General features: G+C 41.4%; 1 pseudogene; it reads left to right on the top strand.

The window, feature by feature from the left end:
- The first annotated feature begins 25823 nt into the window (after positions 1 to 25823).
- Positions 25824 to 128470, top strand: LOC126263050 (Bardet-Biedl syndrome 4 protein-like; annotated as a pseudogene).
- The last annotated feature ends 6438 nt before the right edge of the window (positions 128471 to 134908 follow it).

Here is a 134908-nt window from a genome sequence, read left to right as displayed (position 1 = left end):
TGCTGCTAAGTAGCTGTCCTGAGAGGGGTGTAGACCAAATGCTCCAGTAAAAGCTAAGTGTAGAATACCAGGTCAGAAGCATTGTGAAACCTAGTGCCCAAATCCTACTGTAAAAGCTAGTTGTAGAACACCAGATCAGAAGCACTGTCAAACCTAGTGCCAGGCTTAGCCAGGCGATAGGGAACATAGGGATTTGTGCAGACACATTGATGAAGATGAGCTACTTATAGCAGGAAGAACAGAAAACAACCTGGCTTGTAACTTAAGAGTATAGTATTTTAAAGGTGATCTGGAGAAAACAGGAACAGCAATAGCTCACACTCCTGATGTCCTTTTTTATGCCTAGGTGATGTGGAAAATTGTGAAGTGATATATGTTCTGTGCTTCTCTGAAAACCAAGTAGTCACAGGGACAGAGAAGTCAAATATAATGGATTGTAGACAAGCATAATTTTTGCATATAGTGAACATGGAAAAAAAGAGGGGATGCTGTATCTGTAAAAGTTGGACACAGTCACAAATATTGAAACAAATGCTGTAGGAAAGTCCTTGTAAACTGTAAATACTTTAGTATTAAAGGAGATCACTCACCAAAAAGCAGAAGTGTTGGGTTGTCATTAGGCACACACAAAAGAAGGAAACCTTTCTAGCTTTCAGAATTATCCTTTGACAAGCTAGAGTAAAATATGCAAAACACACACACACACACACACACACCACTACATGGTGCCTGCTAGACTAACAGTACCAATGTTGTTTTCTGGTATAGGCCAAAGGAATCATATCCCTGTGGCACACCAAAGTGCAAGACCTGGCCAATCCATCCACCCAGCACCTCCCACACCAGTTGTCGCAGGCTTCTCCTACCCATCAGAGACCAGGCCACCTGTGAAAGCAGCTATGTCATATATCAACTCTGCTGCAAGCACTGCACAGCCTTCTGTGTAGGTATGACTAACAATCAGCTGTCCACTAGGATAAATGGCCATTGCCAAACTGTTCAAACTGCTGTCAAGAACAAAGTTGACAATGCAGAAGCACAACATGCACCTGAGCTCAACATGCTCAGTGTCAATAGCTGCTTTACAGCTTGAGGCATCTGGATCCTTCCCTCTCCCACCAGCTTCTCTGAACTGCATAGATGGCAGTTATCCTTACAACACATTCTCCGCTCCTGTAATCATCCTGGCCTCTATCTCAGGTAACCCATTGTCCCCCCACTTTTCATCCAACAGTTCCTTCTTCTTCGGTCCTGTAGCCCCTCCCAATTCACGTCCCCATGTCACCTTAATTGTGTGCCACTTCCCACTGGTCACTGCAATTGTGTCAACTCACAAGTTGACTCTCCCTTACACATTCTTAGCTGCCCGTTTCCAAGCCACTACCCACCTATCCCCAGTCCCTCTCTCTGCCTCCCACCTTCCTCTCCCTCTACCGACCCCACCCTACACTACCCCCACCACAACCAGTGCACCTGCTGCAAAACAGCATTGGCACTGTCAATCTAGCTGGCACCATGTAGGGGTGTAGGCGTGTGTGTGTGTGTGTGTGTGTGTGTGTGTGTGTGTGTGTGTTTTACTATAGCTCATCAAAGTATAATCCTAAAAGCTAGTAAGTTTTTCTTCTTTTGTGTGTGCCTCTCAACAACTCCACACTTTTGTTTTCTGTGAGTGGTCTCCTTTAGTCCTAAAATACCGAAAAAGAAAACAGTTTTTGTGTAGATCAGAACGTAGAAGCATGTATTTGTGATTTGTTTCTTGCAGATTACTTCTCTTGTAACAGTCTACAGATCCCCTTTAGAAAATCTCAGTCATTTATGAGAAATCGAGTTGCTTTATTGAGCTGTATGTCAAATAAGAAGAAACATTAGTAGTTTGTGAAGATGTCAATGTAGATTTCTTAAAAGATTGTGGTGGGTCAAATGAAATGGAATCATTTCAGTTAGTCAAACCCTGATTGATAACATTTTTATAGAAAGTGCTCATGCTGAAACAATTGATATACACCCATTTGTTAATGATCTATCTGATCATGATGTTCAATTAATGGAATTAAACAATGTAGCACCTTGCAGCTCTGTGGCTTCATCATACAAAGCAGATGGGCTTGTTGATAACTACGGTACAGGCTACAATATTTTAAGAATAAGTTTAAAGAGATGGTATGGGGTGAGGCATATATAGAAAGAGATGCTAATGTGAAATTTAGCGTATTTCATACCAAATTTGTGTAAATGTCTGAAAGTAGCTTTCTTAAAAAGTTTTCCAGATAGTCCATTAAAAAACCAAGTAAGTCACAGATAGCTAAAGGTATTAAAATTCCATGTAAAAGTAAAAGGGAAACTTATATAGAGGGCAAAATAACCCAAGATCTGACATTAACTGCATTCAACAAAAAATACTGGAATATTTTAAGAAGATATACTAAAATGTCCGAAGTATGCACATCGTGACAGAAATTAATGATACAGGTAATAAGATTGAAACTATATGGAATACTGTGAAGTGGGGGAGATAAAATAATTGTCAATGTACAAACTGCCACAGCAGTTAAACTAAACGACATTGATGTGACTGATATTTCCCAAGTTACAAGTATTTTTAATAATCACTTTCTAAGTGTAGGAGCAAAAACAGGATTACATGCTTAGGTTGAAGAAGCAAAAGAATATATTACAAATGTAATTCCATAAAACTTAAGCAACTACAAATAGCACCAATATCCATCACTGAAATTAAGGGTCCAGTCTTCTCAGCCAGAACTAATGAAGCAGTCAATGTAAATATGTATGCACATTTTTCATTAATTCTTGGATAAAATTTTCAGACTTCTTAAAGAAATTCAATCACCATTAAGCTGCGCATCAGAGTAGCTAAAATGGTTCCATTCAAAACAAGGTGCATCCATGACAGAAGTCTAGCACTAGTGTGCCTGCAGTCCATTCCATCAACCTGAGATACAGTGTATTTCAAGCTGATGGAATGGATTGTGAGCACACTAATAAAGGTATCTTTCTGTAAGGAGTAATACGCAAATTTTTTTTATTAATTAATTAATTTATTATTGAAAAAGACAGGACCAAACATCCATGACAAAACTATGCCTTTGTTTCAAAAATCTCTGCTATTATTCTATATGTGATATCTTATACATCAAGAATTTTTTTTTAATTTATTTTTTAAATTTATTTGTTTATTTACTTTTTTTAATTTCAGACAAGATTTGCAGACTGCAGGACTTCCATCATGGATACACCAAATTTTGGACAGAGCAGCTGCATGTCCTCAAATGGGAGCTTAATCATGACTGAATTTCTTTAAACAATGAGATAGCATTGTCCAAGAATTAACAAATAATAAGTAAAAGTATTTATGTTGAACGTGTTTATATAAAAAGAAACATTCGACATAATATACGCACGAGAGGGGTTGAAAAGTTTATAGCCTAACAAATAAAGAATGACATAAATTTCATAATGCCAATTTATTTTTCAGTGTAATACTCGTATACACTAATACACTTGCGGGCATGCTCAGATAACTTCTGCAAACAATTCAAATAGAAGGTCTTTGATTTAGAGCCTTACCAAGCATTCACAGCATCAACCACTGCATCATCATTGTCAAATCGTCATCCTTTGGGGACTTTTTTTTTGGGCTTAGAAAAAGAAAAAAGTCTGATGGAGCCAAACCTAGAGAACATGTTGGTTGACATAACAATTTGAACCCACAGTCATGCAGAGTTTTCAGTGTTGTGAGGGCTTTGTGAGCCGGTGCATTGTCCTGATGCAAAAGAACTCTGCGCCAATTTTCCGCACCTTTTTTTCTTTCTTTCTTTCTTCCCTCCCTCAAATGGTGCAGGAGAATGCAATAGTATGATTCATTGATAGTTACACCCTTTTGCAAGTAATCCACCATAATTACCCATTCTGTATCCACGAAAACTGATACCATCATCTTACCAGCTGATTTTTGCACTCAGAATTTATCTGGGGTAGGGAATTAAGGATGTTTCCATTGTTGTGGCTGTTGTTTTGTCTCAGGATCAAAGTGGTGAATCTACATTTCATCCACTGTCACCTTGCAGGAAAGCTGTCTTAATTCACTTCAAATTGGTGGACAATTTCTTCACAACACTGCACAATCTCCCCTCTCTGATATGCACTCAAGTCTTCCGGGATCCACCAAGATGAAACTTGCTACATTCCCAAAATATCGAGGACAACATCATGAGCATACCCATGGGAGATTCCAAATGTGGTTTCAACATACTGAATATTGTTTGACGATCCTGCAAAATCGTATTTTGAATTGTAGTCATTATTTAATCAATGGCAACAGTGACAGGCCGTCTGCTTCTTGGCGCACCTTCCTCACTCATTCTTACATGTTTGAAGTTGGACACCCAGTTTTTCACTGTTGCATAAGATGGAGCACTGTCCTTGAGTGTATTCTGCATATCTTCTGCAATTTCCTTAGGAGCCATTCCCTTCAAATGAAGATATTCAATCATAGCACGATTCTTGATTCTCTCGATATTTACCATTTTGCTTACACTACCGTATACGATGCATCCTAGTGGCAAAACAAACAAAGCTGGTGCCACAAAATTTGACTTGCATATTCACAAAGGATCATCATAAAAGTAGGTGGTGGTGTTTGTGTGAGAGACTACGGTAACTATCTCGGGCTAGAAACTTTTTGACAGTATAAAAACTGCTTATTTCTATTCACTGCCTGAAGAGAATGGACTCTTATAGAATTATTAAAATTCTAAAAAACAACAGCTCCTATGGTGTTGACAGAACTTCAAACAGAATTGTGAAATTTTTTTTCTAACTTAGTGAATACTGTCAATAGGGATATATGTAATGCATAACTGTCACAGAGAATTTTTCCAAATGGATTAAAATATGCAATTGTTAAACCTTGTTATAAGAAAGTTGAAAAGAAAAGTTTAAATAGATATTTGTGCAATTTCCTTACTGTCATCATTTTTCCAAAATATTTGAAAAAGTAATGTATTCAAGAGTAATCTCAAGTTTAAGTAGAAAGCGTTTACTTGGCACATTACAGTTTGGTTTCCAGAAGGTTGGTTCAGCTGAAAGCACTGTATGTACATTCACTTGGCAAATATTACAAGCCTTAAATAATAAAATATTGACAGTTTGTATTTCTTATCTTTCTGAGGCATTTGATTGCATAGATCATATTACTCTCTTACAGAATTTTTTGTGGAATAGATGGATTTGCAGACAATTGAGAATCATACTTAACAAACAGAATGCAAAAAAGTTGTGATGAATAGCTCAAACAATGTTGGAAGGAGAGAAATTTTTAATGATAGGGGAGAAATCATGAAGGAAGTCCCACAAGATTTAACTTTGCATATACTCCTATTCCTTACACATGGTCCAGTCACGTTAATGTGACTACTGCCTATGTTCAGTGTCAACAAGCAATATTCACTAACAGATGTCAGGTAGCAGCACCAGCAGTGGAAGTTATATGAAGCTAGTCAGGGGGATGCGTAAAACAGTGCAGTCGCTATAATGTGGAAATGGAGCAGTTTATCTGATGTCCGAAAGGGCACAATCATTGGCTGTCAGGGCCAAGGGTGGAAGCATTTCCAAAATTGCAAGTCTTTCATGTGCCACCGCGGTTAAAGTATACTATTGATAGCAAAATGGTACTATCCAAAACTGGCGGCAAGGCAGCTGTGATGCACCACGTGCCATAGATGACAGATTGAATGACAGCTGCAGAGATGTGTATGGGCGAATAGACATGCATCTGTTGAGCAACTGACCACCCGCTTGTTCCATGAGGCTATCAGCAGTGTCTCCTCAACAACCGTTAAGCGAATGTTGCTGTGTGCAGGCCTCTGCAGTAGGTGTCTAGTTCATGCACTTGTGCTGACTACTGTTCATCAGTGACAAAGGCTGGAATTTGTTCACAAATATTCAACTGCATGTCCACTGAGCGGTGATAGATGGCCTTCCAGATGAACCATTTTTTATCCTCTATCATACCCGTGTGTGGCGTGAAACAACTGAAAGCAAACCAGGAGGGAACATTATGGTCTGGGGAAGGTTTTCATGGCATTACCTGGGTGATCTCACCATTCTGAAAGGCACTGTGTATAAACACAAGGATACATCTATCCTTAGAAATCATGTCCTCCCATGCATGCAATTTGTTTTTCTCAGCAGGATAGCATCTACCAGCAGAACTATGCAACATGTCACACAGCTTGCAATGTACATGTGTGGTTCGAAGAGCACCAGGATGGGTTTACCATACTGTACTGGCCACCAAACCCCACAAATTTAAACTTAGTCAAGAATCTGTTGCACCACTTCAGTTTGGCTGTTCGCACCATGGATTCTCAACTGAGAAACCAAGTGCAACTGGCAATAGCACTGGAGTCTGCATGGTTCCACATCCCTGTTGGTATGTTTCAATAACAAATGATAGAAATTGTTGCAAGACTTTTCAGCCTTTTCAACAGAACATTCGGTAATTGCAGCTAATGGTGACATAACTGAAGCAATCAGAAAAAGGGCAAAAAACATTGAAGCAGCAGTTGGAGGAAAATCGCACAGAATTATGTTGGCAGATGTATGTTACGTACCCCAGATTCATAAGAATCTATTCTCTGTCCTTGCAGCACAGGTTAAACATCAGGAAAGCAAATTCACAGCAGCTACAGAAATTTGTTATCTCAAGACTGATCAAGTGGCTAGATTGGTAGATAGCTGTGATCACTTCTGAGCACTTTTTAAACTGACTGTGAGATACGTGAAACCTAGCTGCCTCAGTGATGTCAATGTCACAAGCAGAGACCATTTTTTTTAAGCATCATCATGAAAGTTTTGGACACCAGAACAAGCACCATTCGGAGTCCGTACTTAGCAGTTACCTAAATGTGAAGGTGGAAATGGACAGTGAACTATCACGAAGGCTGTATTTATGGCAAGACCCATTGTTTACCATTTGGTGTCAGGAATAGTAGAGCACAACCAGGTGAACTTATTCACACTGATCTGTCTCACAAAAATGGCTCTGAGCACTATGGGACTTAACTACTGAGGTGATCTGTCTCACAATTCAGTGTTGGGATATTGGTATTTTTTACTTTCAAAAGATAATTATAGAAAATTTAGGGCAACATATTTCATCAGAGAAAAATATGGAGCTGCAGAAAAATTAACTCATTTCATAGCTGAAGCCAAAACTGTTGGTTGAACCATCAAGGAACTTCTGAGTAGCAATGGAAAAGAATTTGATAACATGCAAGGAAAGTAAATTCTTGAGAAAGAAGGTATAATTCAGCAGCTCACAATGTCATACATTCTGTAATGGAATGGATGCATGAAAGAGAGGATCATACAGTTGTGGAAACTGCCCAAGCCATAATGCATCCACATGGAAATAGTCCACAAAATTTTTGGGCAGAGGTTGTGAACACTGCAACTAACATCCTAAACCAAAAAGGGCTTTCCAATATTACAGGAGCATCTCTATGTGGACTGTGGTGTGACAAGAATCCAAGACTGAAATATTTGCAGGTGGTAGACTTCACCTGATATGTTCATATCGTAAAACAATAGAGAAGGAAGATGGATCAGAGGGCAGTGAAAGGAATTCTTATTGGATATGATCACAATGAAGGTTATATAGTTTATTGTGAAGAAGTGGGAATACTTATTAGATCATGAGATGTCATCTTTATGAACAGGCCACTGAAGAGCAAGAAAGGTTCAATTCTTTTAGTGAATGTTTTTAATAATCAGGATCCAGCACCACAGACTGAGGACCAGTCTGTTACTGATAGTTCCAAAAGAAATCCATTGGAATTCAATTACTCGATAAATAGCACAATTCTCAAGGCTGTCAATTCAACTAAGTACGTGGGTGTTAAAATTGCGAACAACTTCAGTTGGAAAGACCAATAGATAATATTGTGGGGAAGGCGAGCCAAAGGTTGCGTTTCATTGGCAGGACACTTAGAAGAAGCAACAAGTCCACTAAAGAGACAGCTTACACTACACTCGTTTGTCCTCTGTTAGAATATTGCTGCGCGGTGTGGGATTCTTACCAGGTGGGATTGACGGAGGACATCAAAAGGGTGCAGAAAAGGGCAGCTCATTTTGTATTATCACATAATAGGAGAGAGAGTTTGTCAGATATGATACGCGAGTTGGGATGGAAGTCATTAAAGCAAAGACGTTTTTCATCGCAGCGAGATCTATTTACGAAATTTCAGTCACCAACTTTCTCTTCTGAATGTGAAAATATTTTGTTGAGCCCAACCTACATAGATAGGAATGATCATCAAAATAAAATAAGAGAAATCAGAGTTCGAACAGAAATGTTTAGGTGTTCGTTTTTCCTGCGCGCTGTTCGGGAGTGGAATGGTAGAGAGATAGTATGATTGTGGTTCGATGAACCCTCTGCCAAGCACTTACATGTGAATTGCAGAGTAGTCATGTAGATGTAGATGTAGATGCAGATAGTGATAAACGTGACAGTTTCTTGATTGTAGATGAAGACCCTCAGGAGGAACACAAGTGAAGGAGCTTACAGTATCTGAATGATCAATTAAATCTCAGAGCTCCACAAATATTTAGTGATTATGTTATGCGTCTCTCATCATTTCGCCAGCAACCAGAAACACATAGTTCAGCCATGAAGTCTGTTTAGAAGGATTTCAGGAAGAAAGCCAAGGAGTGTGAAAGAAAATCTCTTCAAGAAAATAAAACATAGGACCCTGTAATCTTATCCTCCCACGCATCACTATTAAATTTTTCTTAATGTCTTCATTAGTTTCAAAAGCTTTGTGAGCGATAAGATACACAATAGAAAAACTTTTTACTTAATTTTCATTTTCTCTTGTTGTTGGCTCCAGTCTTGCATATAGGGGTATATTCCTGCGGCTGAAATTTTGATTTAACCTTGTGGGTTCCTGATGACTAAATAACTGATGGAGTTTTGCCTGTATATTTCTTGAATTTTATTCTTAATAGCATTATTAAATATCACACCACTTTTACAGTTTCCACTTATATTCCAAATTACATTGTTAGTGTCAATCATATAAGTATATCTACCTCACATTCTGCGGTACTCACAATATTCCAAATAGTTTACAAAGCGAAAGAGTTTACATCTTTCTTGACAAAAGAAGTATCCTCACTAAAATATACCATTATTTTATAAATGAGTCCAGAAAAAATTTTATAATTATCATCAGATTTTGCAGTTAAAAATAGGAATTTTAAGCATGCTAAATATTTCGCAGTTTCAAATATTTCTAAAAGAAGAATATTTTTAACAAAATCATATGAAATTCTTTTAGCTAAACAACTGAGATGATCTTCACCTACACAAAAATTGGTAGCATAAATGGTATCGGTTATTTCTATATTAAAAAAAAGTAATGTTAGAGGGGTGGGGGGCATCCCATTACAGCTCAATTGAACTACTACCACATGGAAGGATGATGATGATGATGATGATGATTGATGTGTACAGTGCTCAACTGCGCAGTCATCAGCACCAGTAGAATGTCCCAATTCTTACACAGTCCAGTTTTTTTCACAATCCACTCCAGCAACAGTCATGAATGGTGGTGATGATGATGATGATAGTGAAATGATGTGAACAACACAAACACCCAGTCCCCAGACAGAGAAAATCCCCAACCCGTTCAGAAATCGAACTGGGACCCCATGATCCAGAGGCAGCAACACTAGCATGTGGAGGGAGGGCCATTCCCAACAAATGGGTGTACAAAGTGGAAACAAATGCTGATGGCTCAGTCAATGCATTCAAGCCAAGACTGGTGATTAAGTGTTACTTGCAATGGAGAGAAGTTGACAATGGCCAAACCTTTAGTCTTGTAGCTAGAATGTCTATAATTTAGCACTACTTAGTGTTGCCACAAGTGAGAGTATGAAGCTTGTAAAAACTGATGTTTCAATGCTTTCCTTTATGGTTATTTGAAAGAGACTATGTACATGCAGCAACCTAAAGGATATGGTGATGGATCTGGGAGAGATTATGCTGCATGAAGAAAAGTCTATACAAACTGAAGCAGGCTAGTCATTAATGGAATGAGAAGTTCAGTAATCATCTCACTAAGGCAAGAGGAGTGAAGCTGACTCTTGTTCTTTCATGAGACGAAAAGGCTGTATGAAAATTTTCTTCAAGTTTTATGTCCATGATGGTATGATTACAGATCACATTAACTTCAAGAACTTGTCAATGATTTAAGAGAAGAATTCAAAATTACTTCAATGATTGTCATTTTTCTTAGGTCTCGAAACTAGCCAACAAGAGGGTGGACCTATATGTGTAAGCCAGACTCATTGTACTCAGAAGATATTTGAGTGCTTCAGTATTAGGAACTGTTAGGTACCCCTGTTGCGAAGGGCAATGATAGAGAAGAAAGTCCTTGCAACTCTGAATTTCCATACAGGCAAGCTCTTAGAGCACTAATATTTCTAATTTTTAGGACTGAATTGTTTCATATGTTATGTGATGTTCTGTATTCTTGAATAAACTTCTGGTTACCATTCATTAATAGTCCTAACCTGCTTTGTTTGAACTGCAAGGTCAGAATAACTGTTTATGTCTTCGTTGATATAGACTTTATTTCCTTCAGCAACTTCTTCTGTGCTGGAAGCTGAAAAGGTCTCTCACAAATCCTAATCTTTGAATAAATGATATAGGATGCCTTCATTGCTAATATATTGACCATTTTGTCACAACAGTTTAACACCTCATACTTTCTGACAAATATCAATACAAATTCATTTTATATTAATGACGCTCATTCTCTCTCAAATGACAGATAATGAATGGCTGCTAAGACTTTCCAAATATCAAAGATGTCATTGTTGTTGTTACTGATGTTCTTCAATCATAGAGTGCACCATATCTCCAAGGTAGGAGCCAATGACATGGAATAAAGAGCCCAGAAGCAGGTACGGAATGGTAAAGTGTAGTAAGAGCCCTATCATTGTACCAGCTTGCAGATACACTTGCATACATCCAGTTCCAGATTATATGCACAGGAAGTAAATAAACTACCAAAAAGCATACTATACTAACTTGTTATGTGCATAAAAATTTTATGGTGGCAACTGTCATTCATCAGTTGGGTAAATACTGTGCAACACATCATTGCACCAAAGTGATATGTTACACTACGGATCCCTCCCCTTAGAGAAAAGGTATACACAGTTTCTTGTACTGCAGGCTACAAACCCCTCATTGTGACTGCATAAGGGCCACAAGAAACAAACAAAGAAAGAAAAACAGAAATAGTTCACATCTTGTTTCACAAATATTCATCTTATTTAACATATCTAAAAAGAAAGATGATGAGACTTACCAAACAAAAGCGCTGGCAGGTCGATAGACACACAAAAAAACACAAATATACACACAAAATTCTAGCTTTCGCAACCAACGGTTGCTTCGTCAGGAAAGAGGGAAGGAGAGGGAAAGATGAAAGGATGTGGGTTTTAAGGGAGAGGGTAAGGAGTCATTCCAATCCCGGGAGCGGAAAGACTTACCTTAGGGGGAAAAAAGGACAGGTATACACTTACACACACACACATATCCATCCACACATACAGACACAAGCAGACATATTTAAAGACAAAGAGTTTGGGCAGAGATGTCAGTCGAGGTGGAAGAGTAGAGGCAAAGAAGTTGTTGAGAGACAGGTGAGGTATGAGTGGCGGCAACTTGAAATTAGCGGAGATTGAGGCCTGGCGGATAACGAGAAGAGAGGATATACTGAAGGGCAAGTTCCCATCTCCGGAGTTCGGATTGGTTGGTGTTGGTGGGAAGTATCCAGATAACCCGGACGGTGTAACACTGTGCCAAGATGTGCTGGCTGTGCACCAAGGCATGTTTAGCCACAGGGTGATCCTCATTACCAACAAACACTGTCTGCCTGTGTCCATTCATGTGAATGGACAGTTTGTTGCTGGTCATTCCCACATAGGATGCATCACAGTGTAGGCAGGTCAGTTGGTAAATCACGTGGGTGCTTTCACACGTGGCTCTGCCTTTGATCGTGTACATCTTCCGGGTTACAGGACTGGAGTAGGTGGTGGTGGGAGGGTGCATGGGACAGGTTTTGCACCGGGGGCGGTTACAAGGATAGGAGCCAGAGGGTAGGGAAGGTGGTTTGGGGATTTCATAGGGATGAACTAACAGGTTACGAAGGTTAGGTGGACAGCGGAAAGACACTCTTGGCGGAGTGGGGAGGATTTCATGAAGGATGGATCTCATTTCAGGGCAGGATTTGAGGAAGTCGTATCCCTGCTGGAGAGCCACATTCAGAGTCTGGTCCAGTCCCGGAAAGTATCCTGTCACAAGTGGGGCACTTTTGTGGTTCTTCTGTGGGGGATTCTGGGTTTGAGGGGATGAGGAAGTGGCTCTGGTTATTTGCTTCTGTACCAGGCCGGGAGGGTAGTTGCGGGATGCGAAAGCTGTTGTCAGGTTGTTGGTGTAATGTTTCAGGGATTCCGGACTGGAGCAGATTCGTTTGCCACGAAGACCTAGGCTGTAGGGAAGGGACCATTTGATGTGGAATGGGTGGCAGCTGTCATAATGGAGGTACTGTTGCTTGTTGGTGGGTTTGATGTGGACGGACGTGTGAAGTTGGCCATTGGACAGGTGGAGGTCAACGTCAAGGAAAGTGGCATGGGATTTGGAGTAGGACCAGGTGAATCTGATGGAACCAAAGGAGTTGAGGTTGGAGAGGAAATTCTGGATTTCTTCTTCACTGTGAGTCCAGATCATGAAGATGTCATCAATAAATCTGTACCAAACTTTGGGTTGGCAGACCTGGGTAACCAAGAAGGCTTCCTCTAAGCGACCCATGAATAGGTTGGCGTACGAGGGGGCCATCCTGGTACCCATGGCTGTTCCCTTTAATTGTTGGTATGTCTGGCCTTCAAAAGTGAAGAAGTTGTGGGTCAGGATGAAGCTGGCTAAGGTAATGAGGAAAGAGGTTTTAGGTAGGGTGGCAGGTGATCGGCGTGAAAGGAAATGCTCCATCGCAGCGAGGCCCTGGACGTGCGGAATATTTGTGTATAAGGAAGTGGCATCAATGGTTACAAGGATGGTTTCCGGGGGTAACAGATTGGGTAAGGATTCCAGGCGTTCAAGGAAGTGGTTGGTGTCTTTGATGAAGGATGGGAGACTGCATGTAATGGATTGAAGGTGTTGATCTACGTAGGCAGAGATACGTTCTGTGGGGGCTTGGTAACCAGCTACAATGGGGCGGCCGGGATGATTGGGTTTGTGGATTTTAGGAAGAAGGTAGAAGGTAGGGGTGCGGGGTGTCGGTGGGGTCAGGAGGTTGATGGAGTCAGGTGAAAGGTTTTGCAGGGGGCCTAAGGTTCTGAGGATTCCTTGAAGCTCCGCCTGGACATCGGGAATGGGGTTACCTTGGCAAACTTTGTATGTGGTGTTGTCTGAAAGCTGACGCAGTCCCTCAGCCACATACTCCCGACGATCAAGTACCACGGTCGTGGAACCCTTGTCCGCCGGAAGAATGACGATGGATCGGTCAGCCTTCAGATCACGGATAGCCTGGGCTTCAGCAGTGGTGATGTTGGGTGTAGGATTAAGGTTTTTTAAGAAGGATTGAGATGCAAGGCTGGAAGTCAGAAATTCCTGGAAGGTTTGGAGAGGGTGATTTTGAGGAAGAGGAGGTGGGTCCCGCTGTGACGGAGGACGGAACTGTTCCAGGCAGGGTTCAATTTGGATGGTGTCTTGGGGAGTTGGATCATTAGGAGTAGGATTAGGATCATTTTTCTTCGTGGCAAAGTGATATTTCCAGCAGAGAGTACGGGTGTAGGACAGTAAATCTTTGACAAGGGCTGTTTGGTTGAATCTGGGAGTGGGGCTGAAGGTGAGGCCTTTGGATAGGACAGAGGTTTCGGATTGGGAGAGAGGTTTGGAGGAAAGGTTAACTACTGAATTAGGGTGTTGTGGTTCCAGATTGTGTTGAAAGGAATTTTGAGGTTTTGGAGGGAGTGGAGCTGGAAGTGGGAGATTGAGTAGATGGGAGAGACTGGGTTTGTGTGCAATGAGAGGTGGTTGAGGTTTGCTGGAAAGGTTGTGAAGGGTGACCTGCCAGCGCTTTTGTTTGGTAAGTCTCATCATCTTTCTTTTTAGATATATTTTTTCCACGTGGAATGTTTCCCTCTGTTATATTCATATCATTAATTTGAACCCAACAATGACGTTTGTTATTGTCACTGTTACATTTCGAAGTCTTTTCTGTCGTCTTATTTCCTCCTTCTGTTTTTGCCAGTAGTTTCCCTTTGTATTCACCTTCTCCTTTTTACCGTAATCCACTATACAATATTATCCTGCCGATATATACTCAACAATACGTAATAATACGTAACCCACTTCCAAACCATAACCAAAAACTTTTTTCTTCCGCTACTGCTATAAAATCCACCGTTTCCAGTTCACAAACAGTTCCTTTCAGCTATTAAACAACCTTTTCGGCTAGTTTTAATAACTTTTGCTTTATTTCGATTTCCGTTTTTTCACATCACCGATCATTTTTAGCCGCTTCCCACAGGTTTTAACGTTATTATTTCTCCACCAGGCAATTGTTAGCCTCATTTCCATAATCTGCCACCACCATACCACTACTTTTAATACATCCTCACGTAGTTTTTTCGAAATTTTCCCGAATTTCTCCACCCTTTAACGTGTTTTGGCGGCAACACAACCACCTAACCTTTATGCACATCGTTTTCTACCTACACTATTTCACCACAGGATCAACATAACCCAGCTCCAACCAACCCCTTTTCGCCTCTTTTCACACCAGATCTCCATTTGCTTTCTACTTCACCTTTATCTCTCCCCACATATTTTTACATTCATTTTCATTTCAGCCTCACGTTACACTTTCGACCTTCTAGTACCATGTCACCCGCACAACACCCCCACAACGACCCCATTAAGTTTTATTTACATTCCCTCCGCAGACATGCCTTCGCCCTAGCCAGATTACGCTCCCATATTCTATTTTCTCAGGCTTGTCTGACATTTGGCATTACCCCCAAAGGCCTCACACTTAAAGTTCCCATCTCTGGCTGCAACCCTTCCTTCCATCAGTCCCTATACCAGTTCCAAACTGAACAATCCATTGCCCTCACCCACCTAATCCTTCACCTACACATCAACTCAGCCAATGAACACACCCGTCAACTCCTATCCTTAATAAAAGTCCTTAATCTTTCCTCTCCCACATCCACACCGGCTGTTCAGAGCATCCTCCTACAGGCCAACCGTAAATTAGAACAGCATGCCACCCTCCACCTCAAAAAACTATCCAATCTCCTGGTTTCCCACCTCCGGAAAGGCAACTCACTCACCCTTCACAACCTTTCCAGCAAACCTCAACCACCTCTCATTGCACACAAACCCAGTCTCTCCCATCTACTCAATCTCCCACTTCCAGCTCCACTCCCTCCAAAACCTCAAAATTCCTTTCAACACAATCTGGAACCACAACACCCTAATTCAGTAGTTAACCTTTCCTCCAAACCTCTCTCCCAATCCGAAACCTCTGTCCTATCCAAAGGCCTCACCTTCAGCCCCACTCCCAGATTCAACCAAACAGCCCTCGTCAAAGATTTACTGTCCTACACCCATACTCTCTGCTGGAAATATCACTTTGCCACGAAGAAAAATGATCCTAATCCTACTCCTAATGATCCAACTCCCCAAGACACCATCCAAATTGAACCCTGCCTGGAACAGTTCCGTCCTCCGTCACAGCGGGACCCACCTCCTCTTCCTCAAAATCACCCTCTCCAAACCTTCCAGGAATTTCTGACTTCCAGCCTTGCATCTCAATCCTTCTTAAAAAACCTTAATCCTACACCCAACATCACCACTGCTGAAGCCCAGGCTATCCGTGATCTGAAGGCTGACCGATCCATCGTCATTCTTCCGGCGGACAAGGGTTCCACGACCGTGGTACTTGATCGTCGGGAGTATGTGTCTGAGGGACTGCGTCAGCTTTCAGACAACACCACATACAAAGTTTGCCAAGGTAACCCCATTCCCGATGTCCAGGCGGAGCTTCAAGGAATCCTCAGAACCTTAGGCCCCCTGCAAAACCTTTCACCTGACTCCATCAACCTCCTGACCCCACCGACACCCCGCACCCCAACCTTCTACCTTCTTCCTAAAATCCACAAACCCAATCATCCCGGCCGCCCCATTGTAGCTGGTTACCAAGCCCCCACAGAACGTATCTCTGCCTACGTAGATCAACACCTTCAATCCATTACATGCAGTCTCCCATCCTTCATCAAAGACACCAACCACTTCCTTGAACGCCTGGAATCCTTACCCAATCTGTTACCCCCGGAAACCATCCTAGTAACCATTGATGCCACTTCCTTATACACAAATATTCCGCACGTCCAGGGCCTCGCTGCGATGGAGCATTTCCTTTCACGCCGATCACCTGCCACCCTACCTAAAACCTCTTTCCTCATTACCTTAGCCAGCTTCATCCTGACCCACAACTTCTTCACTTTTGAAGGCCAGACATACCAACAATTAAAGGGAACAGCCATGGGTACCAGGATGGCCCCCTCGTACGCCAACCTATTCATGGGTCACTTAGAGGAAGCCTTCTTGGTTACCCAGGTCTGCCAACCCAAAGTTTGGTACAGATTTATTGATGACATCTTCATGATCTGGACTCACAGTGAAGAAGAAATCCAGAATTTCCTCTCCAACCTCAACTCCTTTGGTTCCATCAGATTCACCTGGTCCTACTCCAAATCCCATGCCACTTTCCTTGACGTTGACCTCCACCTGTCCAATGGCCAACTTCACACGTCCGTCCACATCAAACCCACCAACAAGCAACAGTACCTCCATTATGACAGCTGCCACCCATTCCACATCAAATGGTCCCTTCCCTACAGCCTAGGTCTTCGTGGCAAACGAATCTGCTCCAGTCCGGAATCCCTGAAACATTACACCAACAACCTGACAACAGCTTTCGCATCCCGCAACTACCCTCCCGGCCTGGTACAGAAGCAAATAACCAGAGCCACTTCCTCATCCCCTCAAACCCAGAATCCCCCACAGAAGAACCACAAAAGTGCCCCACTTGTGACAGGATACTTTCCGGGACTGGACCAGACTCTGAATGTGGCTCTCCAGCAGGGATACGACTTCCTCAAATCCTGCCCTGAAATGAGATCCATCCTTCATGAAATCCTCCCCACTCCGCCAAGAGTGTCTTTCCGCCGTCCACCTAACCTTCGTAACCTGTTAGTTCATCCCTATGAAATCCCCAAACCACCTTCCCTACCCTCTGGCTCCTATCCTTGTAACCGCCCCCGGTGCAAAACCTGTCCCATGCACCCTCCCACCACCACCTACTCCAGTCCTGTAACCCGGAAGATGTACACGATCAAAGGCAGAGCCACGTGTGAAAGCACCCACGTGATTTACCAACTGACCTGCCTACACTGTGATGCATTCTATGTGGGAATGACCAGCAACAAACTGTCCATTCGCATGAATGGACACAGGCAGACAGTGTTTGTTGGTAATGAGGATCACCCTGTGGCTAAACATGCCTTGGTGCACAGCCAGCACATCTTGGCACAGTGTTACACCGTCCGGGTTATCTGGATACTTCCCACCAACACCAATCAATCCGAACTCCGGAGATGGGAACTTGCCCTTCAGTATATCCTCTCTTCTCGTTATCCGCCAGGCCTCAATCTCCGCTAATTTCAAGTTGCCGCCACTCATACCTCACCTGTCTCTCAACAACTTCTTTGCCTCTACTCTTCCACCTCGACTGACATCTCTGCCCAAACTCTTTGTCTTTAAATATGTCTGCTTGTGTCTGTATGTGCGGATGGATATGTGTGTGTGTGTGTGTAAGTGTATACCTGTCCTTTTCTCCCCCTAAGGTAAGTCTTTCCGCTCCCGGGATTGGAATGACTCCTTACCCTCTCCCTTAAAACCCACATCCTTTCATCTTTCCCTCTCCTTCCCTCTTTCCTGACGAAGCAACCGTTGGTTGCGAAAGCTAGAATTTTGTGTGTATATTTGTGTTTTTTTGTGTGTCTATCGACCTGCCAGCGCTTTTGTTTGGTAAGTCTCATCATCTTTCTTTTTAGATATATTTTTTCCACGTGGAATGTTTCCCTCTGTTATATTCATATCATCTTATTTAACAAATACGATTACAAACATGTATTTTTACAGAACCATTATTTACATACTTTTATATGAAATGTGATACTTGTGAAATTATTAGTAACAAAGCTTATAATTTTGTAGGGTGTACTCATCCATTTGCTTTATATCTGCAGCTGCCACAGGCTCATGTTGTCAACTGTAACATGGTTTGTACACCATGAATAATAAATACAAACATTAAGTTTCAAAACCTTTATTCTAAGTCGCTTCATAATTATACTGACATGCTTACAGCACTGACATACATCTTCCTTAAGCCATTACATGCTTCTTGCACAGAATCTAATAAGACACTCCTCCCCCAATGCCAACATGGCTGCCCCTTTATGTATAAATCCAAACAATCGTCGGTATTGTTATAAAGGTTTTTTTAATAAAATTACCATTAAAACTGTTGCCTTAAAATTAATGACATATTTCAACAGTTGCACTGGCACTTAAAGAGCAAATACATGTATCGAATTTTAAGCATTTAACATTTTAGAAATGTGAGAATACTCGAACATGAAATATTAACAATGCTTTTACTATTTTTATAAAATGCAAAAGATACATAAATCAGAAAATGTTCCTACCAATATAAATAAATAAATAAATAAATAAATAAATAAATAAATATATATATATATATATATATATATATATATATATATATATATATATATATATATATATATATATATTTTTTTTTTTTTTTCCAAGTCCCCCCACGGAATGTGGCAAAATAGGTCTTTTATTTATTATTGACAAAATACCTAAAGAACTACTTATGTTTACACACCACTTATAACATTTTTGCTGATTAAATTTTAATTTTCTAATCAGTTTTGATTCTCTCTGTTGGTTTTTCATTTAAATGCAACAGACTTTAATTTGGTTATTGTTTTAACACAAATTCATCTCAGTTTCAAAGAAATGACTTTGACCAATGTACTTCATCATTTGTTCCAGATTTCACCTAATTACATTAATCCTAAATATTCCTACAAATTACGGGACTTACATACTTCAGTACAATTATAATTTAATCATTGTATCAATTTTGTAAGTATAGGTTTACCTATACCACTGCCTTTTATTTACATCTGTGATTCCTGTTTACTTCAAATTGAATCGAAAAATAAGTGTTTTAAATGAGTTTCAATGGACTGTTACGTCTCACACTTCACTGATTTCCTGATTGTTTTTGCTGTTTGGCTCAAGTTTTTTGTCAATTTTTTAAAATGAATGGTGAGGTGGGGCCACCATCTGATCAGTGGCAGTGGGGCATGGTCTGCCCATCTCTGCCTTAGATGAATGACACTATGGGGTGATGCACAAAATGTGTTACCAATTGTTTCTTTCACAATTTACGATGCACATTAGATATCCCGCTGGGATCTCTATAGCAGTACCAGCAGAGCTTGAAAAAACAAATGAGTTATGGAATGACATGTAATTCGCGATACTGACACTAGGAGACTAGTAAGCAGCAATGGCTGACAATGGAAGACTGACGACACAGCAACAATCGGCAATTGTGTTACTTTTTCATGAAATGAAAAGCCTTGTTGTGACTCAGAGGCATTTTCGACAACAGTTTAACACACGATGGGTCCCTTGCAAGAAGACCATCCACAGGTTGTATGATAAATTTGTACAGGAAGGAACAGTATTGGAAGTGAAGTGACCTCGGCCTAAGCCTGTTTGTTTGCCGGAGAATATTGCAGTGGTACGAGTTGCTGTACAGAGAAGTCCCGAGAAATTGTGTAGAAAGGCAGCAGTGCAACTGGGAATATCCAGACGCTCTGTTCAATGCATTCTTAAAAGTGACCTCCATATGTACCCACACAAGATGACCTATACACAGAAGCTCACTGAAGAACACAAGCAGCAGAGACTACTGTTTGCTCAGTGGGCAGAGGGTAGGGAAGAAACACTCAACAACATTTGGTTTTCAGACGAGGCGCATTTTCATTTAGATGGTGTGGTTAACAAACAAAATTTACACTTTTGGGCCACTAAAAACCCACAAGTGCTTCATGAATGACAACATTATGCTCCAAGGATTACAGCATGGGTAGCAATTTCCAGTGATGGACTTATTGGACCCTTTTTCTTTGAAGAAACTGTGAACAGTGAGTGTTATTTGAGCATGCTTTGCAATAGCTTCATTCCACAGCTTCTTGCTACTGCCTTGCCCTTCAACACACAGTGGTTCATGCAAGATGGAGCAAGGCCACATACTGCAAACTCTGTGTTGGAGTTTTTACATGAGCATTTCGACATGCGGATCATTTCACTCAGGTTTCCAGGTCGCTTCAATGACGGACAAAATTGGCCCCCCAATATTCCAGACCTCAATCCATGTGACTTTTTTCTTTGGGGGTACCTAAAGGAAAAAATTTTCCTGAAACGTCCACATGATTTAATGGAGCTCAGAAGACTTATTCTTCAAGTTTGCAGTGAAATTACGGAAGACATGTGCCGTAGGGTAATCGCTAACTTCAGTGTTCATTTGAAGGAAGTTAGGAAACGAAATGGTGGACATATTGAGCATGTGCTGAGTTAGAACAAATCTCCATGGATGGCTCTTCATTGTAGTATATGTTCCTTTCAGATTGTATTGACAATAAAGTTTATATTCAAAAACAAAATGGTAACACATTTCGTGCACCACCCTGTATGAAACATAAACACATGAACAATAACACTAATGCCGAATATATGTTGAAAAGAATTACTTTATTCTTGAAGAATCAAGTTATCCAAGACTTTTTATTACTATGACCACTTTTGACAGATCTACACTATCCTCATAAGATCTGAAAGTTACAAAAACAAACATCCCAAGTAGTGGTGGTTTAAACTTATATGACTTCATATAATTATTGTGTACACTACTTCAGTGCCAGAACATACCTTGTAACATTATTAGTTAGTTTAAGCCATCTTCACATGGGATGTTTGTTTTTGTAACTTTCAGATCTGATGATGACAGCATAGATCTGTGAAAACTGGTCAGAGCAATAAAAAGAATTGCTAGCAATCTTGGTAAATTTGATTCTTCAAGAATAATATAATTTTCAGGTCACCCATAAAATAACACAATGTCAAACATGGAAGTGGAAATGAGGTCCCACACTTCTTGACAGAGCATACAGAGCATAGTGGAACGATGCAGGAGACCCGCACCGCCACACTACGCAAGGCCCTAATGGAGATGGTTTGCCGTTGCCTTCCTCCAACCGTAATGTGGGGACAAATGATGATGATGAAGACGACACAACAACACCCAGTCATCTTGGGGCAGGTGAAAATCTCTAACCCCATCGGGAATCGAACCCGGGACCCTGTGCTCGGGAAGCGAGTATGCTACCGCAAGACCATGAGTTGCAGACAATGTCAAACATATAGAAAAGAATCACAGTAATTCCCTAGACCTGATCTTTTTCTTTTGAAAACAATGAAAACCCAATTTACATCATTTCATATTTTTTACATGTGGATTTTTCACAAAGAATCCTTAACTGCTCATCATAGCAAGGTACTCAACTTAGTGTTTGTTTGATCAATGTCACATGCACACTGCTACAAATTAATCATTTGTTTACTATGAGTATGAATTCTCCAAACATTTTATATTCATGACCAACACAGAGTGTCAACCAGTTTTACATTATCTTTAATCCTTTGTAGATGTAGTCTTAGCCATAAAAGGTGCCGGATAAAAAAGACACATCTCGTTTTCTTTATTCCAGTACTTTCATTGTTCAGAATTAGTATCAGACTCTTTTATGTATAGTGCAACATCAAATTAGTACCAGTCTTATTTATTATTTCTATCAGTCTTAAACTATTCCTAGAAATGTGTTTTATCTCTTTGGCAATACTGTAAGTGAGAACCTTTCCTACATACACCTAATCAAAATAACGTGCCCTAAAAATTTGTATGAACCCCAACCATTAATCTTATAATTTCATGAAAAAAGGCAGAAATTCCCTTAATACAAAACTTTTAGCAAACCATATTACTATTTTCCCTAGGAAGAGTATATGAAATCCTACAAAGCATACAAGGCTATATACGCATATTGGCCTTCCTAAGTGGTTGTAAGAAACAAAATGTACATTGTTGTTGGGCAAGATTCATCATCAGACAATTAGGAGATACAGTAGAGCTTGAAGAGTTGAGTAATAGTTTTAGTGTTTATGGGACTGCCACCAAACCAGAAGAGTCACATATTTTGAACAGTTAACAACCTTTTTTTTGTTTGGTATTATATTATTAATTACTTTTTGTTCCATGCATGAAGTATAGTATACAAAGCTCAAGCACCTGCATCTTTATTATTCAACCATTAACTTACCATATGAAAACATTAACAAATTCAGTTAAGTTAGTCCACTTTGGAGGAAACCTAAACATTACCGGTATCCTATTTCTGTAGTAACTCTCAAGGTACACCTTGTTCCACAGAAAGATACCCTCTGCACAACCATTTAACTTTCCACAGTGATAATGTCCCTATATGCATAGTGCCCCAGAAGGAATGGTCAGTATTCAGGAATATGACAAGAATGCCCCTTTAAAGCAAGAAACTTCATATGGACATATGCTCTATTCGAAATGGTTTTCATGATAAAACTTATTTAATGTACATTTGTTCTTGGGCTAGTGGTGCACATATACATGTCTTACCTACTCAACCTCTTTGATGCTTTATTCCCACCAAACCTACCTCTTCTCTCAGGATGTCTTTTAGCTATTAAACTAGCCTTCTGCTCTTGCAGTTGTCCATGGTATGTTATGAGTGAGGTAGTATGGGGGACTGAGACTGTATCATAGAGGAGCATCAGTCAACTGTGCTTGTACATGTGTTGACTGAACTTCCACACATCTACACTAATTAACAATATGCAGATATGGTGTATGTTTGCAGCATCTGCAATGGTAGTGCTCCTCATGCTGTTGAAAAATACATCAGCACCTTCTGACATAATGACCTACTGATCTTAGAGTGTTCACCAGAGTTTTCAGGACATTGCATGAAACACATGTTCTTTCAAGTTTCCGATTTTCTTCTGAATGTGTAGTTCAACAACTTGTGCAGGAACAGCAAAATCCTGTTGAAATGGTGAAGCAAAGTCCTACTGCCAGCACATGGCAACTTTTTGTACATATAAAATGTTCCACTGAAATCTGTATGGTTATTATTACACATAGAAAACATATACATATTTTACATACTGTGTGTCCACAGTACTCACTTTGGCAACAGTGCCACATGACTTGAATTTTGTCACTAGTTAAATTATCAGTTGTCATTTGCTTCCATTAATACTATTCACTGATGAATCCATGTTTACCTGGAATGGGATCAATAACATACATAATAATCATTAAGTATCACAGGAAAATCCACGCACTAAAGTGGAAACCAATTTAAAAGTTCATTTTTCTATCAGTGTTTGATGCAACATGATCAGTAACATGTTGATAGGTCCAGTCATTTTAGATGAGTGAGTTATGGGACAGAATTACTTGAATTTGTTGCAAAACTCATCTGTTAAACACCCTGAGGATTTTCCTTTGGCCATGTAGACTGCAATGTACTTTTGGCATGATAGAGCCTCTCCAAATTTTGTCAGATGTGGAAGGCAACATCTCAACAGCACTCACCCTAATTGTTGCGTTGGTCATGATAGTACAAGTAACTGATCACCAGGATTGCCAGGCCTTGCACCATTATGTTTTTGTTTGTGGGGTCAGATGATGACTGAGGTGTACAAACATAATGTGAATACACGAGATGAACACACATGACCACTGTCATGTACTGGAATGAAGGATATTGTGCAAACTTGGCTTAGCTACAGCCTAGACTGCTAATTCTGCAAGATTTGCAGAAGAGCTTCTGTGGAGTTTGGAAGGTAGGAGGTGAGGTATTGGCAGAACTGAAGCTGTGACGATGGGTCATGAGTCGTGCTTGGGTAGCTCAGTTGGTAGAGCACTTGTCTGCAAAAGGCAAAGGTCCCAAGTCTGTGTCTCAGTCTGCCACACAGTTTTAATCTGCCAGGAAGTTTCATATCAGCACACGCTCTGCTGCAGAGTGAAAATCTCATTCTACAAGCTTATTTGTTTAGCAGACTTCTTTTTGTTCTGTCTGTGACTCAACTTCTCCACTGTACAGTGAGTAGCAATCTATCCTTTTCATAATAATGTCATTATTCCATCCTGGAATTAGCATTTGACTCATCTGTTAAAGTGCAAAGTATCATTTGTAACTTAGATATTTTATTGTTAATCTCCTGTTTCTCCTAACAAAACATGTTGTTGTGTTGCTCAACTTTGGTATTTGTTGTTTGTATTCTAGAAATAGCTGGTTTACTTTAGTACTTGAATGATTGTTCTACTGGTTAATTCATTCCCTTGGCCTTCTATTGTGACAGCTAACTCCTTTTTAAAATCTGCAGTTGATTTTGCAGTTATGTCTATTCTAGCACCTAGCTTCTTTATATCAGTACTTAATTGATCACCAAAAGTTTTAAAGCACTCTGGTACATTTGCCTCCATGCCTCTCATAACCACAGGTATACAATAACTGTGACAATATGTTTATAAAAAACTTAGCTTACTACCGTAACAGTGCCTGCCACAACAGGTACTATACCCACAAGCTTTGGTTGTCAAAACTCTTGGAGCTTACCCCACAACACGAACACCACCACCAGTATAATCAACCACAAAGATAATTCAGTAAGGACTGGGAACAAACCTGCTTCCTTCTGCATAAGCCTCTTCTGTTCTTCTCAGTAGCTGTGTCAGCTCCAAAACTAGCTGAAAGATGTTAGTTTTACTGATAGTCTATAGCAATAATGTGCTCAACACAACAGGTAGATTTAAAACACTTTAATTACACCCTTGGTGAAAAGTTCATAGATTGTTAAATTGTCCTAGTATAGTAATCACATGGTACAGTCCAGTGGTTCACTGTCCTCATACCTCTTTAAGGAACTCAAAATAATTAAAATAGTGCACAAGAATAATCAATAAATCCATCAACACTGCCCTGCTAACCAGTCATTGTTCATAGGAATCAATAATCACTGTGTTCCTGTAATAAGTTCTCATTCAGAATTAATTATAATTACTGTCACAGAAATCATGAATTAAACTCATGAGTGAAGAAAGCAAACTGTATGCAATATATATGACTATTTCAGAATGTTAATTATCTGACTGTGGCACACTGTTCACAGCAGGAGACATAGGTGTTACTCACTTTACGATCAGGTGCAGACTACCTGAACTCAGATGTGCTAGGTCTATATATAGTTTTACCTGTGAACAATATGTTTTACACCACTCTTTATTGATTGTAACCATATTAAACAAAATATTTCATGACCCTCAAAAGATTTAACTTTGTAATTATGTCATGAAAAGGAAAGTTGTTACTCGCTATATAGCAGAGATGCTGAGTTGCAGCTATGCAGTCACTGGGTACTAGATACCCTATTATATTGTCATCATCGTAGTTAAGGAAAAAATTTAGCAAATCTTGGAAGGTCAAAATACATAGCAGATGAAATAGTGTACTCAACTTACTTCATCTCACACAGAATACAGCTCACTAAATTTCTTTCAGTGCTCAACAGACTGTGATGCCAATGGAGAGCAGGACCAAAACAATGAACTGCATGACTGGAGACTGGGGCACAGCAGAAACCAATGTTGTAGGGTGATGAGTCATCATTGTAATCTGTGATGGCTTTTGTGAAGTTATTATGGAATTAACAATACAACTGAAGCCCTCCAATGTTACTGATGAAAATTTTCTGACTCATGGAATAATTGACATGTGTTTTGATGTAACTGTAGTAGACAGATTTAATGACTGTTCATTGACATCTTCTGAAAATTCGTAAGTTTCAGTGCTGTGAAGTGCCTCAGCAACTGACCACCAGTGCTAATGACAACAGCTAACTGTTTAGTGAGAATTCTTCTAATGGAAACTGTTAATATCCACCAAAAAATGTTCTGGTTCTGTAATAGGTCACCAAGATGTCTGTATGTTCTGTAGTGTACTATACTCCTGAAGAAATTTCTGGTCACTGTTAATTAATAATTCTGACCTTCTACATTTGAACAGCAAAGTCAAAATAAAAATGTATGTCTTTGCTGATATAGATTTCATCTCTTTTTGCAACTCCTTCTGTGCTGGAAGCTGAAAAGATCTTTCACAAATCTTAAACTTCCAATAAATTATGTAGAGGGTAATTTGTTACAATAATTGAACACCTCATGTAGTGCATTCTGAAAACCAAGCTGTATCAGTACAATTTCATTTGATTTTAACTGACATTCATCTCTCTTGAATGACTGATAAAAAATGACACTTAAGACTATCCAGATACTGGTGATGTCATTGTAATTGCCACTCACATCCTTATTCCATGGAGTGCACAATTTCTCCAAGTGATACATTACACTTGTGGCGGTTATCGACTGCTAGAGTCGACTACCTCATCTTTGACAATGAACTTCTTTGAAAACTGTTGATCTCAGTGTGTTCCAAACTCTGTATTTGAGCGGATGTGTTTGTCCCGACATGATCAAAATAAAGTTAATTCATTATAAACAAGCGAATACTTAATGTTAACGTCAACTCCCTGCCACCGTTGGATAAGAAGCTGCCAGCAGAAAGTCGTATACTCCTAGCTCACTCATTTGTTACATAGTTTAATTCTTAATTTCTTTGCGTGTTTTTGGCACTTGCATTGTTTAAATTCATAAATTTCGGCGTATTATAGTATTCGAGAGTTGTAGCATCGCGTTTTAGTACCTGTATAGTGTAAAATTGCGTAGTCTCCTTCCGCCGCCAAGCAGTGTGTCAGCAGTGCGCAAGTAGCAGCATTACTGCATTTACTAGGCAATCTTGTATTTTAATAACCGTTTAAATTTTGTGTCGATTTGTTTGTGCTCTCTGTAGATTAGTTCAGACGTTCTTTGCACAACAGTTTTTAGCATGGATAGGGACTGCAACTGCTGTGTTCGGATGCAGGCTGAGTTGGCATCCCTACGCTCCCAGCTTCAGGCAGTGTTGGCTTCGGTCACGCAGCTTGAGGCTGTTGCCAATGGGCATCACTGTGGGGGTCCGGATGGGGGTTTGTCGGGGACGGCCAGCTCGTCCCACGCATCCCCCGATCGGACTAAGACTGTGGCTGCCCGGGATACTGCCCACATTAAGGCTGATCCCTCACCTGTGGTAGAGTGGGAAGTCATCTCGACGTGTGGCAGGGGGCGAAAGACATTCCGGAGGGCTGAAAGGAAGGCCTCTCCAGTTTGTCTGACGAACCGGTTTCAGGCTCTGTCTCCGGCTGATACTGATCTTTGGCTAGATATGGCTGCTTGTCCTGTTCCAGAGGTTGCCCCTCAGTCTGCAAGATCCGGGCGGTCGCAGAGGGTGGGCTTACTGGTAGTTGGGAGCTCCAACGTCAGGCGCGTAATGGGGCCCCCTTAGGGAAATGGCAGCAAGAGTGGGGAAGAAAACCAATGTGCACTCCGTGTGCATACCGGGGGGAGTCATTCCAGATGTGGAAAGGGTCCTTCCGGTTGTCATGAAAGGTACAGGGTGCACCCATCTGCAGGTGGTCGCTCATGTTGGCACCAATGATGTGTGTCGCTATGGATCGGAGGAAATCCTCTCTGGCTTCTGGCGGCTATCTGATTTGGTGAAGACTGCCAGTCTCGTTAGCGGGATGAAAACAGAGCTCACTATCTGCAGCATTGTCGACAGGACTGACTGCGGATCTTTGGTACAGAGCCGAGTGGAGGGTCTGAATCAGAGGCTGAGACGGTTCTGCGACCGTGTGGGCTGCAGATTCCTTGACTTGCGCCATAGGGTGGTCGGGTTTCGGGTTCCGCTGGATAGGTCAGGAGTCCACTACATGCAGGAAGTGGCTACACGGGTAGCAGGGGTTGTGTGGCGTGAACTGGGCGGTTTTTTAGGTTAGATGGCCTCGGGCAAGTACAGAAAGGGCAACAGCCTCAAAGGGTGTGGGGCAAAGTCAGGACATGCGGGGACCAAGCAGCAAACGGTATTGTAATTGTAAACTGTCGAAGCTGCATTGGTAAAGTACCGGAACTTCAAGCGCTGATAGAAAGCACCGAAGCTGAAATCGTTATAGGTACAGAAAGCTGGCTGAAGCCAGAGGTAAATTCAGCCGAAATTTTTACAAACGCACAGACGATGTTTAGAAAGGATAGATTGCATGCAACCGGTTGTGGCCTGTTTGTCGCTGTTAGTAGTAGTTTATCCTGTAGTGTAGTAGAAGTGGATAGTTCCTGTGAAATATTATGGGTGGAGGTTACACTCAACAACCGAGCTAGGTTAATAATTGGCTCCTTTTACCGACCTCCCGACTCAGCAGCATTAGTTGCAGAACAACTGAGAGAAAATTTGGAATACATTTCACATAAATTTTCTCAGCATACTAGCATCTCAGCATCTTAGGTGGAGATTTCAATTTACTAGATATAGACTGGGACACTCAGATGTTTAAGACGGGTGGTAGGGACAGAGCATCGAGTGACATTATACTGAGTGCACTATCCGAAAATTACCTCGAGCAATTAAACAGAGAACCGAGTCGTGGAGATAACATCTTGGACCTACTGATAACAAACAGACCCAAACTTTTCGACTCTTGTAAGTGCAGAACAGGGAATCAGTGATCATAAGGCCGTTGCAGCATCCCTTAATATGGAAGTTAATAGGAATATAAAAAAAGGGAGGAAGGTTTATCTGTTTAGCAAGAGTAATAGAAGGCAGATTTCAGACTACCTAACAGATCAAAATGAAAATTTCTGTTCCGACACTGACAATGTTGAGTATTTATGGAACAATTTTAAGCCAATTGTAAAATGCGTTTTAGACAGGTACGTGCCGAGTAAAACTGTGAGGGACGGGATAAACCCACCGTGGTTCAACAACAAAGTTAGGAAGCTACTGCAAAAGCAAAGAGAGCTTCACTCCAAGTTTAAATGCAGCGAAAACCTCTCAGACAAACAGAACCTAAACGATGTCAAAGTTAGCGTACGGAGGGCTATGTGTGAAGCGTTCAGTGAATTTGAAAGTAAAATTCTATGTACAGACTTAACAGAAAATCCTAGGAAGTAAATCAGTAAGTGGCTCGAAACAGCATATCCAGACACTCCGGGATGATGATGGCATTGAAACAGAGGATGACACGCGTAAAGCTGAAATACTAAACACCTTTTTCCAAAGCTGTTTCACAGAGGAAGACCGCACTGCAGTTCCTTCTCTAAATCCTCGCACAAACGAAAAAATGGCTGACATCGAAATAAGTGTCCAAGGAATAGAAAAGCAACTGGAATCACTCAACAGATGAAAGTCCACTGGACCTGATGGGATACCAATTCGTTTCTACACAGAGCACGCGAAAGAACTTGCCCCCCTTCTGACAGCCGTGTACTGCAAGTCTCTAGAGGAACAGAAGGTTCCAAATGATTGGAAAAAAGCACAGGTAGTCCCAGTCTTCAAGAAGGGTCGTCGAGCAGATGCGCAAAACTATAGACCTATATCTCTGACGTCGATCTGTTGTAGAATTTTAGAACATGTTTTTTGCTCGAGTATCATGTCGTTTTTGAAACCCAGAATCTACTGTGTAGGAATCAACATGGATTCCGGAAACAGCGATTGTGTGAGACCCAACTGGCTTTATTTGTTCATGAGACCCAGAAAATATTAGATACAGGCCCCCAGGTAGATGCTATTTTCCTTGACTTCCGGAAGGTGTTCGATACAGTGCCGCACTGTCGCCTGATAAACAAAGTAAGGGCCTACGGAATATCAGACCAGCTGTGTGGCTGGATTGAAGAGTTTTTAGCAAACAGAACACAGCATGTTGTTATCAATGGAGAGACGTCTACAGACGTTAAAGTAACCTCTGGCGTGCCACAGGGGTGTGTTATGGGACCATTGCTTTTCACAATATATATAAATGACCTAGTAGATAGTGTTGGAAGTTCCATGCAGCTATTCGCGGATGATGTTGTAGTATACAGAGAAGTTGCAGCATTAGAAAATTGTAGTGAAATGCAGGAAGATCTGCAGCAGACAGGCACTTGGTGCAGGGAGTGGCAACTGACCCTTAACATAGACAAATGTAATGTATTGCGAATACATAGAAAGAAGGATCCTTTATTGTATGATTATATGATAGCGGAACAAACACTGGTAGCAGTTACTTCTGTAAAATATCTGGGAGTATGCGTGCGGAACGATTTGAAGTGGAATGATCATATAAAGTTAATTGTTGGTAAGGTGGGTGCCAGGTTGAGATTCATTGGGAGAGTCCTTAGAAAACATAGTCCATCAACAAAGGAGGTGGCTTACAAAACACTCGTTTGACCTATACTTGAGTATTGCTCAACAGTGTGGGATCTGTACCAGATCGGGTTGACGGAGGAGATAGAGAAGATCCAAAGAAGATCGGCGCGTTTTGTCACAGGGTTATTTGGTAACCGTGATAGTGCTACGGAGATGTTTAGCAGACTCAAGTGGCAGACTCTGCAAGAGAGGCATTCTGCATCACGGTGTAGCTTGCTCGCCAGGTTTCGAGAGGGTGCGTTTCTGGATGAGGTATCAAATATATTGCTTCCCCCTACTTATACCGCCCGAGGAGATCATGAATGTAAAATTAGAGATTCGAGTGCTCACTGAGGCTTTCAGACAGTCATTCTTCCTGCGAACCATACGCGACTGGAACAGAAAAGGGAGGTAATGACAGTGGCACGTAAAGTGCCCTCCGCCACACACCGTTGGGGGGCTTGCGGAGTATAAATGTAGATGTAGATGTAGAACTTTTCAGCCACTTCTCCGCACTTGTCCCTCATTTGCAGCATTCAATTACCAACATTTCTCTCGGACCAACTTCCAATGTGGTTCAGGGCCGCAGAGTATATATTCTCCTCTTATGGTATCACCGACGAAAGTGAAAAATACCTCGTACTCTTCATGCACATAAAGGACTATCATTATATAATTACGGACATTATCTGTGACAATTTGAGTGACAAGTATGCCAGAGCGAAAGCCACTTTAATTCAGCGCCTCTCACCAACATCAAGGGCATCCTACAGATCAACGACAATGCACCAGTTACACTGACGACAATGCCGGCTGTTTCTCAGTGCAACACTGGACGTGCCATGCCACCCTGTACGCAGCACCCGAGCCACACCGACTCTGCTCGACTGCTACTGACAGCGACGTCACGGCTGCCGCCTGCTGGCTCATTGACCTCGACCCAGTCAAAACAGACAGCTGCGTGACATACAATCCTGCCACGGCTACCGCACCCACATCTTGTCAACAACTCGCCGACACTACATACGCTTACCACCCGGCCGTTCACTACTCGACCGCACCTGCAACTTGTTCACCCACCCCAGAAGGTGATTTCAGCCATATAAATGCTTCATACAACAGTGAGTGTGTTCTCAATCCACCGCCGCCGAGGACAGAGTTTCACATTCGCGATCACACACATGGTCTCTTCTATTCGAACTGTTACGTCAATACTGTGGTTCGTGGTGTGGGTTCCTGTTGTCATGTCCTAGTTCATGAACCATGGGCAACGTATGAGTGGCCAAGTAAGTGGTCCTGACAGTTGGGATACCCGTTACTTTGGAATAAGGCTGGGCATCTCGGACGTATTCTGAGTGGTGGTCACCTTTGTGCTCAGACGGCAAAGATCCACCGGTTAGTCCCTCAACCTTTAGGGGTAAAACTCAATGGGACCCGGGGCAAGTAAGGCTAGCAACCTGCTTCCCTGGTACTTTAAATACGATGCTGGCAACAATCAGAACAAAATACCTTGGACCTTTGGAGACGACAGAGTTCCACCTCTAACTGACAAACCAGGGACTCCTAAGATACGACTCGGCAAACGAATGGTAACGAGATGGGGAGCTATTAATATCAATGGGGGTTACTCTGGGAAGAAGGTAGAGCTGGCAGAGGCTGCAAGTAAGATGGGGTTGGACGTTTTAGCTGTTAGTGACATACGGGTAAGGGGTGAGAAAGAAGAGGAAGTGGGAGAATACAAGGTCTACCTGTCAGGAGTCAAAGCAGGAATAGCACAATGTGGTGTAGGGCTTTACATCAGGAAAGAAATGGAACCCAGCATAGTTGTAATAAGGTATGTAAACGAATGACTGATGTGGATAGGTTTGACAGTGTCTAGCAAGAAAATTAGGATTGTGTCAGTATATTTGCATTGTGAAGGGACAGATCAAGATAAGATGGATAGTTTTTATGATGCACTCAGTGACGTAGTTGTTAGAGTAAAGGACAAGGACAGTGTTCTGCTCATGGGTGATTTTAATGGCAGGATTAGAAATCGAACAGAAGGGTATGAAAAGGTTATGGGTAAATTTGGAGAGGATATGGAGGCCAACAGGAACGGGAAACAACTCTTGGATTTCTGTGCCGGTATGGGCTTAGTAATCACATACTCCTTTTTTAAACATAAGAACAGTCACCGGTATACTTTGGAAGGCAGGGGAACCAGATCTGTCATTGACTATATAATAACAAATCAGGAATTCAGGAAGGCTGTGAGGGACACACGTGTATTCAGGGGATTCTTTGATGACACTGATCACTATTTAATCTGCAGTGAAATTGGTACTGTGAGGCCGAAAGTGCAGGAGGTCAGGTCCTTATGTAGGAGGATAAGAGTGGAGAAACTTCAGGACAAAGAAATCGGGCACAAGTACATAACAGTGATCTCAGAAAGGTACCAGTTAGTTGAATGTAGTCAATTACAGTCATTGGAAAAGGAACGGACAAGGTACAGGGACACAGTACTAGAAGTGGCTAAAGAATGTCTTGGAACAGTAGTGTGTAAAGGTAGGATGAAGCAAACAGCTTAGTGGAATGACACAGCCAAGGCAGCCCATAAAAGGAAAAAGAAGGCGTATCAAAAATGGCTACATACTAGAAGTCAGGTAGACAGAGAAAGTTATGTTGAAGAAAGAAACAAAGCCAAACAGATAATTGTAGCATCCAAGAAGAAATCTTGGGAAGACTTTGGAAACAGGTTGGAGACTTTGGGTCAAGCTGCTGGAAAACCATTCTGGAGTGTAATTAGCAGTCTTCGAAAGGGAGGTAAGAAGGAAATGACAAGTATTTTGGACAGGTCAGGAAAACTGCTGGTGAATCCTGTTGATGCCTTGGGCAGATGGAGGGAATATTTTGAAGAGTTGCTCAATGTAGGTGAAAATACGATCAGTAATGTTTCAGATTTTGATGTACAGTGGGATAGGAATGATGATGGAAATAGGATCACATTTGAGGAAGTGGAGAAAATGGTCAATAGATGGCAGTGCAATAAAGCGGCTGGGGGGGATGAAATTAAGTCAGAACTCATCAAATACAGTGGAATGTCAGGTTTTAAATGGCTACACAGGATAACTGAAATGGCATGGGAGTTGGAACAGCTTCCATGAGATTGGACGAAAGCAGTAATCACACCAATCCTTAAACATGGAAACAGAAAAGATTGTAACAACTATAGAGGTATCTCTTTAATCAGCAGTGTGGGTAAAATCTTCCCAGGTATTGTTGAAAGGAAAATGTGAGTATTAGTTGAGGACAAATTGGATGAAAATCGGTGTGGGTTTAGGCCTCTTAGAGGTTGTCAGGACCAGATCTTTAGCTTATGGCAAATAATGGAGACGTGTTACGTGTGGAACAGGGAATTGTATGTATGCTTTATAGATCTAGAAAAGGCATATGACCGGGTTCCTAGGAGGAAGTTATTGTCTGTTCTACGAGATTATGGAATAGGAGGCAAACTTTTGCAAGCAATAAAAGGTCTTTACATAGATAGTCAGGCAGCAATTAGAGTTGACGGTAAATTGAGTTCATGGTTCAGAGTAGTTTGAGGGGTAAGAAAAGGCTGCAACCTGTCCCCACTGTTGTTCATATTATTTATGGATCATATGTTGAAAACAATAGACTGGCTGGGTGAGATTAAGATATGTGAACACAAAATAAGCAGTCTCGCATATGCGGATGACTTAGTTGTGATGGTAGATTCGATTGAAAGTTTGCAAAGTAATATTTCAGAGCTAGATCAGAAATGTAAGGACTATGGTATGAAGATTAGCATCTCCAAAATGAAAGTAATGTCAGTGGGAAAGAGATATAAACGGATTGAGTGCCAAATAGGAGGAACAAAGCTAGAACAGGTGGACGGTTTCAAGTACTTAGGATGCATATTCTCACAGGATGGCAATATAGTGAAAGAACTGGAAGCGAGGTGTAGCAAAGCTAATGCAGTGAGCACTCAGCTACGATCTACTCTCTTCTGTAAGAAGGAAGTCAGTACCAAGACTAAGTTATCTGTGCACCGTTCAATCTTTCGACCAACTTTCTTGTATGGGAGTGAAAGCTGGGTGGATTCAGGTTACCTTATCAACAAGGTTGAGGTTACGGATATGAAAGTAGCTAGGATGATTGCAGGTGCTAGTAGATGGGAACAATGGCAGGAGGGTGTCCACAAAGGAAATCAAAGAAAAGCTGGGAATGAACTCTATAGATGTAGCAGTCAGGGCGAACAGGCTTAGATGGTGGGGTCATGTTACACGCATAGGAGAAGCAAGGTTACCCAAGAGACTCATGGGTTCAGCAATAGAGGGTAGGAGGAGTTGGGGTAGACCAAGGAGAAGGTACCTGGATTCGGTTAAGAATGATTTTGAAGTAATAGGCTTAACGTCAGAAGAGGCACCAATGTTAGCACTGGAGGAATTTTACAAGGGGGACTATGCTCCAGACTGAACGCTGAAAGGCATAGTCAGTCTTAAATGATGATGATGATGATTTAAATTTACTAAATCATTCTATTTTATAAGTTTGTGTTTGTGTATTTTGGTGGATTTTTTGTATGAGTTTTGCTTTTCCAGTTGAATGTGTGACTTGTGAGACTAGTTCTACACTGTGTTCTTTGCAGAAGATGGATTTATTCAATTTTTTCCATTTTATTTGTTTATTTTTAAACATGTTCTGCTGGCAAGATATTACTGTTTAAAAGACATGTTTTATTTAATCTGTCATAGAAAGTAATGTGTAGAATAGCAACAACCTTAATTCTTATGTTTCATGGAGGCATGTGTCTCCTGCACCTAAATGAAAGGGTTAAAGCAAAAGATTGCATTTCAAAGGCCATTGATTTGAGCCACCAAGAATGTTCCTACGTAGCACTTGCAAAAATATACCTGCTTGAGAATGATATTGGTGCTGCAGTTAATGTATATAATGCAGCATGCAGGTAAGCATTTCTTGTTGTTTATAACTAAGTATGATACAGAGACAATGGTAAACATGTAAAATTTGGTGGGTATAAATTACTAATGAACATCTGTATCTTAAAAAATCTTGTAAATAGTAAGCATGTAGCCATATCTGCAAATGAATGTGTAATGTGAGTGTAAACTGACTTGTTCTACAGCATTACAATTCACCTTACAAATAGTCCATCGAACATGAAACAAACAAACTAACTAACTTATGAGGTGGTGGTTTGTACTAATTAAGACACTCACCACAGCATTCCTCGGACACCTGACAAGTCCTACAGTTCCAGAAATGCTCTGCCAAGCCTCTAGGCCATCACAATCTGTCCTCGGTCAAACTCAGGTAGATTGCGTGCTTTCCCCTTTCTACACACAGACAGCATGCTCACTGGTATTACGTGCACTGTGCGTGTGTCTGACTAGCATTCATTCCTCGCCAGATGGTGCTGCTATCACCTGGGTGGGTTTATGTCGCTAGTAGGTTGGTGGTCGTAATGTTCTGGCTGATCAGTATAAGTAGATGGTGCTATAACTGAGTAATCAATTCAATCCCCCAAATTCCTCAACATGCAAACTAAACTTACATCCACAAAAAGAACCACAATCCACCACCTAAAAACTGATCCTGACCTTATAATCCTACCTGATGACAAAGGCTCCACCACTGGTGATTCGACCACAAGGATTTCCTGGCAGAAGGACTTCATCACCTGTCAGATTCATCCACCTACAATCCCTGCCACAGTGATCCCATCCCAGAAATCCAGCAGGATCTCCAGTCTCTCCTCAAATCCTTAGGCCAATCCCAGAACCTCTCCCCAGAGTCCATCTCTCTCCTCACCCCTGCTATTCCCTGCTTACCTCCTACATGCTTCCTAAAGTCTATAAACCCAGCCGTCCGGGACATCCCATTATGGCCAGTCACTGTGCCCCCACTGAGAGAATCTCTGCTCTTGTAGACAACACCTTCGGCCTATTATCCACAACCTATCTTGCTATATAAAAGATATCAACCATTTCCTCCTCCAACTCTCCACAGTTTCTGTTCCTTTACCACACGGTGCCCTCATCATGACTATTGTGAGGCCTCCATTTACACTAACACTCCTAATGCCAATGGCCTTACAACTATTGAACTCTACTTTTCCAAACGCCTGATGAATTCAAAACTCACCACTCACCAGCTCCTTTGTAGTCACCATGACCAACTATATTCTCACCCACAATTACCTCTCCTTTGAAGACACTACCTACAAACAAATCTGGGGTATGACCTTGGGCTCCCATATGGCACCATCTTGTGCCAACCTATTCATGGCCATCTAGAGGAATCTTTCCTAAACATCCAGCATCTGGATGAGGGTAAGGATGCCCTATCTACATTCCTCCAGAACCTCAACCTCTTATTCCCCATTCATTTCACCTGGTCCTACTCAATCCACGAAGTCACCTTCCTCAATGTTTATCCCCATCTCAAAGATGGCTATATCGGTATCTCTGTCCATATCAAACCTACCAACTACCAGCAGTCTCTCCACTTTGACAGCTGCCTCCCACTCCATACAGCCTACACACCCATGGCCATCGCATCTGTAGTAACAAGCAGTCCCTCTCTAAATAAATCAAGGGTCTCACTGAGGTCTTTACAGATTGTAATTATCCTCCCAACCTTCTACAATCTTCCGTGCATTAGCTTTCCAGTTAGCCAACACCTCCCAAAGTCCCACCATTTGGCTACAGAGGAGCATTCCCCTTGTGACTCGGTACCACCCAGGTCTGGAGCAACTGAATTACATTCCCCACCAGGGTTTTGACTATTTCTTGTTGTGCCCTGAAATGAGAAATGTCTTACCCACTATCCTTCCCACCCCTGCCACAGTGGTATTCCACCGCCTGCCGAACCTACACAATGTCCTCGTCCATCCCTACACAACCCCTGCTCCCAAACCCTTGCCTCATGGCTCATATCCCTGTAATAGACCTAGGTGCAAGACCTGTTCCATACATCCTCCCACCACCACCTATTCCAGTCGTGTCACAAACATTACCTATCCCATCAAAGTCTGGGCTACCTGTGAAACCAGTCATGTGATCTACAAGCTAAGCTGCAACCATCGTGCTGCACCCTATGTGGGCATGACAACCAACAAGCTATCTGTCTGCGTGAATGGCCACTGACAAGCTGTGACCAAGAAACAACTGTACCACCCTGTTGCTGAGCACACCGCCCAACATGACCTTCATTTCAGTGACTTCTTCACAGCCTGTGCCATCTGAATCCTTCCCACCAGGACCACTTTTCTGAATTGCACACATGAGAACTCTCCCTGTGGTATATCCTGTGTTCCTGTAACCCTCCTGGCCTCAGTCTTCGTTAGCCATTGTTCTTACCCATCTAGCCCCCTTCCCTGTTCCCTCTCCAGTGCTACACAGCTCTCTATTCCATCAATGCACCCAGTCTTTTTACTTCTCTTCTTTTCCACTACGCCCCCCCCCCCCCTCCCCAACTCACCATCTAACCTCCCAATTGCATTTAGCTGCCCTAGTCTCCAACTCATCCCTGCACGCTCCCAGCAGCACTTTGCTGTTCCCCACCTCTACCCAGCCATCTCTCCCCCTCCCCTTCCCAGCCTTCCTTGCTCCTACACAATTGCCTCTCCCATAATGCACTGCTGCTTGCAGTCTGGCTCCATGGCTGCAGCTGCCTGAGACTGTGGTCATATGTGTGTAAGTTGTGTTTGCATAAGTGTGTGTGTTTTTTGTCTAATTTTGACAAAGGCCTTGTTGGCTGAAAACTAACATTCTGACAGTCTTTTTGTTGTGCATTTCTGCGACTCAGCATCTCCGCTATATGGTGAGTAACAACTATCCTTTTCATAATATTATTACAGTAATCAAACACATTTACTTATCTTTTGAGAAGCAGTCATGTGGAACACAACATGCATTTCCAGTCTCTGAATAAAGTCTTTTGTCAGCTAAGTACTAAACTATCTTTCTAGCTGCTCTGGTTCTTGTGGACCTAACTAGCTATGACATCGACAGCCTCTGTCCAGTGAAGCCGAGCTGTCGAACTGAGGAGACGATCTGCACTGACGAACTCACCTCTGAGCACTGCTGTTGACGTCCGTTATGTGAGTGCTGGAGAGGGCATTGTGTAGTGTAGTCTTCCCAGAGAGGGGAAGTGTGGCACCAGATTTGCATATACTGCCATGCTGGCACCACCACTCAGTGTCCACAGATATTATTGTTTATGCTGGCAAGCATCTGACAGCCAGTGCACGAGTGGTGTCATTTGATGACACGACAAAAACTGTAAAGGGGTGAACTCCAGGGACCTTGGTCTTCAAGAGAAGTGACCATTACTGACAATTAATCTTCCGGGGAATGTTAGGTTTACATGATCTGTCACCTTAAAACTAGAACATACAGAGACCTATATGCTGGAAGAACATACCCATCCTCCCAGTTGAATGAACTCCTTCCAATAAGTATATTATTCTAGAATACCAGGTACACCAAGATCGCTTGTAACAACCAATCTCGTCATCTCTGACATTTCAGAATAATGAAACACGTCAGATCACCCCCCAGCAGTTGACGCAATGTCATCTTCCAATAACGATGGAAGCCCATTTTCAAGTAAGTCTGGGTAACAGGACCCTGTAAGGTGATGAGGTAACACATCAAGTCCAATCTACAGGTTGCTTATCATCACACATAACACATTTACAGAGAAGTGTTCGCAGAAAATGTGTACCCAAAAGCATTTGAGTTTTTTTCGGACCACAGATTTGAGTTAGAGTGTAATTGATACCATCATGGATGAAAGAGCAAACAGTATTAATTGGGCTATTCAACCATTTGCAACTAGCCAGTGACAAAATTCCAGTTGTATACCTTCTCACTGTCAAAGGTACTGAATACACTGAAAATGATATGGGTGGACACCCCACATACATAATGTCCACTATATTCTTTTATATGTGTAGAAATTCTGCACATGCTTGTTGAAGGACTATGTTCTACCAACTAAATAATGTCTTATGCATTATCAATGATTAGTTCATTTGAACTCTCAGATAAAACATTATGCAAGGTTGTGCATCAATCTGTCGCAGTTTAGTGAAAATACAAGTAAACACACTTGAATCTGATCAATGTAGATGTAGTAGGGGTCAGTGAAGTGAAGTGGAAGGAAGACAAGGATTTCTGGTCAGATGAGTATCGGGTAATATCAACAGAAGCAGAAAATCGTATAACAAGTGTAGGATTCATTATGAGTAGGAAGGTAGGGCAGAGAGTGTGTTACTGTGAACAGTTCAGTGACCAGGTTGTTCTAATCAGAATCGACAGCAGACCAACACCGACAACGATAGTTCAGGTATACATGCCGACGTCGCAAGCTGAAGATGAACAGATAGAGAGAGTGTGTGAGGATATTGAAAGGGTAATGCAGTATGTAAAGGGGGACGAAAATCTAATAGTCATGGGTGACTGGAATGCAGTTGTAGGGGAAGGAGTAGAAGAAAAGGTTACAGGAGAATATGGGCTTGGGACAAGGAATGAAAGAGGAGAAAGACTAATTGAGTTCTGTAACAAGTTTCAGCTAGTAATAGCGAATACCCTGTTCAAAAATCACAAGAGGAGGAGGTATACTTGGAAAAGGCCGGGAGATACGGGAAGATTTCAGTTAGATTACATCATGGTCAGACAGAGATTCCGAAATCAGATACTGGATTGTAAGGCATATCCAGGAGCAGATATAGACTCAGATCACAATATAGTAGTGATGAAGAGTAGGCTGAAGTTCAAGACATTAGTCAGGAAGAATCAATACGCAAAGAAGTGGGATACGGAAGTACTAAGGAATGACGAGATACGTTTGAAGTTCTCTAATGCTATAGATACAGCAATAAGGAATAGCGCAGTAGGCAGTACAGTTGAAGAGGAATGGACATTTCTAAAAAGGGCCATCGCAGAAGTTGGGAAGGAAAACATAGGTACAAAGAAGGTAGCTGCGAAGAAACCATGGGTAACAGAAGAAATACTTCAGTTGATTGATGAAAGGAGGAAGTACAAACATGTTCCGGGAAAATCCGGAATACAGAAATACATGTCGCTGAGGAATGGAATAAATAGGAAGTGCAGGGAAGCTAAGACGAAATGGCTGCAGGAAAAATGTGAAGACATCGAAAAAGATATGATTGTCGGAAGGACAGACTCAGCATACAGGAAAGTCAAAACAACCTTTGGTGACATTAAAAGCAACGATGGTAACATTAAGAGTGCAACGGGAATTCCACTGTTAAATGCAGAGAAGAGAACAGAAAGGTGGAAAGAATACATTGAAAGCCTCTATGAGGGTGAAGATTTGTCTGGTGTGATAGAAGAAGAAACAGGAGTCGATTTAGAAGAGATAGGGGATGCAGTATTAGAATCGGAATTTAAAAGAGCTTTGGAGAAGGGATAGATAACATTCCATCAGAATTTCTAAAATCATTGAGGAAGTGGCAACAAAATGACTATTCACGTTGGTGTGTAGAATATATGAGTCTGGCGACATACCATCTGACTTTCGGAAAAGCATCATCCACACAATTCCGAAGACGGCAAGGGCTGACAAGTGCGAGAATTATTGCACAATCAGCTTAACAGCTCTTGCATCAAAGCTGCTTACAAGAATAATATACAGAATAATGGAAAAAAAAATTGAGAATGCGCTAGGTGACGGATCAGTTCGGCTTTAGGAAAAGTAAAGAGACGAGAGAGGCGATTCTGACGTTACGGCTAATAATGGAAGCAAGGCTAAAGAAAAATCAAGACACGTTCATAGGGTTTGTCGACCTGGAAAAAACATTCGACAATATAAAATGGTGCAAGCTGTTTGAGATTCTGAAAAAAGTAGGGGTAAGCTATAGGGAGAGACGGGTCATATACAATATGTACTACAACCAAGAGGGAATAATAAGAGTGGACGATCAAGAACGAAGTGCTCGTATTAAGAAGGGTGTAAGACAAGGCTGTAGCCTTTCGCCCCTACTCTTCAATCTGTACATCGAGGAAGCAATGATGGAAATAAAAGAAAGGTTCAGGAGTGGAATTAAAATACAAGGTGAAAGGATATCAATGATACGATTCGCTGATGACATTGCTATCCTGAGTGAAAGTGAAGAAGAATTAAATGATCTGCTGAACGGAATGAACAGTCTAATGAGTACACAGTATGGTTTGAGAGTAAATCGGAGAAAGACGAAGGTAATGAGAAGTAGTAGAAATGAGAGCAGCGAGAAACTTAACATCAGGATTGATGGTCACGAAGTCAATGAACTTAAGGAATTCTGCTACCTAGGCAGTAAAATAACCAATGACAGACGGAGCAAGGAGGACATCAAAAGCAGACTTGCTATGGCAAAAAAGGCATTTCTGGCCAAGAGAAGTCTACTAATATCAAATACCGGCCTTAATTTGAGGAAGAAATTTCTGAGGATGTACGTCTGGAGTACAGCATTGTATGGTAGTGAAACATGGACTGTGGGAAAACCGGAACAGAAGAGAATAGAAGCATTTGAGATGTGGTGCTATAGACGAATGTTGAAAATTAGGTGGACTGATAAGGTAGGGAATGAGGAGGTTCTATGCAGAATCGGAGAGGAAAGGAATATGTGGAAAACACTGATAAGGAGAAGGGACAGGATGATAGGACATCTGCTAAGACATGAGGGAATAACTTCCATGGTTTTAGAGGGAGCTGTAGAGGAATACAGAGATTGGAATACATCAAGCAAATAATTGAGGACATAGGTTGCAAGTGCTACTCTGAGATGAAGAGGTTAGCACAGGAAAGGAATTCGTGGCGGGCCGCATCAAAGTCAGTAGACTGATGACAAAAAAAAAAAAAAAAAAAAAAAAAATACAATGGGAAAGTCTACATAGTCACATCAAACGTCAGAGGAGTTTCGTCCACCTTCGCTGTTTGGCTTAGTTCCATAACTGGTTGTCTTTCGATGTTGAATGATAAAGAGATGGAAAGATAATATTTTCTCTTCATACTCTTGTGGCATTTTCTGAGATATTTGGGTTTTTGTTCACAAGCTAAGTCCATGACACTTCATAAAACTGTAACACCAACCAACTCCATGATTACAGTCTGTTAAGTTCCATTATGGTGCTAGCTTATAAGCATGTATTTAAATCATTTCTGTATTAATTCCAATGCCATATAGACAGAGTCCTTGAATCCATGTCAATATGTCACCTAGTTTTGGCCATTTTGCATTCAGTCCTCTATTTGTACATCTAGTCTTCCTCCTTTTCTCTTCTTCTTCTTCTTCTTTTTTTTTTTTTTCCTAGCCTGCCAAATTGTGAATAGTTTTTCCTGTTGGTGGAGGACCAAATTGTCCCTCAGCTGATCTGTTTCCAAGTTCTTCTGCATATGCTATTACTTTCAATTTATAGCCTGCATCATATGAATACCTTTTATTTTTTTTTCCATTACAAAACTATCTACTAACAAAAATATTGTAGTGTTACCGATAACACAAATCACTTTCAATTCAAATTCACTGGCACTGTAGACTGCAATGACGCATTATAGGGTAGACAGTGTTCTGGGTTTGTGACAGCGGGGCGGGAGGAGATAGTGTTAGCAAGCTTGTGAATCCTTGCAACTTGTGTTGATGACATTGGTTTACTGTTGCTGTCAGTTGAATCCAATGTTGCCAGATTGAGATAGGTTTCCTGTGGCATCGAGTATATGGCCCTTGTAAGACTGACAGGAATTTTACATGAAACACTGGACATTTTTATATTAATTTCAAGCATAAGATTCACCTGAATTTTGGTGGCAATTTTCTAAAGAAAAAAGTGCATCTTTTGGTCCGTAAAATATGATAAGTAAAAATCATTTACTTAACTCAAGGAGTTGCTGAACACAAATGCAGACAGATCCACAAATGCAGACAGATCGAAACTGAGTATCTAGAAGATTCCAGGTCCATAGCCAAACCATAATGCACTAATCACTAAGAGAGAGGCTGAGTACTCACATACATAGTAGACATCATGCTGAAGGGGACTGATGATAGCTTGTGATGGCCTCTTATTCATTTTTATTATGGTGCTGCCTGCAATGGCCAAGGAAGACGAGTCCTTCGAGAGACCATTGGTTGGCAGCCATGGTTGCTGCACAGCTGCCTGTAATGGTGGTAATAGGAATGTCTGGTGCCAACTTATGTTTTACAAATTGAGACACTCAGCTTGGTGTCTGTGGCAGACAATACTACAGTGATCAGTGATCTTATTCCTTTTCCTGAAATTTCATAGTAGGAAAAGGAAGAGAAGGAAAAGTAGTAGGTGAATATGGACTGTGGGAAAGGAATGAAAGAGGATGCTACCTGGTAGAATTTTGCATAGAACATAATTTAATCATAGCTAAAACTTTGTTTAAGAATCATGAAAGAAGGTTGTATATGTGGAAGAGACCTGGAGACACCAGATTGATTATATAATGGTAAGACAGATTTCGGAACCAGGTTTTAAATTATAAGACATTTCCAGGGGCAGATGTGGACTCGGACCACAATTTATGAACTGCAGATTAAAACTGAAGGAACTGCAAAAAGGCAGGGTTTTAAGGAAATGGGACCTGGATAAACTGAAAGAACCAGAGAGTTTCAGAGGGAACATTAGGGAATGATTTACAAGAACAAGGGAAAGGAACACAGTAGAAGAAGAATGGGTAGCTTTGAGAGAAGAAATAGTGAAGGCAGCAGAGGATCAAATAGGTAAAAAGAAGGTGGCTAGTAGAAATCCTTGGGTAACAGAAGAGATATTGAATTTAATTGGTGAAAGGAGAAGATGTGAAAATGCAAAAATGAATCAGGCAGAAGGGAATACAAACGTGTAACAAATGAGATTGACAGGAAGTGCAAAATGGCTAAGCAGGAATGGCTAGAGGACAAATGTAAGGATGTAGAAGCATATATCACTAGGGGTAAAATAGGTGTTACCTACAGAAAAACTAAAGAGACCTTTGAGAAAAGAGAACCACCTGTATGAATATCAAGAGCTTAAGCAGATAACTGGTCCTAAGCAAAGAAGGGAAAACAGAAAGTTGAAAGGAGTATATAGAGAGTCTACACAAGGGAGATGTACTTGAGGACAATATTATGAAATTATGAAAATGGAAGAGGATGTAGATGAAAATGAGAAGGGAGATATGATACTGCGTGAAGAATTTGACAAAGCACTGAAAGACTTAAGTTGAAACAAGGCCCCAGTCATAGACACCATTCCGTTAGAGGTACTGATTGCCTTGGAAGAGCAAGCCATAACAAAACTCTTCCATCTGGTGAGCAAGATGTATGAGAAAGATGAAATACTCTCGGACTTCAAGAAGAGTATAATAATTCCAGTTTAAAAGCAAGTGGGAGCTGACAGGTGTGAAAATGGCCAAACTATCAGTTCAATAACTCACTGTTGTAAAATACTAACATGAGTCCATGACAGAAGGATCGAAAAACTGGTTCAAGCCAACCTCAGGGAAGATCAGTTTGGGTTCAAGGTAAATGTAGGAACACATGATACAATACTGACCTTACAACTTCTCATAGAAATTAGGTTAAGAAAAGAAAAACCTATGCTTATAGAAGTCGTAGGCTTAGAAAAACCTTGTTACAATGTTGACTGGAGTACTCCCTTCCAAATTCTAAAGGTGGCAGGGTTAAAATACAGGGAGAAAAATCCTGTTTATAATTTGTACAGAAACAAGATGGCAGTTATAACAGTCGAGGGGCATGAAAGGGAAGCAGTGGTTGAGAATGGAGTGAGTCAGGGTTATAACCTATTCCTGATGTTATTCAGTCTGTTTATTGGGCAAGCAGTAAAGGAAACAAAAGAAAAATTTGGAGTGGGAACTAAAGTCCAAGAAGAAGAAATAAAAACTTTGTGGTTTGCTGCTGACATTATTTTGTCAGAGACAATAGCTTAGACAAGAAGAGAATAGAAGCGTTTAAAATGTGGTGCTACAGAAGAATGCTGAAGATTAGATGGGTAGATATATAACTGATGAGGAGGTACTAATTAGAATTTGGGAGAAGAGAAATTTGTTGCACGCCCTGTTTAGAAGAGGGGGATCGTTTGGCATTACACATTCTGAGGCATCAAGGGATCACCAGTATAGTACTGGAGGGCTGGGGGAGGGGGGGGGGAGTAAAAATCATGGAGGGATACCAAGAGATGAATATAGTAAGCAGATTCATAAGAATGTAGGTTGCAGTAGTTACTCGGAGATGAAGAGGCTTGCACAGGATAGAGTAGCATGGAGAGCTGCATCAAACCACTCTTTGGACTGAAGACAACACACACACACACACACACACACACACACACACACACAGTATGCCATGCTGGATGTTAGCTCACTGGAAGAAATTACAATTTGCACTATAAGTACCAAAACTTCTAGAAACATCATTTACAGCAGATCTTAGTTTCTGAACTACTCAGTTTCTCAGCAAAATTCATATTAGGATATTTAATGCAAAACAACTAGAGCACTGAGAAGTATGTTGTCATGTTACTTAAGCTGAATCTGTACTTCTAGCATATTCAAATGTCTCCTGCTTCCAAAATGCACATTCGTTCTCCTCTCCAATTGGCTGTAGCCAATCAGCTTTGTAGCTATTCTTGAACAACATGCAAAATTCCCTCCTTGATCAATCCTCAACATCAAATTTAATGTAGTCATATGCCATAATATGTATTTTTCAAAAAGCAAAGAAACTCAAACAAACCCCTCTTTACTTATATTAAGTACAGAAATAAATATTTAGTTTTCAAAATAGCTAAACTGGCTATTTTACATTAAGCATTTCATGCCTTATATGTGACTGACTACATGATTACATAATTTGATTCATGGGCTCATTCATTAATTATTAACACCCCCTCATTCATTCTGACAGTGTAACAGATGAAAATAATAATGTCAAAATCAAACAATGGAAACTCCAGGTGGGAATATCAACAATGCAGGAAAAGACAGATTGCTTCTTTTTGTACAGAAGACATGTAAATTGCAGATAGGCACAATTAAAAGACACTTACATAAAGTTTTCGGTCACAGCCTTCATCAATAAAAGAGAAATATCACACCATTCATGCTCACAAGCAAGCACATCTCATGCATATCTCGGCCCGAGATGCTGGAGTTGGTGGTTATGTATGCTTGCTAGCATGTATAATGATATGTGTGTTGTTGTTGTTGTTGTTTGTTTGTTTGTGTGTGTGTGTGTGTGTGTGTGCAACTTAATGTTTTTCTTTACAGTAGGTAGCAGTCTGTCTTTTCCTACAGTGTTGTAAATAATAGTGACAGACAGCTGAAAATAAAAATTACTGCTTGAAACTGACACCATGACATAAAATATAGTTTTATGAACATTAAATTCTGGGGGTAGTCTATTTACTGCTGTCTGACACGCAGTTGTATGCCAGCCTAGGTAATCCTCCTCATTTCACATTCTGAGCTTGGGACCAGATGGCGATGCAATTATGAAATAAATTGCCTAAAAGTTAATGCTGCAGTTGGAATATCTGGAAGTGAGTGGATTTAGCTGTGAAGGAGTTCTTAGTGACATACTAATGTTTTGCAGATATGAGTACAGTACTTTTATTATCTAGCCTCTCAGATGCCATTACAAATGACTGAATTTTCTAATGAGAAGGGCAGAAAAGTACAGAGGACCAGCACCAATGTTATTTATTTCATTTATAATGATTTCAGTCAAGATCTAAGTGTTGTGATTTATGTTTTCTGAGTGCCTGTATTAAAATTTTCATTAAACAGTGTCATGGGGAATTCTGTTATCGATACTTAGATTTCAGAAACCCTCAGTATGTTTTGTAACTGTGATGTTTAATCTTGGCAAACATGTTTTGTCATTGCTTGTAACAATATAATTAATGTGCCAAAAAATTGTTAATTGTTTTTCAGCATATACCCAGAAAATTCTGACCTTGCTACAACTCTTGGTTTACTTTACATGAAACTTAGGGAGTATCAGAAAGCGTTTGAGAAGTTGGGTTCTGCTTTAGCACATAACCCATCTTCAGCAAAGGCATTGTTGGCAGTGGGTTCTATAATGCAGGTAAGTACCGTAATTTGTATGATGTTCATGTTATTGGGCGAATCTCTTTTGTTTGGATGCAGTCTTTAGTGATCTGAGACGTAGATTTTTTTTTTTTTTAAAAAAAAAGCATTAACCTCGCAATATCAGTATCATAATCTAACCATGTTCTATATATTTTAAATCAAACAACGGAAAATCCAGGATGGAATGTAACACTGTTAGGGAAAGGAAATTGCTACTCACCATATAGTGGAAATGCTGAGTTGCATATAGGCACAACAAAAAGACTGTTACATTAAAGCTTTCAGTCAACAAGGACTTTGTTGAAAATAGATCACACACACACACACACACACTAACACAAACGCAACTCACTCACACATGACTGCAGCCTCTGTGTGGCTTCAGTTGGCTATATGCAACTCAGCATCGCTGCTATATGGTGAGTAGCAACTTTCCTTTTCATAATATTGTTACTTCATATTGTAAAATTTAAAAAAAAATGTTTATTGCTTTTAATGATTTCTTATACCAGATTCCACAACTATTTCAAATTTTTCAGAAAAACTTAACCCAAAAATTTAAGGATTAGTGGTGAGCATGACTTTCAACAGCAAATGGCATATTCAAATTTTCAGATTCAGGACCTTTCTTACACATCTACATGCCTTTAAAAAGTATGTTGTGTCAATGACAGTTAATGAATTTTTTTAGCATAAAGCAATCCCCCACCCCTTCTTGGTAGTACATGTTATGCAAAATGCACTCATATTGCTAGGGTTAATGAACTCAGAAGAAAGATGAAACAGGAAAGATGAAGAAAAACAACTGCTTTCATAAATAAAATGAAACATTTACAAATGCAAAATTAACACAGTAAAAGACAAAACTGCTGTATGGGTACTTGGATAGGGCCTTCCTGTGGAAATCCATGATGAAGGAGAGTGTTTTGGAGTAGTAGTAGCAGGCTCCATTGTATTTGTTACTCGAGTGTCCCTCAAAAACTATGTTGTTTAATTGTTTTGTGTGATATTGTAAGGCATAATCTGCAGACATTTGTCTTTGTTTTGTGAAATGTGTGGCTGTCAAGAAATATCAAGTAAATAATTGTGCACACTAACAATTTTGCGTAGAGGAATTATATTTTTCTCGGATAAGAGATGGATGTTAAAGGAAACAAATACTCTTAACTGTAGCTAAGCATAAAATTATAATGACAAAGAAATGCAAAGCAAATGTTCGAAAATGGAATAAAGTAAAGGAAATAAATTAAGAGAAGCCTCAAAATGGTGCAGGCGATTGTAGTGTGAGATGCGCGAGTCTGGGCACCATGTAGGTCCCTGTTTCCAAACAGCCAACAAATGTTGTTTGTGTACATTGTGTGATCACGGTCTGCAACTCACTGTTCTAAAGACAGATTGGTATTGGATGTCAAAGATACATTGTGTCGTGGAACAGCAATGTTCCATCAAATGGTGAGGTCGCCAGACAAAACATTAGTACCATGCCACATCACAGTGCAGAGTGCCAGACTGTGAAAGTTGAGTTTATTAGTGGCCATTTATAATGCAAAAAATTAATATGTAGTTTCTGCATTGAGGAATTAGCAGTGACAGTAGCTGAATTTATTTATGGCCAAATTCGTATTTGTAATACATATCCTTGACAAAAGTTACATGGTATGTGTTCTAACTGGGAACACAAGGAAACAAAGCTGTAAAAGAGATACAATTTCTCGGACCTTCATAAAGTCACTACCCACATCAGGTGTCGCTTGTGTAGTGCTGCACAGCAGACCTGGTGACAGCGGTCCTTGACTAAACTGCTTCTAGGGGCCACTTCATGTAGTTGTGGGCACACTGTTTGAATGCCAGTGTGCACTCCATTTGTCATAGTGACCTGACTTATGTGTATGCTATGAACAGTAGGTGTAATCATTGGTGAGTTACTACACGTCTCCTTCCTTGTGGGGTGTAAGACCAGGTGTCACTGTCTATAATGCTGTGACTGAAGAGACATCTGTGGCATCTGTAGTGGTGCCAGGGGCGGGAGACAAAGGCACAAGAAGTTCCCGATCTGCCAGGACCAGCGAGTACAAATGAAAGTGCACAGGACCGGCAGCAGGGGGCAGGAGCCATATGGATGTCAGAGTCTATGACAAGGGAACCTTGCACACAAAGTGATGATGATGGACTGCAGTGGAGAGTTTCTGGTGATAGAGACCCAGCTTCCATCCCTACTGACAGTGTTACCTGCTCAGCCCAGTGAGAGGCACTGGCGTCAGGAAGCAAATTGTGCCATCGGTGCTGACGAATCCCTCACTGTCAGGGTAGACGGGCACAGCCAGGCCCATTCGACACCCAGAGTGCCCACGGCTGACAAAGAATGGGCCATCGGGCCCGAGGAGGGGATCTTGTGCCCATCTCAGGGAGCAGCTGGTTCCGATAGCATACATCGAGTCGATCTTTGGCGTGAACTGTGAGGATGAGGCGACCGTGCTGGCAGTGGATGAGGACTTGAATCTGGGGTGGGCACTGTCCAAATACCCTGGCATAGAGTGGTGTGCCAACTGTGATGTTGACAAAACTGGTGCCATTGGGACATGCCTGCCTGGCAGCAAGAGGTTGAGTAGTGTCTGTGGCTGACAGCTATGCAGGAGCTCAGTGGGATTCCTGGCACCAATTGGTGTCACTCTGTAAGAACTTAAAAAATAAATGTGAGGGCCTTATTGGCTGGGAAATTTTCTACATATGTACACATCTGTTTCTTAGATGTTTGGACAAGGCATTCTGCCCCACCATTCGACTGCGGATGGAAAGATGGCACTGTGATGTGGCAAATGCCATTGTGTGTACGCAGGTACTCGAAGGATTGTGCCACAAACTCAGGACCATTGTCTGAAACTGTAATGCAAGGCAAGCCTTCTGTGATGAATATCTTCACCAGGACCTTGACATGCATCTGCTGTCACAGACGAATGATGAAAAACATAAGGAAAATGAGAAAAAGCATCAATTGCTAATAACCAGGGAGTGTCTAAAAAGGACTGGAAAAATGTTAGTGGATTTTTTCCTAGGGCTGTGTAGTGGCCATCCATGGCAAAAAAGCATTGCTTGGTAATGCCTGCTGACCCAAACACTTGCAGCAGGCTACAACAAAGTGTTCCACCTCTAGATTGCTGCCCGACAGATGCACATGGCAGCACGCCGACAGTTTTGTGTGAAAGAGCCCCTCATTGACCCTCGTGTAATAAACAGAGGGTCTCCTGCCACAGAGCAGCTGTAATAACAATGCAGGGAGTAAATCCTTTGATCGATGGGAAAATAACGCCATCCAAGAGGGAGGTTGTGGGATTGAAGGGACCAGACTGCTACGGTCATTGGTCTACAAGAGGGAGAGGTGGTGGTGCAACTCATAAAATTCCAAAGTGGGTTCAATGCCCAGCCCAATAGATAGTTGGACAACCTATGTTGTGTACTGCATATTACCTCCCGGAGCACTGGATCCTCCATTGTAGCAGATCAGTATGGGAACTGGTGATGGGGAGCCATTCACCATGTGCCTCACCTCTGCATCTAGTTGAAAACCAAGCAGTCCCTCCTGGTCAGACAAGTGATCAGGGTGCATGGTGAGCAGGGAAAGAGCATCCATGTTTGCATGTTGTGATGTGGGACAAAAATGGATTTCGAAATTGTACCAGGATAAGAATAAAGTCTATCACTGCAGATGATAAGCAACTTTGTCCAGTAAGAACACCAATAGGTTAAGCAGAGAAACCAAGGGCTTACGGTCGACAATTAAATGAAATTTTTGCACCATACAACAACACATGAAATTTTTTTAAATCGTAGAGCAAGAGCAAGAGCTTCTTTTCCCACCTGAGAATAATGTCACTGGGCCAATCTGAGTGTTTTTAACACAAAGGCAGTTGATTCAATGCCATCTGAATGGTGATGGGCCAGGACAACCCCTACCTTGTACTGGGATGTCTCTGTGGCCAGGTTGAAATTTTGCAGGACATTTTACAGTGTGAAGACTATCCTTAAGCCACACCAAAGCAGGCTTAGAGGGTGCACACTAAACAACAGGAACACTTTTCCAAAGCAGTAGATATGAAGGGTGGGTGATAGTAGCTGCTCTGGGAATAAACTTGTGATAGTATGCCACTTTTCCCTCAGGGGCTGAGCATTCATTTGGTGGGTATGGATTTGGCAATCCCAGGATTCCTGAGGTGGGGACTGGTAAGTGCTGCCAGTCCTCTGTCGCCATGAGCTACGGACATGCTTCAGAGACCACTATATGGTGTGGCAGAGGGACGTTCTGTGTCATAGGCAACGGGCATCTTGGCTTGTCTGCCTGGACCATGAAGAAGGAAAAAACCTCTATAAAAAGCCCTAAATATCAAGGTATGCGGTGCATGGCTGTGGGGATGGAACATTTGTTAGTGGTAACCTGCCATTCTTCAGTTGTTAAAGCTTACTCAGACATGCAGGGCTCTGTCTGAGCAGACCTGTATTTCCCTAGCTGCTCATGTGACCAAGATGGAACCCTCAAAATTAAATTCTTTCACTCCTAGTTGAATGGGAATCGGCACCCAATCCAGCAATAGGGCTTATGTGGCCCATCCTCCTGACTCAGGGATCTTTCAGAGTACTTACGTTAATGGTAACAGAACACATGCTGCTGGTCAGAATGCATTTTATAATTGTTAAGAGGAAGGCATCTTCGACAAAGGGAATTGCAGTGAATTTAAAACCTGTCAAGTGATTGTGCACTGAAACACTTGGTAGAAACTTTTAATTTCCAACAAGTAAAAAAAAAAAAACACCAGAAAGTCAATCAGACAATTGTGTTGTGGAACGCTGTTGGTAGTAACTGTTGGTTTCCAACAAGTAAAGAACTTCCAGAAAACTCAATACTTGGGGAGTATGCAATAGAAACTGAACTGCTCAATACCTTGAACTACAGCAAAGGTGTTGTGCCTTGCAGGTATCTGATTGAGATTCTGAGGCAAGAACTGAAAGCTGAGTGGGCCAAAGAAGGCATTGTTGACATGCCAAACATAATGAAAAGGGTGGATGGCAATCTGATCAGACCAGACTCATTTATACTACATTTAACAGCACAAAACTTCCAGACCATGTCATGATAGATTTGCTTTGCCTAAGCATGTGGCCTTATTTCTGCAACCCAGTGTACTGTTTCAAGTGCCAGTGCTTTGGGCACACTATCCTCAGTTGTAAAGGAGAAACCACTTGTTGCAACTATGGTAAGGCCACCCACAAAGGAGTTGGTTGTTCATCTCCTCCAAAGTGTGTCAGCAGCTCTGGGGATCACACAGTCTTGAGTAGAGACTGCTTGAAGAAAGGAAGAACCAGGAGATAAAAACAACAAAGTGCATCCCTTATAGAGAAACCAAAAAGATCTAGTAGGCCATGCAGCTACCCATTTTTGTTGCCTCCTTTGCTTCCATTCTCAAACAGCCAGTCCAGAAAACCAATGCTGCTACACAAACCGATGTTTCTAGTGTCATCCCTAGTACCCGCATTTGTCAATGCACTTCTGTACTGCAGATTGCAGGTTCAAGATGGTAGGATACCTGCCATCATCAGTACATGGCTCTATCATATAAGCTCCCTGATATTAAGGGAGATACATGGCACTGAAGTAATCTATCTGGAGCTGAGTGGCTTAACCGTTGTTTCAGTCTACAAACCACTGAATATCCAGTGGCCACTCCAGTCTTACCCTCTGTACCTCAGCCATGTGTATACGTAGGTGATTTCAACAGCTGTCATGCCACTTGAGGTTATAAAACGATGAAGATAATGGAGAGCAACTAGTAGAACAGGTAGAAGGAAAAAAACTTAGTATTAGTTATGATGCCAAAGAAATGAAAACCTTTGGTTCTGCTAGGTGGCAGACTGGTACCAAACCTGCTGACCTGTGCTTTCTCTCCACTGATTAAAACACACTTCCTTTGAGTCATACCAGAAAAGTCTTAAAAAGCTTCCAAAGAAGCCAGCACCACCCTACAATAATGAATACAGGGCTTGAGATACCTATAATAAATTCCACTAACAAGCAAAGATGGGTTCCAGGAAAGTTAACTGGGATCAGTACACTGGTGGTTGACAGCAACATATGTTGGATAGCCCCAAAAGTAGAAAGCTACAAGAGATTTGTGGGAGTCATCATTGGTGCATCCAAATGCAATGTACCACGAGGGCTCGGGAAACATTACATCCCTTGCTGGGATGACACAACAAAAAACATATATGCAGAATACCAACAGACTGAAAACCCTAGAGCACTGAATGAAGCCAGAAAGTGGAAATGGATGGACTTGACTTCCAGTTTAAATTTCATTCATTCAAGCAGAAAGGCATGGACATTATTAAGGAAACTTGGAACTGCAATGAATTTTTGCTGTCAGCAGCCAAAGAAAACACCACCAGAACTAGCATTACTCATCGGATCAAGAGCTAAGAAGGTCTCTATGGACACAACCACCAAAGAAAAGATAAAGAATGAACTGAATGAAGAAATAGCTACCTTCATGATAACACCACCTTACCAGATTCCTTTAATGAAAGAGAGATAAATGTGGTAAGAAGCAGGACTGTATGGCATATTACATGAATTTATAAAACAGACTATGCTGGGGAAGATGGAAGAACTTGGGTGAAGAGGTTCTACAGTGATGCACTCAAGTCTGGAAAATAGCTGAACAGTTCAGAATTGCACATAACACTAACAATCCTCAAGTGTGAAAAGCAAGTAGACGGCCCCTCAAGTTTCAACCCAGTTGCACTGCTAAGCACATCCTTCAAACTAATGGAGTGACTTATCCTTAGCAGAATTCAAGGAATAATAAATAATATAATTCCAGCATATCAGGCTGGCTTCAGAAGACAGCACAGCTGCTATGAATAGGTTTTAGCCTTGACTGCCTACATTGAGGCTCAATTCCAAAAGAAACTAAATACATTAATGGCCTTTGTTGATCTGTTAGCAGCATGTGATACTGTGTGGCTAGCTGGACTACTGGTGAAACTAAAAATCATCTCTCAAGCAGAAACTGACAAAACTTGTGGGCAGTATGTTAACCAACCATTACTTCATGGTTAGTGTTGGACAAAACAGAGTAAGTTATTTACCATAAAAAATGGGCTTCTCCAAGGACAGGTTCTCTTCAACCTGTGTACCAGTGACACGCCAAACACTACTAGCAAAACGTTTTGCCATGCCGATGACCTCGCTATAGCCACACATACCAGCACACTTCTCCAAGAGTTTCCCTCTTGGGTGACCTTTTCAATCGACTCAACCTCATGTGCCTTAATGCTGGAGCACCCATGTTCCTTACAGGCTCCATGCATTCCTGTTCCCATTTGGACCTCCCACTCTGCACTGCCAAGCTTCCCCATTGTCTCCACCTTTCTCTCCAACACATACGTGAGTGACCATTTCCCACGTGCTATCCATTTGCTGACTCTTGCCTCACCTGCATGTAAATCCAATTGGCAGCTTTCTAAGACTTACTGAAACCTTTACTCCTCCCTGGCGACCTTTGACGAACGTTTGCTCAGTTGTGATGACCAGGTAGATTACCTTATGAACGTTATCCTTATGACTGCGGGACATTCCATACCTCTAAACTTCATCTTTACCGTGTTGTGTCCTGGTCCCGTCATGAACTGAGGCATGCCGCGATGTGATTTGCATGCAGGAATGTGCTCTCCACGCTTTTAACCATCATCCTACTATGGTGAACGGTCTTTTTTTATTAACAGTTATGTGCGTAGTGCCATTGAATTCTTCAGGAGAGCAAAAAAGCTAGCTGGATTTCATTTGCACATTCTTTTAGCAGTTTCAGTCTCTCTTCCGTCATGTGGGGCAACCTCCGTCAGCTCACTGGAACCAAGGTCCATTCCCCAATTTCTGGCCTGACCATAGCAGGTGATGTTATTGTGGAGCCTACTGCTATCTCCAACACCTTGGACCAATATTTTGCAGACATTTCAAGCTCCACCCACTATCACCACACCTCCCTCCCTCAGAAATGAGTGGAGACTCTGGTGATATCCTTGTCCTCTCAGGATTGTGAATGCCACACTGCCGCCATTGCTATGAGGGAGCTAGACCGTGCTCTTACTTCCCTCCGATCTTCCTCCCCAGGTCCAGACCATTTTCACATTCAGATGTTGTAACACCTTTCACTTGCAGGCAAGTACTTTCTCCTTCATACAATCACATTTGTGCCTCCCCAGGGGCTCGCCACTCTTTAGCGAGTTCGTGCTTGACTACCATTGGGCCCCAGCCTTTGCAGCATTTTTTTGCCTTCCGTGCTGCATGTCTATCCTCTTGTTCTTTTTCCCCTTCCTTGGGGAACATGTCAGGGCTATTTTTGTAAATGTATTCTGCGCTTTCAGTAGTTAATATCATAATACTCTCCACTGTTTTTCATTCCTTTTTCCTTTCCTTGTTCACCTTCTCCTACTGTTCCTCCACTTTGGCATTTGAGGTTCCTCTTTTTCTTCTTTCTCCCTGCGCACTCCTGAAGGGTGGCCCACGAGTCTGATGCATAACAAGTGACCGGGTAATGCATAATTCCCAGCCACAGGCCAACAGGTAGGGTTCCCACGTACCCCCTGGTACAGGCCAGGCCCAGGGAGGCTGGATTACTTGAGCTGATAAGTTCTCAAATTGCTGATTGGTCCCTCTGTCAGCTGTTTGTGAACAGTCACCTAAGGTGGGTGTGCCCTCTTCTGAAAAAGGCCCCCATTTGGAAGGAGCACACCATCTGGCAGTCATGGGGGATTTTCTCACAATGAACCAATCATCTTCACAGTCAATAGCTACGAAACATAAATGGAATGAGGCTAACTATTCAAAGATCCTCCTAGCTGCACCATGGTTCCTCATGGCTTCACATACTGAAGACGGTCAGTCCTTCACTACAGTAAATCAGTTTGTTATTCAGAAAGGTGTTGATGTAATTGCTGGCCCTGTGAAATCCTGTTCTCATTTACACAGTGGCACTTTGCTTTTGGAGACTACTTCATATTTTCAAGCACTACAGCTGTTTGCACCTTCATTCCTCCATGAGTGTCCTGTTTGTATTGAGGACCATCAAATGCTGAATTCGTCCTGTGGTGTTATTTACACTAGGCTGCTCAATGGTCTGGCCGAGGCTGAAATCCGAATGTACCTCTCTAATCAGGGTACATAGCAATCCATCGGATGATGAAAAAAAGTAGATGCCTCCTTAGTGCCCACACATACTCTCTTGCTCACCTTTGATAGACTGGTTCTTCCATCAAAGATCAAAGGAGGTTATGAAGTATCACAGTCAGACTGTATATTCTGGACCCGATGTGCTGCTACCAGGGTCATCGTTACAGCCACAATTGAGAGTCATGTCGACACCTGGTCAAATGTGTAACCTGTGGTAGCAGTGCTCACAACGGTGATTGTCTGCCTCCTCCTCCCACTGCATCAACAGCAATGGCGACCATGCCACCTCCTCCTGCGATTGCTCCATGTTTCTCAATGAGCGGGCTGTCCAGGAGATCTGGATGAAGGAAAAAGTGCCTTATCCAGTCGCTCACAAGTTGTTGGCTCATTGGAAACCCTGCGTTCTACCATCTCACACCTACAGTACTGTTCTTGCTACATTTCCTTCCACAAAGGATGTGGCCATGCAGACATGCAACCTCAAATTTAACACCGTGGTTGTGAAGTCACTCAGCATCACGGTGGTATCCCTGTCTCCTCCTCCAGCTGTTCAACACACCACCAAACTTTTGGCTCACAGTGCGAAGTCACCAGCTACACAATTGGCAAGTTGGAAAGAACAGAAGGAATATTCACATGAAGACTTCCTAAGTCCCTCCAGCTAACCGACATCTGAGTCTTTCTCTGCCAACTGAAACACTCCAAGAAGTCAAACAAATGCAAACGGTCTTCTCCTTCACAGACTTGGAGAGCCTCTTCAACGGTATCACCATGTGATACACTCGCCTGGCCAACCTCCATGTCGTTGGTGCGCACCATCAACTTTTTTTCTCCCCTGGACTCTGCAGACCAAAAGAAGGAGAATGCCGACACTTCTGTAGATATCATGGAGCAGGACCCTCCTGCCTCCGTGCCCTGCAGCAGCAAGTCTTTGAAGGCTGGCACTCGGCAGCTGCTGAGGTGACATTCCTCGTCATGAATCTCCTCCAATGGAACATTCAGTCTTCGATCCAACAAAGAGGATTTATGGCTGCTCTTAGAATCACAGTATCAACTTGTTCTCAGGAAAAAAAATTCTGTCCCATGACTGCTTTGAGCTCTCACATTTCTTCCCAGTTCATTTTGACCTTCCCCCTGAGGACGGCATTCCATCTGATGAGGGAGTCATGCTGCTCATAAGACATGATGTTCATAGTCAGCCCTTCTCCCTGACTACCCACCTCCAAGCTGTTGCATACATTTTCCTTCCTCACTTGACCTTTTCCCTTTGTACCATTTACATCTCTCCGTCATACGATGTCATCAGGGCAGACTTCCTCCAGCTTATTGGGCAGCTACCTCACCCCTTTCTGCTGCTCGGCAACTTAAATGTGCTCCATCCCCTTAGGGGTTCTCCCAGAACCTATCATAGAGGTGCCCTCTTGGCTGATCTCCCCGATCAACTTAACCTCTTCTGCCTTGACACAGGAGCACTCATGTTCCTTTCAGACTCAGCGCACATCTGTTCCCATTTGGACGTATCCTTCTGCACTGCCCAGCTTTGCCCATTGTCTTGAGTGGTCCGTTCTCTCTGACACATACACAAGTGGCCATTTCCGATGTGCTATCCGTTTGCTGACTTCTTCCCCACCAATGTGCACACCAAAATGGCAGCTTACTAAGGCTGACTACAGGTTTTACTCCTCCCTGGTGAAGGTCAACGAGCAACATTTCTGCAGTTGTGATGACCTGGTAGAATATTTTACAAATGTTATCTGTACCATCAGAGAATGTTCCATTCCTTGCACTTCCTCTTTACTACGCCGTGTTCTGGTCCTTTGAGGACTGAGGCACGCTGCAACACAATTCAAACACAGACGTGCTCACTGAGTTTTTAACCATCATCCTACGATGGCAAACTGTGTTCATTATAAACAGTATTGTGCACAGTGTTGTCACGTTCTTCGGGATAGCAAAAAAGCTAGCTGGATTTCATTCACTAGTTCTTTTAACAGCTACACTCCTTCTTCCATCATGTGGGCCAACTTCCGAGGGCTCTCTGGGACCAAGATCCATTCCCCAATTTCTGGCCTGACAGTAGCAGATGATGTCATCGTGGACCCTATTGCTATCTCCAACACATTGGGTCGCCATTTTGTGGAGATTTTGAGCTCCTCCCACTGTTGCCCTGCCCTTCTCCATCAGAAATGAGGGGAGGAGGCTTGGGCAATATCCTTCTCTTCTAAGAATCATGAGTGCTACAATGCTGCCTTTTCTATGAGGAAGCTAGATCGTGCTCTCACTTCATCCCGATTCTCCACCCCAGAGCCAGACGATGTTCACATTCAGATGCTGCAGGCAAGCACTTCCTGCTTAATACATACAACCATATATAGGCAGAGGGCATGTTTCCCAGATGATGGCATGAAGCCACTGTCATACCCATACCTAAACCTGGTAAGGACAAACATCTTCCTTGTAGCTACTGCCCCATTTCTCTCATCAGGTTTGTTTGCGAAGTGATGGAATATATGATTTATGTCGAGCTGGTACGGTGGCTTGAGACTCGCAATTTACTAACCACTGCACAGTGTGGATTTCGAGTCCACCGTTCTTCAGTTGACCACTTTGTCAATTTGTCCACCCGTGTCATGAATGGTTTTCTGTGGAAATCTCAGACTGTGGTCATGTTTTTCGGTTTGGAGAAAGCCTACAACACTTGCTAGAGGACTGGTATCTTTTGTACTCTCTACACGTGGGACTTCAGTTTTTCAGGAATTTTTAAAAGACCGAGTTTTCAAGGTATATGTGGGTTCTGCCTTGTTGGACACCTTTATCCTGGAAAATGGTGTGCCTCGGGGTTCTGTCCTGAGTGTTGTTCTCTTTGCTGTCGCCGTTAACCCTATAATGACCTGTCTCCCACTGGGCATCTACAGCTCTCTTTTCGTTGATTGCTGTTCTCCACAGATCTGTCTCATTGAGCGGCATCTTCAGCGGTGTCTTGATCATCTTTACTCATGGAGCATCAACAGTGGGTTTCGTTTCTCCACCGACAAAACTGTTTGTGTGAATTTCTGGTGGTGCAATTGGTTTCTTCCATCATCTATACGTCTTGGGTCTGTTGCTCTTCCATTCATTGAAACTAAGAAATTCCTGCGCTCATGCTCGATAGGAAACTTTCGTAGTCCTCCCACATGTCTTACGCAGCAGCCCACTATATGCAGTCCCTCAGTGTCCTAAGTGTCCTCAATGGTACTTCCTGATGTACAGATCGCAGATCAAATCACCCTCCTCCATTTGTATCGGTCCCTTGTCCATTCGAAACTGTACTATGGGTGTTTTGTTTATGCATCTGGATGTCCGTCCCTTTTACGCCGCTTCAATACTATCCACCATCGTGGCATCTGTTTGGCCACTGGTGCCTTTTACACTAGCCCAGTTGAGAGTCTGTATTCAGAAGCTGCCAAACTATCACTGTCCTAGTTCCTTGACTTTCTCCTCAGCAGATATGCATGTGGCTTGTCTGCCATGCATAGCCACATATCCTATACCTCTTTCTTCAATGACTGCTTTGATCGTCAATATGGGGCACGTCCTTCTTCTCTGTTACCTCCTGGAATTTGCTTTCAGCTCTCTCTCAGGCAGCTTAACTTCACACTACTTTCAACTTTTCGGTGGGTGCAAACCTTTCACTGCCTTGGCTTTGTGTGTCAGCCTGTGTTCACTTTGGCCTTCATTCGCTTGCTAAGGACACCACTCCAGCCTCTCCCTTTTGCCTTCAGTTTCATGACCATCACATCGAACTGATGGCTCTTTCACATCGAACTGATGGCTCTTTGACTGACCGTGGTGTCAGGTGTGCCATTGTCATTGGCATTGACGTTTTTCAGTATTGGTTTCGGAACATTGCTCAGTATTTACAGCAGAGCTCTTTGCCCTTTATTAGGCCATGCAGTACATCCGGCAACACAGGCTTTACAATTGTGTCATCTGCTCAGATTCACTCACTGCCCTTCAAAGCCTCTGTGTGCTGTACACTGTCCATCCCTTAGTGCAATGGGTCCAGGAAAGCTGTCACTTTCTCACTCTTAATGGAGCCACTATGATGTTCATGTGGGTTGCCGGTCATGTCAGTCTGACAGGAAATGAGGCTGCTGATGTTGCTGCCAAGGCTGTAGTCCTTCTACATCAGCCCACTAGTTCATACATTCCTGATGTTCTCCTTGTAGCCATCTGTCAGCAGGTGGTGTCACTTTGGCATCACCACTGGTCTTCCCTTCATGGTGACAAGGTCTGTGTTATTAAGTCTCTCCCAGCAGCTTGGACGACCTCCTCTTGACTGTGTCACCATGAGGAGGTCATTTTAACTAGGCTGCGTATTGTGCATTGTCTTTTTAGCCATTGTCATTTGTTGAGTGGTGGTCCCCCACCACTCTGTGCACATTGCACTCAACTTTTGACGGTCCATCATTTCGTGATGGAATGCCCTTCCCTTCTAGGATTAATGGCTTATCCATCACCTGCGCTTCAATGAGAAATTTGAAAAATTCTTCTGGCCTGCAAACAATGGTGAATATAACAATGAAACAGAATGAATATCATGCCCATTGATTCCTGCAGTGCTCATTGCTTCTATCGATTGGGCTTAATGTATAGTCGCTTATTTAACTTCTTTTACTTATTCGCGCTTTAAGGTTATGACATGGGCACTTATGACTTCAGTTATTTTTGTCCAATTAAAGAGAGAAAGAGAGAGAGAGAGATGCTGTTTTGATTCCGCATCTAACAGGATCCAAAGGTAGGATTCGACCAAGTTGATTTCTGAAAAGTATTGATGCCAAGAACAAGGACGGGCAGAGGGTTGAGTGTGATATGTGCCATGAAATAGTTTGTGCAACTTAACTCTCGGGCAAACAGATCTGAAAACTCAGAAGACAAGGGACCCATTTCATGAAAAGACATGTGGTCCAACACTAGATGCATCGCATCCACGATAGAAAAACTAAAGGAAGCAAAGGCATCTAACTCAAACAGATTTTCAGTGCTCACATCATTAACAATTATGTGTATAATGGAATGGACTACTGACTTGTAAACTGTGTCAGCTGTGGCTTGGCTGAGAATAATAGGAATCTGCTGTTGGTTATAGCTTGCCAAGTGACGCTCGACACATGTCAGTGGTGGTAGGGACCCCAGCCTGGTGTACGTTTTTATGTTGAGTAGGAGCACTGGTGCCCCCACGTCAACTTCTAGGATTAATGGCTTATCCATCACCTGCGCTTCAATGAGAAATTTGAAAAATTCTTCTGGCCTGCAAACAATGGTGAATATAACAATGAAACAGAATGAATATCATGCCCATTGATTCCTGCAGTGACTCTTTGGGGGGGGGGGGGGGGGGGGGCTTATAGATTGACGTACCGTTGCTATGTGACCTTTTTTTTGTTTGAGGCAAGATACCCAGTACTTGGGTCAAGCCACGAGCTCATGCTGTAGGAAACAAGGAGGACACAAAGAAAGTGGTGTTCACTGTTCCTGTTGCTGACATGTTTGTTCATGTCAGCCCAATTGATTGGCTTGTTTGTATTGCAGCTACCTCCTCTGACCCCCCCCCCCCCCCTGGTGCACCACTAGGCTCCATGTGCCAATACTGCACACTATCAACAATGGCAACATAACTCCAACCCTGTAACTGGCAGCCCACAGCATGGGAGACATTGAACGACTGTGCAATGTTCAAAACCTCTTGTAACATAGGATACTCAAACTGAAGGGCAAGTTGATGCACCTCCTTATCTGAGCCAGGATGAAAGATTGCATCTCTGATCATTGTGCACACATAACACTGAACTGGCATGACTGTGGCCATAAAGCTTGGTCACGTAAGCTTGATACAGTTTCTGTTTGTGACATTGTTAGAATTCACCACGTGCAGCAACCATATGCATATGCTTGTGGTAATAGGATAGGAAACAACACACAGTGCCAAAGAAAAGTGGCACTGATTCTTATAGAAGAGGTAACTGGCACAGCAAGTGATACATATGAGGCAGTATCCACCATAAGGAAAGAGCCTCAAAGACCTCGGTGGCGGCACATGAGTCTGTGTCAACATGGCTAACTACTGATCCAACACAGCTGTTGCAGAAGGGACTGGAATAAAGCCTCCATGGGAGAGTCGAATGGCAGAAAGACTACAGAATCTGAAACCTGCAAAAATTCTACCCTTGATGTAACTACTTGTGTTCAAATTAGTTACACAAGGAAACACATGAAAAAGAGGTACAATTTACTGGGTCACAGGATAACACCCATAAGAAAACAGTGAAAGTAGTTTACACTTCTCAAAGACATTAATAACTGAGGTCCTTGAGCCCCATTCACGCCCATATAAAGATGCTATCCACATTAGGTGTTGCTGGCATGGAGCTGTGTGTGCAGAGCAGACCTGGTATGGTGGTGAGTGACAGAGCTACCCCTGGCGACCGCCTCAGGTAGTTGCAGGTACACCGTTTTGAGTGTTGGTGTGCACTATGCTGGCTAAGCGGCTTGACTTACATCCGCTTTGGGCACTAGGTATAGTAATCAGCGTGTTACTGCAGTATGTTCTACACAAGGCAAGGACCTGAGTGAGTGGAAGAAATATTGAACAAACCTTTCACAACTTTAGTATTTAATTGTTCAAGATAACATATGCATATAAACAGTATAACAATAATTAGAAGGCAGCACACACTTCCTTTACATATCATTTTCTTTTGTGGCAAATAACTTTAAGGAAAAAAAAAGAAAAGAAAAGAAAAGAAACTGAAATTCTATCCCTTAATGTACGAGGGCCGTTCAGAAAGTAACCTCCGGTTGATTTAAAAAAATACACCAAGTTAAATAAAAATATTTTAATATATACATCTTTGCACTATTTTTCTACATAGTCTCCATAGCGATTGAGGCACTTATCGTATCTCTTCACAGGCTTTGAAATTCCTTCTGCATAAAAATCACCCGCTTGTGCCTGGAGCCAGCCTGTGACCGCATCTTTGAGCTCTTCGTCGTCATCAAACCGCTGTGACCTGAGCCATTTCTTCAAATGCATGAAGAGGTGATAATCACTTGGTGCCAGGTCTGGGCTGTAAGGTGGATGGTTGATAACGTCCCACTTGAAGGACTCAAGAAGGGCCGTTGTTCTGCGAGCAGAGTGAGGACGGGCGTTATCGTGCAAAAAAACGATACCGGAAGTCAGCATACCACGGCGTTTGTTCTGTATAGTCCGTCGTAACTTTTTTATTGTTTCACAGTACACATCTTGATTAATGGTCGTACCACGTTCCATGAATTCAACCAACAACACCCCTTTGGCATCCCAAAACACCGTTGCCATCAGTTTTCTGGCAGAAAAATCTTGCGAGGCTTTTCTTGGTTTGGTAGGCGAATTTGAATGTGCCCACATCTTTGTTCTTTTGTCTCAGGGTTCACGTACTTAATCCAGGTTTCGTCACCGGTCACGATTCTGTTTAACAATGGTTCTCCTTCGTCCTCATAACGTGACAGAAAGTCTAATGCAGAGGCCATTCTTTGAGTTTTGTGGTGGTCGGTAAGAATTTTGGGCACCCATCGTGCTCAGAACTTACGGTAACCCAATCTTGCTGTCACTATCTCGTACAAGAGAGTCTTAGAAATCTGTGGAAAACCAGTAGACAACTCCGACATTGAGAAATGTCGATTTTCACGAACTTTTGCATCAACTGTCTGAACGAGTTCGTCAGTCACCAATGATGGTCTACCACTCCTCTCTTCATCATGAACGTTTTCTCGTCCACTTTTAAATAAACGTACCCATTCACGGACAACTCCTTCACTCATAACTCTTGGTCCGTACACGGCACAAAGCTCACAATCAATAGTTGCTGCAGAATATCCTTTGGCTGTAAAAAACCTTATGACAGCACGCACTTCACATTTGGCGGGGTTTTCTATTGCAGCACACATTTCAAACTGCCACAAAAACTAAACTAGCGCAGGTACGACGTTCACTCGACCACGGCTTGATGCCGACTGACCTGTTGAGTGCGTGAACGCACAGATGGCGTCGCTACTCCCCCCACAACCCGCACTGTGACCAATCGGAGGTTACTTTCTGAACCACCCTCGTAGCTAGCTCTTTCACTATTGAAACAAATTTCATAATAAAAATGCTTTAGGATGACCATGTGCATTGTTGGATTTTTTGTTAGCTTGTGTATTGTGAATATTTCTCTTTCAAATATTGACTCCATCCCGTGGGAGAACACTTACAGGAAAACCATTGACACAATTGAGTCAAAATCTGAAACAAAATTGTCAGTGAAGTACAACACTTAGCACTGAAAGCACATTTGTTCGAGGCATCAATGTATAGATAGAACACAACTGCCCCCAGGATGGAGAAAACTGCTGCTCATACAAAAATAGAATATTTTAGAGTATGCAAACATTACAAGCAGAAGAAATTTTGAGAATCTTCTAGAAATGCTAAATGCTGAATAAAAAATATTTGCCGGTGATCAGATTTGAACTGGCAACATACAGCACACCAGACAGTGATGGTAACCACTGCTTCTCACTGTGTGCAGTACAGCTCATGGCAGTATCTAATTCTCATGCAACCTTCATATGAAAACAAAGAAAAAAATTAAATTAAGAAGCCCAAAAAGCACAACGTACTTGACTATATCATAAGTGTAGTGAGATTAAGTTCAGTCACTCTCATTATACCACTGTTTGCTATGTTCCATGCCATTCTATTCCATTAATGTTTGTTGTTAGACCCACCATTTCAAATACATTCTGGGATGTTTTGACATGATTGTCTAGGTCATAAACAAATGTTCAGTGGTAATCAGCTAAAGTTGATTCTTTAATTTGTCATACACACAAAGTTTGGACCTGTATCACTCATTTTCTCCCAAATAGATTTTTTCTGTGTTCACAATGTAAGCACTGACCAAGGTGGCACAGAAGTTAGTATAATGAACTCACATTCAGGAAGATGACAATTCAAATTCCAGTCAGGCCATCCAGACTTAGGTTTTCCATGATTTCTCCTAATTACTCAAGGCAAATGGCACGATGGTCCCTTTGAAAGTGGATGACTGAGTTTCTTTCTCATCTGTCCTTGATTTGAGCTTGTACTCTGTCTGTAATAACCTCATTGTGGACAGGATGTTAAACTCTGATGTTCCTTCCTTCCTTTATCACAATTTAAATGCTAAGCTTTCAGTAAAAGTTAATGGTCACACACAGTCTATACTGATGATACTCAGTATGCGATAGAGTATACATTGCAACACAATAGTTACTTCTTTGATTCTGGCTTGACCATGTGATCAGTTTGGATTCTGTGCTCCTGAACCTGCACTGTGTAGCTACACTGGTACAGATCTCTACTGCAGGTTCTTGACTGCCATGATGCACCACTCATAACTGATCAGAATTTCTTCTGTTATTGTGTAACTGCTTTCTACTATACTGCTCCCCACCCCATTTTGAAGAATTTCCTATTCTGTTTCCATTACTTTGTCTCCTTCTTAAAAATTTGCTTTGTGTCTCTTTATCATTCTCATATTTTGCTTTTCTGCAGTTGACATTTTTTTAATGTTTATCCCTTATATCTGATAAATAAATCACATTCCATCTTCATTTGATTGGGTTTTCAAATCTCGTCTGATGCAGTCTCCAACAATCAGTCTTTCTTTCTCATCCTGTCTGGTAAGTCTCCCCTGACCCAGGATTCTGGACAACTTTTCCGAACTCTGCTCCCTTTCCTAAACCAACTCTGCCCCTTTTCCTAAACCTCACCAGTCCTTTTCCTTCACCTCTCTTCCTTCCTCTTCAAGCCTTCTGCCAGAAGAAGGAGCGAGCCACTGGCTCCAAAAGCTTGCCCACTTTAATACCCTTACATGTGTGCTCTCCTGTGCTTTCTGAGTAGATTTTTTTATCTATCCAATACATTACATTTGCAAAAATTAATTGTTTATATTTGATGATAGCAAAGAAGAGAAAGCAGAAAGGTGGAAGGAGTATATAGAGGGTCTATACAAGGGCGATGTACTTGAGGACAGTATTATGGAAATGGAAGAGGATGTAGATGAAGATGAAATGGGAGATACGATACTGCGTGAAGGGTTTGATAGAGCACTGAAAGACCTGAGATGAAACAAGGCCGCGGGAGTAGACAACATTCCATTAGAAGTACTGACGGCCTTGGGAGAGCCAGTCCTGACAAAACTCTACCATCTGGTGAGCAAGATGTATGAGACAGATGAAATACCCTCAGACTTCAAGAAGAACATAATAATTCCAATCCCAAAGAAAACAGGTGTTGACAGATGTGAAAATTACCGAACTATCAGTTTAATAAGTCACAGCTGCAAAATACTAACACGAATTCTTTACAGACGAATGGAAAAACTGGCAGAAGCCGACCTCGGGGAAGATCAGTTTGGATTCTGTAGAAATGTTGGAACACGTGAGGCAGTACTGACCTTACGACTTATCTTAGAAGGAAGATTAAGGAAAGGCAAACCTACGTTTCTAGTATTTGTAGACTTAGAGAAAGCTTTTGACAATGCTGACTGGAATACTCTCTTTCAAATTCTAAAGGTGGCAGGGGTAAAATACAGGGAGTGAAAAGCTATTTACAATTTGTACAGAAACCAGATGGCAGTTATAAGAGTCGAGGGGCATGAAAGGGAATCAGTGTTTGGGAAGGGAGTGAGACAGGGTTGTAGCCTCTCCTTGATGCTATTCAATCTGTATATTGAGCAAGCAGTAAAGGAAACAAAAGAAGAGTTCGGAGTAGGTATTATAATCCATGGAGAAGAAATAAAAACTTTGAGGTTCACCGATGACATTGTAATTCTGTCAGAGACAGAAAAGGACTATGAAGAGCAGTTGAACGGAATGGACAGTGTCTTGAAAGGAGGGTATAAGATGAACATCAACAAAAGCAAAACGAGGATAATGGAATGTAGTCGAATTAAGTTGGGTGATGCTGAGGGAATTAGATTAGGAAATGAGACACTTAAAGTAGTAAAGGAGTTTTACTATTTGGGGAGCAAAATAACTGATGATGGTCGAAGTAGAGAGGATATAAAATGTAGACTGGCAATGGCAAGGAAAGCGTTTCTGAAGAAGAGAAATTTGTTAACATTGAGAATAGATTTAAGTGTCAGGAAGTTATTTCTGAAAGTATTTGTATGGAGTGTAGCCATGTAAGGAAGTGGAACGTGGACGATAAATAGTTTGGACAAGAAGAGAATAGAAGCTTTCAAAATGTAGTGCTACAGAATAATGCTGAAGATTAGCTGGATAGATCACATAACTAATGGGGAGGTATTGAATAGAATTGGGGAGAAGAGGAGTTTGTGGCACAACTTGACAAGAAGAAGAGACCGGTTGGTAGGACATGTTCTGTGGCATCAGGGGATCACAAATTTTGCATTGGAGGGCAGTGTGGAGGGTAAAAACCGTAGAGGGAGACTAAGAGATGAATACACTAAGCAGATTCAGAAGGACGTAGGCTGCAGTAAGTATTGGGAGATGAAGAAGTTTGCACAGGATAGAGTAGCATGGAGAGCTGCATCAAATCAGTCTCAGGACTGAAGACCACAACAACAACAACAGCAGCTTCATTCTTCAATCATTTTTATTATTCATGTAGTCTATAATGTGGCATACAGGCATAAGATCCAGTACATTCCTCTATGGCATTTAATGTTCATAGCAAATTTTTTGCTCATTGATTTTTGTTGTGTTAATGCAGCAAATTTCAGATATTGGTGTGGGAAGCTCAGTCAGTTGAGCATTGCCTGTGAAGGCAAGGTTATGTGGATTGGAGACCCAATCTGGCACACTGTTTTAGTCTGTCTGGAATTTCCAAAACTGTGCACACTCGATTGCAGAGTGGAAGACTCACTGTGTAATGATAAGATGCACTTTACATTTGATGTAAGGGTAGAGGTACGACTTATGTAAACAAGGGTATTCTGATATGGGAGCAGCAACATATTACAGCTTTCCTTGTGTCATTTGTTTGCTGATATTTCAGGCTATGTAGGACTGACAGCAACATATTCCTCATATTTTTCTAACCAAAGGAATAAATACATTGATGGGTGAGGAGGCAACCATTCATATCCAAATGAGAATAGCGTTGTGTGTGAATAGTAGACTCCATTGAGATGGCCTGATGATTACGAAAGTAATCTGTCCATCATCATCAAAACAATCAGGAACAGTTTCCACCATTGTTTTGGTCTGTTCCATATATTAGCCTCACAATTTTCCTGTATTTTCTGAAGTGCTGTTCCACCACCAACCCGTTCCAGTCCTCTCCTTTTTTCTGAATTCTTGGTCTTTTGCCCTAGAGCTTCAGTTCATGCATTTTTCTTGAAATTCTATCGCATGTTATTCTCTTAACACATCCGTACTGCTTAAGCCTTGCAGGTTCTATCCACTGTTTCTAAGTGTTTCTGTACCATCTCCCAGTTTCTTAATTTCGTTGAGTTCATCCTTGATACTCCCCCTCTGCTTCTGTGAAATTTCATTTTATATGCCTGTATCTTGCTAAAGGAGATCAGATGTGGAAGTGACCACAAAAACTGAATATTTCTTTCATGCCCCACAAAAATAGCAATTTCCACCACTTTCAAAAGTGTATGGTTTCTTAATATTTGCACTTTTATTTGCCTTAAAATGTGCGTAGCTTGTGGCCTCTTGCTGTAGTCACTTGCTCTTTTGGTTCAGTGATGCTTGGCAACCAGAAAAATGGATTTTTCTTGAGTTTTGTCAGTCACTTTGTCAGAAAGATTCCACATACATGTTGAAGAAAGCCGTGACAGGTAACAGAGCTTATAAACACACTACTTTATTTTTTGTTGTCATGAATTAAGATTTGTAAAGATTGCTTTCTCCATTCCTGATAATATCAGACATTACTACATATGATGTCTGTGACTTTAGTTTTTCAGTTTTGTTTCCATGTTTGTGGTATACAAAATAAAAAGAGTGAAGAAATTTAATATTAATCTTAAGTTCTGTAGCAATCAGTTTAAAACTGCAACAGTTACCAGGGATGCTGTGGAAGATTGATCTGTGCAACAAGAGAAATCGCCATGTAATAGTATCAAATGCAAACTTCCTTTTATGTGGAGACTCTTTTGGCCGTTACGTGTAGTTAATGACAGACAATATTTTAACATTCAAATAAGAAAGCTGAACTGAAAAGGTCATGTCCAGAAGTGAATCGGAACGAAGTAAAGACATTAATGGAACCACCTTTCAAGTGGAAAATGTATAAAATGCCCCCAGCCCCCTCCCCGTAAAAGGCAGTCATATTGTGAAAGTTAATAAAATATTGTTTATGGTAGTGTGTCATAAAACTTTCAGGGGTGTTAATTCCAATTGCTTTATTGTTACTCAAAAAGGCCTTACTTTCATTTGTTTCAGGACCATAAAGACTGTGAGATAGCACTATCAAAATACAAAATTGCTACTCAGTATGCACCTGAATCAGCACCATTGTGAAGTAACATTGGAATGTGCTTTTTGAAATGAAAAAGTTCATTGCAGTAAGTCATTGTGGTATTACAAATACAAAATGCAAGTTCAGTGTACTGTTCTGTTCTCATTTCTTGTCTTTTCTTCCTGCCCATTCATTGCATTTTGTACAACCTTCACAGAGCACAGACTAAACACCTCGACCTTGTCATCGTGTGTTAATATTTTCATCATACCACCCTAATTTTGATTTTCTTTGATTTTCTGAGATCAAATACAGGTAATTTGAATAGCAGGTTGGTCCTTGCAGTGAAACAATGCCCAAGGTTTCCACTATCAAATGTCAGTTTGCATCTGTGCTTCATATTTAATGACCTTATTGCCAATGTGACATTATGTGGTAAAAGTTTTTCCATTGTTTTGTTGAATCTTCTTATTCTGTCAATGATCCTATTCTAAATTATTTTCTCCATTCTCTTCTCAATTGTTTTTTGTCCCTTCTTATTTATTTAGTGTTATTTTTCGTCTCTGTCACCATCTTAAAAATCTTATTGGCTCCAGTATAAAGAGTACTACCCTTTTTTCCTCCTGCTTAATAATGTGTAACTAATTTCCATTGAGCACTATTTGTAATTTGGTTTGCCACTTCTTAACTCAGCACATTACTTTCTTTTTACAATTATGACTTATGTATTTTCAGGCCATCAGCTGCCTTAAGAGAGCAAATCACCTGTCTCCTTTCGATTGGAAAATATTATACAACCTTGGACTGGTTCATTTAGTGACACAGCAGTATGCATCAGCTTTTCATTACTTGTCTGTATCGATAAATCTCCACCATAGATATGGGAATGCATTTATGCTGCTTGCTCGTAAGTTTATTATACTGAATTAGTTATCAAAATATTCAATGAATTGTACACTGTTTATAAAAAGCTAACTAGTGGCACACAGTGACATTGTTTCAAGGAATATGAATTGTTCAAACTGTATAATTTTGTCACAGAAAAGAAGGGGAATCTGAAATGTAGTGGAAAAATATTGGCCAGCTATGAGAAGGACTCCATACAAACTTTATTATGTATATATTATAAAATGGATAGATTGCCACTCACTATACAGTGGAGATGTTAAGTCGCAGACAGGCACAACAAAAAGTCTGTTTGTTTAGCTGTCTTTTTTTCTGTCTGCAACTCAGCATCTCCACTATGTGGTGAGTAGCAATCTATCCTTTTCATTGTATTGTAATTATGTATACAGACAGTTCATCCATCCTGGGAATTGAGGATACTGACAGGTTTTGCTTGTTATTGACATTCATACTGGCAAGATATTGGTCCTGAAAATTCAGTTTTTTGAGAATCTTTAAATTATAATTTTGAAATAAGACAACAAATGACAAAAAATATTTGTTTTATATGACATAATTACATATTTACACTTTTCAGATGTTTTTTCTTTACTTGCACTGTAAAACATTGCTGTTTCTGTAATATTGATTCTAGGTCAGTGGGAAGTACCCTATAGGTTTTGATGAGCAAATTTCTGGCTATCAAAGTATGTGACATAAATGGCCATATGTTGTGATTACATTGACTTAGAAGCTTCAGCTTCAATTTTTTGCATCAACAAAGAACCATGTGTGACATAAATTTCAACTTGATATAACTACTTGTTCCTGAGAAAATGGGTTTGTAAGAGTGATATAACTACTTATTCCTTAGAAAATGGGTTTGTAACAGTCTGACAGACAGATGGACGGAAAACAAAGTCATCATATAAGGGTTCCATTTTTACTGATTGAAGTACAGAGCCATAAAACAGGCTAAAAAGCTAATAACAGACTTCTGTGGATCAGTATTTGCGCCCAAAAAATTTTATATATCCAAGAAACTAATACTTATGACAGGATAGCAAACAGGATTGTTTAAAAACTGACACAAATGGCAGCTTTTGGAACTAGAGATTTCTTCATTTGAAAAACTGTGGAATTGGACTATTTGGGGATTAAGTGAAAAGTCATTTGATATGCTGTGTGAAGACACTGGAGTTCTTTCCAGCAGTGGTTCCTATTTTCTTAATTGACAGGAATCCTCGGCGTTTGCTTCGAATTACAGGCTTTAGCCTGGCAGTAAGGATCTCACTGTAATGTACACTGTTTATTGTTGTGCCCCTTTCCCTATAATGTTCCAGTACTGGACCTTGTGCATCTCAAAAAACTTTAAGCATCAGTTTTCCAGGGGATGGTTGGGTCTTGCACTTTTTCTTGCAGGGTGAATTTGGATGTTTCCATTCCATGTTCTGCCATTTACTCTCCGGCTTGTTATGATGGATCCATTTTTTGTCACCTATCTATTTTTTTATATTACAGGAAATCCTAGAACTTTGGCTCATAGGACATGTATAATGCCTGAAGCTGACAGCTTGCTTAACAAACTAATGTACCTGCAACTGGTATTCAAGAAACTTCAATATTCGTCACAACGTTTAAGAAAGTCTTTCAAGAAATAATGATATTCAACCATGGGAAAATGTTAAATAGTATTTCTTGCACGTGTAAGGAATGTTCCTTTAAAAGTGCTAGATTCATGAAAATGTTTGAACAGAGGTTCTCTTCAGCCAATTGACCAAGATGGAAACCTTTGTGAGGGCTGTGAAGGATGAATTTTTTTGTAAATGATAGGAATCTACAAAGTTTTGTGTGACTGTGTACAACAGACATCTAGCATACTAAAAGAATCAACAACATAGGAAAAGATATATTGCTACATATTGTAAAGAACACGTCAAGTTGTGGACAGGCATGATTAAGAGACACTCACCTGTAGTTTTCGGTCACAGCCTTTGTCAGTAAGGAGGACACACACACAACATTCAGACTTCCACACAAACAAGCACACCTCATGCACTCACGACTGCCAACTCCAGCGTCTCTGGCCTCACACATCGTAACTTTAAATTACTTACCAGACAGCAGTATAATATTTGGTGTCCTACAGAAGAAAGTAAGAACTGTCCAGTTACAATCTCATCATTAGCGCCATAAAATTTTTGGCCTATAACCAATAAAATAGTTACTTTAATACCAATAAAATTTATATTGTAGCTCTTCACTCCACATCTTAATCAGGTTTCCAAGTTAATGTTACCCTGAATTGTCAATAATTATACAGAAATAGAAATTCCATTACTGATACTGAGCAGGTAGAAATGAAGAATCAGTTAAAAATCATTGTTTCTGAAGGCAAATTGCAGACATGAAAGGCTATTTTGCTGAATTTTAATATCTGGATGAGCTGGCAAATACAAAATCCAATCAAAATCACTGTGCTCGCATACTGATGGTAACATGTATTGTCACTCTTGCATTGTCTCATACTCATATAAATAAAAATAAATAAATAAAGTAACAACATCTTACTATACTTCAATACTGACACTGTCTTGCTCTGATCATCTCACATTTCACTTGCCATATTTATTTCTGACAGTCATCGTTTGTGTATTTATTTCAGATGCCAGACATTCATCGTGATTTATGAGTATAAATTAAATTAGTAGCTCAGTCAATAATTATATTCACACATTAACAAAATAATAATCTGCAGTGCAACTGTCTACACTTAACCCAGAGCACATCCCAGCAACAATATTACTTGACAAGAACTTCCTCATTTCTTACACTAATTACATGTTGGAACAATTTAGCTCACCTATACATTACTGAACAATGCACAGTTACAGGTATCAAGGAATTAACCCTTAGACTACTGTTGACAAGTTAACTGAACTTGCTCTTCCTCTCCCCAGGTGCTGTTATTAAGTGGAGCCTCAGGGTTTTCCTTCAGCACTATTGACAAGTCAACTAAGACTCCCCCGGCTAACCCCTCAGTGTTGATGAGAGGCGCCTGCGTTCTGTTGATGAGTTTAAGCATACAGCGAATTTCTATCCTGTAGCTAAGTTTTATTTTGGTACTTTGTCTGTTGTGATCTCATTTTGTTCCATTCAGCTTAGGTTTATGTCTTATTGTTCATCAGAATTGCATCACAGTGTGTTTCTCATCATCTGTTCAACAAGGAAAACTGTGGTTGCACTGAGGCAGAGATTATGGAGATACAAAGAGCAACAGTGAGGATCAGTTATTCATTGTTGACAAAAGCAGTAACTCCTCCACAGATTCTGAAACTGACTATTCTGTACCATCTGTGTCAGCAAGGGTGAAACTACAGTCTTATGACTCAACTAGAGCTGTAATGATAGTTTTTATCAGTCCAAACAGTTTGAAAGTTTGGATTTTTTGGAGTGGGGTACCAAAATTGATTTGGAAACAGTTGAATGAGAAGTCCTCTTTAAATCTCTGTAGATTTTTAACATCAGTAACTTTGCAAAGAAGTTTCAAAGTTAGAAACTAATTTTTTTTACAACTTCAATAATGTTCATTTCAGTGGTGACAAATCTCAGATTGACTGAAAGAGACATGACAAGAAGCACTTCCGAATTAATTAGCACAGGGCAAGGCAGGCAACTTGCTTCATCCCAGCCCAATGCAGGTTACTTCGCACAGATAGGTGGATTAGATGATTAGATTAGATTCGTACTTGTTCCATAGATCATGAATATGACACTTCGTAATGATGTGGAACATGTCAGTTTAATAAAAGGCGTCTATACAAGATATTACACTACACAAAATATTACATGACACAATATTTTTAATTTTTTTTTCTTTTGTTTCTTTTTTTGTGGGGGTTGGGGAAATTACCCACTTACTATATCCAAAAATTCATCTAATGAGTAGAAGGAGTTGCCATTAAGAAATTCTTTTAATTTCCTTTTAAATGCTATATGGCTATCTGTCAGACTTTTAATGCTATTAGGTAAGTGACCAAAGACTTTTGTGGCAGCATAATTTACCTCCTTCTGAGCCAAAGTTAGTTGAGTAGTGAAGATCATCCTTTCTCCTAGTGTTGTAGCCATGTACACTGCTATTACTTCTGAATTCATTTGTATTGTTAATATCAAATTTCATAAGTGATGATATATATCGTGAGGCTACAGTGAAGCTCTCGAGCTCTTTAAATAAGTGTCTGCAGAATGATATGGGATGAGCTCCAGCAATTATTCTGATTACACGCTTTTGTGCAATGAACACTCTTTTACTCAGTGATGAGTTACCCCAGAATATGATGCCATACGAAAGCAGAGAATGAAAATAGGCATGGTAAGCTAATTTACTGAGATGTATATCGCCGAAATTTGCAATGATCCTAATAGCATAAGTAGCTGAACTCAAATGTTTCAGCAGATCTTCAGTGTGGTTTTTCCAGTTCAACCCCTCATCAATGCATACACCTGGAAATTTTGAATATTCTACCTTAGCTACCGATTTCTGATCGAAGTCTATATTTATTAATGGTGTCATTCCATTTACTGTGTGGAACTGTATGTACTGTGTTTTGTCAAAGTTTATGAGAGCCCATTTGCAGAGAACCACTTAATGATTTTCTGAAACACATCGTTTACAATTTCACCAGTTAATTGTTGTATGTTGGGTGTGATAGCTATACTTGTATCATCGGCAAAAAGTACCAGCTTTGCATCTTCGTGAATACAGAATGGCAAGTCATTAATATATATTAAGAACAGTGCAGTGTTCATCTCAGCGTATAATGTACATGTGTGCACCAACCAACTCGGTAATATAACAATTTACACACTAGGGGATATAATTAAACATTCTTAACCCTTCACTATAACAGTTAAACACAATCACTGTTGTTCATACAAGGCACATGGCTTTCATCAAATTAGTTTTAAAATTGTATCCTGATCCTGCATAGTTAAAAAAATGGATGCCAGGAGTCACTATTATGCAGGCTTACATAAACATCACATCCAAAGTTCTCCTATATTGATACCGGGTGGCAGTGTTATCTCAAAACCTCCATGACTGTGGGTGAACAAAGAATAGATTATCAGCAGTTTTATAAAGTTCAGAGGCAATTCTGTCACTGTAGCTGAATACTATGTTTCTCACAGCAACTGCATGAATTATGACTTTCAAATGTTTAGCATTTCCTCAGTTTTTAGGATGTTTTGGTAAAGGGAGCAATGTAAATGCCTCTGGAAGACAACATAACCCACTGGGATGATGACTTCCATTTTATACCATTCCTGGTGTTCACTAGTGCCTTAACTCTAAAAACTATGGACAGACATTTTTGGAAGATCATTGTTTGGTATTCTGTGACTTGTCACCACTTTTTATGGATATCCATCTCCTCATGAACAATGACATGCTTGCACCTTATACTGAGCAGCAATATGGTTTTTGTAATAATAATAATAATAATAATAATAATAATAATAATAATACTTATGCTATACCAATATTGATCTATTCATTTGGAGTAGTGAAATGGAGTAACACAGAACTAGAAGCACTCAGTACACTTACACGATCACAATGCCACAAATATAGAATACATCACATACATTCAGCAACAGAAAGATCCACATTAAGCAGAAAGGAAGGGGATTTATCGACATAAAAAAACCTACATTATGGACAGGTACCGTATTTACTCGAATCTAAGCCGCACCTGAAAAATGAGACTCAAAATCAAGGACAAAAAATTTACCCGAATCTAAGCCGCACCTGAAATTTGAGACTTGACATTCAAGGGGAGAGAAAAGTACTAGGCCCCACCTCCAAATCGAAACAGAGTTGGTCCATTGTAATATGAGACACAATTTAGGTTGAATGACTGATGATACAGCTACAGTAGTCGTAAGCTTAGCAGTTAAGCTTTACCAGGTAGCCATTGCTATGCATCAGGCGCTCCGTCCGTGTTTATACGGGTACCCTTCCTTTTTCATGTGCTTCGTCTGGTTTGAATTGATTGCTTATTTTCTTTGATCTGATAAGTGCCATTCTCTTTGTTATAGTTGTTTACGTGACTCTAAGCTGAAAATGCATTACTGTACTGTGTCATGCATTGTTGGTCGCATTCTGATAATGAGTGTTCATGGCATGTCGCCACTCGTGGCATGACTTGCTTTTGTGCGCGCTGCCACCGCTTACAATAAAAAAAAGAGAGTTCTGAATGAGAGTTTAGCGAAAATTTTTCTCCGTTTGAAAATCTTTGCAGACGCCTCTTTAGTACATTACATTCTGCTCAGAAATTAGTCATGTTAGATTTAAAAATCTAATGAATTACCGTGCTTCATTTCTGACTGTATCACTATTAGGCATAAGAATAATACAAATATAAATGTGACATGATATGTATATTCTTCCGCGTTTGCTGTTGTCTCACTCTAGTGTCATAGTTTATTAGGCAGACAGGATTTAAATGAGATAGCAGCAAACACGAAAGAATACATAGCAAAATGTTTATATTCATATTATTCTTATGGTGAAGAGAATACTGCATGTGATTCACAATTCATAAAAGTTCCTATTAGCAACTATCTCTTCTCACAGGTAGGAAAAAATTCAGTTGGCCATATTGACAAACATCCCAAACAGTCTTGCCAGTCGGACTTTCGTAGTACAGTGAAAAGCTGCTACATTCGTAGATGAAAAATACGGAATTTGTATTTACTTCGTTGGATAGTGTATGAACATGCAGTGTTCAAAACTCGGGGCGGAGAAAAAAGCTCGTCTTCCACTTTTTTTTTTAATTTATTTACTGACGCAGAGGTTTTGGCGCTACATATATTTGACGGCAGAAGTTAGTTGTGGTGGCACCTACCAATATTTTTCAGAACTTCTGCTTACTTTGCACTCGATTCTAAGCCGCAGGTGGTTTTTTGGATTGCAAAAACTGGAAAAAAAAAGTGCGGCTTAGATTCGAGTAAATACGGTAGACAATTTAAGAAAATTCTTTATAGAACGAGCAGAAACTAGCAAAATACACAAAGCAATAACTCATATAAATACATCGGCTACACCATTGCAATTTCATAACCACTTCTACAACCCTTTAGATCACATAACATCAACAGATACAAGGAAAGTAAATTGGAAAAAGAAAACACTACATGGCAAGCACCCCTATCATCCAACACAACTGCACATCGATCAAGACGCATCCAACACATGGCTAAGAAAAGGCAATATATACAGTGAGATGGAAGGATTCATGATTGCAATACAGGATCAAACAATAAACACCAGATATTACAGCAAGCATATTATTAAAGATCCCAATACCACAACAGATAACTGCAGACTTTGCAAGCAACAAATAGAAACAGTAGATCACATCACAAGCGGATGTACAATACTAGCAAATACAGAATACACCAGAAGACATGACAAAGTAGCAAAAATAATACATCAACAACTTGCCATAGAACATAAACTAATAAAACAACACGTTCCCACATACAAGTATGCACCACAAAATGTACTGGAGATTGATGAATACAAATTATACTGGAACAGAACCATTATAACAGATAAAACAACACCACATAACAAACCTGACATCATACTCACCAATAAAAAGAAGAAATTAACATAACTAATCAAAATATCCATACCCAATAAAACAAATATACAGAAGAAAACAGGAGAAAAAATTGAAAAATACTTCCAACTGGCTGAGGAAGTCAAGGACATGTGGCATTAGGATAAAGTTGACATTATACCAATTATACTATCAACTACAGGAGTCATACCACACAATATCCACCAGTACATCAACGCAATACATCCAAACGTATATATACAACTACAGAAATCTGTAATTATTGATACATGTTCAATTACCAGAAAGTTCCTAAATGCAATGTAACACATAACGTACAGTTAAAAGGAAGTCACGCTTGATCAAGGTCTGCGTCACTTTCCATTTTTAACCAGACATAATGTCTGAGAAAGGAAAGAAATAATAATAATAATTATTTATTCTGTGTGTTTGTGCAGTTTCATGTATGATGCATTTCTTGCCTCTGATTGTTGCACTTTTTCTGTTGATTCTGTCATCTATGATCCACATGCTCTGATATTTTACTGTATATTTGTATATCACATAATTTTACAGTGTCATGTGATAAACAGTAATGAATTTACACTCATAAGTCTGTCACTGCCTCACCTTAACAATGACTTGAGGGTTTTCTATCAAAATATCATATGAAACGATGAGTTCCCAGTTGCATGCTCAAAAGTTAGTAACCCAGACAACTTGTTAAAAACAACTGTTATATTTACTTTGCATCAATATTAGTCAGTGAATAGTTTCAGCATATTATGGGTACCCAACTACTTTCCATATTTTCAGAGCAATGGTGAGGTGAATGCTGCAACAGTTTCTGATGGTTTGAGAACAGATTACTAATATCATTAGAGAATGGGGATGAAACATGAAGAAGGCAAAATAACCTCACTACAGAGATTACTTTGCAATCCATCTACATGAACCTGTGTTCATTTACCATTATGTTCAGGGTTCCAGTAATTTATTTTATTTTAAATAATCTTATGTTGAACAATACATGAAAGATAAAGGGCAAGAGGTGTTTTGTGCATAGAAATCCAGACATGGTCTGCAAATATTGTAAATTACAGTGATAAGTGAAATAATGACATTATATCACACAGCTCAACAAGAATTATGTAATTTGTGTGTCAGACTTACATGTAACAAGTGAGTAATTCTGTAGCAATGCAAATAATAATTGTAATACTAACAATTAGTGCAATGAAGGTTTGAGTGATTTTAATACAAATTAGCCTCTAGATATTAATCAACTGAAAAAAAGGTGTGCAAGTAAGTAAAAATATTCTTAACTTTGTTGCTAAATTACTTAGTTGTTTCTGATTCACTTCCCAAGAGTGGAGATTTTCTTGACACAGACCAATCTGGTGTAATGAAGGTTCATTTAGTCATAAACTTCAGTTATCGACAGCTGAACCAATCCATTATGTATCATCCCAAAATATATCACTCTCTGTATAAATTATGAGAAATGTGCAAGTTTCCTGCATAATGTGCTCAAATATATGGGGAAACCAGATGTATCCATTGAACAGAAAACAGAGTAAATTTTTATACCAATATTTAGAATTATTTTAATGGCACAAATGATTTCAGTCATGAAAGAGAGTAATTTCTATTCCACCATCTTTCAGGCATTCATCTGGCTTAAAATTATTTCTTCTTCCGATGTTTGGCTGAAAACATTACAGCCATCTTCAAAATGAGTAGCTTGCTAGATTTAAACCACTTGACACAATACCCTGGAGTAAATGCGAGTGCTTGGGAGACAACACTGTCAGCACTGCAACAAGAGGATCAGTCATAGATAAAATTTTATGCATCTAAGACTAAAACACAGACCATCCATTTTAATAATCACACGTGTGTGTGTGTGTGTGTGTGTGTGTGTGTGTGTGTGTGTGTGTGTGTGTAGAACAAATTATACTGTCCCAGATGCACACTCGAAAGATGTTGGAATGTTCTGTCGAGTGGGGAAAAGGCAAGAAATAATGCAAATTCTATTAACAATGGAGAGAGAAAAACTAGTTTCTTCTGTGAGTTGTCCACAGCTTTTTAGGCCATTTCTCGCCACATCGTATCCATCCTTCTTGGTCCATGCATAAAGTCTTTCAAATTTCTTCATTGCATATCTCCTCCATGTGATTTTACCATTCTGCACAGGATCTCTGGTATGGAGGTTGCCAACATAGTACTATTTTCGGCCATATGCCCAAACCATTTTAAATTCCATTTTCCCTCTCTTCAGTGATGTACATGGCAGTTTTCATTCATTTCCTGATTTCTTTTTTTAGGATCTTCTCTTGCCTTCATACTCTATGACTTCTTCTCAAAAAACCAAGTTGCACAGTTTCAGGTCTTCTTCTATCTCGTTTCGTTATTTCCCAGGATTCCACTCCTTGTAAAAAGGTTTTGTGTTCTTGATTCATAAAACCTTTTTCTTTTTGTTAATTTCATCTGGCCAGAAGATGTTTTTCAGATTATTGTTTGCTTGTTTAGCTCTGCCTTATTTCTTGCTTATGGGAAACTTAATCTGAGAGTACAACTCCTAGATTTTTATATTTTTTATATGCCTCAGTAGTTTTTCCATTTGTGATAATCTTGTTTTAGGAAAACGAATATTGTTAGTCCAGCTTTATTGTATGTTTCTAAAGTTTTGTCCATCATGTACTCTGTATCATAGTCCTCTGCAGTCAATATTAACTGATTATGAGTGAATAATAAATTAAGTAGGAAATCTCTATATATATCAAGAACCATTCCTCCACACTTTCTGATCCATTCCTTAAGAACTTAATTCAGATAATGTTTAAACAATGTAAACCTATTGCTTGCTCATATTACTTGGGAGATTTCATATTGTTATTACTGGATCACTGTTTAAACTTAATACATAAGTGTATACTCTGATACTGAGCGCTGCGGGTTTCGAATCCGCACCAGATGGCATGGACCTCGATTACCACTAGAGGTCTCTACAGCCGTTTCGCCGTAAGCCATGGCTGCGAGTGCTTCTGACCCACGTATAACCTGAGGGCACCATGGTGGAGCACGTGGTCCCAGCAGCCAATAGCGATGTACCGTATCCTGTGTATATGCACCTGCTAAGCAGTTTGATGTTCGTGTGAGTCTGTCGGCATCTCGGCTACAGACACTGTGTTTACTGTACTTTGTTTTTGTTTACGAGTGGACATTGTAGATTCGTTTAGTTGTCGCTTATGACTGTTGCTTCTTGCATGTTGTTGTCGTAAGGTCTTACTCGGTCGTCCGCTGTTGTTCATGTCCGTCCTTTCCCGTTCATATGTTTGTTGACGGGCCACTCCCGTTTGGTCCCACCTCACTTCGTTCTTGGCAACTCCACGACTGGAATGGTCGCAGTTACAACATATACAGCACTAAACAGTGATTCAGTTTTGTTTAGTCAATTGAATAGTAGCAAAATTTGAGTCTCAATTTGCTTGTTGGTACTTACTAGAAGATTTTTGGTGTTACTCCACATCATCATTTACAAACTCATACGTTTGCACTCCTACATATCAACTTAGCCTCAGGTATTCCGCCAGGAATTATTATGTGCAGTTGAAACTATTTATGTTCTTCACCCAAGGAGTAATTTGTAATCCAGGTGAGAATCTTACATATGTGATAGTACATGCTGGTTTACTAAGGTTTGTGCTGATGTTGCAGAAATGTTGGAAATAAACTATTCTCATTATTGTGTGAAATATTTGTATTTGCTAAAATATGCTTACATTTTTTTATATGTGCTTAAGCACAAAATTTTCCAAATGAAGATGACTCTACAGTTGAAACTGCAATTGTGATAAAGAAATAAAACTAAAGCAGAAATTTTGCCCTACAAAAAGCATAAATTATTTGTTAATGTTGTGGTGTCACTGCCAGACACCACACTTGATAGGTGGTAGCTTAAATCGGCCGCGGTCCATTAGTACATGTCGGACCTGCGTGTCGCCACTGTGTGATCGCAGACCGAGCGCCACCACATGGCAGGTCTCGAGAGACGTACGAGAACTCGTCCCAGTTGTACGACGACGTTGCTAGCGCCTATACGGACGAAGCCTTTGCTCTCATTTGCCGAGAGACAGAATAGCCTTCAGCTAAGTTAATGGCTATGACTTAGCAAGGCGCCATTAGCCTTACATAGTTTGATAGTTATCGTATGAAATGTCTCATCAAGAATGCTGTATTCACAACAAGGATAAATAAAAGTTAAGTATTAGAGGAGCTGCATACTTTTCTTATTAGAATTCACTACTTATCCTGTTCCAGAATTCACGCCCGTCTGCGTTAGATAGCGTGCATTTCGGCCTCCTCTATCTACAAGGTGTTGGCACATTCACCAACACATCATTGGCGACGAGGGAAAAGTGTTCTTTCTAATTGCTTACATTTACTTGTGTCATGGCTTCGCCAGATGTACTGTCCGAATTTTATCCCTTGCAGAATCAGCAGACGCAGGCGTTATTGGATGCCCTGGGACAGCTCGTCCAGGGTCAACGTGCGCTGCAAACCGATGCGGCTGCCGCCGCTTCATCGCTACCGCAGCCACAACACGCCGTTGCACCGTCCTTCCGTAATTTTGATTCAACCCACGAGACCTGGCAAGAATGGTCTCGACAGTTCGGCTTCCATCTAGCCGCCTACAGAATTCAAGGTAATGAGCGGCAGCCGTTTTTGCTTTCTTGTGTCGGTGTGTCCACCTACCGTGTGATAGTGAAATTGTTTCCCCGACGAGACGTAGCAACTCTGTCCTACGAAGAAATTTTGTCTGCTTTAGATGCCTATTTCAAAGAAACAGTTAATGTAGTTGCAAAAAGGTATATGTTCTTTCGTACCAAACGTACGGCCGGTCAGACTAATAGGGAGTGGGTTGCAACATTGCAAGGACTTACTAGGGATTGTGATTTTGCATGTGAATGTGGACTTCCGTATTCAGATACTATGGTGCGTGATGCAATAGCACAGAACGTTTCTGATGTTCGCATACGGGAACAGATTTTGAAACTAGTTAATCCCTCCCTTCAACAAGTGATAGACATATTGGATAGGCAAGACGCACTTGACTTTGCTCAGGAATCATTTGAAACTTCACCAGCAGTGTGTCGCATTGACCGGCCCGCCGGGCGCGCAGCACGGGATGTTAAACAGCCCTCGCGCACGTCCGAGCAGCTGCAGCCTAGCTCGCAAACACGTGTGCCGCGTAAGCAGGCCAATGCCGTGCTCAAATCATGCCCGCGGTGTGCAACTAGACATTCGCGTGACAATTGCCCGTCACGCCAAGCTATTTGCTTTTACTGTCATAAGAAAGGACATGTTCAAAGTGTTTGCCAGAAAAAGCTAAGATCCGACAATCAAAACCATTCCAGGCCCTTTGCTTCGCGCCGGACTCGAACCAGGGACACTCAGGCTCGTGGACCTTCGCCCATGGACATTCATGTAGTTAATTCCACCCCGTCCAGTGCCACTTTATCTAACGGTGACAGTGTTCGTCCCACAAAAAGTGTCCGTCGACGTCGCCGGAAATCCCGTAAAGTCGCACGTGCTTCTGTACCTGTATCCATTCAAATTGCACGTGAAGGTCACTCTTGTCATCAGCAGGACAATAAACTTTTTGTAGACTTGGACTTTGAAGGCAAAGTGATCCCATTCCAGCTCGATACCGGAGCTGCAGTTTCATTGTTCAATTACGACACGTACAAACAACTGGGCAAACCTCCGTTGCATGCCGCAAATGTTCAGCTCAATAGTTACTTAGGACGGCAGATACCTGTGTTAGGACAGTGCAGCCTTCTTGCCGCATACAAGGGACAAACAAAACTTGTGTCATTTTACGTTCTTCGTTCTTCTATAGTAGTGAACTTGTTTGGTTTAGATTTATTTCAATTGTTTAACATGTCTATAGTAAATCAGGTCCTATTAGTGAACCAGACTGTGCCTTCCGCCAGTGTTTCTCGTCTATGTGAAGAATTTGCAGACATTTTTGCACCGGGCCTTGGTTGCGCTAAGAACTATGAAGCACATTTGGAACTAAAAGTAAACGCGCAACCAAAATTTTTCAGAGCGCGCAATGTTCCCCACGCATTGCGTGATGAGGTCGCAAGAACATTACACGATTTAGAATCTCAAGGTGTAATTGAACGTGTGCAGGCTTCTCTCTGGGCCTCACCCTTAGTAATTTTGCCAAAACCTTCCGGAAAATTGAGACTTTGTGTGGACTTCAAGGCAACTGTGAATCCACAACTTGTGACTGCTACTTTTCCTTTGCCCCGCCTGGAAGATCTTTTTGACAAACTGTGCCCGGGAACATATTTTTCGAAATTGGACCTAGCAGATGCGTACTTGCAAATACCAGTGGACGAAGAACCCCAGCGCGTCTTGGTGGTTAACACGCATCTTGGTTTGTACCGCTTCAAAAGACTGCCATTCGGGTGTGCATCCGCCCCTGCATTGTTTCAGCAATATTTACAAACTGTTTGTGCGTCGGTCCCTACTGCTGCGAACTATCTGGACGATATTGTGATCTCCGAAAAGACAGAAGCCGAACATTTGGCCAACCTACGAACGTTATTTCAGGTCTTGCGACAAAATGGTCTTCGCTTGGGGAAGGACAAATGTGTGTTTTTTGCTCGTGACTTACCGTATCTGGGACATGTAATTAATGCCCAAGGCATACATCCGAGTCCAGAGCACCTCCGTGCCATACAGGAGTTACCTTCGCCACAAAATGTGAAACAGCTACAGAGTGTGTTGGGAAAAATTAATTACTACCATAAATATGTTCCCCATGCCTCTTCCATTTCAGCTCCGCTTCATCGCTTACGCCGTAAAGGTGTTCCGTTCGTTTGGACGACGGAATGCGAACGCGCCTTTCGCCAGTTGAAATCGGCGTTGCTTTCAAATACTTGCCTTACGCCATTCGATCCCCAGAAACCCCTTTTGTTGATGGTAGATGCATCGGAATTCGGGATCGGTGCTGTGCTTGCGCACAAAGATGGATCGCATGATCATCCTATTGCCTTTGCTTCAAAATTGCTCTCGTCTGCGCAACGCAATTATTCCCAGATAGAGAAAGAAGCTTTAGCTCTCGTGTTTGGTGTTACTAAGTTCCATGATTTCTTGTATGGTCGTCACTTTACCATCATCACAGACCACAAACCGTTGACATCGCTTTTTCATCCGAACAAGCCTGTACCTCCACGTACAGCGCAGAAATTAATTCGCTGGTCTCTTTTCCTCTCGCAGTACCGCTACGATATCTTGTATCGGTCCACTGCTAAGCACGGAAACGCTGATGCGTTGTCCCGTTTGCCTGTTGCTGCGGATAAAGCATTCGATTCTTCCGAACTTGATTGCATGTTCATTGATGCGGAAACTGATGACGTGGTCGACTCATTTCCGATTGATTTTCGTCGTGTCGCTACGGCCACAGTTTCTGACCCTGTCCTTGCTACTGTTTTGCGTTTTGTTGCTACGCAATGGCCCTTGTCAAAGTCACGGATCGAGGATCCGATGGTTCGCCGATTTTTTGCTCACAAGGAGAGACTTTTTGTACGACGTGGTGTTTTGTTGTTGTGTTCGGATAATGATCAGTCCCGAGTCGTGGTCCCACGTTCGTTACAGTCCTCTGTCGTACGGCTTCTTCACCAAGGACATTGGGGTATAGTGCGTACGAAACAACTTGCTCGTCAGCACTGTACTTGGTTCGGAATCGATGCTGCGATTACGAATATGTGCTCTTCTTGCGTGGCGTGTGCCGAACAACAATCCGCCCCGCCGCGGATATTCTTTGCATGGCCGACAGCCACTTCCCCTTGGCAACGCTTGCACATCGATTTTGCTGGTCCGTTCTGGAATGCTCGATGGTTGGTTGTGGTGGATTCCTTCAGTAATTTTCCTTTTGTTGTCCGGATGTCTTCCACGACGTCATCTGCCACCATCCAAGCGTTGTCCGCTATCTTTTGCATTGAAGGTCTTCCGCAGACTATTGTTTCCGACAATGGCCCACAATTCATGTCCGCAGAATTTCAGTCATTCTGCAAGGCCAATGGTATTCAACATCTGACATCCGCGCCGTTTTCGCCTCAGTCAAACGGTGCCGCTGAACGGTTGGTCCGGACTTTCAAGTCACAGATGTTGTAGTTGAAAGAGTCGCATTCTAGGGAGGACGCATTGTTGCTCTTTTTGTCTTCGTATCGCTCTCAGCCCCACGATGGTCGCTCGCCGGCTGAGTTGCTCCATGGTCGTCCTCATCGAACCTTGATGGCTTTGCTGCATCCGCCGCATCAGGTTCCAGTGCAGCGGCAGACTACTGCTTTTGTTCCTGGCGACGTTGTTTTCTATCGCAGTTCACGGCGTTGGCTCGCAGGGCGCATTCTTCGCTGCCTCGGCCGCGCGATGTATTTGGTTTTGGGGGCCTCTGGTGAGGTGCGTCGGCATCTCAATCAGCTGCGCCTCTGTCATCGCCTGGGTTCTGCCGCTCCCCGTATGCTTTCAGCGACGGTGCCGTCCGGTCAGCGCCCTGGGGACCCATCTACTGGCTCGCCTCATCCCCAGGTGTTACCGACGCTGCCTTCCATTTTGCCTCATGGCGACGCACCGCCGCCGCCGCCTGTTCTCCCGCCGGCGCCGCCCGCAGTGGACGCGTCGCTGCAACCGCCTGGCGCCTCCCTGGGTCACGCGCCGCCGCTCGCTTCCCGTGACCAGATGTCCTCCGCCATGGAACTCTTGCCCGCTCCGGACCAGATGTCGTCTTCGCCCGTCGGGTGCCCCGACCACATGGAGGTCGACCCTTCGTCCCCTCCTGTCTCATTACGGGCGCATACACCGCATGTTGACGTGCACCCTGGACTAGGTTTTCAGGCGTTTCCTAGCTCCCCTTGGACCGAATGGCCGGGTGCGGGTGGCACAGCCTCGCCTGTTGTTAGGATCCCCACCTCATTGCATACGTCAACATGGGGTCCTCCCCACGGCGGGCGGAAGCCTTATAACACGACCGTTCGCCGATTTGCGGGGGAGGAATGTGGTGTCACTGCCAGACACCACACTTGATAGGTGGTAGCTTAAATCGGCCGCGGTCCATTAGTACATGTCGGACCCGCGTGTCACCACTGTGTGATCGCAGACCGAGCGCCACCACACGGCAGGTCTCGAGAGACGTACGAGAACTCGTCCCAGTTGTACGACGACGTTGCTAGCGCCTATACGGACGAAGTCTTTGCTCTCATTTGCCGAGAGACAGAATAGCCTTCAGCTAAGTTAATGGCTACGACTTAGCAAGGCGACATTAGCCTTACATAGTTTGATAGTTATCGTATGAAATGTCTCATCAAGAATGCTGTATTCACAACAAGGATAAATAAAAGTTAAGTATTAGAGGAGCTGCATACTTTTCTTATTAGAATTCACTACTTATCCTGTTCCAGAATTCACGCCCGTCTGCGTTAGATAGCGTGCATTTCGGCCTCCTCTATCTACAAGGTGTTGGCACATTCACCAACACATCAAATGTGATAATGGAAGAGCTTTGATGGAACATAAATAATCGATTGATGGAATATGAATTACTTGTTAACTGTTTTAACAAAGCACTTTGTTGTCTGTTTGAAATACTGTATGAAATTATTATTACATTTAACTTAAAAAAAATTCAGATGTGCCTCAAAGAACCACAGACAATTAATGGTTAGCATTTATTTGGACTTGGACTTTGCATTAATATACCTGAAGTCCCACAGGTGATAAATTGCGGGTGTGAAAAAAATATATAAAAATGATAGTTTTTGTACTCTTGTCACAATATGACATTTCTTGAATTGTTTTGTGGTCCTCTCTTACTTATTCTAAAATTATTGCAGATGCTACCTACTTTTTCTTCACAAACTTAAGGACTCAATAAACATCCTTTTAAAAGCATTGACAAAATATCTTCAACTGTTTGAAATCAGTTGTCTTAATACAGGCAAAATAATTTTCTAAAAACCAAAAAATGAGACTAAAACTGTACAAAAATATGTTCGAAATCTAGTGGCACTGTGTTCAATCTGTGGATCATGTATCTGAGAGCAGCTTGTTTTTGAGACTGTGGGTGGTTTTAGGTGGTTTGATGTGGTATTGTGTCTATTGTGGTGGTTTTCTGTAAATACTGAATGAGTGTTGCTTATTTTTCTGTATGATAGATATATTTAGGAAGTTTATTTGACCTGCTTCTTTCTCTGAAGTGATCTTCTCTTTTATGTAGTGTGTTTATCTCTGTGTGCAGTTGGTGCAAATGGTTCAAATGGCTCTGAGCACTATGGGACTTAACATCTATGGTCATCAGTCCCCTAGAACTTAGAACTACTTAAACCTAACTAACCTAAGGACAGCACACAACACCCAGTCATCACGAGGCAGAGAAAATCCCTGACCCCGCCGGGAATTGAACCCGGGAACCCGTGTGTGCAGTTGTTCTGTCTTCAAGTCTGGAGCATCTACTAAGCAGAGGATGTCATTCGTGTATCACCATCACTATAGTAGATTATATTTTCTTGGTAGAATTTTCTGAAATATAACATAGTGAAGACTTTCACTTGCCTTTCACACTAGTTATTTCACTTGTTGATTTAATTTAATGTTCCTTCTTAACACTAAGGATGTAAGGAATGTGATAGGGTATTGCAGTTCACAACCAGTGCTGCACCGTGTTCACAGTTAGTGCTGTACTGTGTCCTTTCTCTTATTTTTTCATATTATCTTACATTATACTTATAAGTTCATTTAAAAAGTACATGCTTCAATTTTCTCTGTTGGACAGTTACCTTGAAGAAACTGGGAGATCCAGACAATGCTCAAAAGGCTTTTGAACAGGCTGCACGCCTGGACCCAACAGATGCTTCCATACCTTTGAACTATGCCATATTTTTGGCTGCTAATGGAAGAAAGGAAGAAGCTGCAGCTCAACTGAAAAGCTTCCAAGATTTAGCACAGCAAGGAACAGTTAACCAGGAGGTGAGAATAATTAGTCTATGACAATATATGTCTCAGACATGGTTGCCAGATCCTTCTTTGTCTTTTTATGTTAGAACAGTTTTGCTATATTCATAGGCCAAACAGATAATTGTGGTGGAAATTAAGAAGACAGTGGGTGATTTTTCTGGAAGCATCTAAAAGAAAGTAGAATGAGGCAGAATTGGACAAAATCTTCCTTTAATCGATGCCTACAGTAGGAGTGTTGAGAATCTTGTAACTGAATACCACTATTAATTCACCCAAAACATTCATGGAAGCATAAAAGTTGTTTTACTGCAAAAGCTCTTTTAAGGTGACATATCATATGTTGATAGGTATCAACTTACACAGGCTTCACTGGGCAGCTCTAGAACAGAAATGTGGCAAAACAATAAAGAATAACCAGTAACATTTATTAAGAGTATGTCACAAAACAGCACTTATCTTTAGTACAATTGGTGTACAGCACTTGATATGCTATATTTAATACAGTGAAATCAGAATAAATTTATTGTCTTTTAGCAGCCCATAATAATGTCATTATAACTGAATGTAATATTGTAGACACTCACGATTGTCCCACTACTCTGTAAATAGCAACTGCTAAGTTGTAACATTGTCTTCTCAGTGGATCTCACAGAACTGCGCTCCATAGCATAATTGCAAGAGCAGTATTGAGCTGGCTGCGGTTACTGAACTGTCAGACTGCTCGATCGTAACTGTGAGTATCTGTAGTACATAGTGTTTTGTGTCTGGTGGAAAGATATCCATCTCTGCCAGTACAAGGCAGAACCAGTGTAGTCAGCACTCCCTTTGGCAGCTCTCCACATTGTTGGCAGATGTGTGCAATGTGTAGGTGGACATGGCATGGAAGCAGAAAGTGATCTGAATTTGTCAGCGCCATCTGCAGGCTGCTTCTCGGAACCGAGAGGTGCTGGGTGAGTGGTTGTGCTTCTGTTGGTGGCACCCTCTTGTATTTGTTGTGTACCCTTAAACCTGACATGACAAAGAGATATTGTTTTTATGAGAATCCACAGTAAAACAAATTTGGGAAATTAATAAACCCAGTCTTTGGATAAATATAGATGACTTCTTCTATGTGCATCCAGAGTTAGTACATTTCATATATGTGCAGGAAACAATGTATTGATGTGACCATAGAGTAAGAATATCTATGGAGTGAGCATTCAGAAGCGCAGAATGAAATTTTTGTTGCAAACACCTGAAAGTCACATGGCTGTAATGCTACTACAGGCAGATACCACTCAAATGCACTATGGGTTTTGTACACATGTTCATTGTCTGCAGCTGGTGATCAAGTAGTTAGCATCACTGCCTGTAGATCACAGGGTCCTGGGTTCGATTCCTGGCTGACTCAAATTTTCTTCACAACTGGGTGTTTGTATTGTCTTCATCACAAATATGTGCAAGTCTCTGAAGTGGCACCAGATAGAAAGACTTATACCAGGCCCAGGCAGCCAAACAACCCCAGAGGCTAGGTCCTAGCTATTAATGCCATATGGTCATTTCATAAGTATACTAATAATTTTTGTTTTATAACTGGAATGAACTCAATTTCTTAGACTTTTCTGGCGATTTTGTGACATCTCGTTGAATCGGGTGTATTGTAGGTGGTCTGCGTTTTTCTAACACAATATTTCGATTTTGTACCTCGGCGTCTTCATCAGGTGCTTTCTGCGACTGAACAACAGGCTGACCATGTCCCGTATTTATATCTGGACCGTGTCTGGCATTCCCTACACCATCCGTTCCCACTGTGACCGTGTCGGTCGGTCGCCAGATGTCCCATCTTCCGTCCGCGCCAACCTCCGCTGTTTTCCCCGGTGGCAGCCATTTCATGGCGTTTCCTACTAGGTCCGTGCCAGCCGGGCTCATTCCTCGCACTGTTGACAGGCTGCGTTTGTTGTCGGTGACTGTTCCGACTTTCTCCAGTGCCCCCGTCATTCTTCTGGTCTTGTGTTTTCTTCCGTTGTTTTTGTAATAGGTCCAAAGCTGGGTTCCACACCGTGCCGAGTCGGTATCCAGTTTCCCGGTTTATCAAGTTCTCTGCAATCTCTATTTCAATTGATTCAGTGATGACACTATCCCAAAATATGGGGGTCTGAGATAAGATCCTGGTTTTATCATAATTCATGGTGTGCTCAAGTTCCAAGCAATGTTCTTCTACTGCCGATTTAGTGGCTTGTCATAGCCTGGTATCCCTTTGGTGCTCTTTTCATCTTATGTCTACGGTCCTGGTGGTCTGGCCAATGTGAGACATACTGCACTCATATGGTATATGGGAGATACAGGGTTTTCACAATCCGAGATCATCCTTAACCATTCCAAGAAACACTTTGATGATCTTGTTTGTTGGGCAGAACACGCTCTTGATATTGTACTTTTTCATTATTCTGCTGATCTTAGCAGATATAGGTCCTGCTTATGGTAGAAAGGCTACCATCCTGGTCTCTTTATCTTGTTCTTCTCCCTCAGTATCAGGCCACGTGGAGGGGTTTAGCGCCTCGCGGATGTCCCTTGTCGAGTATCCGTTGTCTGCGAACACTTGCCGTAGGTGTTCTAACTCTGCTGCAAAGCTGTCTGAGTTAGACAGTGTTTTGGCTTGGTGAACAAGTGTTTTCAGCACCCCATTCTTCTGTGCCGGATCGTGGCAGCTGTCAGCTTGTAGGTATAAGTCGGTGTGTGTAGGTTTTCTATACACACTATAGCCTAATGTGCCATCTGTCTTCCTTTTCACCGGGACATCCAGGAAAGGAAGTTGACCATTATTTTCTAGTTCCATTGTGAACTTAATGCTGGGGTGTATCAAGTTCAGATGGTCAAGAAACTCGTGCAGTTTTTTCCGACCATGTGGCCAGATGACAAACCTGTCATCAATGTACCTAAAGAAATAGGTCGGCTTGTAGGCAGCGGTCATAAATGCCTCATCCTCGAATCTCTCCATAAACAGATTTGCAACTACCGGAGATAAGGAACTACCCATCGCCACTCCTTCAGTCTGTTCATAAAATTGACCTCCACATAGGAAAGAGGTCGAGGTTAAGACATGCTTGAAAAGGTCCGAGACAGCTCCACCAAATTTTTCACTGATTAATCGAGTGTGTCCTGAAGTGGTATCCTAGTGAACGGAGACACAACATCAAAGCTGTCCATGATGTCTGTGGTAGAGATTAGTAGGTTTTTGAAACGTTCCACAAAGTCTGATGAGTTACAGATGTGGTGGACGCACTTTCCCACATACGGTGCTAACATCTTCTTAATGTGCATGACTGTAGGATAGGTGGTTACACCAATATTGCTTACAATAGGATGCAACGGTATACTCTCTTTATGGACCTTGAGCAATCCATGTAATCTAGGTGGTACTGGTGCCTTAGCTTTCAGTTACTTGACAACCTTCTCAGACCATCCTGTTTCCTTGACCAGAGCTCTGGTTTTCCTGTCCACTCTATCGGTGGGGTCATTCTCTAGTGGACTGTAAGCAGGTTCCTGTAAAAGCTGACTGATCTGCTCATAGTCGGCCTTCAACAGTACGAAAGTAGAGTTCCCCTTGTCTGCTGGTAACACCACTATGCTTTCATCTTCCCACAAACTCTTGCAGGCCATCCTCTCATCTCTTGAAATGTTTGTTTTGGGTGGTCTGGCTTTGGTGAGTGCCCTGTACATCTCTCTCCAAATCTCTTCTGCAACACTTGATGGTATTTCCACAGAGTTGATGAAGCTGGGGATTGGCAGGTTTCTAGGAGTGACTGCAAAGTTGAGGCCCCTTCCGAGCACTTTTAAGGTGGCATCTTCTAATGGGCAACCACTCAAATTTACCACCTTGTGAGTATCATGTGCCTGTTGCACTTTTTTTATTCATGCTCTCAAATTTCGCCAGTTGTCGAGCTGTAGCATTGTGTTTAATGCGTGCCATCAGCAACCATGTCATACCGTCCATCCTGTTCCAGTCCTCTGGTACTAAGTTGTTTGCCAAATCCAGGTGTAGTCGAAGCAGATCCCTAGAGGTAACGTCCAGTCTATGCCCCATATCACGGATCCTTTCCCCTACCAGGCCCATACTGGCGCAATGCTGGATTCTGTTAGCAGCCTTAGATGTTATATGGTGTTTAGTTTTGGCAAAAAAAGACACCACATCATCTTCTCTGCACCTAAGCAGGAAACTGAGCATGCTCACCATCCTCTCTTTGCACTGTCGTAACTTCTCCAGTAACTTCATCTTCTTGCATATTTCCTCCCCTTAGAGTCTTGCAATGTAATTTCTTAGACTTTCCCGGTGATTTTGTGACATCTCATTGAATCGGGTGTACTGCTGGTGGTCTGCGTTTTTCTAACACAATATTTCAGCATCGTACCTCGGCATAAAGGGGTACGCCACGAAATGGCTACCACTGGGGAAAACAGTGGAGGTGGGCGCGGACGGAAGATGGAACATCCGGCGACCAACCGACACGGTCACAGAGGGAGCGGATGGTGTAGGGAATGTCAGACACGGTCCAGACATAAATATGGGACACGGTCTCAGCCTGTCATTCAGTCACAGGAAGCACCTGATGAGGTCGCCAGAGGACAAATGTAAGGATGTGGAAGCACATATCACTAGGGGTAAGATAGATATTGCCTACAGGAAAATTAAACAGGCCTTTGGAGAAAAGAGAACCAATTGTATGACTATCAAGTCATAAGCAAACAAAAGCAAGTGGAAAGATGGAAGGAGTACATAGGGAGTCTACACAAGGGAGACGTACTTGAGAGCAATATTATGGAACTGGAAGAGGATGTAGATGAAGATGAGATGGGAGATATGATACTATGTGAAGAATTTGACAGAGCACTGAAAGACCTAAGTTGAAACAAGGTCACAGGAATATACAACATTCCATTAGAACTACTGATAGCCTTGGGAGAGCCAGCCATGACAAAACTCTTCCAGCTGGTGAGCAATATGTATGAGACAGGTGAAATAACCCACAGAAGAATATAATAATTCCAGTTACAAAGAAAGCAGGTGCTGACAGTTGTGAAAGTTACTGAACTATCAGTTTAATAAGTCATGATTGCAAAATATTAACATGAATTCTTTACAGACAAATGGAAAAACTAGTACAAACCGACCTCGGGGAAGATCAATTTGGATTCCTTAGAAATGTTGGAACACATGAGGCAATACTGACCCTACGACTTATCTTAGAAGACAGATTAAGGAAAGGCAAACCTATATTTCTAGCATTTCTAGTCTTAGAGAAAGCTTTTGACAATGTTGACTGGAATACTCTCTTTCAAATTCTGAAGGTGGAAAGTGTAAAATACAGGGAGTGAAAGGTTATTTACAATTTGTACAGAAACCAAGTGGCCATTATAAGAGTCGAGGGGCATGAATGGAAAGCAGTGGTTGAGAAGGCAGTGAAACAGGATTGTAGCCTATCCCTCATGTTGTTCAATCTGTATGTTGAGCAAGCAGTGAAAGAACCAAAAGAATAATTTGGACTAGAATTAAAATCCATGGAGAAGAAATAAAAACTTTGAGGTTTGCTGATGACACTGTAATTCTGTCACAGACAGCAAAGGACCTGGACAGCTGAACGGACTGGACAGTGTCTTGAAAGGAGGATATAAGATGAATGTCAACAAAAGCAAAATGAAGATAATGGAATGTAGTATCAGGTGATGATGAGGGAGTTAGATAAGGAAATGAGACAATTAAAGTAGTAAATGAGTTTTGCTATTTGGGGAGCAAAATAACTGATGATGGTCGAAGTAGAGAGGATGTAAAATGTAAACTGGCTATGGCAAGGAAAGCGTTTCTGAAGATGAGAAATTTGTTAACATCGAGTATAGATTTAAGTGCCTGGAAGTCCTTTCTGAAAGTATTTTGTTTGGAGTGTAGCCATGTATGGGAGTGAAACAAGGACTAAAAACAGTGTAGACAAGAAGAGAATATAAACTTTCAAAATGTGGTGCTACAGAAGAATGCTGAAGATTAGATGGATAGATCATGTAACTAATGAGGAGGTACTGAATAGAATTGGGGAGAAGAGGAGTTTGTGGCATAACTTGACTAAAAGAAGGCATCTGTTGGTAGGACACATTCTGAGGCATAAAGGGATCGCCAATTTAGTATTGAAGGGAAACATGGAGGGTAAAAATCATACGGGGAGACCATGAGATGAATACACTAAACAGATTCAGAAAGTTTTAGGTTGCAGCTGTTATTTGGAGATGCAGAGGCTTGTAGAGGATAGAGTAGCATGGAGAGCTGCATCAAACCAGTATCTGGACTGATGACCATAACAAGAACAACAATAAAAAGGGCAAAAATGTTATTTAAAAAAAACTACTTGAAAATTAAGGTGTGTCTTATAATCTGTAGCATATTGTGGTTTATAAAATACTATATGTAACTTCATAAAAATACTGAATTTCCTGCAGAAGGTGACTGAAAAAGTGAGTCCTTTCTTCTGTACTTTCTTAACAAACATGTCAGAAATTGTATCAGTAATTGTTGTCCATTGTTGCTGTTAGAGATATTTATTGCTATTGGACACTTAATTGTTGTGAATGCTATCAGAACATCAGATATTTAAAGTTTACTGTTGCTAAATGTAAGTATTTTTCACTGATTATGTTTACAGCAAGCTCCCAATTACAAGGGATAATGTATATCTGAGACTGCAACGATCAGGATACTGAAAGCTGCTATTTACTGTATTTAGAGAACATGTTACATGCCATATTTGAAAGCTCACTGTAAAATGAAGACTTCTTTGCGAAATTACACTTATAAAATGCACACTATTTTGTCTCACTCACTTTCAGTTCACCTTCTTCTGTGTTGTTCACTTTTTTTCCTGGCAATTGTTTTTAATTTCTGGAGAGCTAAAACAATGATAAGGTCAAATAAACTTTGTCCTGTATAATCTAATTACAGACCAGTGCGCTTCGGTGTGGTGGTGTGCTTTATAATGAGCGCCTTATACACCTCGTCTTCACTCTCTTCCTCTGTCAAGTATACTTCGTTCACTAAATTTGTATCACGTAGCTGCTCAAATCCTGGATTGTGGGAGTTGTTATTTAATCACTTGCAGAAGTTTTTGCCATAAGTCTTCACTACAAAAAATTTGGTTCATAAGAATGACAATCAATAATTGCAGTTTGGTAAGTGGAGGGGAGGGAGGGATTGTGTTGGGTGGGAAGTGTAAAGGCAAAAAGAGGCAGGAAAGCAGGAGGAAGTGTTGCAGATGGGTTGATGGAGGCTCGGAGCGAAGCAGCAGGTGTGCAGGATAGGAATGCGGGAGGGAACTGTGACAGATGAATGGGCTAGGACGTGGTACACAGGCCGCAACTCATGAGGTTGTGTGGCGTACAGTGAAGACACAAAGCTATGTATCCACTGAGGGGAGGATATATAAACAAATCTGTAACATAGCTATGGGCATCACCATGGCACCCTCGTATGCCATCTTATTTATGGGCCATCTAGCCTCCCAAAACCCCAAACCACCTTGTCTGGTTCATGTACGTTCATCCTTGTGACTGGAGGTCTGAGGGACTTAGCCATTTTCTGATGTAGTAAACTGGAACACCTACAGGCATCCTTGTGATGCTATTTATTATATGGCTACCAGTTTTGGTGCTTCAGGGCACCATCTTCAAGCCTTAACTTATGCTGAGGGGTTAATACACTGGTGTACAAAATTGAAGCAACAAACAGAAATTTTGCAAGTTTATGTATATTTTGCTACAAAATAGTATAAACAGGTGATAGTAACGTAGAAACATGGTGAGAATACAGAATGTAAACAACTTCAATATGCATAATGGTAGACAAAAGTGTTCTTTGTTTCTTTCCAACGTAACAGATTTTCACACACATTCCGACAACTGTCTAATGTGCTCAGTATGGGGTACGACCATCTCTGGCAGCAATACGGGCCTGACAACAACGGAGCAGGATGTGAATGACATCATTACTCTCATGGTGAGACAATAACACCCAGTCTTACTGGAGACCTGCTCACAAGTCTTGGAGAGTGGTTGGTGGATGCTGACATGATTCAGCCTGTCTCCCTAGTGCACCCCAGACATGCTCCATGGGTTTCAAATCGGGAGAGTGAGCTGGCCATGCCATGTGTGCAGTATCTTCCGTTTACAAGAAAACATCAACTTCTCTTGCTCTATGAGGTCAATCATTATCGTCCATGAAGTCTGGGCCCGCCCCACCTTGCAGCAACTGCACATGAGGCTCCAAGATCTCGTCGCAATACCTGACAGCAGTTAAACTGTGCCGATTCACCCATACAACTTCATGGAGAGGTGTTCATGTGGTCAACATAATCCCTGCCCACAACATTAAGCATCCTCCTCAATGTCAGTCTCTTTCCATAATGTTTACATCATGAAATCGTGTTCGATGTTCCCTCCAGATGTGACTCTCAAGACCAAATCAGGACTCATCTGTGAAAAGAACATTGGCCCACTATTCGACTGCCCAGATAGTATGTTGATGACTCCACTCTAGACATTCCGTTCTGTGAAGACATGTCACAGGTACACATACAGCAGATCTCCAACAATAAAGGCCATTCTGCCGAAGTCTTCTGTAAACCATTTGTCTTGATACAACACGTCCAGTGGATGCTGCTAGGTCAGATGCCAGGTGCCATACAGTACTAAGGTGTTACTGTCATGCACTTATATCCAAATAATCATCCTCTCTTTCTAATATCACATGTAGTTGGCCCTGTTCTGGTCTTTGGGGTGCTGTTTTCCACATATGAGAAACAACAGAATGATTCACATTAAGCCATCGGGCCTCCTCACTTTACGACTATCCTGCTTCCATTCTCCTTACGATCCTCCACCCCAGGAAGTCTGGTAGGTGTCTTCTCTGTGCCGTACCGCACCATTAGTGATTGTTTATACAGTCACTGATGCTGCAGTATGATTTTGGACGTGGGACTACCCGGCAAACACTACCCCATTTGGTACGTGCCCTGATGTCATCGTTGATGTGGTTGTCCATTGACCAGAATGCTGTTTTTCATGCAGAACGTGATTGTATGGACATCTGTTGACAATGTGTATGATTATAGAATGAATTAGACACAAGACGGGGGAATAGAGGTTTGTTGCTTTAATTTTAAACATCAGTGTACCATCTGCATACACACTTTATCATTGGCCAACATCTATAACTGGTTTTCACAGACTACCTGTAACAGCGATGTTATCTCTTCAACCATCAACTTTCAACTATAGTTGATGGTTGGAGAGACAATATCACTATTACAGGTAGTCTGCGAAATCCGTATCATTTACACAGGTGGTGTTAACCCCCCAGTGTCAGTTAAGGCCTGAAAATAGTGCGCTGAAGCACTGAAACTTGTAACCGTATAATAAATAACATCGTAAGGATGGCTGTAGGGGTTCCATTATATTACATTATCTGGTTCAGGTTCATTGATGACATCTTCATGATCTGGTCACAGGGTCAAGACCCCTATCCTCATTTCTCCACAACCTCAACAGCTTCTCTCCCATCCACATCACGTGGTCCTCCTCAACCCTTCCTGGATGTTAATCTCCACCTCTGTAATGGCTCCATCCATACCTGTGTCCAACGTCTCTGACCGCCAATAGTACCTGCATTTTGAGAACTGTCACCCCTTACACACAAAAAAGTTACTGTCATATAGCCTGGCCATCTACAGACAGCATATCTGCAGTGGCAAGAATTCCCTTGCATAGTATGCTGAAGGTCTCTCATATTCCTTCAGAAACAGGTGCCACATGTAGTCTGCAAACAGATTTTCCCCTATCGCATCCACTCACAGCCCCGATCCTCCAACCAAGAATCAGATTGTAAGGAGTATGCCCCTCTGTGTCACCCAATACCACCCGGACAGGAGCAACTGAACCATGTCCTTCACCATGTCTCTGATTATCTATCACCAGCCCCAGAAATTAAGAACATCTTACCTACGATCCTTTCAGCCCCTCCTAAAGTGATCTGTCATCCACCTACACAACATTGTGGTCCATCCCTAAGCCACTTGCACTCACAACCACATGTCGTAGGACTCATATCCCTGTGGAAGAACCAGATTCAAGACCTGTCAGATTCACTCACCAAACACATCCTACTCTAGTCCTGTCACAGGCTTTCCCATTGCATTAGATGCAGCACACATATCAAAGCAGCCATGTTATATACCAGCTCTGCTGCAATTACTGCACAGCATTTTATGTGGGCATGACCAGCAACCAGCTGTCAACCAGAATGTATGCCAACAGCCAAAAAGTGAGCAAGGACAGAGTGGACAACCCAGAGGCACAACACACTGCTGACCACATGCTATAATTCAGTGGCTGCTTCACAACCAGTGTCACCTGGGTCCTTCCCTCCAGTGCCAGCTTTTCAGTACTGTATGGATGTATCCTTGCAGCACTTCTTTTGCTCCCATAATCCTCATGGCTTCAATCTCTGCTAACCCACTGTCTCCACACATTCTGTCCAACAGTTTCCCCCTCCTCTATCATGTCACCCACTGCATGAACTCATCAGCTCCAGTGCTTGTGTGTCACATGCCTAGCCCATGTACCTGCACCCTTCCCTCCCATATTCCTATCCTACACACCTGCTCTGTGTTGCTCCAAGCTGCTAGCTATCTGTCCCAGCACCTCCTCCTGCCTCACATCTATTTCTTCATCTAACAGCCCCACCTGCTGAATTGCCATCCTGGCATTGTCGTTCCAGCCAGGAATGTAGGTGTACAGCTATGTGTGTGCAAGCTAGCAGGAGTCTGCAGTCTTCTTTTTTATGTGCCTGTCATTGACTCAATACTTCCAATATTCTCTCAGTGGTCCCCTTTACTCCTGAGTATTGTATTCTTGTCCCACAACCCTTAAAATATTTTATTGCGAATTCACTCTTTGCAACATATAGATAACTTCTAATTTCCTTTTGATCATTAGAATAACACTTCCACGTTTATCTGTCATGTTGCTAACACGTATAAACCACCCATTACTTCAAAAATATACTACACAACGTGACATATGCTAACACTTATTGTCAATGATACATTTTTGAAGCTACCGTGTTATTGAAATCTGTCGATGTCACGAAAAATACAATGAACAATTGTGTTTCTCTTGACAGTGTGTAACAGTATATACTTCCATTCTGTATCAACACAAAGCATCTGAAGGAAGCTTTCTAAGAAGAAAAAATGAAATCATTTTCTTTTCTTTTACTATTGGCTTTAAGTTTGTAATTATCAGCTCTTAGCTCTTCCATTCTAATTATGACAGAACATCGAGCTTCTGCCAAAGCTTTACAAAATCAACAGTTGTAAAGCACATGCTGGATGCTGGTGAAGTGTCACTGTTAAAGTGTGAACTAATATAGTTCGTGTGAAAGTGTTCTGGACTTCAAAATGGATGCAGACAGATACAAAAAAAGCCGCCTATACTGTCACAAACCAGCACCCAGCATTATGCTACTACCAGTAATGATGTAACTTCCCGGATTCTCCCGAAATCATCTGAAGATGAACCTGAAAGGGTTCGAAAACCGGTTAATGTAATAAAGCATTATTAATGAAAAAAGTGACTGGTTGCAGTTGTGTATAATTTATTTACATTAATATACAGTCACGGTTCTAAAATATCCGTAATGGATAAGCATAATCTATTATATTTCATGCCTCCCAGAGCACTGACCCAATAATTTTCTTTGAAACTATATAGTCTCTCCTTATGGAATTCCACAGCTCCATCAGCTCAGAAATTGTCCCGTTTACTATCTCACAATGATCAATTCTCTCACTTCAATGACATGCCATGTTTTATCAGAGCAAGTCAATTTCTGGTTGAATTGTCAATAAAAAAATGTTTATTTTTATCCTGGAAAAACAACACTGTGTATTGCAGTAGATCTTTTTTTGTTACTGAGAGCTAATACAAATTTCTAGGACTCTATGGATGTACAGACGATGTCTACTTGATGGTGCTACTGCTGGTACAAAATTAGATTAAGATATTTTATTCTGGTCTGTACCTATTGCTGTCAGGGCACATTATTTAGGGCAGATTTTCACTTCTTTCGCCATTATTCCCATCCTCTTGCCCTTTTGCCTCTTGCCTCCCTCTCCTCTCCCTCATCCTCTTCCATCGCAAGTAATTCTGGACAGAGGTCATAGACAAACAAGACATGTTGAGCACCTATTTCTTGTTTTATACCTTGTTTCTGCAGTCACATATTGAGAGGCCAATGTAATTTTACCTTAAGCTGATGAAGATTACTAACTGGAGCTGTACAGCCATAAATATCATATTGTTGGACATTAAATTCATGTGTCTTGTATAGGCATAGTTCTCCCATTCCTATCCGAGTGCCACACGGATTAACCTATGAAGCAAAACACTTCAGCTTGTGAGCTGTAAGCTCATCCAGAAAGTTAGGTCACCTGGTGCTGTTAACAAAACAATTATAGTTACACAGGAACATTTATTTAAAAACAGATAGATCTATCATTAGGCGGGTTGACAACACACTCGGCACTGAAATTGAAAAGCTTGTAGCATCAAAGCCAGATGCCAGAAACTGGAGCCAGTTTGTGACAGCTGCTTACACCTTTTGGTCTTTGTTGTTATGTTGACCAGACAGGCATTTCTACAGATTTAAGAAAATATGGAAAGCACTGGGAACTAGGTCAGTACTTCATGATGAACTGTCAAACACCCCAGTATAATTTCTGCAAGAAATGTTTGCGCACTGAGGTGTATGTTGAAAGAAATTTTCATGGTTGAGAACAACATGTACGTACAGTGAGTACCCCACACTTGTTTTGAAGTATCCATTGAAAATTCCAAATTATATCTGTGACAAATTCAGTTGTAAAGGGAAAATTCTCTATTTGGTATATCTCACTTACTACATGAGGTCATCATCAATGAAGCTGCTCCCAAGCATGGGTAAGAAAGGAGGAAGGGGAGGACTAACACCCATTAAAAAACTTCAGTTTACCTACCCCTCGTGATTCACCACACGAGGTTCCCTTGCTGGTACTGCAGCAGAAATTTCTGTTGGCAGTGAAATGGGTGAGCTGGCAGATTAAGCAATCCTCCTTTCAGGGGTAGTTTAAAGGCTCGGGAGAAGGAAAACTCTGAAGTAAAAGCTGTGCAGTGTCTGTTTCACAGGTTAGGAGTGACTGCAGAGGCATCTGTTCTCCAGGTTAGAAGCAGCCTAAAATTAACTTTGAAGTTCACAACCTCAGTTTTAAATCTCGAGAGTGGGTTATGCCCACCCTCTCAACTATCTTTGAGAAAAATGTTTGGTAAAGGGAACTACAAGAGGTAATTGGAAACAGAAATCCTCCACTGCCATGAATGGTGTGATAAAGCCGTGAGATTCTGGAGCTTCCCACAAACTCAGCATGGGGGATAACATGCAAACAAACACATCCACTCAAAACCCTGAATGTCAATGTGTTCTTGAAAACAGGATCAAACTTATCACTGTTTTGGGGATGTACATCTACATGACTACTCTACAATTCACACTTAAGTGCTTGGCAGAGGGTTCATCAAACCATTTTCACATTACTTCTCTACCGTTCCACACTCTAAGAGTGTAGGGGAAAACAAACGCTTAAATCTTTTCCTGTGAGCTCTGAATCTTCTTATTTTAATACAATGTTCATTTCTCCCTTTGTAGGTGGGTATGAACATAATATTTTCACTGTTTGAGTAGAATGTTGGAGACTGAATTTACACAAATAGATCTCACCACAACAAAAAAATACATTTGATTTAATGATTACTAAGCCAAATCTGTGACTTTCTCTCCTATTTAACAATAAAACAAAATGAGCTGCCCTTCTCTGAACTTTTTCAGTGTCCTCTCTGAAATGTGTCTGGTAAGGATCCAATACTGCACAAAAATACTCTATCAGATGTAAGTGACTGATAGAGATGGGTTTCTCTCCTATTTGACAATAAAACAAAATGAACTGCCCTTCTCTGAACTTTTTCAGTGTCCTCTCTGAAATGTGTCTGGTAAAGATCCAATACTGCACAAAAATGCTCTATCAGATGTAAGTGACTGATAGAGATGGGTTGGGGGAAGGGGCCTCACAATGTCAATCAAACAGCCTATAATTCCAAATGCTTTATTATGGTACCCCACTGTATCTCCATACAAGAAGTGTCAGCTCAGCAGCGGCATTCAGCGGACTCCTGCACGTTGTCGCTTTGCGGTGCTGACAAAGCGTATCATTGACCCGGCAGTGGCTGGTGACGCAACTCCTTCTGTCAGCAGCAAATCCAGGAGCAGATAGCCTCAGCTAGCTGTGACCGTGTTTGCTCTGGCAAGGCTCATACACCCCATGCTGTCTGGAAGGCAGCAAGTTGGTGATGGATTGATCCACTGCAGTGAGTTGATGGCCAGAGAGATGCTTCACCGGGCCAGTGCAGGTCCGTTGTGGTGGTGGCTACATGTCCCGCTGTCTCTGGGTGGACTTCCCTGACATGGATTTAAACCGTGGTCCACGAACAGCATTCCATGCAGCAGCCAAGTTACACAGCTCTATGATGATAGAGCTGCAATACTATCAGAAGTGCCTTTATTATAAATGGCTAGGTATTTACAAGCTTCCGAGTTGTGCTTGTTTTGGGTTTACTATGCAATGTGGCACGTGTGCTAAACATTTTGGTAGCTGCCAGTGTGTATAGGCTTTTGACACGTACTGGTTGGGTACTGCTGTGTCAACTGTTTCCACATTGTGCCAGGTCAAGTCGCCTTGCAACATGATCAGTGTTGTTTCTTTCTGGTACTGTTTCTCCCTGTAGTACTGGTCTACATGCTGAGTTAATGCCTCCATGGAAATTTGCCCTTCCTGTTCATTAACGAGTTTGGTTATGGACTGAATTAATCAGCTCCTAAAATCTGTTTCAAAGCAGCCAGATTAGTGGCTGGTAACACTTCCATAAGTTCCTTTGACTAGTACAGCCAAGGCTGTGAAATGCCCAGATGTGTTATTCCTGAAATTGTGGCAGGTGGACAGAAAGTAGGTCCCACTGTTTTGCATGATGTTCTGTTTATTAGCAAGCCATTACCACCCAGTTCCATCCTTTTTGCTGCCATGAGGTTCTCCTGTTCATAGCAACTGGCTACTGCTATCACTTTATTCAAGACAGAGTACAACCAGTGTGCCCAACGTGTTAGAAATACAACTCAGACCTAATCACCTCTTTTGTGCAATGGCTCTGAGCACTATGGGACTTAACTTCTAAGGTCATAAGTCCTCTAGAACTTAGAACTACTTAAACCTAACTAACTTAAGGACATCACACACATCCATGCCCGAGGCAGGATTCGAACCTGCGACCATAGCGGTCGCGCGGTTCCAGACTGTAGCGCCTAGAACCGCTCAGCCACACCGGCCGGCTTTTTGTGCAATCCTTGCCTGTTTTCTGACCCAGCAGTAACTTCACTGTGCAGGAGTTTTGACTCTGTCTCACAGCTCTGTTCAGACAAACCCTAACTGCACCCTGTAACACTTCTATAACTCTCCTTCCTCCATTTCCACACAACTACTCTAATCCTCTGCAATTAGCAACAACCCCTTACCCCAACAAACTTCCTCAGTATCCCCCACATGACAGGATACACATTGACAATGTAACATTGGTAGCATGCCTGCTTTCATGCTACTGTGAAAGGAGACTGAAATGTACACCTATGCTCCATCAGTCCTTGCTTCCACTGTGGCTATGTCAAAATTGAAAGGCAAGTTTTCATGGCTTTGTTCCATTAACATCTGTAATTTGGGTGGTAGTTCTTTTTGCACATTACCTTCCTGCTTCTGATCATGTTTCAATAAGTGCATCACCAGTTGTCCTCGCATGGCATCTCGAATTTCAATACTGATCTGCATGCATCCCATACTCTGTTCACCAAGACTGCAGCCACTTCGTTATCACTAATTCCCTACCAAATCACTTTGGCTTGCAACATCTTTGGATAATTCCATGTCAGTTTGGTGCAGCACTCAACCAGCCCTACTCAGATTTCATTCAAATTTGATGCATCCAGTGGTTCAGATAAGAGATGAAAAACTACCGATTTGCAGAGGTGTTTGACAATTGTGATGAAAGTTAGAGGTCTGGAAAGTTTGGGAATTGTGTGAAGTTTATATGTGTGTGTCTAAACATAAATGACTATAATTCTGCTTCTAATCCACATGCAGTGATAAAGCTTGTGTCACTGAAGAACTAATGAGTAGGGCTTTACCATTGATATGCAACATAGCAGGTTTTTAAGAATTTTCACATTCTAGGTCACTGTCCTCAACCTTTGATCATGAGTATCTATTGTGTCAGGACAAAAAACAGAAAGGTACTGCCCCATTATGCTAATATAAATGTGATAAATGTCTAGATGATACGCCAAAGGCATCATGATAAAAAATTTATTTCGTCTACGTCACTACACTAACAGAATGCAGTACTGTAACAAGCACTGTTGTTCCGACAAATATAGTAAAAAATTGTTGCTGTGAACAGCCAAAGAGATTTTATTTCAACCAATCATGCTTGATTCATGCATGTAGCTTTTTTAATCAAACTGTATTGTACATATGCTGACAGTGTAATGGTAACACCAACAACTTTAAACAGCAATCGATGCTAACATTAAACTCTGCGAGGAATTTCTGACCATGAGATAACCTAATGGGAACAGAAAAATCAGACTAGGATTCATTTCCAAAACACTCCAGCAGAGTATAACCAACAGCAAACAGGTGGGTCAGGAACAGACGTCTCCCAGCACAAAAGCAAGTTGTAATATTACGTATTCATATTGGTCGCCAGCCTAATTTGACATTCTTGTGTCAAGCAATATAATAAAGCAGAAGGCAGTGCTAAGACTAATCTAACCTTCCTTGACACACACACACACACACACACACACTATATCTATTTACACTACAACACAGTAACCTAACAATGCAGGTAAATGCACTACCAACTTAGAAGTCAGACAAACAACTGGCCAATGACATAGCAAACAGTAACAACATGTACCTTAAATGAACTAGATGCAGCAGTTTATAAAACTAATTGCCAACACACATGAAACTAATAGCAATACTAAACAGAGAAGAGCATAAAATGATTCTGACTTAGATCAAGGGATCAGACTCCATAATGATCATACTCTATAATTCCCATGCAATCATACTCTATAACATCATTGCTTAGTACAGGGTCTTTATGCCTGTGCATTAACCAACTTGCAATAGAATCGCTAACACATTAAATATTTCTTTCTTACGATTAGTTTGAAGCAGTTAAACAGAAAGCAAATCTAACTACACTGGCTCTGAAGGAGCGTTTGCTTTGCTTCATTAACTAAGTAGCATAGCACATGAGGGCCCTTAAACTTTCATGGTTTGAAGAACCATGCTCATTAACAAAACCACTCAAGTATGTGTGAGAAGTGGTAAATATTCTCATTAATAATTATTAAGTAAAGCACAACTAACTATAACTCTTTAAATAACAAATGTGTTTTGATAAGCACTCTTTTAACCTACTCAAAGTATAGTTGGCTGTGCAAATGTCAACACAACATTAAATTCAAGTTCAAACACTTTCTCATGAAATGAACCCTCATAAAACTGTAATTCTGATCAAAGTGCATAAATGCAACAATTAATAATCTTCTTCACTTCTAATCAATATTATTTTTCTTTAAACTAACAACTTAACTATTTTCAGGCAGCTTTTCAAGTAAGGCAAATTATTCAAGAAAATGACTGCAGATTGATTTTAAAATGTGCTGGAAGTGTTGTATTTCTCAAACTATAAAACTGAACTTTTAACACTATCACTCCACACATTAGGAAATAATCACAACTATTTTTACAGCTGTTGATTAAGTCTTTCCATAATAAATTAGGATACTTAAATTCACTAGGATAGGATTCCTGTCCAGGTTTGTGGTTTGGGATAATCATGGGTGTAAGATAAGAGTTTTAAGCAACACCATGATTAATATTAAAATCAACCAAATTTCACGAATACCTGGTCCATTAACAGAGTGCCAAATATAAACAATTTAGAAGAAGGCTGGTGGCACTGGTGGCATAATTTTCAGTGGCTGTTAACATGGCGGCGATGCAGTCATGGCAATACTATTGGCCTCACCCTGTTACAGATCTTCTTGGTGTCAAAATTATATTTTTATGAGGCCAGAAACCATGCCATAATAATAGTATCACCAAATGCAGCATCTGAAGCCCATACATACTGCTCTTAAGCTCCTCAGGCCTCAAAACTCCAAGAATATGAGTCACAATGATTCACTACTGCTAGTGAGATGTTAACCACAGCACTTCTCAGCCAAGTCTGCTTACCCACTTGCCACTTGTGTGCCAACCACACCTTTTCAACTCTGCCAGGCTACTTCATAGTTGTGGGGCTTCCCCACATCTTTTACATTCACCCTAGATTCCTGTGGTGTGCGTACTGTAAGACCTTCGGTACACACACCATCAGATTATTTGACTCGTTGCTCTAACGTAGTAGGCGAGTGTCAGCAATATGTCTTGTGGTCTTATCGTGGTGTGTTTATCTTCTGCTGTTAGGTCAGACGATAGAAATGCCACTTGCACGCTTAGAGTAGCAGATTGACGGTGACCAACTTTAAATAGAACTTGATTAATTTTCACACACATTTATTAAAATAATAAAAAGCATAGACATTACGTAACTTGATTCTGGATGCTGTTTACAATTGACTATCTGAAGTTCCTTTGGTCCTGGTACGTTAATCTTATTCTCACATACCTCTGATACTGGATAAAGCGTATATTCATTTATCTTCATGGCTATGTGCAGGAATATGATAACCTTATTAGGTGCAGACTGAAACTTGACTATAGACTGGTACGGACAAATGTAGACTGGTACAGACAGGTGCAGGTAAATGCAGATGCATACAGACTAATGCAAACTGACTGATCGGAGGTCTGTACACTCGTTATAATACCTCGCGTGTTCAGGTATCACTGCGCGAGTGTGATCCGCGAGGAGAAAAGGTTCTACATTAGCAGCAATCTCATTGGCTGTGTTACATATTAATACGCAGATCGGCGGAAGCAGAATTTGGTCCGTCTCTAAGGCAGCGCCATCTCGTAGTGCGGAGATGGACGAGAGCTGCGCCTGCGCTGTTGTGCTTAGGGCGGCACGCTCTAGTGGGAAAGTTGTGTACGCGCTGACTACGCGGAACTATGTACACAACAATTCCCTAACTATGGAACAAGTCATTTACAGTACATTATATAACAATCATTCCAGTAATTACTTAAATCCACAAGCCCAGTCTAAACAACAATGTTCAAAAAATTCACATAACTGAAATATGTATTCTTAGTCAAAGAATTTCCATGACAGATATGTACAACACTCACAACAAATTGACATAGAAATATTGATACAGATACAAAATAGATCAAAAATAGGTGTTACAATGGTATTCAGTAGTAGTCTGTAAAAAAGAATTTAAGGTCAAAATTCTTCTGTTGCAATCCATTTAAAAAAGAAAATAATGCAAAAGTATAGAAGAATTTGAAGAATGTTGAGTGGATGCTAAAAAAAGTCCATGAAATGTGTTCGCTGTTGCAAATATGAACAACCATCAGCTGTATAATGGAATGGTGACAATGAAAATGTGTGCCAGGTTGCAACTTGAACCCGGATTTCCCACTTATCGTGAGCAGTTGGCTTACCATTAGGCTATCTGAGCATGCCTCATGCCCAATCAATACATGCATACATTGTCAACCACATGTCTACAACCTTCACTGGTAGATCCATTATGTACGTTCCCATACAGGGGAGACATTTTAATTGATAGTCGCTTGCTCGGTGTCGGTGGATAAGCTGGGCAAGTGACTTTCAACTTTTCTGGTACCATTTCTCATGGTCCCAACGTAGGTCCTGTACACGGCAACTGATCCTGCATACAAAACTGTGACTGTTTACATTTGTCACCCATCTTCTGTTCTGTTCACCATTCCTTAAACTAATTACTTAGTATTTGCAACACTGCTACTTTCCTGTATTTCTTTCTAGGTTTATGTATAACATGAAAATCAACTTCACTCAATTGTAATGCCCATCATGTCAATCTACTATATGGATCCTTCAGCCTCCTCAACCATTTCAATGCTGCATGATCTGTTCGCACCCAAAACTTCTTTCCATAGAGAAAAACACTTGATGTAGGTGATTCAAACAATGGAAAATCCAGGATGGAATGTAACAATACCAGAGAAGGAAAGTTGCTGCTCACCATATAGCAGAGATGCTGAGTCGTGATAGGCACAATAAAAAGATTCACACACTCATAGCTTTTGGCCATTAAGGCATTTGTCAGCAGTAGACACACACACACACACACACACACACACACACACACACACACACACACACACACACACTCACGCAAACGCAACTTGCACACACATCTGCAGTCTCAGAGAGCTGCAGTGTAGTTTCAGCTCTCTGAGACTGTAGACGTGTGTGCTAGTTGTGTTTGCATGAGTGTATGTGCGTGTGTGTATGTGTGTCTACTGCTGACAAAGGCCTTAATGGCCGAAAGCTATGAGTGTGTGAATCTTTCTATTGTGCCTATCACGACTCAGCATCTCTGCTATATGGTGAGTAGCAACTTTCCTTCTCTGGTATTGATGTAGGTGATTCCATAGATATGGCTCAACATTTCCATTGTGTGGTATTCTTTCTCGATGCATAGGCCACAGGATGTTCTGCATCTTCAGCCACCTTCCTCAGCACACACTGAGGTGGGGTTGGTTGCATTGCATGACTGAATGAATTCCTTATTTAAATTTGGAGACACTAAGACTGAACTCACTCTCAAAATTTCTTTCAGTTTCCCAAACTCGTGACAATCTTCCAACCATATAAATCTTGAATGTGGTCTTCTTTCTTGATGCATAGGCCACAGGATGTTCTGCATCTTCAGCCACCTTCCTCATCACACACTGAGGTGGGGTTGGTTGCATTGCATGACTGAATGAATTCCTTATTTAAATTTGGAGACACTAAGACTGAACTCACTCTCAAAATTTCTTTCAGTTTCCCAAACTCGTGACAATCTTCCAACCATATAAATCTTGAACCTTCCTTCAGCAATTGCGTTAATGAATTGGCAATATCTGAAAGTCCATTTATGAACCTTCTATAATAATTCACAATGCCAAGGAACGATTGCAATTCCTTCACTAACTTAGGTACAGGAAATTCACATGTAGCTGTAATTAACTTTGGGTCTGTCTTAACCCTATCCTTATTTACTATGCAACTAAAGTATGCCACCTATTCTAGTACAAAATTACACTACTCTGTACTCAGTGTTAAACTTATAGCCCTTAACGTCAAGAATACGTCTCTTAGGCATTGTATGTGCTGCTCCATGTTACTCACAAACATCATTATGTTATCAAGATACACCATGCACTTGTAAAATGTACACTTTCACATCAGGAAATATCACAATTAATAAAATTTTCTGGGCTCTTATGCTGTGGTCAAATGTATTTCACATTTAAACCTAATGTTTTGTCCCTATCTGCAGAGTACATTTTCAAGAGGGATTGTAGTTCCTTTGAATTCTGATTCACACCTGCTGAATGCAGCAAAATTTCGTTTACGTATGCTTCCACACAGTGGTGTGACATCACATGTCTTGAATACCTGAGTGCTGTTGGCTGTTCTTGATTCCCATCTGCTGTTTATAGCACCCCATGGTAGAAGACTGGTACACATCTTCTTCAGTAGTGGGATTCAAATGTCATTCAGTTTCATGTTATCCTTCGTGTTCAAACACCTGGGTTATTGTACGATCTCTATGACCTCTCCTATTACCTTTCATGGTATCTGCTTGTGGCTGCCAGTACTTGAGTCCTATCAAAATGAATGTGGTGATCTCCTGGCAGCAAAGCATGTTCCACAACAGCTGATCTGTCAGTCTGCCCCCCTTCTGCAATTGCCCTTGTGCTCTTCTAGACATTTTTGACCATTCTTTTTATAGGACCCATGTACACCTAGTCACAACTACATGGAATCCTATAAATTCTTCTGCACATGCCTCATCTGTATCTGTCCACATATATAACACTTTAAATTGGCAAAAAAAAAAAAAAAAAAAAAAAAAAAAAAAAAAAAAAAAAAAAAAAAAACCATTTAACTTGCAGTCCTGTTGACATGTCAAATTTCCTTGCATTCTACTTCTGATCTGACAGCTGCGCACAATTAATTGGAACCATCATACTTTCCTTGACATTTATGAAGGCAAGACTCTTAAAAATGCGTCAAGCGCCCTCTACTCAGCTTCATGTACAATTAATTCATTCACCACAGCATTCTGTCCCACCCATACAAGCAACCATTGATCTTCATTATCCAGTCAACAAATTATTCCACTAATTCTCCATGCCTCTTTATTACCATGCCCTACTGTTGCCTAAAATGCCTGACACTGTTCTGATTTCTGTATGTTTAAATAACTGCCTTTCAAATTCTTCAACTGTTTCAGCTCCTTTGAGAGCCTCCGTATAAGCATTAACATTTGATTTTCCAATTAATTTTAATCTTGGTACCCTAAAAGACCATTTGTCCATCTGTCTCAAACTCCTAAGGGCCTCCACAAATGCTTGCACATACTCAGTTCACTTACCAGATAAAGGAACAGCTAAACTTGCAATTGACAAATCTATATTTCATTGTACTCCAAGTTGGCCACATAACTTCCTATTGCCAGATGTCAGTTGTGCTACCCTTTTCAAAAATATATGTACTGCCCCTGGTTCTGATACTCCTTGCAACTCTGACTCTGCCAATGCCTAGCCCATCTACATTCTCATTTTGGAATACCAGCAATTACAAAATGTACAAATTGAATTACATGAACTTAATTCTTACACCTAATCATCAGCCATTTATAATTCCTGCCACTGTCTAGCCATGTATCTGTAATGCTTAAACGGGAATCATACTACTGCTACTGACTGAACATGGCACTGAATGACTATCCAAGCTACACTGTGTATATCTGACAGGTACTAACCAATCATAACCCCATTACCTCTAAAGTGTGACAAATCCACCAGATCCTTACTTTTAACAAAATTTATGTTACAAAAAGCATTGTGGTCAAGTTTTTTTCCGTGACAAATACACTTTGATGAAAATTAAATTTCTTGACTCACCGTAAAGTAGGTTTAGACGTTGAGAAAGGTGATGACAGTAGTCTGATAGCAGTTGTAAGCAGACTCGTGGAGATGAGATTGGGGGAGAGGGACACCTCCCAGTGCCAATTAAACAGGCTGCAGTTCCAAATGCTTTATTATGGCACCCTGCCTTAGCCCGGTACAGGAAGCAGCAGTGGCAGTCAGTGGCCTCGTGCATGTTGTTGTCCCACAAAACTGTCAGAGTGCAGTGTCAGCTGGACAGCAATGCACGACCCAAGTGTTTTTGCGTGGTTCATGAACTGTGCACTGTCCAGAACACGGCAGACCAGTAATTTAATGGCAGTAAAACACTGCTGCCTAGTCAATGGCTGGCAGGCTGCCAGCCAGGGCCAATACTGGGCTATTGTGGCAGCATCTCCAAGTCCTGTGGTCTTTGAACACATTGCCCTGATCCTGAGTTGAACTGTGGCCCCCAAACAACATTCCAGGTGGCAGCAAAGTGATGATGATAGCGCTGTGATACTAACAGAAGAAATGGCTAGGTATTGAGCTGCTCTTGTTTGGGGTATACTATGCCTTGTGGATCGTGTACTAGACATTTCAGTGGCTCCTTGTGTGGAAAGGCTTGTGGCATCTACCACTTGTCTATTGCTGTGTCAACTGTTTCCACACCCTGCCAGGCTGGCTCGCCTCACAATGCTATGATGGCTGTGTTATATTTCGTAAAGCGTAACACCCGCACTTGACTGTGGCTGGTACTGCTGTAATTCACCTCCAACTTCGCATGTCTATGACCAAAAATGGCCTGTGCACTATGTTGAGGATGGGCAAGTGTATTGTAGGCAGTGTCTTTAGTAAACCTGTTGCATCTTCTTAGTGTTATGCGAGATTAGATTGTTACTTGTTCCATTGATCATGAGTATGACACTTTGTAATGATGTGGAACATTTCAGGTTAATAAAAGGTGTCTATACAGGATATTACATTACACATAATATTACATGACACTTTTTTTGTGGGGGTTGGAGAAATTACCCACTTATTGTGAATGTATGCTTTCCCGGCGTATACAGCTGGCGAAGAGTTCTCGGGCTTCCAGCCGGGTGGCGGTGTCTTCAAACTGCGACGTTTCGATGAGAACTCTTCGCCAGCTGTATACGCCGGGAAAGCATACATTCACATTTACGACACCTCTACGGGGAGGAGATGCTCTGTAGCTTCAAGCTGCTGCAGAAAGAACGCAACAGGAAAGCCAAATTGCTCAGCTCATTGGCTTTCCTCCAACGTAGCCGAGACAAGAACATCTTGCCATGATTTGCGGAATTAAGACATCCTGTGAAAACGAAGAAAACCGAACGTATTTTACGGCGAGCAGGGATGGCGATTGTCAGGGAACGCATTCACTACACACGGCAAGAACTGGACAAGAATGCATGCATCCTGATCACATGTCACCTGAAAATGGTAGAAGAATTACCGGCACACACTTGGGAGTGGGTTGACTGCAGCTCTCACGCTGACAGTGAGGTGCAGAAATGACATGTTGCCGCAAAACAGATCAACAAATTCGGCAGACTCTCTGGAGCTCAGTCGACCCAGAAGGTGACAAATAGCACCAGAGCTATTGTAAATTTGACAGATAAGGTGCTAGATGCAGCCGCAACTTCTGTCCTCACGAAAGGGTTGAACTTTGCACCTGTACCAAGGACCATACCGAAACGGGACATCATCAGCAGCGTAGAGGAAGCAATCCGGGGCCTACCCAAGGAGGAAGCTGAGCAGATCCGAAGGGAGACCTGCAGGATCATCGACAAGTCACGACTCCCTAAAGCTAACATTACTGCGCCGGAGCGAGAGGCTATCCTCGCACTGAGGGATGATGCTGACATCATGGTCCTCCCAGCAGACAAGGGAAATGCGACGGTGCTGATTTGCACAGTCGACTACCAACAGAAAATCTGCTCTCTGCTGCAAGACCCAGCCTACAGGAAACTCAACAAGGACCCTACGTCGACGATGACCAGGAAAACCGTGGCGCTACTGAAGGACTCAGATCTACCAGAGGCAGTGCAGAAACGGCTGTATCCCAGAGCGCCAACGACACCGCGCCTGTATGGATTGCCCAAGATTCACAAAGATGGGGTGCCTCTACGGCCGATTCTGGACACTATCAACTCGCACAGTTATGGACTGGCCAAATACCTGGCGACACTATTGAAACCACAGGTGGGACACTGCAGTCATCACGTGAAAAACTCTGCGGATTTCGTTAGAATACTGAAGGACATCCGAATACAGAGTGATGACCTACTCGTGAGCTTTGACGTCACCTCCTTGTTCACGAGAGTACCGCTACAAGACGCCTTGGCGCTCCTTAATCAGCACTTCGAGCCTGAAACAGTGAAGCTCTTTGAATATGCACTTACGACCACCTACTTCAAGTGCAATGGAGAGCATTATGAACAAGTGGATGGAGTGGCCATGGGATCTCCCCTTGCTCCAGGGATTGCGAATCTTTATATGGAACACTTTGAGGAGGTGGCACTACAAACTGCTCACCGTAAACCCAGGCACTTCTTCCGCTATGTGGACGACACTTTCGTGATTTGGCAGCATGTCAGGCAGGCACTGGAGGAGTTTATGGACCACCTAAACGGCATACATGAAAATATCACCTTCACGATGGAAGTAGAAGAGAATGGCTGTGTTCCATTCCCAGACATACTGGTCAGGAAGAAAGCGGATGGCACGCTGGGCCATTCAGTATATAGAAAAAAGACGCACACAGACCTGTACCTCCATGCAACCAGCTGCCACCATCCGGCGCAACGCCAGTCAGTACTGACCACCTTGGTACATAGGCCGCACGTCATTTGTGACAAAGAAAGCCTCTCAGACGAATTTCACCACCTAAGAGAGGTATTTTGGAAAAACGGGTACAGTGAAACACAGATTGACAGGGCCTTCAAGAGGAGACAGGCTGACAAATTTCAGGAAGAGGAAGAGGAAGTTAACAAGAGACTCGCCTTTCTTCCATATTTGGGGCCCACATCAGCCAAAATCGGGAGGCTATTAAGAAAATCTAACATAAATACCGTCTTCCGACCACCGCCGAAGACGAAAGAGCTGCTGGGCTCAGCTAAAGACCCACTCAAACTAAACACACCTGGTATATACAACATTGCCTGCGAATGTGGTGTGCAGTACATTGGTCAAACGCAGCGCTGCATCTCTAAAAGGTGCGAGGAACACATCAGGCATGTTCGACTTGGACAGATAGAGAAATCTGCTATAGCTGAACATAGCATCAAAGAAAACCACACCTTTAACTTCGAAAACACCAGGGTGCTGTGCCGAGCCGGGAGCTATTGGGATAGCGTCATTAAAGAATCAATAGAAATACGGGTCCACGAGAATCTTATGAACAAGGACGAAGGCTATCAACTGAGCGCGGCCTGGAATCCAGCTTTAGCCGCAATACACCAGGAACGCAACAAGAACCGTCCAGCTCACGAGACGCGATCAGAATGCTCTGACGGAGACACGAACGGCGCACCCGCTTCCCCCTCCACCTCGCCCGCCGGCTCCTCTGGACCCAGCCTCCCGCGGCCAGGTGGTGGGGGGCACACCGCAGGTATAAAGGGACCGGCATCCGCAAAGTCTCGGCACTTCGCCAGAAGATGATGAGTATGTCACTCGTCGAAACGTCACAGTTTGAAGACACCGCCACCCGGCTGGAAGCCCGAGAACTCTTCGCTACCCACTTATTATACCCAAAAATTCATCTAATGAGTAGAAGGAGTTGCCAGTAAGAAATTCTTTTAATTTCCTTTTAAATGCAATATGGCTATCTGTCAGACTTTTGATGCTATTAGTTAAGTGACCAAAGACTTTTGTGGCAGCATAATTTACCCACTTCTGAGCCAAAGTTAGATTTAACCTTGAGTAGTGAAGATCATCCTTTCTCCTAGTGTTGTAGCAATGTACACTGCTATTACTTTTGAATTCATTCGGATTGTTAATAACAAATTTCATAAGTGAATATATGTATTGTGAGGCTACAGTGAAGACCTCTAGCTCTTTAAATAAGTGTCTGCAGGATGATCTTGGATGAGCTCCAGCAATTATTCTGGTTACACGCTTTTGTGCAATGAACACTCTTTTACTCAATGATGAATTACCCCAGAATATGATGCCATACGAAAGCAGAGAATGAAAAAAGGTGTGATAAGCTAATTTACTGAGATGTATATTGCTAAAATTTGCAATGACCCTAATAGCATAAGTAGCTGAACTCAAATGTTTCAGCAGATCCTCAGTGTGTTTTTCCCAGTTCAACCCCTCATCAATGCACACACCTAGAAATTTTGAATATTCTACCTTAGCTACTGATTTCTTATCGAAGTCTATATTTATTAATGATGTCATTCCATTTGCTGTGTGGAACTGTATATATTGTGTTTTGTCAAAGTTTAATGAGAGCCCATTTGATTTTCTGAAAAACATCGTTTACAATTTCACCAGTTAATTCTTGTCGGTTGGGTGTGATAGCTATACTTGTATCATCGGCAAAAAGTACCAGCTTTGCGTCTTCGTGAATATAGAATGGCAAGTCATTAATATATATTAAGAACAGCAGGCGACACAAGACCGAACCTTGCGGCACTCCATTCTTGATTGTTCCCCAGTTTGAGAAATCAGTTTTTTGCATATTATGTGAACTGTTTATTTCAACTTTCTGCACTCTTCCAGTTAGGTATGATTTAAACCATTTGAACACTGTCCCATTCATACCACAGTACTTGAGCTTATCTAGAACTATTCCATGATTTACACAGTCAGAAGCCTGTGATAGATCACAAAATATCCCAACGGGGGACTTCCGGTTACTCAGAGCTATTAATGTTTCATTAGTGAAAGTATATATAGCATTTTCCGTTGAGAAACCCTTCTGGAAACCAAACTGACATTTTGTTAAAACTTTATTTTTACAAAGGTGTGAAGCCACTCTACAATAAATTACTTTTTCAAGAATTTTGGATAAGGCAGTCAGAAGAGAGATTGGGCGGTAGTTGTTGACATCAGACGTATCCCCTTTTTTATGCAGTGGTTTAACAATGGCATACTTCAATCTATCTGGGAAAGTACCCTGCTTCAGAGAGCTACATATGTGAGTAAGAAGCCCACTTATTTCTTGGGAACAAGCTTTTATTATCCTGCTGGAAATGCCATCAATTCCTTGTGAGCTTTTATTCTTGAGAGAGTTTATTATCTTCCTAATTTCAGAAGGAGAGGTGGGTGGAATTTCAATTGTATCAAATGGTGTGGGTAAGGCCTCTTCCATTAACTGCCTTGCTTCTTCTAATGAACATTTAGATCCTATTTTCTCTGCAACATTTAAAAAATGATCATTCAAAATGTTTTCGACTTCTGGCTTGTTGTTTATCAAGTTTTCATTCACTTTGATGGTGATGCTGTCATCCTGTACTCTTGGTTGCCCTGTCTCACTTGTACTAATATTCCAAATTGTTTTGATTTTGTTATCAGAGGTATTAATCTCAGACGTGATGCACATGCTTCTGGACTTTTTAATAACCTTTCTTAATGTAGCACAGCAGTATTTATAATATTTGGCTGTTTCTGGGTCATTACCCTTTCTTGTTGTTAGATACAGTTCCCTTTTGTGGTTGCAAGATATTTTTATTTCTTTAGTAAGCCAAGGTTTTTTGCATGGTTTCTTATAATTAGATTTAACTACTTTCTTGGGGAAACAGTTTTCAAATTCTCTTACAAGTGTATCATGAAATAAGTTATATTTTAAATTAGCATCAGGTTTCTTGTACACCTCATCCCAGTCTAACTGCTGAAGATTGTCTCTGAAATTCCTAGTTGTTGAGTCATTAATTGAATGCACAACTTTGGAGGGTAGTTTCGAATTACTGAATGGAGCTATGTCATATACTGTAACTAGCTGAGCATCATGGTTAGATAGGCCGTTCTCAACAGGACAAGAATTTGTGTTTTTAAACCTATCTTGGTCTATGAAAGTGTTATCTATCAACATGCAGCTGTCCTTTACTACCCGAGTAGGAAAATTAATGACAGATGTCAAATTGAAAGAACCGAGCAAGACTTCGAGGTCATTCTTCCTATTACACTCTTTCAGTGAATCAACATTGAAGACCCCACAAATAATAATTTGCTTTCCCCTATCTGACAGATAGCACAACAAGGCATCCAAGTTTTCCAGGAATAAATGAAAGTTTCCTTAAGGGGCCTATATAGTGTTACAATTGTAAAAGATCCCTCCTTCAGTTTAAGTTGACAGGCACATGCATCTATATGTTGCTTTAGACAAAACTTTTTAGTATCTAAGCTTTCTACACAGTGATAACTTTTGACATATATGGCAACTCCTCCTCTCACCTTATTCTCTCTACTCATATGTCCAGCTAGTTTATAACCACTGATATTTACCTTCTCCATATCAGACACAATGTCTTCAGTTTGCCTTCCCCATAACGTTATCTGTGTTATTGTTCCACTTTAAAATGTTTGTAATTGTAATTCTTAAGTATTTAGTTAAATTGACACCCTTTGGATTTGTGTGATTTATCATTTAATCTAAATCTAATGGATTTCTTGTAGTACTCATCTGGTGATCTTACATATTTCATTATTTAGGGTTCATTGCTACTTTTTGCACCATACAGATATCTTGTTTAAAGACAAGGAAACATTTACATACTGACTTTTCAAGAGATCAGATACCTGAATGAACATCCAATAGAATCAGAAAGGTACAGAATCTATAACGGAAAACCTGTTATAAATATAGCTCAAATGTGATGACTCTATGAAGCCATTGTAGTCAAAAAGAATATAATGGAATCCATCCACAGTTTTACATCACCATCAAAGAGGAATAGATGAGATGAGATGAGATGAAAAAATAACAGGTGAATGGAGGGAATCAATGGTAATCATCCATATACACAAATATAGAGATAATTGAAATCAGAAGAACTGAGGGGGAATTTCACAGCTAGTCACAACATACAAAATACTGTCATGTATTATATTGTGAAGACTCACATTCTTTACTGATGACATAACAGGGGACTACCAGAATGGTTTTTGAAAAATAGATCAACAATAGACAGCATATTCTGCATCAGGACCATCGATGAAACAGTATTGATATACAACAAGGACATTTATTACCCATTATAGACTTTTTAGAAAGCCAACGATTAAGTGCACAGAGAAACTTTATGGGAGATCATGGCAGAATACAGAATCTCTAAAAAACTTAGCATCCTGGTCAAAAGTTGTTTGGAGAAGATGGTAAGCAGGGTGACATACTGCAGCTCAATAAAATTTTCTCGGGCTTCCAGGCGCGTCAGGTGGTTAAAATCCCACGAGCTTTCGACTGAGCTCTCCTCCGTCATTGTCAAGTGGTAAGACTGACTGCTGTGTCGCCGTGGCCGCGTCGTTATATAGCTGCACTGCTGGTTGTGACATCACTAGTGCTCTCTTCCTCACCATATATAGTAATGTTGTCATCCCATGTCTGTCGCACCCGTTTTAACCTCACAATGGCCAAGCCCCAGGCTGTGCTGAGCTGCAAACCACCATCCTTGTTGATGGTGTTTTCAGAGGTTTTTATTTCAATAGCTCCTTTTATGACACTATCCCAAAATCCCTTCGTCCTCATAACGACAGATGTTTCGTCGAATAGAATTTGGTGTCCATTTTCTAAGGTGTGTTCTACCATGGCTGATTTTTCTAGATAGTGTAGGCGTAAGCACCTCTCATGTTCTGTCCAGCGTTGCTCCACAGTGCGTACTGTTTGACCGACGTAGTAACGGCCATACTGACATGGTATCTTGTACACTACAGGCGTTCTAAGCCCTAGATCGTCCTACACAGGTTTCATGAGCTATTGAATTTTAGCCAGCTCCTGAAGAGATATAACCTTTCATCGGTGTTCAGGCCCCCAACAAAAATTCGACAGCTCAAGTTACCAGAGAAACCCAGAAAATAAATGGACAACTTTTGGGAAACTTGACGATACAGCAAAATTCCTCACCACGTTAAAATGTTGCTCAGTGAACTCATTGCCCAAGTGATTTGAGAAAATAAAAGTAGAACAATAGTGGGAGACTACCGAGGACATGTAAGAACCAATGATGATGGGGAAAGACTTGCCGCCTTCTGTAGATGATCCAACCTGCAGCTGAACATACTTCAAAGCCATTCAAAGGAAAAAGAAAATGTGGAACACAGTGCTAAGAGAGTTACAGATTGACCGTGTTACAATAATAGCACAATACTGAAAAGAAATACTAAATTTCAAAAGTAAGTAAGAGTGCAACATTGACTCTAACCACAACCTCCCAGAGATTGAAGTAATATTTCAGCCAAACAGACCAATGTGAAAGACCAAATCTAGAATCAATAACTGAAGCAAGAGAAGATGGGAACCATGAAAGCCTGTCTAATATGGAGATGAACAGCTGTGAAGAAATCAAAGAAGCTTTAATGTAAGCATCCAATAGTTTCTAGGCTCTTCACAAAAACAGAAGCAAAGATGATGGAATGAGAAATCTGACAAAACACTTGAAGGAAAAACATCCTGAAATAGGTGGAACTTGAAGATGACTGAGGAAAACTGGAAAGACTTCAAGAATGAAAGAGAAGAAACAACCAAGATCATTAGAGCAGAGAATAGGAAAATCACAAAAGTAAAATGCTATTTATGGATTCTTCCATTATATCTTGGTAGAACATTTCCATATTTAAGGTTTAATATCAAGTACACTGTTTTTGCTCTACTGATTTTTGTTTATCTTGAACTAGTTTTTGGCTTATTAGGCCATCTTCAGGAAACAATTGACTAGCTCCTGAAAGTGACAGTGGTTCGATAACTGAACATTTTAGATGAAGATACAACCACTTGCATATAGTGTTGTACATCAAACTTGTTTCTTAATGTTGAAATTACACTCTACACAATAGACAATGTACAATGGACAATGTTAAGCACTATAATTAGCTAAACTACACAATATTACAGGTTAAATGTTCTCCAGCCCTCGCCCCCCACCCCCGAGATACTGTTTAACACAGTACTCTTCATTTATGTCATGCAACAGACATGTTTTTCAACATTGTAAATTAAACTCTAGGCAATGGACAGTATTACACACAATAATTAGAATAAATAATCTTACATTATTACAGGATATATGGCTACAATGCCAAGGTCTGTGAGCTCGTGAAATTGGTTGAAAGCTACCTAACACAGTACTAGTAACTTATGTTGAGAAACAAAAATGTTTTACACTGTAAATAACATTGTTATGCAGTGGGAAATACTGAATATAGTTCACTATTCAAATATAAAGTATTACAATCTATAATGTTGAAGATTGTGTGGAGAGGAATAGGAAATTCTGTTATGTTTTAATTTTGTGTAGCAGTATGTGTCATTGTGGCGGTTTGTGAGTATATAGCTTTTTGATAGCAACACATGAAGCTTTAAAGTGGCAATGTAGTCAACTGTAATTGAGCATTCAGAACCAGCTGGGGATTTTAAGCTAAATGTTTGTTTATCTCAAGTGCTTCTAATAGTCTCTCTTTTCTTTCTCTGTTGCCTACATGTAGCACTACGCTGTGGATTTGGTATTTGTGTCCTTCCTTCAGCACATGATTGGCACAGGTGGAGTCTGACTTACGCAATCTCCAGCTGTGTTTGTGTACCATCAGCCTAGTTGTTATGTGCGCACATGTGCGACAGCGAGCAACAGCGACATCTGTTATTAGACATGTGTCCTAAATGAACGGCGGCGGCTCCACTTCCCTGTTTATGTGTTACAAGCAAGAGCTTGTTTGTGAAAGATTTTTCTCGGTGATGAAAATGAATAAATCAAGGTTTCGATGAAGCATAAGTGATGAAAATCTTCGCAACTGCTTGTGTTTGTCAATGAGTCGTGCTTTTGCACACGATTTTAACTATATCATTTGTCATGACCAATGGTAAACATGTTTGTATTTATTCCTTTCATAATTAAAAATTACTGTTAACTAATTGTGCATTATTGCCTCATTCTGCTCCATGTTACATTATTATAAGGAAAATTGGTCATTAAACCGATTGTTCCAATGTATACTTACATTTAGGGGTTTTTATTAATGTGTGAAGGGCTACGCTCAGCTGAAGTTGATAAAACATAACATTTATCTAATTGTCGGTTATTATGCAGATTTCAGACAGAACTGATGAAAGATATAGCAATAATGGTACTGAAATAACAGGGCATCATCGAGAGGTCTGTGGTTATCATTCTGTTCAAAGATCAGTGAGACAGAAATTATGTGGGTGTAAGTCAGGGCACCGAGAATTAGTTATAAGAGACCTTGCATTAGTTTAATGTTATTTGAAATCATGAATAAGGTTCGCCGGAAGTCGCTAAGTGCTCTCTTTACTAATACTAGCTCAAAAACATTACACGTATTTACGTGCCATCAGTCAAGCTGCCTTAATAAAAACCCACGGTTGTTAACTGTATTGCTTGTCTTACTGGGTTAAACTGTCAACATAAAAGTAGACGTCTCAATGAGCAGTGACAGTAATGTTAAATACGCGAAATACCTTCCGATGGTTGGCTTGCAAGCTATGGAAAGAGCACTAGAATTCGCCGGGACAGAGTATCCCAGCAAGTGGATAAAGTGACATCTGTGCGTAGAAACATGCACTACATGAACGCTGACGGCTGCGGCGTGCACGCTGTGACCCGGAAGTTGCACATGTGCAGGAGCACCGTATGCGTGCAGAATTTCTGGCCGGCCCTGGGTAAGACATTCTTCTTTGTTCTTTTTATGTAAAAAGTTGTTAATTAATTCAGGGGTAAAGCCATTGTTCAGTGTAGTACATTTAATTCTGTCTGATTCTGTTGGAAAATTCCGTTTTGACATTGGTATCTACATAAGACAATATACCATGAAATAGAAGGCAGCATGTTTGTGTGATATTAAATCTTGGGAACATCAGGGTCTGTGTGTTTTCGTATTGTGAGTTTAAATGTTCAAGGAATGCATTCCCAATTGTCTTTTGGTTCCAGTCCACAGACACAGTACATCTTCTACATATCTGTAATAATATTTGATATTATCACTGAGAGGCTCATTATGTAGGAACTGTTTTTCGAAATGGTCCATGAAAGTTCCTGCTAAAAGAGGACTGAGATGAGGCCCCACTGCAAAGCTAACTATCTGTTTGCATTGAGTACCTTCAAAATGAAAATAATTTGTTGTAAACATGTCTGGGTGATCAGTTTTGTGTCTTCTACTTGTACAAGGTTGATACCTGCCATGTATAGTAGTTCTGTCAAAATATCAAGGTGTTTCACTTTCTATGTTTGTAAATAAGCTGCTAACATCAAAAGATACTAGTTTTATGCTATGTGGAATAGGGAGGTCTTTAATTTTGTTAACAATGCCCATGAAATTAATAATGCCAATCTTAGATTTAAATTTGTCTCAGTTTTGATACAGAAATGTACTTCTTTGATAATTTTGTAGTTTGGTGTGGTGTATGTTGGCACAAAAGATCATAAAAGTGGGCCTCTCCTGTGTTGTTTACGAGATTCACATGCCACTGGGTTCATGTTGTTGAAATACTTAGCTTCATTTTATATCCTCTCTACTTCGACCATCCTCAGTTATTTTACTCCCTAAATAGCAAAACTCCTTTACTACTTTAAGTGTCTCATTTCCTAATCTAATTCCCTCAGCATCACCCAACTTAATTTGACTACATTCCATTATCCTCGTTTTGCTTTTGTTGATGTTCATCTTATATCCTCCTTTCAAGACACTGTCCATTCCGTTCAACTGCTCTTCCAAGTCCTTTGCTGTCTCTGACAGAATCACAATGTCATCGGCGAACCTCAAAGTTTTTACTTCTTCTCCATGAATTTTAATACCTACTCCGAATTTTTCTTTAGTTTCCTTTACTGCTTGCTCAGTATACAGATTGAATAACATCGGGGAGAGGCTACAACCCTGTCTCACTCCTTTCCCAACCACTGCTTCCCTTTCATGCCCCTCGACTCTTATAACTGCCATCTGGTTTCTGTACAAATTGTAAATAGCCTTTCGCTCCCTGTATTTTACCCCTGCCACCTTCAGAATTTGAAAGAGAGTATTCCAGTCAACATTGTCAAAAGCTTTCTCTAAGTCTACAAATGCTAGAAACGTAAGTTTGCCTTTTCTTAATCTTTCTTCTAAGATAAGTCGTAAGGTCAGTATTGCCTCACGTGTTCCAACATTTCTATGGAATCCAAACTGATCTTCCCCGAGGTCAGCTTCTACCAGTTTTTCCATTCATCTGTAAAGAATTCACGTTAGTATTTTGCAGCTGTGACTTATTAAACGGATAGTTCGGTAATTTTCACATCTGTCAACACCTGCTTTCTTTGGGATTGCAATTATTATATTCTTCTTGAAGTCTGAGGGTATTTTGCCTGTCTCATACATCGTGCTCACCAGATGGTAGAGTTTTGTCATGACTGGCTCTCACGAGGCCATCAGTAGTTCTAATGGAATGTTGTCCACTCCCGGGGCCTTGTTTCGACTCAGGTCTTTCAGCGCTCTGTCAAACTCTTCACGCAGTATCTTATCTCCCATTTTGTCTTCATCTACATCCTCTTCCATTTCCATAATACTGTCCTCAAGTACATCGCCCTTGTATAAACCCTCTATATACTCCTTCCACCTTTCTGCTTTCCCTTCTTTGCTTAGAACTGGGTTTCTATCTCAGCTCTTGATATTCATGCAAGTGGTTCTCTTTTCTCCAAAGGTCTCTTTAATTTTCCTGTAGGCAGTATCTATCTTATCACTAGTGATATGTGCCTCTACATCCTTACATTTGTCCTCTAGCTACCCCTGCTTAGCCATTTTGCACTTCCTGTCGATCTCATTTTTGAGACATTTGTATTCCTTTTTGCCTGCTTCATTTACTGCATTTTTATATTTTATCCTTTCATCAATTAAATTCAATATCTCTTCTGTTACCCAAGGATTTCTATTAGCCCTCATCTTTTTACCTACTTGATCCTCTGCTACCTTCACTATTTCATCTCTCAAAGCTACCCATTCTTCTTCTACTGTATTTCTTTCCCCCATTCCTGTCAATTGTTCCCTTATGCTCTCCCGGAAAATCTCTACAACCTCTGGCTTTTTTTTTTTTAGTTTATCCAGGTCCCATCTCCTTAAATTCCCACCTTTTTGCAGTTTCTTCAGTTTCAATCTGCAGTTCATAACCAATAGATTGTGGTCAGAATCCACATCTGCCCCAGGAAATGTCTTACAATTTAAAACCTGGTTCCTAAATCTCTGTCTTACCATTATATAATCTATCTGATACCTTGTAGTATCTCCAGGATTCTTCCAGGTATACAACCTTCTTTTATGATTCTTGAACCAAGTGTTAGCTATGATTAAGTTATGCTCTGTGCAAAATTCTACAAGGCGGCTTCCTCTTTCATTCCTTCCCCCCAATCCATATTCACCTACTATGTTTCCTTCTCTCCCTTTTCCTACTGACGAATTCCAGTCACCCATGACTATTAAATTTTCATCTCCCTTCACTACCTGAATAATTTCTTTTATCTTGTCATACATTTCATCTATTTCTTCATCATCTGCAGAGCTAGTTGGCATATAAACTTGTACTACTGTAGTAGGCATGGGCTTTGTGTCTATCTTGGCCACATTAATGCGTTCACTATGCTGTTTGTAGTAGCTTACCCGCATTCCTATTTTTTTATTCATTATTAAACCTACTCCTGCATTACCCCTATTTGACTTTGTATTTATAACCCTGTAATCACCTGACCAAAAGTCTTGTTCCTCCTGCCACCGAACTTCACTAATTCCCACTATATCTAACTTTAACCTATCCATTTCCCTTTTTAAATTTTCTGACCTACCTGCCCGATTAAGGGATCTGACATTCCAGGCTCCGATCCGTAGAACGCCAGTTTTCTTTCTCCTGATAACGACGTCCTCCTGAGTAGTCCCCGCCCGGAGATCCGAATGGGGGACTATTTTACCTCCGGAATATTTTACGCAAGAGGACGCCATCATCATTTAATCATACAGTAAAGCTGCATGTCCTCGGGAAAAATTACGGCTGTAGTTTCCCCTTGCTTTCAGCCGTTCGCAGTACCAGCACAGCAAGGCCGTTTTGGTTAATGTTACAAGGCCAGATCAGTCAATCATCCAGACTGTTGCCCCTGCAACTACTGAAAAGGCTGCTGCCCCTCTTCAGGAACCACGTTTGTCTGGCCTCTCAACAGGTACCCCTCCGTTGTGGTTGCAACTACGGTACGGCCACCTGTATCGCTGAGGCACGCAAGCCTCCCCACCAACGGCAAGGTCCATGGTTCATGGGGGGGTATCATGTAATACCTTAGTTTTTTTTTAGGACTGTGACCTTATTTTATGTTCAACACACCATTTTTGCCAAAATATAAGGTGCTGTACAACAAGAATACACTGGCTGAGCCAGAAATGACCAAAACGTTGGTGATAGTTATTTACAATAACAGGCGATTCCATAGCCCAAAGGCTTATGTTAACTGATTCTGGCTGTGGAAGCTTATGCAGTTATATCTTTCTTCATTTGTATGTCCTGAAACAGAGAAAAAGAGGGACATTGGGAACATTAACTAGGAAAGTTTGTATGTAAGTTGCACTGCTTCATACATGAGCAGTGGAAATGCTGGAATAGTGTTTGGTTACTGCATGGTAGTGTAAGGATAGATTAAATCCTAGATAAGACTGAGAGATAAGAAATTCATTATTCTTCTTTGTTTACAGATGCTTGAGGTTGCAAGCAAAATGTTGGAAACACTTTCTGTAGAAAGTGCTGCTTCCTTATCAGACAATAAGCCTGCTGATGTTCATACACGCACACCTGATTACCCCCATATGGGTCCTGATGAAGTCTGAACAATTGTAACAAATTAAAATTTAATTAGTTGGTGTAATAACAATTAGGTGGCTTTTATATTTTGTACATTCTGTGAGATGAAATTAAAGTATAAGTTATTATGAGAAGGGTGATCCTGTTTTTTTTTTTTTTTTGTCAGCTGTTGCACAGCTATGTACATTATCATCTAAACTCTGACTTTGATCAAGATAGGAGATATAAATGTTAAGTATTATTGTACACAAACATTAATATAATGTAGGTTAGCTGCAAAAAAAAAAAAAAAAAAAAAAAAAAAAAAAAAAAAAAAAAAAAAAGGAAGAGGGGAGATGTAGTTTATTTCAGCCTTTAGTGAAGTGTACAATTTTATGTTGGCTCGTGTAAAGCAAGGAACAGTCTTTGCACAACCTTGAAATCTTATCCAGATCAGAACGAATACTTGCACAGCTTCTTCCAGACAGTACTTCACTGTAGATAAATGATCATCTGCAAAACACCAGAAGTTACATCTGTATCTATTAAACGAACATGTAGATAACACGCTAGACACTCCCTACCAAGAAGTCCTCAATCAATAACCAAGTCATGAAATTTATTTGATTCCCCATTTGCTCATACTTTACTTAACAAATGTTGTAGTGAGACAAGTGCTTTTTGAAGGCAAAGGAAATATTACACTCAGTTAATCTCCTTGATCTATGGATTTCAGGTTGTCACATGGGAAAAGTATTGACACCAGTGATATTGGATGGTAATTTTGTGGATCATTTCTCCTATCCTTGTTCTAAAAAAGCTGACCTGTGATTTCTCACAGCTACTCATCATAATAGTTTGTTTGAGCGATCTATGGTGTATTATGGTCAAAAGAGGGTCTAATTAAACCTCAAATTCTGTATAGAGTCTAATAGACATCAACTACGATTCTGTGTAGCACATTGGTAATGTCATGTTTACTTGCAGGGTAATGTGCAATACAGGACCTAGCCTATTTAGCCTCTTCACTCTCTGGTGGTCTTTCCACCTTCACATGCCCCACTGATAAGCTCTGCACTTCTTAACATCAAATGGTAGACTGTTCCAGGTCTTAGGGGGATTACCACCCTTCGTATTATGCTCTTATGGTTGGGACAAATCAGCAAGAAAGCCCATTAAGTGGTTCATCTGTTGAGGTGCCACCCTAATTATCTCAAATCCTGGTTGGCCAACTGACCCACTTTTGGCAGCTGGTGAGATCACTTGCACAGATGTGATGAGTGCCTGTGCTCCTTCTCACCGAGAGTGGACTGGAGATCATCTGCCACCATACCCATCCTGTGGTGGCCAACCTGGCATCCAGACACAGAGACAGGGCATGTGCATTACCTGAGGTGTAGCTGCTCCTTTGCAATGCTTCATAGATCAGCACTTCCCGCTCTTGTTTCCTAATAGGAGACTTTAAGGGATGAAGAGACAAAGGAGACACACAGTAGGCACGACAAGACTTTGACATCACAGTGGAGCATCATCTCTGAACATCTGAAGGAATTTACAACCATTTGGGGCAGAGGACTGTGTGTTTCCACCAGAGGACAGCATAACACAACCTACACAACCTGCTGACACTGCCATTTGTGGAGCATCTAGCAGGGCTTCCTGCTTGTGCCCCATGTTTCTCAGCTTTGGACAACGTTATCAGTCTATGCTGGGGACCCACCTTCACCCTCTTAGGCCTAGTCTACATGTGCTATAGGCAGTAGGCTTGAGGAAGGAGGTGAAGACCTGGCCACCTCAGTGTTCTCGAAGCTGCCATGATTGGTGGATGTGGTACTGATCATAGTTTACCAGAGTCGTTGTTGCCTTCAGGAGGAATCATGGGAGCTGTGTATATTGACTTCTAGATAACACCCAATACTCTGGGGCTTGTGGACTTCCAAGTGGACCTCTTCACCAAGAAGCTAATCTCTATTTCTGGCTCCATCAGACCCTCAGGAGATCAGCGTTTGTTTGCTGGGTACAAGTTTCGTGAACCCAGGTTTCCTGAAGTGGGGACTAGTAAGTGCCACCAGTCTTCTGTTGTCGTAGGCTCTGTTTGCAAGGCAGAGGAATATTGTGTACCCCAGGGAACAGAGATCTCGGCTTGACTGCCCCGATTGTGAGAATGGGACAAAGCTCTCTGTCTCGAGATATGTTGTTCACTGACGATACACATCACTGTTGAGGTTGAACAGTCATTTAGTGGGCAACATTTGGGGAAAGTGCAACACCTCAATGGTGTAAGGCTTACTGAGGCAAGTGGGTCTTACTTCCCTAGCTGCTCATGAAACCAAGATGGAATCCTTGAGATCTTCTCCTCCTCCCAGCATGATGGCTGTACCAGTTGGGAGTGCTCACACCTATTCATCCAAACGAATGAGGGAGGCTAGTCCTTCTGATAGTCAACATGTGTTTGGTAATGGGGCTGAAGCAATCATAATCAGAATGTTTTTTAAGTGATCAAGAGGAAGAAGGGGGTGTTTGAAAACCCCGTCTATATTCATAAAGGCTTAGAAGGGTGTGTTGGCATCTTAAAGTCTATCAAGTGATTGTGAAATAGTTATTTACTGGTGTAAAATAACAGTGCAAGGCAGGTGGAACTACTTAGGAAGTCATAAAAATTTGCTGATTGTGACATAATTGTTGAGTTGCATAACTCAGTTAACTCCAGCAATGGTGTAGTCACACACCATGACATTAGGGAAACGGATGTAACAGAGCTGAAACAAGAGTGGGTATTAAAGAGAATAATGGACGTGGAGCAAAGGACATAGGAATAATGGAGAAACTGAGACTGGTGAAGTGACCTGTGGCAGTGTGGAGAGGAAGGCCATGAAGCTGGGACTCACTATCCATCTCCAGCTGTCTGTTTTAACTGCTCTGAGAGTAACCCAGTCTGGAGCCAAAACTGCTGTGTTCTTTGCTGAGGAACGCAAAATTCAAGAAATAGGCAGCTACGACAGAAGAGACCAGCAATGTTCTCGCATTGAGCATCAGGAAGGCATCCCAAAGGAAAATGTCTCAGAATTCCCACTTTCCTCAAAGCAGAGTGCCTCTCAATATCCTCTTTCCCCCTCACCCTTGAGGGAAAAGATCTCAGCATTCAGGTCGAAAGCTGTCCCAGGCATCATCAAACATCATTCTCATGTGTCTGACAAGCAGATTGATGTACCTGTACTTGGATGCTACAATGTACCTGTACTTGTATGCCATCACCCATGCAGGAAAGACGAGGTTACTGGTGACAGGGCAAAAGATGGCGTAGCAGTATTTGTCAAGGTCACTTTCCACTCCTCAGCTGTGCCCTTAACCACAACACTACAAGTGGTTGCTGTTTGGATACTGGCCCATGTTGCACTCATGGTGTGTTCTGTGTACCTGCTGCTCCATGAGCCCATTGACAGTGAGATCCACACACATCATCTTGACGAACTAGTCTGTCCCTTCTCCTCATAGGGTATTTTAAAACACTCAGTGCACTATGTGGTTCTAACACCACTTGCCTCAAGAGTCAGATATTTGAGGATCTAACATGCAGTGCAGGTATTACATTGATGAACAGGTGTCAAGGTATACATTTTAAGACCGCTAAAGGTTGATCTACAGCCATAGACCTCTCCTCCTGCTTGCCTGTCCTTGCAGACACTGCTCAATGGGGAGTGGATGACAACCTTCATGGCCACTACCCTGTCTGGATTCATCTGCCCAATGGAGCAGATCCTGAAAGGAAGCTGCCAACCCAGTTCTTCAGAAAGGCCAACTGGATGATTTACAGGCAGTTAGTTGTTTTTTAGTAATGCAACGGTGTCCAGAACTGGGTGGATCGCATTACAGCTGTGAAACATACCACTGGTGCATCCATCCCAAAGTTAGTGGGGATGTGTAGGAGACAATGTGTCCCTTGATGGAATGATTGTTGTTCTGCATCAAGGACAGGAGAGCAGCTATGTGCAGATTCAGTCTGTGTCCTATGGATGCGAATCTTGCAACCTTTCAAATGGCACATCCAAATACGAAGAAAGTAATTTGGGAGAGTATGCTCTTGGTAAGACTCCCTGAACTCCATCAGTCAGCATCATTTATTCTGACAGTCAATCTTTCAAAGTTGCCAGACTGTATTGGAGCAGGATTTCTCTGCCTCAAAGTATGATCATATGCCTCAAATCCAATGTGTTACTTGAAGTGCCAATGCTTCGGTCACACCACTATTGGTTGTAATGGTCAGGCTACATGTGGCTGATGTGGCAGCCCAGCACACGAACAGGGTTTCCAGTGCACTGCGCCACCCAGGTGTGTTAATTGTTCCCAGACCCATCCTGTTGGGAGCAGGGATTGTCCTGTCTATTCTGAAGAAAAGAAGATTCAGGAAATAAAAGTCACCCAATGTATCTCGTACTCTGATGCAAAGAACGCATTTATTACCACTCAGCCACCAATTTTTATCAAGTCTTTCATCTCGGTGTTGGTGCAGCCCGTACAGGTCAGTGTTGGCACCCAGACTATGACTGTTGAGCAGTGCACATCTACCCGTAACTGTAAATGTTGCTGCCAGTCTGCACTGGTGGTCCCTATCGCTGAAGCATTGAATGTTTCTGAACATAATGTCTGCATAGTCAGCAAACCTTAACAGCTGACATTGGAAGAGATTCAACTGGGAACGAAGGCCAAATGGCTGAAGTGGTCACTTCGAAGCTGTCGGACCATGCGACCTTGCTGTTTGATGAATCTGAGGAAGATCATACCATCACTGGTAAGGACATCAAAGTTTGCCTGAGGGTACCATTGAGTCCTCAAGTGATCCCCCCTCCCCCCTCTCCCTGCCAGTCAGAGTGAACCTCCATTGTTAAAATGGCTTCCATACTGCAATCGAAAATCAATGGGATCAGGACTCATGTGGAGGAACTGAAACTCCTAGCACACACGTGCCCCTTGTGCTTGTGTTAACAAGAAACACATTACAGATGACCCTGTGCTACAGGGTTATGCGCTATACCACAAGGATGATGTATTGAGGGAAAGAGCCAAGGGAGGGGTTGCAGTGATTGTCAATAATGCACACTGCTCCTCTGCTCTCCCCCTGGCTACATACCTACAAGCAGTTGCAGTTGAAATTTGTGCCTGTCAGAGGATTACTGTTTGCTTGCTGTACTTACTTACACTAGATGTACACTCTGAGGCATTCACAGCTCTATTGGAACAACCATTTCTCCACCTGGGAGACTTCAGTGCCCATCATGTGTTGTGGGGCTTCACCTCTACTTGCCCTCGGGGTCAGGTTTCAGAGAGCCTCATGATGTCTCATGAGCTGTGCATCCTCAACATAGGTGCTCACAATCATTTCTGTACTGCTACTGGGTCATTCTCAGCCACTGACCTCTCTCCTCTCCCGTCATTGCAGACTCTGTTCAGTGGGAGGTCTCTGATGACCTTCATTCCAGTGACCATTTTTCACTCTGTATCCACCTACTTGATGGAGCACTACCTGAAGAGAAGCCACCAAAATGGATAGTCAGCAAGGCTAAATGGAAGCTCATCAGCCAGCTGGCTGTGTTCAAACATTCAGCATCCATGAGTAAGTGGACCACATCACATGAGTGATCCATCATGTCACTGACCTATCCATCCAGAAGTCCTCAGGCCATCATAGAATGCAACCTGTACCTTGGTGGACAGATGAGTGCTGCTTACAATCCAGGACAGGTGTGTGATTCTTCGACATTTTAAATGCCAATCAACAGCAGACAACCTAAGGGCCTTTCGAGCCACGAGGACCAAAGCTTGATGCGCCATTAGGAAGAGTAAGAAACAGTCATGGCAAGCGTTCCTGAACTCCATCAATTGTTTCAATTCCTCTAAAGAAGTATGGGAAGCCATCTGGACGATTTTGTGTGAACACAGTCATTTACCAATCACAGCAGTGCTGAAAGAGGGGTGTCTCCAAACAATATCTGGAAACATCGCTCAGATGCTGGCCAAGCATTTTGCAAAAACTACTGCCAATGTAAGCCAGGATCCAGCATTTTGTCTCAACCACGTGACTGTAGAGAGGGGTAAATTGGATTCCAGATCCAACAGTTCTGAGGCCTACAACATGCCTTTTTCTCCATGTAGGAGTTAAAATCGGTACTGACTGATACTTGAGACACTGCACCCAGTCACAACCAAATCTGGTACTGCATGCTTCAACATCTGCCAGCATGACAAAGGAAATTCTCCTAGCATGTTTTAATCACATATGGTGGACAGGCAACTTTCCCAACTCGTGGAAGGGGGGCCAATTCTGATACCTCTCCTCAAACCAGGAAAAAACTGCACACGTCCCACTACTTATTGGAGTATCACCTTAGGAAAGACCATGGAGTGAATGGTTAACTGTTGTCTGGTCTGGTTGTTAGAGACCAGGCAACTTGTTAGCCACTCTCAGTGTGAAGTACAGAGATTTCAGTCCACTGTCGACAACCTGACGCTACTAGAGATGGCTATTCAGCAGGCTTTCCTACATAAGCATCACTGTAT

The sequence above is a fragment of the Schistocerca nitens genome, chromosome 6 (genome assembly GCF_023898315.1).
Source record: "Schistocerca nitens isolate TAMUIC-IGC-003100 chromosome 6, iqSchNite1.1, whole genome shotgun sequence".
In the NCBI taxonomy this organism is placed as follows: Eukaryota; Metazoa; Arthropoda; class Insecta; order Orthoptera; family Acrididae; genus Schistocerca; species Schistocerca nitens.
This window is presented reverse-complemented; position numbering and strand designations above follow the sequence as displayed.